Here is a 143430-nt window from a genome sequence, read left to right as displayed (position 1 = left end):
TCAGAACTTTGATACTTTTGAAAAAGGAACCCAGCAGGTAATTTTGTCACACAAAATGAGAATGAGTCAACTGGAAAATGCTGGCAAACCAATTCCAACAGAAGTGTTAAATGCTTTGAAAGTAATCCAAAATTTCCAGGATGAAGTGAGCCACCCACAGGGTCTTCATTGCAGACATAATTTAGGATTTCTAAACACTCCCTTTTCCAATCTGCAAGATCAGCCTAGAGGAATTTTCAAGAAAACATTCATATCTGAGATTTTTAACAGTGCACCAAGAGTATAAATTTGAAGCTAAAGCTGCTGATCATTTCTATTTCTTCTTGGCTCAAACACTGAATCTGATTCTGGTGAAATTTGTGAAATCCATAGAGTAGGAATAGTTGACAGGTAGGTAGGAAGGTAAGCAGGTAAATAGAGATAGAGAGATAGAAAGATGGAGAGACAGAGAAAGAGAGAGATTATTTGAAGAACCAGAAAGAATTATACTAACATTTTTTGAACTTTTTATTTTTGGGAACACCAATGTACTGATGCAGGTTTTCTCTGTGTATTTGAGCACTCACATTGTCAAAATCATATCTTTCCTTCCCTTCCCTGCTGTAATTTTGCTTTCTGTCCTCTTCCTGTATCTTAATTGACCTGGGTAGGTGATCTCTCACTTTTTCTTTTATGTTTTTAAACTTTTTTTTAGGTGCTAAGGACATTACTATTTAAGAAATGCCTTACATCCCCTATCCTTTTTGTTTTCTAAGAAGGCCTGCAATGTAAATTCAGGGTAAAGAGCTATTCTTGGAGACAATGTATTATGTTTCAAAGATTACTGTCCCTGCTTTCATATCAGTGTAAAAAGAGTTTTGGGGGAAAAGTGTTGAGTCCCCCTGTCCTTGGACTAATATTCTCCAGCATCTGATATCAGTGAAGATGCAGAAGAAACAGGAATCCTGATAAAAATATGACGATAACAAAAATATGAAGAGTAAAAGAAATGAATCAGAAGAGAGGAATAAAATTCAAATTGCCCCTGATATAATGGAAAACTGGGGTGACACCAACAAATGGCTAACTAGTTGCCAACACTGTAAGGGGTTAGAGCACATCGATGTTGGTAAGCTAATTCTCAAGAGGAAAAACTCCTGAAACATTTCTGTATGCAAGGGCAAGGCAAGAATAGGTAGGATTCCAAGGCAAGAGAAAGGACATTACACTTGCTATAGGACACTTACTATAACTTTTAGACTAACCTTGGACAGATTAAACACAAACATCATTTCTCTAGATCACCAGGGACTAGAGGACTTGGAGAAAGGTTAGCATTTCCCCTCTAATTAGCAAAATGACTGTATTCCAGTCCTGTTTCTTTGGAGGGTTCACAGCTGCCCAAGGACTGCTGGGGAAAAAATAGGTCAGAAGTGCTACCCTTTCAAAAGAGCCCTCACAATTCACCTTGTCCCTCTGAAATCTCAGAGGTTAGCTGTAACAGGCAAAGAGTTGTCACTGTGAATTTTGATAATTCATACCTTTGTTTTTATTATTTTAAAAACCATCTTCCTCCTTTTGCATGAAGATTTCCCCTCAAGAAAAGATTACTTGGAGTGATCACAGCTTCAAGCTGAAGCTATTTTTTTGTTGACCATGTACTTGAACAGATGGGATGCTGGCTCAAGACTGCTGGTGTTTAAAATTAGTCTGTTTTTCTTGTTCCTTCCTGAGAGTGTCCATCAGAGTTTGAAATCCATGTGCCACCAGGCCTCGAAAGCTCCAGGGGAGTTTTCTAGCTACAGCAATGATGTTATACTTGGGGGATTTGTTTCCTTTTTAAATATTGATGAAACCTTACAGAGTTGCACCAAAGAGCCAGAGTTTTACTTATTTTCACAGTAAGTACTTCTTTCTTCTTTGAATTATGTTCATTACAGCTTCATAAAAATCTGATAGAATCTAGCCAAGAGGCAAGTAATGCTGGTTCAGATGTCACATTTACTGATACTATACATTATGCACATAAAGAGAGATCTTGAGATTACCTATATGTACTCCAGACAGCTGTTTTTGTGAGTAGATGACAGAAACGAATGTTTTTACAGCTGCTTGTGATCAGCTGGGAATCACAGGTTCTATCATGCTCTGAGCCATTAATGCAGCCTTTTACAGATTCAAGCTTTGACCAAACCTTATCTTTTTAATCACTTTGGAGCTTAATTTTTTAATTTTTTTTTTATTGAAAAGCCTTCAGAACTGCAAGTTTAGTATTTCTGGGTAAGTCTTCCTTCAATCCATTTAAAAAGAAACACAAAGTGTTTCCAGCTTTGTAAATTCTTTATTTTTTGCAATATACAGCAAAAATGTGATTATAGTGTTGTTTTTGGAAAGTTTTCAAATGCTAAGGGTTTGAATGAAATTGATTTAAAGAAAGACTTTGGAGTTAATTAGAAAGATAGTCTTGGGTGGGAAAAAAATTTCTTGCTTGCATTCCAAGCTGATAACAAGACTTTGAAGGTTCATCACTAGAGAGCACCAGATGGCTACTTTAATGGAAATGGTTTATAAGTTGGCTCATGAAGTGCTTGGACTATTTAACTCTAAACTGGAACCAAACGTTGTTATTGAAGAGGAACAAGTCCCTTTGAAGATAACCAAAATGGGCTTTAAGGTAGACTTAAAAATTATAACCTACAAGAAAGAGATGAAAACACTGGATTTACAAATGGAATTGGATGATCATTTAAAAATTTAAAAAGACATACAAATAATGTATGAAAAGAGCAATGTGGATTACCTTTTTAAATTGGAATAAAGGAGATCTACTGGAGTTACTACATGAAAATTACAAATGGACTTGGATAAAGATGACAAGAATTTCAAGAGAAGAGACAAAGATAGTACAAGAAAGCAGAAATTAGAACTTAAATTATGGGACAGGATTGCTGGGAGGAAGAAGAAAAAAAATACAACATTGGTTGTAAACCATAACCATGTCATTTAACCATAACATTTGATTATGGTTAAATAATGAGTTACTATCCCTGGTGATGCTTAATGGAATGAATTTAATGAATTTAGTGAATTATAATGCATGGCTCCTATCATGTTGTTAAAATATTTGCAGCTTTTGGTCTGGTCAGCATAATGTGCAAAGCAGAAAGACTCTAAGTAAAAAATCAAAATTTATCTCCTTCGCACAAATAGCTGAAATTACCCACAAAACTGGTTTGCTTCTTTTTATAATATATGATTTGTGCTTGTTCACTCTTATTTCAGCATGATACCAAAAAACTTCCAGCACATTCTTTCTATGTATTTTGCCATTCATGAGATCAACAAGAACACCAAGCTGTTACCCAACATAACACTAGATCTGGAGGTTTATGAAAACAGTTTCAAAGTCAGGCTGGCCAGCAAGCACCTTCTGGATCATCTCTTTTTGAAACAACAGAATCCCATCAACTACGATTGTGTCAGAAGGAACAAGAGAAAGATCTTGCCTATCATTGGGGGCCTCACCTCCTCAAATTCCATCCACATGGCCCACATTTTGAACACCTACAAGTTTCCTCAGGTATGAGCATTTTTAACAGATCAACTTGCAGTTTTAGAAATGATCAGTCCACACAGAATGTGTAAGGTTAAAGCATACTAGTCAGCAAACTGAACTGCATTTCTTTCTATTGGGAATATATTTATTTAAGGGTTTTAATTAATCATTTGTTCAAAAAAAAAAAAAGCAAACATAACTCATAATAAACACTGACAGTTTTCTAAAGCAGAGGATACGCAAACAGATGGCCTCCAGTATTTTGGAATTTCTGCCCAGGAATCCTAACTAGGATTTCCAGGGTCACTAACATTTGCATTATATGTTCTACCAATATACATGGTGCCATCTGCAATTTTATGCCAGTATCTCAGACTTTACTCTTTTGCCCAAAGAAGTGCCATTTTGATCTCCTCCTAAACTAACATGTAATCTTCTTTGATGCAACCTTGCAACTGCCCACTCCCAGGACAAGTTGTAAGGATGCAAAAGATTATCCTGGCCTCAGACAGTTATGCATCACCTTTATAGGAATAAATGCATTAGGACATTTCTTACAAGAAAACCATGGATATCACTGAGGAAAATTGCATGTTTCCACTTCACAGATCCACATCTTAATGGTGCAAATAAGGATGGGGTGAAAAGTACTAAGAACCATTGATTACAGACCAAATGTTCATTAAGAAAATGGGTCAAAAAGACCTCCACTCATTGGTAATCATCAGTTCCCATCAGTTTTAATGAGCCTATCCAATGATGAGAAAAGATAGAAAATGAAATCTACAACATTTCCCAATTCTGAATGGGAACACAAGTTCTCAGACACTCTGGTGTGGAGGTTATGATCTTCCATGTAAATCTTGATGGCAACATTTGGGTTTTTGTAATTCAGTTGTAATGTCACAGTAGCACCCAATATTCTAGGGAGAATGGAACAGCTTTATGTTCTTTGCTAGAAAAGGATTTTCAATTTAATTGTCAATGCATCTTTCTTCCACGCAGCTCAGTTATGGCTCCTTTGACCCAGTCCTGAGTGACAAAAGGAGGTTCCCTTCCTTCTTCAGCATGGTTCCCAATGAGAACTTACAGTATGAAGGGATTGTTCATTTACTGAGGCATTTTGGATGGAACTGGATTGGCCTCTTAATGTCAGAGGATGAGAGCAGGGAAACCTTTCTCCAAAATCTCCAACTAAAGCTCTTTCAGAATGATATTTGCATTGCTTGGATGAAGTTGATCCCACTTTTGATAAATTTGAGAGCAAATAAAGATGCCCTTCTTGCAAGCCTAGACAATGTAAGAGATGCCCTGTTACAGGAGAAAATCAATGTGTTCCTTGTCTCTGGTATTGCCCAATCTATGGAGAGTTTACAATGGGTTCTACATTTCTGCGAGTTTTCCATGATGAGTCCAATAGCTCACAGAGTGTGGATCGTGACCTCTCAGTGGGATTTCACTGTCACTTTAACCCCAGCGGGGAGTTTCCCAGCCCAAACTTTCAATGGTTCCTTATACTTCTCACTCCACACAAACATGGTGCCAAGATTTCAGGAGTTTCTTGAGAGCATAAACCCTTTGTTAAATTCCATTCCTTACATTGGTTGGTTCTGGGAGTCTGCATTTCACTGTTCACTCCCTCCGTATCGCAAAGGAGAAAAATGCTGCACTGGGAAGGAAAAAATAGGGAGTCTCCCTGGCTCTGTGTTTGAAATGACCATGTCTGGAGAGAGCTACAATATCTACAATGGAGTTTATTCTGCAGCACATGCTTTGCAAGCAATGGATTTAAGAAGAAGAAAGCCAGCTTCTCGGAGGAATTGGGATCGAGCAAATCTCTGGGATATTCAGCCATGGCAGGTATGTCATCGCTCTTCTCAGATACATCTGTGTAAGGCCTGAAGAGGATGAGGTGGGAAACACCAGTATAAATGCAAGCAATGGACTGTTATCAATTAACTGTCTGCAATTAAATTGCTAATCTAGTTCAGCCACATTGAAAGGTTTTCTCCCAATTTAAACCAGCTGCTTCAGAAGGGGTTCTCTTCTGGAGATCTGTCATTAACTGCTCTACCCTGGTTTAAAGCCTCATAAACTTTATCAGTTTTTGTGTATGAAAACATGCACACACGCACACAAAGACCCTGCCAAGAATCTCTCACAAGAATTGAGATGCTGCAAGACTAACAGAGAAATATTTGTGACCTATAAAATATAGAACTATCCCAGCTGGTCTCTCAGTCTTCTGTATGCTATCTCTCCCATTTTCCTTCTGGGAATTGTACGTTCCTGTTATGTAGCCCAGCTGCTATACATGCATTTTCATGAAAAACTTTTGCATATATACAGAATTTTACTTCTGCAGCTGCATTCAGAAGAAAGATCATGGGAATCTGCTGTGTTTGACTGATGGGATGTGCTGCTTGAATATAAAGGAAATTGAGTGATTTCCCCCTTGTTTCTCTTTCTAAGGGTGAAAAAATGCCTCATTCTTAAGTTATATATTCACAACAGGTTCAGCACCTGGCCAGGCTTATCTGGGTTCAGAAATCAATCAGGGTGTGGCAACAGCAGTCACTCACTGTTGATTAGACAAGGAATTTGGGGGGGGGGGGGAACCTTGTGATTTTTAGAAAATAATTTTTATTTGAAGTTTTAACTGCAATAATAAAAGATAATACAAACTAAAAAGGAAAAGAGAAAGAGAGAGTAAAAGGTGCATGAAAACAAAAAAGAAAGAAAAAAATAGAAAGAAAAAGGAAAAGAAAAAACCTAAGAAAGCAAAACCCCACCCTCATCAGGACAAGTACAAACAATTTCACTATCTTGTCACCTCCTCTTAATTAACAGTTATAAAACTCTTCATCCCATGACTTGATTCTTAACTATAAACAAGTCTAATAATCAACTCTTTTCCAAACCAGGTATCAACAAAAAGTCCAAACAGAGCCCTAAAATAATTACATTAGTTAACAAATGTAAAACTCATCATTCCATATCTCACCTCTTAACTGTAAGCAAATCCAATACACACTTTTCAGTCCTGATGTCAGCAAGACCAGAAAGAACCACCCAAAATAACAATATGTCCCATTTTAACCCTGATCAAATAAGCCAACTTTGTATTCCTTCCTTTTGCATAAAATAATCTTGTTTCTTAATCCATTCAAATGATTACTGACCCTTGTCTCAAATTTCTTCAAAACTTTAACAAGCCTCTTTTGTAAGTCCAGCAAAAAGAAATTATCCCAATTGCTCTCTGGGGTTGGCATTTTTATTTCCTTCTTAATTTTTAAAGCCTCATCAGATTTTTTTTTTTTAATGTCCAATAAGAAATTCTTGTTCATGTTGTTCTCCATGCTTAAGTCAGCTAGGTTTTGTTGCAAATCTTTTTCTGTAACAGCTTCTTCTGAGAATAGACTGTTCATGAAAACACACAACATAGCTGATATTGATTCAAGATCCCAGTGCAATTCCTCAAAATTATCTCTGAATGCTATTATAAGTTGCTTCTCTTGTTATGTCTCCAATATTGAAAATATTTTTATTTCATTTGTGTTTATTACATGTATTGCATGTATTGCATTTATTTATTTAATGCATTTATTCTTTAAAATTAATTTCAAAGGCTTAATATTTAAAATCAAATATTCCAACATTTTCTGAGCCCATAATTGATTTAAAACTTTCTGTAGCCAAAACCTTGTCTTGCTTTTTGTTGTGCATTTTGAATTCTTAAAACTTATAAAGATACAGTTTCATTTTCTTGTATCAAAGATTGAAGGCACTGATCCAGTGTTTCCAGCCTTGCCATTTTGAAGGAGTCTAACTTCTTTAAAGTAGCTAATAGGCAATTTCCAAAAATGGTTAGCAAGGGAAGAACAATGTCCTTTGAAGGCTCCGACTGTGGCTGGAGCAAGAATGATAAATTCCCTCATCTCCTGGTTCTTCTACCTTCTGAAGACTGCTGCCTTGCAGTCTCCTTGTAAGGAGAAACCATATGGAGTACAACATGGATAATCTCACAACCTCTTTCCAGAGAGGTTAAAGGAGCTGATCTGCAAGTTGGCTTCTTGTTCTTAGTTACAATCGTCTACCATGTTCCTGAGGAAGTCCCACCCCCCCCCAAAAAAACCCTTGGGATGAGGCAATAAGAAACCATTTATTTACTCTTGGAAAGAAACTTTGCTATGATTCTGAACATAGCCAAAATTTGGGGAAGATTAGGATAATTCTGGTCTGTTCTTACTTTTCTCCTCCCTCGAATCCAGCTTCACCACTTCCTGAGAAACACCCATTTTAATAACAGTGCAGGAGATGAAATCTTTTTTGATGAGAAGGGGGACTTTGATCCTGGATATGACATCTTCAACATGGTCACATTCCACAATAATTCCTTTCAGAGAGTCTGGATTGGAAGGATGGTCTCCAAAGCCCCTGATGGGAAAAAGTTCACCATCAATGAAAGTGCCATTGTGTGGAATCACAAGTTTCAGCAGGTGGGACATTTGGGGGTACTCTAATTAGGTAGGCTATAATTTCGGGGGGGGGGAGAAGATATTGTTCTTTGATGACCTGAAAGTCCACAAGTGAAGGACAGTGATGATATCCTGGAGCCTCATGGTTTTGCTGGATATTTGGTTTGGTATTTATGAAAATATCTACATGGAAAGTTTGGTTACTATCCCAAGTTGCATTTTGGAATTCATATGAGCTAAAAATATGTATAAGTGGGTGTGGGGTTTCTTTTCCTCAATATGCTACTCATTTTAAAAATTTGCTTTGAGAGGTTTTTTTTTTTTAATGAACAAAATAAACATTAGGAGGAAATAGTTTCAAAATGTGATGAATCTTCATAGTAGATACATTATGTGCAGAATAAATATGAGCAGGATATTATTTCTCTATCCAATTGAAAAAAATAAGCAAGTGTGTATAAAAACCAAGTCGAGTAAATATGCTGGCACTGGACAAATTTTTTTCAAGTAAACTTTTCCTTGTTTTCCACAAGGGGAAAAAAAAGAACCTTTTTGAGAATTTCCTCTCATTTTTAAAACTCTGCAATAGTATTTCCATTTGTAGTATCCCCTATTTAAACTTTATCTTAGGAAATGTTCTAGATGCAAACTTATGAATGGAGAAACAAAGAGAGCAAAATGGAGGTACAGTGGTACCTCGGGATACGAACTTAATCCGTTCCGTGACTCTGGTTGCAACTCGAGTTGGTCTCAAGTTGAGGTAAAGTTTCCCATAGGGTTCAATGTAAATCCAGTTAATCCGTTCCGCCCTCCGCCTGAATTTGGTCGCAACCCGAGGCAATTTTCTCTTCAGAGCCTGACTCCCGCCAAGCCTGCTCTGCATTTTCTTTGGAGCCATGCTAACACGCACACCAAAAACCTTTGCAAAACACCGCAAAACACACCACAAGCCTCACCGAATGTCTCCTTGCTACCGCGACCTCGCCCACAGGAAGCCGCGACCGCGTGGCAGCAGGGAAAATGGCTGCGGATCCGGTTTGTAAGCAGAGGCGTTTGTAACCCAAGGTAAAATTTTCCTGCTGAAGCTGGTCGTAGCCCGAAATGTTCGTTAGTAGAGGCGTTCGTAACCCGAGGTACCACTGTACTTTTTGAAAAGAAGAATGGCTTATTATGGGTGGGTATCCTCCCATGAAGTCATTTTAAGAGAAATCTCTACATACATAGGATGCAAAGTCTTTTGTTGATTGGGTGGAAGATCTCACCCAGCAGAGAATACTGTGCTATCTAGCATTTACTTTCGTGGATGTACAACAACAAATAAGCATGGACATGTTTTGAAGAAAACTCAAAACCCATCTCCGAAGACTGGATGGTTTGCTGAAAACATGGCACACTCTTCATAACCATGATACTCTTTGGACATCTTGACCTCAGAAGATTTTGCATACCCCTTAAATTTATAATCAGTCCCCTTCCTATTTTCCCTGTCTTTAAATAAAATGGTGTCTCTGAAGAACTGGCTGGTGAATTCTACTCCTAAACCTTCCTGGTGCTTATTTCTAGGTACCTCCCCATGCCAGATGTGTGCAGAGTTGCCAACATGGATTCAGCAGGGTTGTTCAGGAGGGGAAGCATGCTTGTTGCTACAATTGCACCAAATGCCCTGAAGGAAGAATTTCAATTCATATGGGCAAGTAAAAAAATACAATTATACAGGAAGAAATTCCAAAGCTTTCAAGCGTATCCTTTTTTCATTCATTCTAATTTTTTTTTATAGTACATTGTGGAATAGATTAATTCCAAACTACTACAGAATAGGGCCAGGGGTATGCTAGAGTAGCTTTTTTTTATTTTTAAAGGAGGTAATTTAAATACTGGCTTGCATTTTCTATATTATATTCTCCTTCACTATGCTGAGAGATGCAGTGGTTTTCATAAAATGGAAAGAGGAAAATAGCCTGCAAATGCTATGGAAATTAAATTTGATACTTTGGATAAGACAAAAAAAAATGCTTAGAATTACGAAAGCATTATTGTATAAGAGGAAAGGGGTATGTGAGTGGACTCACCAAGTGTGATTTCTCTACATTACTCTGTAAAATGTTCTTTATATTTGGAAATGACAAGCCTTCTTCATGTATTTCAGATGCAGACCAATGCGAGAGATGCCCAGAAGATCACTATTCCAATGCAGAAAAAGACCAGTGTCTTCCCAAAGGTTTCAGCTATTTGTCCTTTGGTGAACCCTTGGGAGTCATTCTGACTTCCTTGATTCTCTTCTTTTCTGCAACCCTCCTTTTAGTGGTAGTGACCTTCATTCTGCACTGGGACACCCCAATTGTCAAAGCCAACAACAGGAACATCACATGCATCCTTCTCTCCTCTCTCCTCCTCTGTTTTCTCTGCTCCCTGCTCTTTATTGGTTGGCCAGGGGAGGTGACTTGCTTTCTCAGGCAAACTCTGTTTGGCACCATTTTCTCCCTCTGTGTTTCCTGTGTCTTGGCCAAAACCATCACAGTAGTTCTAGCCTTTTTGGCCACCAAGCCAGGAAACAGAACGAGGAAGTGGCTAGGGAAAAGACTGGTAGGATCAACCATTGTCCTCGGCTCCTTCATTCAAGTTGTTATCTGTATAGTGTGGTTGGTCACATCTCCTCCCTTCCCAGAGCTGGACATGCACTCCGAGACTGATAAGATCGTTGTGCAATGTAATGAAGGCTCAAATATGATGTTCTACATTGTCCTGGTCTACTTGGGGCTGCTGGCCACCATGAGCTTCACTGTGGCTTTTTTTGCTAGGAAGCTGCCAGATACTTTTAATGAAGCCAAGCTGATAACTTTCAGCATGCTTGTGTTTTGCAGTGTTTGGGTGTCCTTCATCCCAACCTATCTGAGCACCAAGGGAAAATACATGGTGGCTGTGGAGATCTTCTCCATCTTGGCCTCTACTGCAGGTCTTTTGGGTTGCATCTTTCTCCCCAAGTGCTACATCATAATCTTGAAGCCACATCTTAACACAAGACAACATCTGACGAGGAAGATAATTTAATGGTTGAATCCAACTTGAATCCATTTCTATTTTTCAGCATTTTTCTGGTGACCCAGGGTGTTCATGGGGGCAATCTGAATATTCAAGATGTTCAACCATAAACATGCAAACCCTTTCCCTATTTGTGATCTTTGCCTGTCTAATGAATACAATGAAGGTCTAGGACTTTCATTACTGAAACACAACTTCTACTCTAGTACTTTGGGAACTAGAGAGAACAAGTGCTGTTTTGGCCAAGGCAGACATGCAAAACCACTTTGCTGAAATAAAAGTTTCACAGATATCAGCTAGGTCCATTCAAAATCAAACTAATTTAACCCATACAGAGCCATCTTTTTTATTGGTTGGAGGAACAAGACTGGCTCTTCCAGAGCTTCTTTGGGATTTTGGGATTTTATTTCTTCTAGTTATTGGGTACCTCTGGAGAACTCTGTATTATGTGTTTTAATTTTATATTTTATTATCTTGCTAACTTGACTGCTTCATATGTAATGGAAGTTGCTCAGAGTTGCTTATGACTGCAGTAGCATAGAAACTACAACAAATAAATACACCCAGAAAGAGTTTTGCATGAGTAGATGCTTTATGTCTATGGACTGAGTGGACTCTAACATTCTGTGACAGCGATTTCTCACTACCTTATGCTTCTAGATCATTATCCCCTCCCATCCTTCATACTGTCCCAGAGATCTGGGAGTGGGCCCCTTTCCAGTTCTGAGACCCCTTTTGCTACCCTACAAATTTTGGCATGGCAATGTGAGAAAACCAAGCAAGGCACACACAGGCAGACACACTCATGCAAGTGAATCCTAATCTGAATATGAAAAATATCAAATTTCAGCTTTGAGCTAGAAACGTAGCCAAATGCCTCCTCCAAGCACATCAACCTCCAAGAACACACCTGAATTGTGGGCATTCCTGACTCCCATCTAACGTGGTCAGTTGCCGTACCATTAGGTTGATTCTGGGAGTCAGCCTGATGAACAATATGAGCTCAAGTATGATGTAGTGGATGGCAGACTTTTCAATGCCTTTGGCATTTTGCCCAAAGATGAGTAAGAAGAGCTTCTACAAAGGCTTGCCAGACTATTGCTACTGCTGAAGCACTGTTAAAGCTTGTATCAACTGATTCCCCTGGTTCTCCCCCTCTTCCAGAAGTTGAGCCAGCAAGAACTCAGCAGAGTTCATTCCTGTCTAGAGGAATGAGTCACCTACTGGTACAGAGAAGTGTCTTGAAGGATCCTTTCCAGAGAGATTGGCTCCTAACCTTTCCAAGACCTATTGTATTTGGCATTCTCTTCTAATTTGGACAATTCTGTTGATTTTCCTAAAATAGCTGGAAGAAGGGCAAATACTTGCCTTGGGAATTGTTTTTCATGGCCCAGAGCTGACCTAGGAGAAAGTTGTCTCCTGCATGCTGTGCTTATTGAGTTGGACAGAGGTCTGTCCTCACTTGCACTCAGACATGGCTTCACTTTTCCTACCATGTCCCATGACATGACTTTCATCTCATGTCCCATAAGCGTTTGAGAAGACACACTGAATTTAGTCATCTTTGGCTACCCTGACATGAAAGAAGCATTTCCCCTTATTTGGATACTCTCCATGGGCTGCATCAAGAGGGCTAAAATTTCTTTGGCTTTGTCACCCTTGGCAGGGAAGAATGAGGACCTGGAATGACCGGGAACAGAAGCAAGAGATGCAGGAGAAAGATCAGCAACAAGAGAGTCAATTTTATGCCAATGCAATTTTCTGCCAACCAAGGATATGGTGTTTTAGTGTGGTAGTGGCATGTAGTGGCTAATTTATTTTTTTATTTTATTTATTTATTGGATTTCTCCCCTGCCCATCTCCCCCACAATAGGGGACTCTGGGCAGCTTACAAAGACATTAAAACTATAAATATATATACAATACATAATATATATAAAATTAAAATAATACTAAAAAAGGAAAAATCCAAGAAGATGGAAAATCAGGTTGGGGACAGCTGACCACTATGGGGCTAGCCATCTCCCTGCTTGAGATATTCTCTCCCCACCCCAGGCCAAGTGACAGAGCCAGGTCTTCAAGGTCCTTCGGAAGGCCAGGAGTGAGGGGGCCAATCGCACCTCCGGGGGCAGAATGTTCCAAAGAGCGGGGGCTACTGCAGAGAAGGCCCGCCTTCTGGACCCCGCTAGATGGAGTTCTTTTACTGAGGGGGTCTGAAGCATGCCCTCTCTGTGTGAACAGGTGGGACGGGTTGAAGTCATAGGGGAGAGGCAGTCCCTTAGGTAACCTGGTCCCATACCATGTGGGGCTTTAAAGGTAATAACCAACGCCTTGAATTGGACCCAGAAGCAAACTGGTACCCAATGCAGCTCGAGGAGCAATGGTGTTACATGAGCCCTTCTTGGGGCTCCAAAAATAGCCTGCGCGGCCGCATTCTGGACCAGCTGTAGCTTCCGGATACTCTTCAAGGGTAGCCCCATGTACAGCGCATTGCAGTAGTCTATGTGGGAGATAACAAGGGCATGAGTGACTGTTCGATACACTGTACCAGGAGAAGGAGAATCCAGCTCCAAGTCTACTCTCAACCATGGGAGCTGTTTGGGCCAGTCCATCTCTCTTGATCCAACCTACCTCACATAGCTGATGTTCTTGGGAAAAAGTAGAAAAGGGAGCTCTGGATATTTTCTTAACATTGTAAGGAGCATCAGGACAGAAATCTAAGAACTATGGGAACAAAAGAAAAGCATTTGATATTGGGGAGGAAATGCCTTGTGACTGGGAATACCCTAATACCAATCCCTGCAGAGAAGGGGGATGATTTCTCATTTCTTTCTGCAAATTGATTCCCAGCCTGGATAAACTTCATTGCATGGAATGATGCAATGGCCTCCACAAGCGGCCAGTGGATTCTTTCTACTACCCCTGCTTTCCTTCCTTCCCCCCCCCCCCCTTATGTCGAGATGATATCTGGTTCCATATGTGTCGAGAGCTGCCAGCATGGACACAGCATGGTCATCTGGGAGACAGAACAAATATCTTGCTAGAACTATATTCAGGGGGCTCCGGGGGACATTTCAGTACAGTTGTGTAACTGAAAGAGTAAGCTGCACTTATTTGCCATCCCTGATGATAAAGAAGGAAATCCCTTTTTATCATTAGGAGAGGACAAGTAATTTTAGGTGAACATTAAGATTTTTAACCTAGCATTTGCTGATGAAGCTAGAGGTGTGTGAAACCCTCTGTTGGCTGGTCTGTATCTGGAACAGGATAAGCCATTTCCAGCCAGAGAATTTATTTCCAGAAAACCTCCAGAGCATCCCTAGAACGGCTGGCTAAGGGCATTCTAGAGTAAAGCGCAACGTTCTAATCTGGAAATGAGGAGTTTTGTGCATAACTAATTTTGGCTATGATCATTAACCTTTTTAAAGTCCCTCCTTGTGAGGGAGTTGGGCGGTGATATAAATTTGATAGGTAGGTAGGTAGGTAGGTAGGTAGGTAGGTAGGTAGGTAGATAGATAGATAGATAGATAGATAGATAGATAGATAGATAGATAGATAGATAGATAGATAGATAGATAAGTATGTAAGTAAGTAAGTAAGTAAGTTTTGAGACTTTGGTCATGACTTTCTGATGAAGAGGAATGTGAGCTCTGCCCAGAAGATCAGCATCCAAACCAGAACCAGAGCATTCCCAGTAAAGTCAGCTGAGGTCAGCCTCAGAAAATCATCTGTCTTCTCCATCACATTGTCCTCTGGCCAGTGTGGCTGACTGTCTGTCCTCCAATCCCAGTAACAGACACAAATATTCAGATTAGTCAGATCATCATTCCATGCAATGAAGTTTCTCACCTCATGTTCTACCTTGTTCTGGGCTACATAGGGTTCCTGGCCATCATCAGCTTCACTGTCGCCTGCTTGGTGTGAACTCTGCCTGATACTTTTAACAAGGCCAAGTTCAACACCTTCAGCATGTTGGTCTTCTGTACTATTTGGGGCTTCTCCCACCCCACCTATTTGAGCCCCAACAGGAGATACATGATAGCCATTGTGGGTTTTTCGCTCAGCATATATCTTCCTCCCCAAATGCTATGTTATTTGACTGAGACCTATGGTGAATACTGGAGAACATCTGGTAATTAAAAAAAAGAAGAGTTGGGTTTCAGTTCTATCCTACATGGTGGGCTGTTTTATCTGATAGCCTTAGACTGTATTTGCATCTTGGTTGAGTTGTGTGCTTGTCTTTCCAAAAGCCTGCTTGGATTAGAGATACATGAGAATGACATTATATCATGACAGCTCCAGCAAACCGCATGACACCCAAGTGACTCTGCCTGTAGAGTGACATATTCACAGAAATGTTGATGTTAAATACTCAGGTTCTGGCTTATACAAGTGTGTAAGTGATGTCATTTCTGTGATGATGTGTTGTCATTGACCCCCTGCCCCCCTTCCTCTCATGCAGAAGCCCTTGAGAGCACAAAGAGTAAAGTAACACAATTCTTTCTCTCCATTCCTTGGAAGAGTTTACTCTTGAGATTGGGTCTGCAGTAGAGAAATGGATCCCTACCAATCCCTTTCATTCTTTCATGAGTAACAAAAAGCTGAACTAAAATGGCTCTACATTTTCTACAGTCCAGTTTTCAACATCCAGTTCCTATGGAAATGATGACTGTGTGCTGAAAAATGGCTTGATAAATGTTACCCAGAGAGACATTCCTTTCAAAAGTGTGCCATATGCATCGTATTCAGTTTGGTTCATTGCCTTGTTTTTGCAATCTTATATTCACTTCATCCATTCCTGTTAAAGTGTGCAGTTTCTTCTCTATCTATATTGTTGTTGTAATTTTTGCTATGCAACAACTGTAATGTTTTGCTAGTGATTTAAGGCATTATAACATTTTGGTGCATGTCTTTCCATAATTCAAATTTTTTTTAATGCTTTCCCCAGCTGGATTTTGTAAATATATGTTTCAAATTTGTAGATTCTAATTCCATCCCACTACATAAAAGCTGTGATTTGTGATTCCTGAGAAATATGACCTTTTTCTAGCCCTGTTTCAAAGCTGGGTGCTAAATAATACCTCTGTCCCAAAATATTCATTGGAATAATGGATTTAACTCTTCTTTGTGATAAACCCAACTCAAGCATTAGAGCATATTTGATGGAACCGAATGCCAGTCTTATTCTACCTTTATTTATTTCATTTTAATTTATGTAGATCTGACAATCTATATTACAGCTCTGGCATTAAATACATTATAAGGATCAAGTGAGCCAACTAAAGGGTCTTTATTGCATAAATAAATGAAACATCAACATATAGCAGTTTTCATGAAAACATTCACACATGACATTTTTATCACTGCACCCATAATATAAACTTGAATCTACAGCTGCTTATCATGTGAGTTTAATTTTCTCTTAGCCAAAAGTTAAGCCCTACTGTTATGAACTATGGAAGAGTCCCAGTGCAGGACTATTTAATGGATTGATTATTTGAAGAACCAGAAATGAGAATTTTGGGAACACCACTGTCCTGCCACACGTTTCTGTGCAACTTGAAAACTTGCAGTGCCCAAATTACATCTTCCCTTCCCTGTTTGCTCAACAAACTGGCCTCTAGGCAGTGTGGTTGGATATCTCTCATCTCCTCACAGAGTTTGACACTCATTCCGTACAGGCTAGATAGTACAGTAAAGTAAAGGCTCAAATATGCTATATATTGTCCTGGCTTATATTGTGGTCATCAGCCTCAGTGTGGCTTTCTTTGCCAGTACGTTGTCAATTCAATGAAGCCAAGTGGACCACCTTTCATTATGCTTAACAGGTTGATCTTTGGCAAGGTCTCAGCATCCTTTATCCCCTTCTACCTAAGTACCAAGGGGAAAGGCTGTGATGGCTATGAAGATCTTCTCCAATTTGACCTCTACTGCTGGCTTATTGGGTTCCTATTCCCTACTAAATTCTACAAGACAAATAAATATAAAAGTTCCTCTTATAAGGAAAGCAAATCTATTAGCCGACTCTTAAGATCTTCATTTCCCAACCAGATACAGGAGTCCCTCTTGATAATTGCACTGAAAACCAGTGTGTCACATATTAGAGGGAAGGGATAGGGATCCAGGATTCTCATCTCATCTATTTTGGATGTTTTACTTTGGGTCCTAGGCCTATTTGCAGTGAAAGACTTCACCTAAAATCCTCTATTCTATTTTTTTCCCCTAAAAATGTCTGCTATGGCAGAGATTTTGTGATCTTTTTCAATAATAATATTTTGTACTGATTATATTATAGTAATTTATGGTGGTTATTAGTAAACCAGGAACTATTTTTTGACACCCAAAATGGCCAATTATTACTCCCAAGAACTGCACTTTCTGAATCGTTTGTGCATGAGGACAAGGGAAGAAAACTTATGATTACAGGGCAAGAAAAAGGAAGCTGGACAGACTAACCATCCATCTAGGCTCATCTCATTAGACTCTCTATAAACCTTACACTAGCCATGGACAGATTGCACACAAACATCATTTCTCTAGATCACCAAGGACTAGAGGACTTGGGAGAAGGTTACCATTTGCCCTCTAATTAGCAAAATGACTGTTTTCCAGTCCTGTTTCTTTGGAGGGATCACAGCTCCCAAGGACTGCTGGGGGAAATAGAGGTTCAGAAGTGCTACACTTTCAAAAGAGGCCTCAAAATGCAGTTTGTGCCACTCAGATCTCAGAGGTTAGCTCTAACTGGCAAAGAGTTGTCACCACGAAATTTAATAATTCATCCCTTCCTTTTTACCATTTGAAAAACCATCTTCCTCCTTTTGCATGAAGATTTCCCCTTAACTCTGGCCAAGACAAAGGTTCCTTGAAGTGATCACAGCTATTTTTTTGTTGACCATGTACTTGAGCAGATGGGACGGTAGCTCCAGGCTTCTGGCTTTCAAAATCCTTTTGCTCTTCTTCTTCCTTCCTGAGAGTGTCAGTGACAGTTTGAAATTCATCTGCAGTCAGCCCTCCATTACACCAGGGAAATTTCCTGCCTCCACAGCTGAAGTGATACTTGGGGGGTTTGTGTCGCTTGTAGTTAGTGATGTAAAGTTAGATAATTTCAGAAAACAGCCAGGCTTCTCCATATTGGGAGTGTAAGTACATCTTTCCTCTTTGAATTATGTGCATTGCATCTTCAACGATAACTGCAAGAATCTAGGCAAGAGGTCGATAACGCTGCTTCAGAGATTGCCCTTGCCCTTGGCTATTGTATTTAATGATACTATGCATTTTAAGCATGGCTTCCAGAGAGATGGCCCCTAAGTAATCACCCAGAGAAAAAGTGCTTTCTACTCATAATTTAATGGACTTTCTTTGAGATCTGTCTATCTGAGAATGCATTTTTAGCAAACACTCACAGAAAGCTGAATTTCTAAAGCACAAAGTTTCTTCCTTCACCCCATCCCAAGAACAAAAGTATCATAGAGCTCAATTAAAATGGGGCCATTGTACTCCTCATCTTTTTTTCAACAGAGGAAATACTTGGGATTTTCATAACATTTATCTGAGAGGGAAGCAGAATTCAGAAATTTAAATGCATGCAAGTATAATTCTTTCCAGTAATTTATTAGGAGCAGAAATCTGAAGGAAAGAAAATTCCAAGAAATCCCCTTTTGAGAATTTTCAACTCAGATCATCATAACCCACCTGTTTATCAGTTGATGCCAGTGGATGAAGGAACTAATTGAAAAAAGAAAAGTATTGGAAAATTTTATCTCTACATGGAGTGTTAACATAGATTGATTTTGGTTTGTAGTTGTGCATGAACTTTTATATCAATATTACATGAAGCTAAAGAGTTGATATATTTCAGGCTTTGTTCTTAGGATGGACTTTCCACGAGAATGAAGGTATGATGGAATATATCTAAGAAGGCGAGGAGGATGTGTGTGGATTGCGATAGAGAGCAAGGCTATTAGAAAGGCGGGGGTGCATTTCAGGAAGGGTAAGGAGACAAAAGACAACACAGTCTGGGGATAGATTGATGTTAGCCTCCATCGAAGAACAGCGAGGGAACAGTCCATCCAAATTCAATTCTTTTATGGCTTATGCCTTATAGACAGAAGCTTGCCAGACTAAATCTATACTACTGCAACTAGTGGAAATACTCTGGGAGCTTCTAGGGAGTGGCTATCCTGAACCTCTTATGCTTCCCATCCTCCATCTCCAGTCTGTGTTGTCTTTTGTCTCCTTCCCTTCCTGGAATGCACTCCTGCCCCTCCCTGAGAGCCTTGCTCTCTACTGCAGTCCACCACAGAAGGAAGCAACCTGCAACATCTCAATGTATAGTTCAAATGAAATTGTGAACCAAGATTGTATTTTAGACATTAGATTTTCTAATTTATTGCCCAGATTTAACATATATCCACCCAATGTGGATTGAAGAAGCTTCTATGCTGGTAGACATGGACTTTATAACATGGTTCTACTATTTGTCAAGTGATGATGTTAAGAAAAAAGTGGAACATCATTGCATCTAACAGAAAAATGACTTCCAAAAACCTTCTCCAAAACTCTTGGCTGAATGGTTAAATCACGCTGAATGTCTCCCCGCTCGTGATTTGAATAGTTGAAAAATTATTACTAAGTTTAATGCTATCAAGATTAATGCTACCTACATGGTTAAGATAATTTCCATTTATTTTATTACATCCGTAGTAACAAAGGATAAGTCTCATCCAACCTGGTGTTTCAAAGCCACTGCTTTTCCCATATGTCAAAAATCCAACAGTTGGAGTTTTACAACTGGTAGAGTTCAGTTGGAAAGGTACATGATAAAATGACTTCCTATTTGAGCAGAAAGAATTTGTGCTAGGCTACAAAGGATTGAAAAGCAAAATTAATTTGCCCCCACCCCCACAACATAAATTGCTGAAATTACCTACATTGCTTTTTTTTTTTTTTGGTAGAATGATGTGTGCTTGTACATTATTATTTCAGGTTGATGCCAAAACACTACCAGCATGTTCTTTCTATGTCTTTTGCCATTCATGAGGTCAACAAGAACCTGAAGCTGTTACCCAACACCACACTAGGATTGGAGGTTTATGAAAACAGTTTCAATGTAAGGTTGGCAAGTAAGAACATTCTAGATCTTCTGTTTCTGAAACAACAGAATCCCATCAACTACAGCTGTGTCAGAAGGATGAAGAGGAAGCTCTTGTCTATCATTGGTGGCCTCATCTCCTCAAACTCCATGCACATGGCCCACATTTTGAACACCTACAAGTTTCCACAGGTAGGAGGGTTTTTCACAGATCTTCTTGTAGCTTTTAGAAATGAGTGGTTACTTTCTGGAGCCTTCCTTCCTTAGAATTTGTAAGGCATTGGAAGCATATTACTAAGTAAACTGAACTGAATCGCTTCTCTTATCATACATATTTTATTTTAATCTTTTAATTAATTAATTTTTAAAAAAAATCAAGCACACTTACAATAAAAACAGACAATAGCATAAAAGACAGAACATAAAATCAAAAGATCTACAAATATTTCAAATTTCTAGCTCAGGAAAACCTACTTGGGCTACCAAAGGCCAGAAATTGGGTGTCTGTCCAAACTCTCTCCAGGATACCCTGTTGCATAAGAAATTCTGAACAATATGGAAGAGAATATATATTGTTGAAAAAATGGTAAAATAAATGTGATTATGAAAAATGGACAGGTTCTGTTAAGAACATTCAGTTAAAAACATATTGGAAAACATATGGATATTGGAGCAAATTAAAAATATTTTATTTGGATTCCAAGTTCTCTCTGGGGTATATGACAATCTCTCTGACTGGGGTCATGACTAAGGAAAATTTCAACCTCCAGTTCATGGATGTATATTTTAATGGTACAAGAAAGGATGGGGTGAAAACTACTCAGAACTTATTGATTACAGAGCAAAATGTTCATGAGCAAACCTTCTTGTTACAAAAGTTCAGTTCCCATAATTTTAGCCAGCAACTCTAATGATGAGAAATGATGGAAACTGAAGTTCGCAACATATCCTAATTCTGGATCGGAAGACAAATTCTCAGGTGTTCCTACTGTGAAGGTCTTTCTTCAGTGTAAATCTTGGTGCCTACCTTTGGCTGTTTGTAATTCAATTATTATGTTAACGTAGAGTCCTATATTCAGAAAGAGAATGGAAAAGCTGTATGTTCTGCATGACAAGCACTTGTCAGTTTAATGTTCAATGCATTGTCCTTCCAAACAGCTCAGTTATGGCTCTTTTGACCCAGTCCTGAGTGACAAAAGGAGGTTCCCTTCCTTCTTCAGCATGGTTCCCAATGAGAACTTAGAGTATGAGGGGATTGTTCATTTACTGAAGCATTTTGGATGGAACTGGATTGGCCTTTTGGTATCACAGGATGAGAGTGGGGAAACCTTTCTTCGAAATCTCCAACCAAAGTTCTTCCAGAATGATATTTGCATTGCTTTCATGCAGTTGATCCCAGTAATGAAAAATCTGAGATTAAATGGAGAGTCCTTTGTTGTTAAGCTGCTGAACGTGAGGACTGCTCTCTTACAGAGCAGCACCAATGTGTTTCTTGTTTCTGGCGATGTCCAATCTATGGAGAGTTTACAGTGGATTCTATATGTCTCTGAATTTTCTAAGATGCAACCAATGGATCACAGAGTATGGATCATAACCTCTCACTGGGATTTCACTGCTGCTTTATTGTCAGGTAGTGACTTCCCAGCACATACCTTCAACGGTTCCTTATATTTCTCACTCCACACCAACATGGTGCCAAGATTTCAGGAGTTCCTTGAGAGCAGAAACCCTTTGTTAAATTCCTTTCCTTTCATTCGTTCATTCTGGGTGTCTACATTTGACTGCTCGTTCCTTCGAGATCCCAAAGGAAAAAAACGCTGCACTGGGAAGGAAGAACTGGGGGGGCTCCCTGGCTCCATGTTTGAAATGACCATGTCTGGAGAGAGCTACAACATCTACAATGGGGTTTATTCTGCAGCACATGCTTTGGACGCAATACATTCGACAAGAGCAAAGCCAGTTTCTCTTAGCGATCAGGATAGAGCAAAACTTGGGGATGTTCAGCCATGGCAGGTATGTCATCGCTCTTCTCTCAGATCCATCTGTGTAAGGGCTGAACGGGATGACGTGGGAATCAGTAGTATTAAAATTCTGGAGACTTTGCTCTTCAGCAAGGAATTAACTGTTAGCAATTAATTGTCTTCAACGAAAATCCTCACCTGGCTGAGTCTGTCATTTAGCGCTAAGCCCTGGTGTGAAGCCTTATATGTTTTCCCAGATTCTCTGCCATAAAAAAATTATAGTCCGCCAAGTACAACTAAAAGAAGTAGGGTGCTGCAACGATTTTAGGGTGACATCTGCAACCTGTAAAATATATAACTGCTTTATCTTCTTACCTCAGTCTTCTGTATGGCATCTCCCGTTCTCTTTCTGGGAACAGCTTGTATCTTCCTGCTGTATTGTGCAAAGGCTGCTGCAGTGGGTCTTTTTTATCATATCTTATATGAAATACTTTTTACATATATGCAGTATTATGCTTCAGCATTTGCTTTGGGAGTCGTGAAGAAAGTTGGAGGGAGTGTTCGGTGTGCATGCGAGATATGATTGAGGAGAACGTGCTCCCGTAATAGAAAGGACATCGGAATGGTTTCATTCATTTTCTCTTTTCTGTGTGTGAAAATTGCCCCCATTGTAAATTCCATTGTTCTACCAGGTTGCAGCACCAGGCCCAGCTTATCTGGGCTCGGAAATCAAGCAGGGTTGGGCCCAGCTTGTATGTGGATGAGAGGGCACCAGAAATACCACCAGCGGTTGATCAGATTGGAAATTTGAAAATAGCTTGGAACAGGGTAGTAAGAAGTCATGTCTGTACTGTTGCCAAGCTAAACACTTTCTTGCATTGCCAGCAGGGGATAATCTCTACTGGACAGTCAGTAGCCCTTAATTTACCAAATGTCCCAGTAAAAAAGAGGGAACCTTTGCAGTATACCTGTCTGGAAGTATGGGGCAGGCCGGACTGGAATGAATAAAGCCAGCTTCCAAGAAATCCAAGAATTCAAATAATATTTAGTGAAAATTGTTAGAAAGCCACATTCAAAAGAAGTTGTACAATGCTGGGATTCAAGAGCAAGGGCTGTAAAGAGAAGTGACATTCAGAGTCTCCTGTGTTTCTTTTTCTTTCTTCCCACTGTATTTAACGGACTGCTTTGTCCCCTCCCCTTTTCTGTGGGATACCCTATTTCCTCCTCTTCTGTATTTTTGCAACAGTTGCTTTTCACTGATCACTTTTTCTCCAGCAACAAGTCCAGGAAAGGACTCTAGAACCTGTAGAATGAAGGAAACTGCAGCACTGGGAGCTTTCTTAGAATAGACTGGATGGACAAAGCCTTTTCTCTCTTCTGCAGTAGATTTCTGTTCATCCATCATCTCCCCAGTTGATTGCTCCTTCTTGACCATTGCTGCAAATGGATCCAGACAGTTTTAGTCTGCTTTGATGTTGCCTCAATTCTTAAAACTTACACCAATTTTACTGCAATTTTGCAGCTTCCTTGCCTACAGAGATGTAGATGATGCAAGCAATATTAATAGGCTAGAAAATGGAGGGAAAGGGTAAAGAGTTATTTATTTATTCATTTATATTTTAAATTTAGTCACCACCCATCTCACTCAAAGAGCAAATCTGGGCAATTTACAATGAAAACAAGAATAAATATTAATTAAAATGCAATAAAGCAATGTTCTTAAATGAATAAAGTATCCCAAGGAATAGATGGTAAATGAAGTGTTATTAGTTTATGGGAGCCTCCTCAGGGCACTCACCACCCTGAGGGTTGGTTACCTCTCTTCACGTCCCATGTGAGTTGGCAGAGCAACCAGGTCTTCACCCTGTCTTTATATATGTAAATATATATTTATCATGTGTGTGTGTGTGTGTGTGTGTGTGTATCTATACACACACACACACACCACTGTATATGTGATCAATCCTCTTAATAAGTACTGGGGTTCTGAATTTATCAGGTTTTTTTAGGTCTTAGCCTGGGTTTGACTTGATTCTTATTAGAAAGATCTTGAAGAAAAGCTAGAAAGAAAACAAGATTCTAAGGATTTTCTCTTTTTAAATATCGTCTAAATGTTAGTTCAATCCCAAAATTATGTCAAAGTGCCAATCTTACCTGTGGCAGAATTTGCTGGTCCAAAAATGATCTCCACTTTTCACTGAGATAATATTATCTCTTGCTTTCTTTGTCTGATCTTACGTTTTTCCTTCCCACAAATCCAGCTTCACTACTTTCTGAGAAACGTCCGCTTTAATAACAGTGCAGGAGATGAAATCTTTTTTGATGAGAAGGGGGACTTTGACCTTGGATACGACATCTTCAACATGGTCACTTTCCGCAATCTGTCCTTCCGGAGAGTTTGGATTGGAAGAATAGACTCCAAAGCTCCCGACGCGAACAAGTTCACCATCAATGAAAGTACTATTGTGTGGAATCACAAGTTTCGGCAGGTGGGACATTCAGGAGTACTTTTATTAATGAGTCTACAATTCTAGCGGGAAGTTCTTGTAGTTTGATGACCTGAAAATCCACAAGTGAAGTATATTGATGAAATCTTGGAGCCTTGTGGTTTTGCTGGATGTTTGGTTTTCTCTTTATGAAAATATTTAAATTAGTTTCCAGCCTATTGCCTTAACCACTACACCAAACTACCTTTCTCGGTATGTGCTAGATCTACACATGCACTTAACTAATATTCAGGGTTTTAAATTGTTCCACATGCTACTAATTTTAAACAGTCAGTATGAGATATGAACAGAATAAATGTAAGGAGCAAATACTGTAGGTTTAATAATCTGATGGGTCTTCATCATAAATGCCTATTATGTAGGGAACATATGCGAGTAGGATGGTATTTCTCTATTCTTATGCAAAGAATAAGTAAGCATGTTGAGAAATCCTGTTTTGCTCAGTATAAATAAAACAGGATTTCTCAACATGTTTACTTCTTTTCCATATAAACGTTTCTCTGTTTTCCAAGAGGCAGACAAATTTTTGTGCAGAGTTTTTTCCTCCTTCCCCTCTTCCTCTCTTTTTAATCAATAATACTATTTTTTCCTGCAATGTCCCCAATTTAAATTTGATTTTAGGTATTTTAGTGAAATTCTGATATGAGACCTTCTTTGAATCCTTTGTAAAATACTCCTGTCTGTCCATCTGGGTCTGGTGATTTCCCATTTTTGATATTCTTAAAGGCCTCTATAGTCTCAAAATTAGAGAAGGGAGCATTCATACATTGGATATCTTCTGGGATATTTCTGAAAAAAATAACCTATTGAAATATAGATTAATTTTAGCCAGTGGTGGATTTGCCAGCCTATGTTCATTTCTTTGCATTTTTAATTATTTACTGTCTTACTGAAAACCTGGCATCTAGAATCCTTAATTGCTCTGATAAATCTCTTTTCTTTATTTCTCTTTAACTGATGTGCCAGAATTCTTGAGTGTGTTATCAAACTCATAATACTGCCTTAAAAATATGACTTGAGTGGAGATTTATTTGTCTGTAAGGTATCAAGTCCTTTCCTTTTGTTCTCTATCAATAAATATGTGATTATCCAGTTCCATTATCTTCCATTAGGAAATTCATACAATCAAATATAGTGAATTAATAATGCGTGATTATCTATCTCCTTTTTACCCTACTCATCTGGCTTATGCAGCCCTCTCTAATAAGTGCTTTCAAGGCATCCCACCTTGTTAACAAAGATGCTGATCTTGTATCATTTTCCTGAAACAAAAGTCTTTAAAGTTTGAGTTATTTATGACTTAGCTGATACATTACATAGCCATAAAGAATTAGAGTGCCAGTTATAGGTGAATGTGGATTTCTACATTTTAAATGCAAAGATCACATCCTGCAATGCGGGATGGTTTGCTGCAGAACTGGAACATGCCCAACAACAATTTTGATCTTGGGACATCTTGAGCTCAAAAGATTTTGCACACTGCATGAATTTAGTAAATCAACAAACTTCTTAATTTCTGTCTCCAAATAAAGTGAAGAATTTAAAGAAATTATTGGCAAATCCCACTAAAGCATGTTTTAAATGTTATTTCTAGGTACGTCCCCATGCCAGATGTGTTGACAGCTGCCACCTTGGGTACAGCAAGGTTGCTCAGGAGGGGAAACAAGTTTGTTGCTACAATTGCATCAAATGCCCTGAAGGAAGAATTTCAGTCCAAACTGGCAAGTGAAATATATATATATATATATATATATATATATATATATACACACACACGCACACACACACACACACATACATACATACACATGAAGAAGAATTATATAGTGTGAACTTCCAGGATTTTGAAGGTTACCTTTTTTCATTTTTTTGAGATTTGGTAGAGTACCTAGGGGAAAAGAGTTACTCCAATCCACTCTGCAATGGGACTGGTAGTAAGCTGCAGTAGTCTTCTTTATATTTTTAAAGGGAGGTTATTTATAGTAAATACTTATACACATACACCTATTTTATTATGCTCTCCTTCACTATGGTGAGAGATGCAGTTCTTTTCAAGAAAGGAAAAGTGGAAAATAACCTGCTAATATTATGGAAATTCAATGGAATACTTTTGCAGAACACCAAATCTTTTGTTAAAGATTAAGAAAGCATTATTGTGTAAGTGGAATGGAGAGTGTGAATGGTGTCATCAATAGCAATTCCTCTGTTAGCTCTGCAAAATGTTCTTTAAATTTGGAAATGACAAGGCTTTCTTCATGTATTTCAGATGCAGGCCAGTGTGACAGGTGCCCAGAAGATCGCTATTCAAATGCAGAAAAAGACCAGTGTCTTCCGAAAAGTTTCAGCTATTTATCCTTTGGAGAACTCTTGGGAGTCATTCTGACTTCCTTGGTTCTTTTCTTTTCAGCAGCTCTCCTTTTAGTGGCAGTGACCTTCATTCTGCACTGGGACACCCCCATTGTCAAAGCCAACAACAGGAACATCACATGGGTCCTTCTCTCCTCTCTCCTCCTTTGTTTTCTGTGCTCCCTGCTGTTTATTGGGTGGCCTGGGGAGGTGACCTGCTTTCTCAGGCAAACTCTGTTTGGCATGATTTTCTCCATCTCAGTTTCCTGTGTTTTGGCCAAAACTATCCTGGTTGTTCTGGCCTTCCTGGCCACTAAGCCAGAAAACCAAATGAGGAAATGGCTGGGGAAAAGACTGGCAGGATCTATCATTGTGCTCTGCTCCTGTTTTCAAGCTGTTATCTGTGTAGTGTGGTTGGTCACATTTCCTCCCTTCCCAGAGTTGGACATGCACTCCCAGACTGATAAGATCATAGTGCAATGTAACGAAGGCTCAGATCTCATGTTCCATATGGCCCTGGGCTACCTGGGGCTGCTGGCCAGCGTCAGTTTCATGGTGGCTTTCTTTGCTCGAAAATTGCCTAATACTTTTAATGAAGCCAAGCTGATCACTTTCAGCATGCTTGTGTTTTGTAGCATTTGGGTGTCCTTCATCCCAGCCTATCTGAGCACCAAGGGGAAAGACATGGTGGCTGTGGAGATCTTCTCCATCTTGGCTTCTACTGCTAGCTTGCTAGGCTGCATCTTTCTCCCCAAGTGCTATATCATACTGTTGAAGCCACATCTGAACACAAAAGAACATCTTTCCAGGAGGACAGTTTAATGATCAAATCCTTCATTCTATTTTTTAGCATTTTCCTGGTGATCAGAAGCAACCATAGGGGGAAGCCCAAAAATTCCAGATGCAATTGAAGCCTTCCCCCTTTCTATATCCTTTTTGTGTGCACTGAACATAATAAAATTCAGAGCTTTGTTCTCTCAGCCACAATTGCTCTCCCTATTTTTTTGAAAACTATTTCCACATGACTGTGCTGATGATTAAACCTCATTGAAAGAACTCTATTCAACTGTTTCTCTTATTAATGTTAAAGTAGATATTCTATCATATCCAAGTTTCCATGGTTTGATTGAAAGATACATCTAATGTTAACAATCCATTGTTCTTTGAAAAGCAGCCCACTGGCGCTTTATTTTGTAATATCGTAATATTTGCAAACATTTATAGAGTCATGGTTTTATTTTTTTAATATAATTTTATTAAAAGTTTTAAAAACAAAAATAAAAAATAATACAAACTAATATAAAGTAAAGAAGAAATAAGAGAAAGAAATCAAAGAGAAAGCTAAAAGTGCAAGAAAGGAAAAAAAGGAAAAATAGAAAAGAAAAAAAGATACAAAGAAGTAGCATTTGATCTTCTTTACAGTAGTTATAAGTACAATTATAACTTTATCTCTTTCTTTAAAGTTACAACATGACTCTCTTCTTTCTATAATCTATCCTGGCTAATCATCAAAATCATAAATCATAAGTTCATTTTTTTTCCTGTTGAACACAAAAAGTCCATAAGGAGTTTTCAGTCAGCAATAAATGTAGATATTTTTTGCTGATCAAAGAGGTCAATTTGGCCATCTCAGCAAGTTCCATCATCTTCACCAACCATTCCTCTATTGTAGGTATTGCCGAATTTTCCAACTTTGTGCATACAATAAGCTTGCTGCAGTTATCATATATAAAAACAAAATTCCATGACTATTTTTCCAACTGTTTGTCCATCAATCCCAAAAGAAAGACCCCTGATCTCAGTTGTATATCTATATACAGCTAAAACTCTCATGTCTGTAACCTTCAACTGGGCAATATGGTGCATCATAGGGTAACAATTTTTCAATCAAGGTACCTCAAATGGGCTAATTTACAGAAAGTGTCCAAAATCCATGACTCATGACTCCTGTGGGATTGAAATTTGGGAAATTTGTGGCTGCTTCAACACTGCTATGCTGCTGTGCAGCTGCAATCAACCCAGCTCTTTGATCATCATGCGTATATCCCTGACCTCTTTCTCACCTCCCTCTTCCCCTACACCCAGTCAGCTGGCGGCAAGGCCCAATGGGCAAATAGCGATTGGGTACTTTGGAAAGTGAGGCTTTTGTGAGTCAAGTATCCATAAAGACTGCAGAGCAGTTTTTGAGCATGATGGTAATCCTTCATCTCCTAAGCCAGTCAACCCATGATTAACCACAAGAAACTCAATTCCTGCAGTCTCCTCATGAAAAGCACCTATCCAGAGCACAGGTGGGCAATCTCTCAATCTCTCCTTCTCCAGAGAGAATTCTGTCAGCCAGAACTCACTGCCTGACCACCAGTCTTCACTGTGGTGCTGTCCCCGCTCTCAGGGATGTCTAATCTGAATGTCTGTTCCTAAATTATTTGCATATTTGTCACATTATTACAAGGATTAATACAAACTACATAATTAGAATAAATTCCATTCATTTCAAAAGATCTGTTCTAAAAAAAAAATACATTTCACTCACCCTGGTGTTTTAGAGTGAGAAAGAAATTGCTTTTCATGTGTGTCAAGAATCCAACAGGTAGAGCTTTACAACTGGTAGAGTTAAACTACACTCTTGTAATGGGAAAGGGACATGAGTAAATGACTACCTATTTCAGCAGAAAGAATCCTTACTATCTTACCAAAGATGGAAATAGATACTTCTTACTCTGTTCCAAAAAATGTGGGAGCTTTTGAGTAAAGTGTTGGAGGAATATCCAAAATGAATACCTTCTCCACAAATTGATGGAATGAAATTTTCTACAACTTCTTTGCTTCTTTTTCTGGAATAATGATGTATCCTTGTGTGATCTTACTTCAGCTTCATGTCAAAAAACTTCCAGCACATTCTTTTTATGTTTTTTGCCATTCATGAGATCAACAAGGACATCAAGCTGTTACCCAACAACACACTAGGATTGGAGGTTTCTGAGAACAATTTCAGTGTATGGTTTGCCACTAAGAACATCGTAGAATTTCTCTTCCTGAAAGAAAAGAATCCCATCAACTACAAGTATATCAGAAGAAGAAAGAGGAAGTCCTTGGCTGTCATTGGTGGTGAAACCTGACCCAACTCCATCCAGATGGGCATCTTTTGAACTCCTACAAGGTTCCAGAGGTATGAGAATTTTCCCGAGATCTTCTTGTAGTTTTTATTTTAAAAAAAATAGTTTTATTGAAAGGCTTTATGGGTATAATAGATTCAAAAAAAGATATAGTAAATGTGAAAAACAAAAGAAAAGGAGAAAAAAGAGACAAAGAAAAAGGGTATGGAAAAAAGAAAAGGAAAATAAAAGAACAGGAACCATGAGAAGAAATATAAAGAAGTGGCTTCTGATCTTCCTCTTGGCAGTTATACAGGCAATTATATTTAAACCTCTCTCTCTAAGATTACATCGTAAGTCCCTTCTTTCTATAACCTATTCTTTCTAATCATCAAGACCAAAAATCACAAATTCATTTCCTTTTTTATGCAAAAAGTCCATAAAGGGTTTCCAGTCATTAATAAATGTCAGTAATGATCTTTGTCTAATCAAACAAGTCAGTTTAGCCATCTCAGCAAGTTCTGCAATTTCACCAACTGTTCTTCCATGTTGGGTAGTGCCAAATCTTTCCATCTTTGTGCATATAATAGCCTTGCTGCAGTAATCATATATTGAAATAATCTTCCATAACTCTTTTCTAACTGTGTATCCATCAGTCCTAAAAGGACAAGTTCTGGTTTCAATTGAATATTAATGTTTAAAATCCTCTGTATCAATGTATAGTACTGTGCAAAAGTTTTAGCAGGTGTGAAAAAATGCTGTAAAGTAAGATTGCTTTCAAAAATACATATTGTAATTGTTTCTGTTTATCAATTTACAAAATACAAAGTAAGTGAACAGAAGAGAAATCTAAATCAAATCAATATTTGGCATGACCACCCTTTGCTTTCAAAACAGCATCAATTCTTACACTTGCACACTTTGTACACTTGCACAAAGTCAGGGATCTTGTAGGATTAGAGTCAGGTGCATGATTAACCAATTATACCAAGCAGGTGCTAATGATCTTCAATTTCATATGTAGGTTGAAACACAGTCATTAACTGAAACAGAAACAGCTGTGTAGGAGGCTTAAAACTGGGTGAGGAACAGCCAAACTCTGCTACTAAGGTGAGGTTGTAAAAGATAGTTTCATGTCACAGATCATACACAATGGCAAGACTGAGCATAGCAAGACACAAGGTAGTTAGACTGCATAAGTAAGGTCACTCCCAGGCAAAAATTTCAAAGCAGACTGGGGTTTCAAGATGTGCTGTTCAATCTCTTTTGAAGAAGCACAAAGAAATGGGCAACGTTGAGGACCATAGATGCAGTGGTTGCCAAGGAAACTTAATGCAGCAGATGAATGACACATCATGCTCACTTCCCTTTGACATCGGAAGATGTCCAGCAGTGCCATCAGCACAGAACTGGTGGAAACCAGTGGGACTCAGATATACCCATCTACTGTCTGGAGAAGTCTGGCCAGAAGTGTTCTTCATGGAAGAATTGTGGCCGAAAAGCCATACCTCCGATGTGGATACAAGGCTAAGCGACTCAACTATGCACAGAAACATAGGAACTGGGGTTCAGAAAAATGGCAGGAGGTGCTCTGGACTGATGAGTCAAAATCTGAAATATTGGGCTGTAGCAGGCAGCAGTTTGTTCACCAAAGGGCTGGACTGCGGTACAATAATGAGTATGAGGCAACAGTGAAGCATGGTGGAGGTTCCTTGCACATTTGGGGCTGCATTTCTGCAAATGGAGTTGGCGATTTGGTCAGGATCAATGCTCAGAAATACAGGCAGATACTTATCCATCATGCCATACCATCAGGGAGGCATGTGATTGGCCCCAAATTCATTCTGCAGCAGGACAACAACCCCAAACATACAGCCAATGTCATTAAGAACTCTCTTCAGTGTAAAGAAGAACAAGGAGCCCTGGAAGTGATGGTTTGGCCCCCACAGAGCCCTGATCTCAACATCATCAAGTCTGTCTGGGATTACATGAAGAGACAGAAGGATTCAAGGCAGCCTACATCCACAGGAGATCTGTGGTTAGTTCTCCAAGATGTTTGGAACAACCTACCTGCCGAGTTCCTTCAAAAACTTCAAATACCTCACAGCTTGGTGGTTTTCTTGCAGACATTTCATTACCCAACTAATTAGAACTAAGCAAGCCACCAAGCTCAGAGACTTCCCAGAACTACACAGTTCATCCTGGAGTGACACATATTCTCTATTATAATACTATCGCATCTCTTGCTCTCTGATGTTACTTTTTCCGTCCCTCAAATCCAGCTTCATCACTTTCTAAGAAACACCCATTTTAACAGCAGTGTGGGAGATAAAATATTTTTTGATGAAAATTGGGACTTTGACTCTGAGTTTGACACCTTCAACATGATCCCATTCCACAATAATTCCTTCCAGACAGTCCAGCCCCTGATAAAGAAAAAGTCACCATCAATGAAAGTGCCATTGTGCGGCACTTTATCTGGGAACAGTTTGATCCTGTTGAACCTGAGGAAGTGGACAGGGTCCTCGGAATGGTCAGTGCCACCACTTGCCAGTGCTGGATCCATGTCTCTCCTGGCTGGTTAAAGCTGCTTGGGAGGTGACATGTGGGTGGGGCCAGGCAATGGTGAATTTATCCTTGAGGGAGGGGGTGTTCCCCGCTGCCTTTAAAGAGTCACTGGTGCATCCCCTTCTTAAGAAGCCATCACTGGATCACTCCATACTGAACAATTTTCATCCAGTCTCCCACCTCCCCTTTTTAGGGAAGATGGTTGAGAAGGTGGTGGCATTGCAGCTGCAGAGGATCCTGGAGGAAATCTATTATCTGGTCCCCTTCCAGTCAGGTTTCAGGCCTGGATTCGGGACAGAAACAGCATTGGTTGCACTCACTGATGATCTCTGGCAGGAGCAGGATGGGGGTAGTGCATCCATCCTTGCTCTTCTTGACCTCTCAGCCGCTTTCAGTACTATCAACCATGGTATCCTTTTGGGTTGACTTGGGGAGTTGGGAGTGGGTGGTGCAGTTTTGTGCTGGTTCTCTTCCTTCCTCCCAGGTCGATCCCAATTGGTGTTGATTTGGAGGTGAGAGATCCAGCCCATGGCTCCTCCATTGTGGGGTGCCACAGTGTTTGGTACTCTCTCCACTCCTTTTTAACATCTACATGAAACCACTGGGTGAGATCATATGCCACCATGGGATGAGGTATCATCAATATGTTATGCACCTTCATCCTGGGTGACTTGAGTGATGCCTAACCACCCTTTCATGGTGCCTGGAGGCTGTGGGAGTCTGGTTGGGGAACAACGGGCTTCAGCTGAACCCTGGTAAGATGGAGTGGCTGTGGATTGGAGGCCCCTCTGTATCCAAGAATTTACTATCTTTGGTTTTGGATGGGGTGGCACTGCTCCAGACAGATCTGGTGCATAATCTGGGGGTCCTCCTAGACTCACAACTCTTGCTTGAGGAGCAGGTGGCAGCTGTGGCCAGGAGGGCCTTTGTCCACCTTTGTGTGGTGTGCCAGTTATGCCCCTTCTTGGATCAGGAGGCTCTCCAGTCAGTCTCTCACACCTTGGTCATCTCCCGGTTAGACTACTGGAATGAGCTCTACATGAGGCTACCTTTGAAGCTACAGCTGGTTCAAAATGCAGCCGCATGGATGATATTATGTGCCCCTAGGATGGCACATGTAACACCTTTGCTGTGGGAGCTGCACTGGGTGCCAGTTTGCTTCCAGATCAAATTCAAAGTGTTTAAAGTCCTACATGGCATGGATCCAAGTTATTTGAAGGACCACCTTTTCCCAAGTTCATCTGTCCAATCCACCAGATCAGGGAGGCAGAGTATGTTACAGGTCCCGTCCCCCCATTAAGAAGGTCCATCTAGTGGGACCAAGAAGATGGACCTTCTCCATGGTGGCTCCCTCCCTGTGGAACATCAACCCCACTGAGATAAGACCAGCTCCCACCTTGATAGTCTTCTGCAAGGCCCTGAAGACAGAGTTTTGTCAGAGGCCCTGGGGATCCCAGGTTGATATGAAGCCCATCAAATGGCTAGTGTAAATGTATTGCTGTCACTGGGAAGGGGGAGGGGGTGTAGTGGGTTTTGTATCTGGGGTTTTTATTTCTGTAAGCTGCCCGGAGTCACCGTGAGTAAGTTGGGTGGCCATATAAATTGCTTAAATAAATAAATTCCTGCCTCTAACATTTGGGGGTGATCTGTTGCCAATGAAGCGTGCAATTCCTCTGCAGATAATCCACTAATACCACTTAGTGACTGATCTTATATAATGCTTGATGTCTTAAAAGGGCTAAACTTTTAACTCTCTTGCTTCTTCCTGGCCCCATTCTTTTTTCCTCCAATGTCAGGCTTGCTGTAGTTTCCACACCTATTTTGTTTTTGGTTGGTTGGTTTTCAATCACTTATCTCCAGCTATGGACTTTGGATGTTTTCCCCACATATAGGAACATGTTTATGATTTCTCTTTTGGAAACATCCCATATCTGTAAAGGGGAGTAGTTGACCCTAAAAGAATCATTATACACAGATGCAAATAGCCGCATCAAGATGTATATGTTTTGGAAATTGACTCTCAGCCTTATAATTAACAGGGTTGAGAATCAATTTGGTAGCTGAACTAGCTTCATGTAGAAGCCCCAGAGTGATTTCATGGTTCATTTTGAAAACTCATCACAGCCACAGCCAACCTAAAGGCTTCCCTGTCTATAAGGACATCAGTTATGGGCATGATGTCATTTGGAACCTGGTCTGAAATGAGTGGCTGTGTCATCTTAACCTCAGTCCTTACACAATAACACTCCAAATTAGAATGTGTTCATGCAGAAATCTGATGGGGTTGGACAGTGATGACTCCCTGTGGTATATCTCTGGATTAATGCAAATGGGAATGAAGCTGATGGTTGTGTTGATGGCAATGCAGCTTTGCAGATGGAATTGGAATCGCAATTTGCAAGCATTCAGACCCGTTTTGCTGCTCTTTTTGCTTTTGGGACTGCCTCAGACTTTCAGGAATACTAGTTCAGAGTGCTCTGTCTGCAGCTGGCAGAACAGCCATGAGACGAGGTTACAGAACTCTGATGGCAATACTAACTTAGGTCACATTGTATCGATGACACATGCAGAACAGCCTTCATTCAAGTTCTGGGAACATCCATCCATTGTGTACACCAGCCCCAAGTTGTAAGTAGATCCTAATGTCTTTGAAAAATGTCCATGTTTGTGGTAAACTCCTATATAAGACAAACTTGGAAAATGTCCTACTAATATTCCAGAAAAGATTTTCATCACTTTTCAGCCGGGTAGACAACTGAAGCATAGAAAGCTAGATGATATCAGCAGCATGAAGTGAACAAGCTCTCTCATTCCTGTTCCTGCCATTTGCCTTCTGATGAAAAACATTTGAAACATTTCCTCACATGCATGGACTTTCTTTCCCTTCAAGAAAGCAAAATTCATTATTACTTGATCTTTAATATTTGTAACTGTGCATTTGACATAGCCTTTTAGTTTACCCTTTCCTTAAAACACACTCTTTGAAAACCTGCAGCACTGCATAGTCTTGGGTTTTGCCATTCAGAAGATCAGCAAGAATGAAGGTCTTTTACTACTGAGCCTTCTTCTTGGTTTCTCTGGCTGTGTCCCCACATGTCCCCAACCATGGCACAAACATACCCTGGCAACCCTCACTCCTCCCCTTGTTCCCATGTGGCCTGGTTCCCTAACCTGTCTTTCTACTCTACCTTTTCTATTGATTTCCTGTCTTTTTTCCATTGGGCCTTGTCATCCCAGCCAATATGTGAGACAACCCATGAATGAGACAGCCTTAAACTGTCATTAGATGTACCAGTATTAAACCCCAACATCACCCAATGAAAGCCTCAAGATGTATGAAGCCTTCTAGACTTGCCTGTTAGCTTTATTTATTTGTTTCATATATGGCCATATTCACTTAGTTAACTCCTAGGGGTTAACAATGTACACATAAAAAACCATAGCAATAATAATAATAATAATAATAATTAATAATAATAATAATAATAATGTCAGTTGGAAAAGGCAGCTTTACTTGGAATAGCTTATATCCTGTGATGATACCTTTAACACCATCAAATAACAACATCTGCCTATCCTAGGTCCTTGAGAAGGACTCAGTAGGTAGGTAAAAATGCCAAATCCAGTCTAAACATCTGGCTGACTGTGCAGCCAACCATAATAATAAACAACAGCCTAATCCATCAAGCCAAGAATGACCATTCAGATGAGTGACAGTGACTTGAGAACAGAAGCAAGTGAGTCAAGATAGGGATCAGCAGTGGGGAAAGAACAATTCTTGCCAGCATTGTTTTATATTTACGGGTTCAGAGTACTTCAACTTAGCAGTGGGGAAAGACTCTTGGCTACTTTAAATTCTTTAGAGAAACAGTGGTTAGCGTCCCCTCTTACTTTTAATCATAATGTCTCGGCTTTTCCTTTTTTTGTTCCTTTTCCTTTTTTCACAATGTCATTTTAGCCCACTGCTTAAAAACTTCCAGCACATCGTAGCCTTTGGTTTTGCCATTCAGGAGATCAACGCGAATGCTGAACTTCTGCCCAACATAACACTGGGCTTCAGGATCCAGGACAATGTTTCCAGTGCAAGCAAAACCTACTGGAACATTCTGGAGATGCTTTTTCCAGGAAAAACAAATCTTCCCAATTACAGTTGTGGCAAAGAAAAGGAAATAATGGCAGTGCTTGGAGGACTCACCTCCCAACATTCAGTTCAGATGGCTAACATCTTAAATGTCTTCAAGATTCCACAGGTATAGTGTACATGCAGAGGCACAGACGTACATTAACTGTACACCTGTCTTTTATTGTGGTCAATATTTAGAAAATGTTGCTTTTTTCATGCAGAAAGGAATGATTTTCAGCTTTCTAAAATAGTTCATTTCTTCAATTAGCTCAGTTATGGACCTTTTGACAGAAGGCTAAGTGATAAGACACAGTTCCCTTCATCCTATCAATTGATGCCAAGTGATAAATCTCTGTATATTGGGGTGGTTCACCTACTGAAGCATTTCAGATGGACTTGGGTTGGCCTCCTTGTACCAGATGATACTGATGAAGAAATGGTCTTGTGGAATCTTCTACCTATGCTTACCAAGAACAATATTTGTATTGCCTTTCGAGAAACGATCCCAGAGGTGTTTTTCTCATCTAGGATTTTAGATACTTTCTCAAAAAAACTAGGCCAGATATATTCCTCTGTCCTTCTTACCAAAGTCAATGTGACTCTTGTCTATGGACATAGTGAGTTTCTACATATTCTACAGATTGCTCTAGGCCATAATGAATTGTATAAAAAGCACTACACAGAAATGGTTTGGATTGGAAGAGCTCAGTGGGATATTGTTGATAATGAGGAAAGTGTTCTCCTTGAAATCTTGAATGGAACCCTGTCCTTCACTCTCCACCAAACTGTGGTGCCTGGATTCCAGAACTTTCTTCATAGAATAAATCCTTATGGTTACAAAATGATTTTCCTGAATGAATTCTGGCAACTGGTTTTCAGTTGTTCAATTCCCAGTTCCAGCCAGCCCAGAATGGGTATTCCAAACTGCACGGGAAAAGAAAGATTGGAGAACCTCCCTGGGACTGTGTTTGAAATGCAAATGTCTGACCAGAGCTACAATATCTACAATGCTGTTTATATTATAGCACATGTTCTCCATGCCATGCATTCATCCAGAGCCCAACAGAAAGACATGGGAGATGGAGGCAGATGGAACCACATGAATGTTCAGCCTTGGGAGGTATGATCTTGCTTTAATTACATGTACAGCCCTGGATTGATTATTCACAGCTATAGTGAAGACATCTTGCATTTCACACAGAGATACGCTTTGTTTTATTATTTACTGTGAGCCAGTTTGGTGTAGTAGTTAAGACATCAGGCTAGAAACCAGGAGACTGGGAGTTCTAGTCCTGCCTTAGGCGCAAAGCCAGCTGGGTGACTTGGACCAGTCACTCTCTCTCAGCCCTAGGAAGGAGGCAATGGCAAACCACTTCTGAAAAACCTAGCCAAGAAAACTGCACGGACTTGTCCAGGCAGTTTCCAAGAGTCAACACTGACTCAAAGGCACCCCCCCCCCAAAATTACTGTACGTATTTCAAAGCAACATGAAAAGCGACAATCACCGATGAAATGACTCCCAGATATTTCTTTGTTGGACCCCAAATATGTGCTGACATTTTTGTAGCTGTGCTGCTGGCTTCTTCAGAAAAGATCTCAAACTGACCTTGACAACAGATGCCATATCCACATTTCATGTTCACAATATTGAAAATCTAAAGTCTATAAACCAACATCATTTCCAAAGATGAGTCCTGTTGTTTCAATAAAAGAATAAAATAATAATAATAATAATAATAATAATAATAATAATAATATAAAATAATAAAATGAAATAGGATTGCCTTTAAATAAGATGGTTTTAAAAGTATTTGTTTGTTAAGGATTTCTCTTCAGTTAAGATGATTACATGTTTGAAAAATCCAAGGTCATCTTTGTGGAGCTGTTTTCTACCATTGTTTATGTATCCATTTATTTATTTAATTCAGTTTAGATGCCACCTGATTCCAACCAACCTGGTAATTGCTTCCATCCTTTCTAGCTTCTCACTTTTCTGAACAACATTCGATTCAATAATAGCGTAGGGGAAGAAATCTGTTTTCATAATAAAAAGGACCAGGCAGTTCATTATGATATCATAAACTGGATCACATACTCGAATCAATCCTTCCGTAGAATCCAGGTTGGTAAGATCAATGTGCTAGCTCCTGAAGCTAAAGGATTTACCATAAATGAAGATGCCATTGTTTGGAATCCTAGCTTCAACCAGGTAAGAATGACCATTGTTTTATTGGACTCCTCAAATGCTATCCATGCCATTTATAATCCATGTCTAAATTATGCTAGGTTAGGCCTTTTGCTCCATTCTCATTTGCTACAGAAATATCACTGATTATGTCTAGGTTTAGGAGCTAGCCAGGGTCAGGCCTGATTAATATTTAGATGGGAAATTGGACTAGAGAATTCCAGCACTGTAAGCTAAATTCTGAAGTTGAAAAAAACGTTCTAGATGAAGACAAGGACAAACCACTTCCATTATTTTGCCAAAAAGTCATAAAGTCACCAGGAACTATATGCCTAATTGAGAACTACTTAACCTAAGCACCATATACCGAATTGAGACATAGGTGGACAGGGAGCTCTCATGTCTCAGAGAGGTCTCTAATTCAAAACAAGAAGAATATGCAATATTTCCCCTTTCTATATGTGGGTATTATGAAATTTCTGGTCGTGGTATGAACATAAGGTGACAATGTTTGCCCATGCCAGGCAAGTAGAAGCATATCTTCTATTCTGGAGCTTTTGAACTTCAACGCTTCCCCCCCCCCCGCTTCAGCTTAACTTTGAGAAAAATTAGTTACAGTTATCTATAGTTAAAAAGATGTTTTAAAATCCCAATTAAAGAGAAAAAGAACAGCTTTACCAAACTCAATATCCTTTAAAGGTTTCATGGAGCAGATCATTTTATCTAGCAAAATAACCCATCTGTAACTTCTCAAGAAAGCTTCACTTGCTTAACAGAAATAAGGAAAGTGAAATAAAGCCAACATAATTTTATCATATTTGCTTTTGATGATGGAATGAATATAGAATATCTCTGTCCCCCAGCACCCTACTGAAAGAATAGATTATTAACAAAGGCCTTGAAACACCCCACCCCCACCCCAAATTCTTGAATTTCCCAATGGACATTCTGAACTCCCATCAGAAGTGGTAAAAGAAGGGATTTGGAGGCTCTAAATATTGAATGTGAGCTGAGGATTCACCCTTACCTGGTTCTTTGATAGCAGGAAAGCAGGTTAAGCAGAATCCAATGTGTTTGAATCTTAATATTGTTTCTTTTGTATGTTGTCAGATAAGGCCCAATTCCACTTGTGTCAAGAACTGCTATCCTGGGTTCTATAAGGTTGCTCGTCAGGGAGAACATATCTGCTGTTACGATTGTGTGCTGTGTCCTGAAAGAATGTTCTCGATCCAAATAGGTAAGAAGACAATAGTATGGGGAAATGCTGGGAAGAAATTTTGCAAGAAAGATAGATACAATTCTCCTAAAACAAAAACAATGGTGCGGAACTAAAATGGCCCTTGGCCTGAACCAGCAGGACTAATCTTATGTTCTTAAATAAAATAAATAATCAATAAAAATGAGTTGATACTGAAATCTTATGAAAAAGGGCTCTCAGTTTCTCTCATCTTTATTTCTTTACATTTGGGGAGCCAAGGGATGACAAGGAAACTAATGTTCATGAACCTTCATACATTTCTCTCACTTCTGCTATTGTTGAAAGACATTGGGCAGACATCCTGTCTCCTTAAGTGTTGAGGGCATAAAGATATGGGAGGAAGTGACCCCAATTGATAGCCTCCAGAACACCCTTCAGCTGCTCTGGTGATACCTCTGTATTCCATGAAACAATAAATATCAGAAGATCAAAGGGGGTGCCCCAGACTTTGACTAGTAACCAATAGCTCATCAGGAAGATAAGTTTCCCCCAGTAATGAGGATCCCAAATTTATGCCAATTTTAGCCAATCAATTTGTTAATTGCTGTATCTATGTGTAAGAAACATGTATAAAATCTTCTTTGGGTGTGATCAGGGTTCTTCTCTGCCTTAAGGGGAGACCCCAGCTGATTCTATTGGCCTGCTTTCAATAAAACTTTAAAATCTCAGCTGGTGTTTTCATGTCTGATCTTCTGCCAGACTGAATCCCCATCCTCACTGGGGAGAGTGAGAAACTCTCAAATTTTGCTAACAATACCACTCAAGAAGCAATAATGGCTAATCTTTATGCTCTCAAAAGCTTCAGAGGAACTGAGGAGTGGATGTTCAGTTACTGCATAATACAATTTTGAATTTTTGCAGTCTCGACTATTTATTTCATCTTGGAGGAAAAAAGAAAGCTCTGAGAAGCTTGGGAACTGAGTGTTAGTTTTTGTCATCATTGCAACCTATGATGTAAATTTCTGGGACAGTATTTTATATTTGGTTTCAAAAGAGTTGAGTTGTATCATTCATTCAGAAACTATTTCAACCTCATCGTATTTGAGGAACAGTGAGCATCTACTTCATTTAAAATTAAGGGTATCTCATCAATGTTAAAACTTATACTGAGCATAGTAGTATCTCTTGAAAGTCTTAAAAATTCTTTAAGGATAATTTGGGATTTGGATGCAATGAATTTCATGGAAACTCATAGAATTTTTTGAGTCTGTTTCAGAAGTCATCAAGAATTAACTATGAAGGTAATTTAGATGGCACTGCAGTCTAGTAAAATTACATTACATAAATTTTAACATACCCAGATTATATTTTATATTTTTAAAACTGCTTTAAGATACAAAAATAAAGAAGAGATACAACAACAACAGTAGGAACAGCAACCAAGGGGGGGGGGGGGGTTCTTAAATGTATTAAACAGTTTAAATACAGCATTGACCCCATGGAATAATATTGGTTAATCTTTCTTTTTTAAAGTTTATATTTATTAAGAGTTTTCATATAATAAAAGACAAATCAAAAAAGAGAGAAAAGAAAGAAAAACAAAAAAGTGCAAAAAAGAAAAAGAAAAGAAAACTAAAGTTAACTATATAAATGACTTCTGACCTTTTCAACAGATAATTACAATCTTATGGTCCCTTCTCCCTCTTAAATATTTTGCAAATCCCCTCTCCCCTTCATTTAATCCTCATCATTCTAAATCTTCAAATCCACAAATCATCAATTCATTTTTTTTCTTCTTTCAGCAAGAAGTCCATATAAGGTTTCTAGTCTTTCAAAAAAAAAAAATACTGTTTGTTCTCTGTTGTTTGTTCATTTCTGCAAATTCTGACATTTTCACAATCCATTCCTCCACTCTGGAGATTTCATTATTCTATCAATATTGGTTAATCTTTCCATTACATCCATAGAAAGCCAATTCACAAGAGGAGAGCATCCACATTGCAACAGTCAAAAACTGCCTGCCTGGGGTGACCCTATCATCCCATCATAACAAAATAATCTTCTTTATTACACCCCATGATTTGGTAAATCCAAAGTTCACGTGTTGTTAATTTCCAAGGGATATCATGCTGAACATATTTCTATCTTATTCTTCCTTAAAATCATATTTACGAATATATGAATATTAAAGCAAAATAGGACAAGAGTTGGACAAGCTTATATCATATATAAAACTGTCAACATATGAAAGTGCCCCCCCCCCTCCACACCAGTTTACACTTCCAGCATAATAATATTGGCAGTTGAAAACCAGTTTTTCAATACCATTCTCTGAGGTGTAAGAAAGTTGAAAAAGAATATTTTGTTCAATTAATCTCATCTTAAGGTCATAACAAACATACTTAACCACAAATTTATTAATATAGGATAGTCCAAATTTTTATTTCAAAGTTCTTGCAAATAATCAATCAATCAATCAATCAATCAATCAATCAATCCCTGGTAATACTATTTAATTGTCTAATAAAATGTGATAGGTTTAGAACCATCTCAATATCTATAATAATTCAGAAGTTCTAGATGCTGCTAATGAAGCTGGACCAAACTGTGAAATCCAAAGGTGACTTAGCTGAATATTTCACCATCCTGAAATTGTAGGCAATTCAATTCCTTCTGCAATGCTTCAAATGGTTTTAAAGCTTAGTTAACAATAACCTGGTTTAAAGCACTAGTATCCCTGCTTGCAAACAGCAAACAACAAGCAAAGACCTGAAAAAAAAAAAAAAGATTTACCTGCAATTTCAAACTGGAACTATCTCACAGTGTAAGCTTATATGGGTAGAGCTCAGTATTATATTTCTTATAATTTCTTCCCAATATGACTTTCAGCCTTTAATACTGGAAATACTGGATTTTAATTAGAAAAAGAAGTAAGCCTTAACCAACTTATCACAGGCCGTCATATAATCATTTTCTAATTGTGCCCATAAAGTTTCTTGAATTTAGTCATTTGGGTTCCAAATATAAATGGAAGTCAAAACATACCGTATGCCCAGTGATAAAACTGAAAATCATAAACCTCTTCCATAGATTATGGATGGATGGATGGTATCAGAGGCAGCATTTCTCGATTGCAGCCCTGTCTCTATAGAATATACTGACCTTGGAAAACTGTAAAGATCTAACGCTTCTGTCATTCCATGGAGTAGCTAAGACCTGGCTCTTTAGGAGAGTGTTTAGAGCAGTGTTGTCCAAATTTGGCCACTTTAAGATGAGTGGACTTCAACTCCCAGAATTCCCCAGCCAGCAGCATGCTGGCTGGGGAATTCTGGGAGTTGAAGTCCACCCATCTTAAAGTGGCCAAGTTTGGACAACACTGGTTTAGAGACTACTGCATAGCACTGTTGTTGTTGTTTTTTAACCCTGGTTTATATTGTTGTTGTTGTTTAGTCGTTAAGTCGTGTCCGACTCTTCGTGACCCCATGAACCATATTGCGCCAGGCCTTCCTGTCCTTCACTGCCTCCCTGAGTTTGCTCAGTTTCATGCTCATTGCTTCAGTGATGCTATCTAACCATCTCATCCTCTGCCGTCCTCTTCTCCTTTTGCCTTCTATCTGGTTTATATAATGTTATTTTATGTTATTGTTATTTTTACTGCTAATTGTGTCATGTTATTGGGTTAGTTGCTCATTCTTTGGAGCAGAGCAGAATACAAATTTTAGTCAACTAATGCATATATTTATACAAAAGATAATCTTATTTTATCTGCTTTAATAACTATTTCAGAAAGCAGGATGATTTTTTCTTGTACTGACAAAGTTAATAAAGCATGGTTAGATCGTATACCAGAGCCTATATTGCAGATATCTATCTGATCTACTAAAGTTTCTAGAAAAATAATCTAAACAAACCTGTTGTGGAATTGAAAAAAAAAATCTTATTTAGATGAATTTCAAAGTCATTATATGTTCACCAAATGATCCAAGAAAGGATCTAAAACTTGATTCAAATCAATAATAATGTGTTCCACCTCGGAACAAGAAAGATGCTCAAAGTATCTTTATAAAACATGTGCATGATCCTTGATAAGGCCATAATAATTAATGAATGCAATGTAATTTTCAGAAGATGTAATCATTTCTATGTCTATCTCTATCTATCTATCTATCTATCTATCTATCTATCTATCTATCTATCTATCTATCTTATGGTTCATTAATTTCTTGTTCCCTGATGAAATTTAAAGATTAGTTGACCAAAATAACTATATCCTTAGCAGATTTTGAATTGCAGTAATATAGATTTATCCTACCCATATTCTGAATTTTAAAAATCCTCCTCTTGTAGGAAAAAAAATATGTTTCTGGTGAAGACACATGTTCAGGTTTTAAATTAACCAATTTAGTAAAAATCTTCCTTCCCTTAGAAAGGCATCTCAGGCCTTCTATGTTCTAAGAGATAATTTTTAAATTTTATTTATTTATTTATTTATTTATTTATTTATTTATTTATTTATTGTGCCTTTGAGTCAGTTTTTGACTTCTGGCAACTGCCTGAACATGTCCCTGCAGTTTTCTTGGCAAGATTTCAGAATTGGCTTGCCATTGCCTCCTTCCCAGGACTGAGAGAGGATGACTGGCCTAAGGTCACCCAGCTGGCTTAGAACTCACTCTCCCAGTTTCTAGCCTGATGCCTTAACCACTATACCAAACTGGCTTTCTTTTACATTCCAAGAGACAACTAAAGATGACATAAATACTGAAATATTGTATAACCCTGTCCCTTGTTGGTTAAGAAAAAAAGAGAGTGAAAAAAAATCATTCTTTAAGTTGAGACAAATATTCTTTAAAAAAAAACCCTAAAAAATAAAAACAAGGAAGAAAAAAAATTAAAACATTCAACACAAAGATTAAGTGTAGTTTTAAATGCACACCCACCTTCTCATACATGCATACATATACCAATACGCACACATACACACAGAAAATATGGGAACTTCCAGATGGTATGTTCCTAAGTTACAGTTTAGAAATGATCTTCTAACTAGGATAAGCCATCATCCAATCTTGGGAGCATATCAGCTCCATTGTATTGCCTGCATTTCTGAACCATCTGTGGAAGCATGTTGGAGAAGAACATTATCTATTTCTCCTTCAATCCCAAAGATCCTTCTTGATGAGGTAAATATTATAAATAACCCCATGTTGTAGATCTAAGAGATCTGTTCTCCCCAGGAATGCATTTTTGTACTGAATGGAAGCAGAAACCCACATGATAAAGGGTTTCAATCTCCAACTTGTCTTCCAGCTTTCTGGATTTTGTTGGTAAGGATGAAAGCAAATCATTACAAAGTACCAGCAAAGATGGTAATGCCCAGTTATAGTTGGACCTTTTAGTGATTTTGGAAATAGGTCCTTTGGAAACTGAAACAATGTTTTACTGTTGGAGTTCCTTTTCCTGTACAAATGTCCTTCTAGGTAATATTTAATCTGGCTTTTTAAAATATATGGATAGTTCCATAAAATCACATCTGCATTCATGCAGTTTGAAACAGTAATAGAAATTATATAGATGTATGTAGATGTGCACTCTTGAGATGTTTACCGTTTTAAATGTGTTTCTGCTTCTGTTCTTGGTTTAATTTTCTTTTTAACCCCATCAATTTTTTTTCATTATTGTTCTGGCATTGTGTTTCTGCAGAAAAAGAAAAGAAAAGGAAAAAAAACCCACAACCCCCCTTTGTTGACATTTATTCAAGCGTTAAGAATTATGATTCCTTTTTCAGATGCTGATTATTGCCAGACATGCCCAGAAGACCAGCATCCAAATGAAAAACAGGATCAGTGCATCCCCAAAGTTATAACTTATCTATCCTATGAAGAACCCTTGGGAATCATTTTAGCTTCTTCCGCTGGTTTCTTTACTTTGATTACACTTATAGTGATGTGGAGTTTCATTCAGCATCACAACACTCCCTTGATCAAAGCCAATAACTGGATCATTTCATGTCTCTTGCTTTCTTGCTTGCTATTTTCTTTTCTCTGCTCTTTTTTATACATTGGAAAGCCTGGGAGGGTTCTTTGCCTTCTGCGTCAACTAGTGTACAACACGGTCTTCTCCATTACCGTGTCTTGTATTTTGGCTAAAACCATGACTGTGCTTTGGGCTTTTGAGACCACAAAGCCAGGAAACAGGATGAAAAAATGGGCAGGAAAGAGATTGGCGGGATGTGCTGTGATTCTTGATTCTCTTACTCAAACTGTTCTCCACGCTGTGCAGCTGGCAACGTCGCCAGCTTTCCCAGAGTTTGATATGCACTCCCACCCTGATCAGATCATACTGCAATGCAACAGAAAGTCAAGTGTAATGTTGTACATTATATTGGGCTATATGGGATTTCAGGCTATCCTCTGTTTCATCATTGCCTTCTTGGTCAGGAAGTTGCCTGATACTTTTAATGAAGCTAAGGTCATTACTTTCAGTATGTTGTTTTTTTCCAGTCTTTTAGTGACATTTATCCCAGTCCATTTCAGCTCTAAAGGAAAAAACACAGTGGCCTTGGGAGTTTTCTGCATTTTGTCCTCTAATGCTGGATTGTTGAGTTTCATCTTTCTCCCCAAATTCTACATCATTGTACTAAGGCCAGAGCTGAATGTTAGGGGTCAGCTGGCAAGGAAAAAAAGATTTTGAGATTCTGAAGGTTGGAAATTGGGAATGGGATGATGTACACAGCACACTAATTTCACCTCTTAAGATCCCTCAAGGCAAAACATAAAAAAATCTCTTTCACACCCACAAAAACTGCTGACCCCTCAGTGGAATTACTGCATCCCTGGCCCTGAATTGTTTTAAAAATTAAATGTGATCCTTAACCAAAATCTGCTGTTTCCTTCTCTTGGGTTTAATACAGTCACCTATTTGTTATAATAGTAATGTAAGGCTTTGATCTATTTCATTGACACATCAGAAAAGATGTACTTCTTTAAAATATTTATTCAAAGTACTAAAATCAAACAGCTCAGGGAATGTTGTCCACCTCTATATATTATACCCAAACATAAGAAAAAAATGCTTTCAGATATTATTCTCCAGTTCCAAGGAATTGCACACTTAAAGAATCTGATTTTTTGAAGTTAGAGCCATTGGAACTAGAGAATAATATTATGATTGTTGTAAAATAGAGATGGACAACCTTTTTGTGAGCAAGCATTGCCACAAAATCTTGGGCTGAGGCTGAGGGATGATTTCGTGGACTGGTTTAGGAGAGGTACTTTTTAAAAAAAGTACATGATTAACCCCACTGGAGGACTTATACTAATTTTCAACTTTCATCTTTCTGAAATGGTGGACAACACTGCTGATGGTTGTCAGTCATGAAGATCAAAGGGGACTTTCAGGGCCTCAGAAGAGAGACCCAAGAGGAGGTTGCTCAAACTATTGTAAAAGGAAAAGGATGTTGTCTACCCGTTCGTACTCCTTCATAGTGTCAGTAATGAGGATAGAACTAGGGACACATTTATAGCCTAGAGAGATTCTATAGCATGTGTGGAATAAATAATATTCTATCCTTACAACTATGATTCTGAAGAGCATGTTAGAGCAGGTAAACAGAAACTTCCTGATGACCCTGGAGATGAAGAAGACAGATAACAAAAATCAAGTTGTTTTCTTTTCCATGATTTACTGGGTACAATAAAGGACATTGTTTTTTGATATTAAGATGCTAGTATCAGTAGAAGGGGCATGCTTGAAAGAATTGAGAGCCAGCTTAAGTCAGTATACATTCAAAAGCAGAAAAGGGGGCAAAGATTACTAACAGGGTAAATCTTTAAGTGCTTCCAGCTTAAAAGAGGGAGTTTTTATGGGAATTAAGTATACATATATACATAGCTGACATATAAATAATGTCATGAGTACAATATGGGGCTACAATCTTTAGCAACTGTATGGAATTGCTGATACTGAATTTTTCCAATGATCATGATGATGCTGAGAAGGCACTTGGAAATCCCTCAGCAAGGCATTTCTAAAAGAGTACAGAAATTGCAATTAACACAAAAAGTCCTACCTTATAATTATCAGAATGACTGTAAATCACTGGTTCTGTTAGAAGCTTAGCCACCAGCCAAAGCTCATTTGAAAAATCAGTAATAGAAATAGTCACCTCTGCTGTAGTGACACTTTCGAGAGCCCTGTCCATCTCAAAAGAATTGTATGCCACCCATTCTCATTGAGAGCTAGGCAGTATACAAGTTCAATAAATTATTATTATTTGAAAATCGATCATCTTTGAAAATATAGGCTGAAAGATGCTATCCAGTAGGACCTAGGCAACACCCTTCCCCCTGAGATCCAGCACGTCCATACCCTCTTAGTCATGCCAAAAACCATAAAGACCTTACTTTTCCCACAAGCATTGGGGTAGAGTGAGGCTGGAGCCCAGAACAATTCCTTGGAGATACAGTTTGTGGGGATGTGGTGTGGTTGGGGGAGCCGAGAGTTTCTATGTTTTATTTATGTTGGTTTATTGTCTGGTTTTGTTGTTGTTTTGTGGGGGGGATGAATGACATTTTTTGAGAATTTGGGGAAAGGGGTCATTGGGTGAAACAGTTTAAGAACCACTGCTTTAGAAGTCAGTTAGACTAAAAGCTATGATTAATCAAAGCATTGTGGGCAATTTTCTCTAGGTTTAGTTTAGTTCCCATAGCAACTAGCAGTGTTCAGTACTGGTGAGTGCGTTGTTGATCATACAGATGTGTCTGTGTTGTCTTTCACAGTCTTGCCAAGAACTTGAATCTCAGAGCAGTTAACTCTTAAAGACATGCAATTTATTCATGCAGTTCAAAGCAAAAAACAAAAAACAAAAAACTGGCAACGAGATTGCAATAGAAATTTGATAAAATAATCTATGTGTAGTAATTTGAAGATCAAGAACATACATCATAATGTATGAATACAGCTTGTTTGCCTGTATTGATCATTGTAGCCTAGAGTGATCTTTTTAGAAGTTGATATCCAATTCCTCTTACCTCATGACAGCAATGACAGGAATGATAGAATCTGTAATCCAATAACAGATGGGTCTTCATGGCTACTCCATCAGTCTTCTGTCTTGTAGGCTTGAAGCTGATTAGGGCAATTAGTAGCAGGAAATAGGGCTCTTGGGTTTTTTTCCCCTAAAATGGTTTGCTTATAATTTATTACTTATTGCAATAAATGCAATAAACAATATTTTTTCCTGAGATTACCTGCAAAATGAGGTAATCAACTGAGCTTTGCAAACACGCAAATCACACAACCTGTTAAGCAACAGGACAAGCTTTCCAAAGGCCACAGCATCATTCATGGCAGCCAGCTTTGTGAAGCTGTCTTTTCAGTGTTTTGCAGATCCTTACTTTTTAAATCACTATATGACTTTACTACTTAACTTTACTACTTAACTCACACTGTTGTTGTTGTTGTTGTTTTTTGGAGGGGTGGGGAGAAATAGCTGGTGACCTTCTAAATGCTGACTGTGAAGACACGATACAGATGACCATATCTTTGTTATGCATTGTTTATAGTTGTAGACAGCCACAGAGATGACCTTGGAGAAGCCATGCAGTTACAAAAAGAAGAGCATGCTTTAAGCTCAGAAAATGAGGAAATTCTCAAATTATAAAAAAGACCCTCAAATTCCCTTGCTGTAACTCTGTTACAGAGAGAGAGAAGGAATACACAGTCAGGCTTTCAAGATTATGTTACTACAGCCTATATCAATAAAGCAGAGGTCCTGTCAGACTGGTAGTTTCTCTTTCTTGACCTGGTCTACCTCAAAAGACTGATAGTAGTTCCTTAAGGAATATGTGTGGTGAGGATGCGTGGTGAGGCTATTCAGTATTTCTTAGGAAATGAGTCCATATCTACAAAGGAAGGGATCAGACCCCCAGAACCCTTAGTCAAGTCAGGGGAAGTGAGTAAAAGATGTGGCTGTGAGCCAGGTTGAGGTGCATTGGTACTCTAGGAACCTCATTATTAATTGTTTAATTGATCTTCTTTAATCAAGATTACTTTCAACATTATATCTCTCTTTGAATCTGTTTGCTGTTCCTCCAGCTTTATGTCATCCCAGGATTCCTAATCCCATGGTTAATGAAACAGGAATTGCTGATGAGGAAATAATTATCCTAGGAGACATGAGTATTGGAGTATTGGATCCAAGCTTAGACAAATCATCCCAAGAGAAGGAAAAAGGAGGACATCTTGCAAGAAAGGTTTTTCAGGATATTGGCTTTGAACAATGCTTGCAGATTACAGAATCCAAAAGCAAGATATTATAACATCTACTCCATGTTCCTTCTTCACTGGGACACCAGCCTGCTTGGCCTTGCTTGGTCTTGGCTCTGACATCCCAGCTCAGAACCAGCTGAGAGACCTTTCCTGGGAGTGTCTGGCCCACAGTCTCTACAGTGGGCTACATTTAAGGCTGCCTGACCTAAGCAGCAACTTCCCAACAAGGTATTAACGTTAGACATTTAAAAGAGCTGGGACTGGGGGAAGCAGCTGGGCCAGGATGAGTCCACCTTCTGAAGTCTTGGCATTCTGTACTAGAGCAAGACAAGGGAGGGGACGGGGAGATGATGTGGTTGTCAGCCAGGATGATGTGAGTTTGTACTTGAGAAAGCTCAGCATTAACTAAATTGTCTAGCTAATTTGGTTTCACTGAGATCACTTTAAACATTACATCTCTCTTTAGATCTCTTCGCTATTCCTCCAGCTTTGAACCTCAGTTCTTTTAGATGGATTTCTATTGCTTTTCACCCCTTTGTCTAAGCCACTTATAAGAAGGTACAAGGCACAAGAAGAAGTTTCAGGGGTGACCATGTGGGGAGGGGCACAAGAAAATCAAGATAGTTTTCTTGACTATGTGAATCAAGCCTCACATGATTTTGGCGTTCAACTTTCTCAAGTCCACTACCATATTCACCCACAGAGGATTGCCAGTAATTCAGGTATTGTGATGTTTGTTCTCATGGTGAAAAATTATTTTCACTATTCAATCACTGAATTTCTATATCTTTATCTTAAAAGACCAAACACATATAATGTCTAGGTTCATAAGACTACACCTGAGGATACTAAATTAAAATTTGATAGTTTCTGTCTCCATATCTATTAGGGCACAATATACTTTGTTTAGATGAGTATAGCATGTATTATGAGCATAGCACTAGGAGTCTGTAAATTCGGTTCTATAGTTCATTGAATCCCATGAATGAATTCAGTGCGAAAACTTTGCTGTGTTTTCCACCTTTCCTTCCTTCCTTCCTTCCTTCCTTCCTTCCTTCCTTCCCACCTTCCTTCCTTCCTTCCTTCCTTCCTTCCTTTCTTTCTTTCTTTCTTTCTTTCTTTCTTTCTTTCTTTCTTTCTTTCTTTCTTTCTTTCTTTCTTTCTTTCTTAAATTTATATGCTGCCCATCTTCCCCAGAGGGCTACTCTGGGCAGCTATTCCTCCCCTTCTCATCCACAGCAATTTTCTCTTTTGTTTCTTCCTTTCCATTTCTCACTCTCTTTTGCCCCTTGCAAGCTCATCAGATTGTATGTGCTTGGGGAAAAAAAAAGAAACAAAAACATAGGAATCATTTGCCTCCCCAAGTTACTAAAAACTTCAGTGAGACCATTACTGTATCTTACATATAGGTTAAAAAAGAAATCATTAATCAGTTTTATATCAGTTATGACATCTTACTATTAAGATTATATTCTAATCAAAAGATACAATGTACTTCAACATTGATAAGAGAAACAAATATTCACCTGAAAAATGCTCAAGAACAGACACTTGGATTGGACTGTTAAAGCACCCTCCTCGTCAGATGTTCTTTCATGTTTAAATGTGGCTTCAAGACAATGATGTAGCACTTGGGGAGAAAGATGCAGCCCAAGAGGCCAGCGGTAGAGCCCAGGATGGAGAAGATCTCCACAGCCACCATGTATTTCCCCTTTGTGCTCAGATAGGTGGGGATGAAGGACACCCAAACACTGCAAAACACAAGCATGCTGAAGGTGATCAGCTTGGCTTCATTGAATGTATCAGGCAGCTTCCTAGCAAAGAAAGCCACAGTGAAACTGATGCTGGCCAGAAGCCCCAAGTAGCCCAGAACAATGTAGAACATCATATTTGAGCCTTCGTTACATTGCACAATGATCTCATCAGTCTGGGAATGCATGTCCAAGTCTGGGAAGGGAGGAGAGGTGGCCAGCCACACTGCACACAAGCCAATTTGAAGGAAAGAACAGAAGACAATGACAAATCCTGCCAGTCTTTTCCCTACCCATTTCCTCATCCGGTTCCCTGGCTTGGTGGCCAGAAAGGCCAGAACTACCGTGATGGTTTTGGCCAAGATGCAGGAAACACAGATGGAGAAAATGATGCCAAACATCGTTTGTTGAAGAAAGCAGGTCACTTCTCCAGGCCAACCCATGAACAGAAAGGAGCAGAGAAAGCAAAGCAGGAGAGAGGAAAGCAGGGCACACGTGATACTCCTGTTGTTGGCTTTGACAATGGGGGTGTCCCAGTGCAGAATAAGAACAAGTGCCACAATAATGGAGGTCACTGAAAAGAAAAGAACAAAGGAAGACAGAATAATTCCTAAGGGTTCCCTGAAGGACAAGTAGCTGAACATTTTGGGGATGCATTGATTCTTTTCCTCATTGGAATAGTGATCTTCTGGGCATCTCTCACACTGGTTTGCATCTGAAATAGAAAGGGGAATTTTAATTTTAAAAAAAAAAGAATTCCCTTTCTACATAAACACCCTTTATATTTTGGTTTTGTTTTGTTTTTTATTTATCAGCAAAGGGTGCTATTCTATAATCGATTGGTAAGCATTCAGCTTTGTTTTCCATAACTTTATCTATATTAATTTGCCCTTTTCATTATTCCCCCAAAATTGAATTTCAAAAGCTATTGAGAGAGATAATACCATGTATACATACATTTGATCATTTTAAATGAGCCACTACTGCTCCCTCTCCCTTTCCTCAGAATTTGACTAAGTAAATCCCTTCATTTTGAAAGCTACACATGGTCTTTTTCGAGAAAAGATCTAACCCCAATGAAAATCTGATATCATTCTATATTTTCACTACTGTAACATCATCCTTTGAAAGAGGCTTTTATCTACTTCAGAGTATTTCTCCTACGTTATCTCTGTGTGTCACAAAACAGTTTTTATTCTGGCCAGGCTTAATGCCCTCCTGTGAAAACTTATGGAAGGGAGTTAGAACAACCTTTCCTTCCAAGATCAAATCTCTCCCTTCATGGGGGTGTCCTCGAGTCAACATCACATGTTCTGCTGAGCTGTCCATCACTCTGAATTAACATCAGCCCTGCTTATAAACCTCTCTAACTATAGCATGGAAAAGAACACACAGTTTCCATTTCCTGATCAATCTTTTAAAAAATGCAAGCAAAATACTGTTCCACTATGTATTCTGAGTATGATTTGTCATGATAAATTGTTCCATGTCAAAACGCAATGAGCGATGTTTTCCTCTTTTCGCCTTATACCATCTTACATCTTGTTCTTTTAGAAAGAATTTTGGTCTATGATTGTAAATAAAATCTGATACTTTATTCAATGAAGGTTGAGTGTCTATAGAGGGTGGAAGCTTTAAAATGTGGAATTCTCCATTCTAGTATTCCAATTTTTATGTTGATTCTAAATTTTAATTTCTTCTACTTGCCAATCTGGACTGAGATCATTCCTTTAGGACATTTAGTGCAATTGTAGCAACAAGCTGGTTTCCCCTCCTGAACGGCTTTGCTGTACCCATGGTGGCAGCTTTCAACACATCTGGCCCAGGGACGTACCTAAAAATAACCATAAGGAAGGGTTAGGGTCAGGATTCATGCAGCCTATGGAAATGCTCCCCCTTATTTGCAATGGACGTGGAAGAGACAGGAACTTACTACGTTCTTAAAGTGTGCAAAGACTTTTGAGCTTAAAATGTCCTAACTGATACTTTCAAATTTCCCAGGTTTACTGTTCAACGTTGGGCCACTGAAGTGGATGAAAAACACCATGCTTATAGATGTTGACAGTTGTATACTTTCTATTTTAATAGATACATTTTTATATCTTCTACTTCTCATAATTTTTTCTTTTAGATTCCTTTTAGATATATGCTTTCTGTTTTATATCTCTTAGCTTTTTTATTATTATTTTTCTGATGTATTTTCTATGCTTTTTAAATTGGCTGCACCCTACCCTCCTAATGCTGATCTTTGACTGTAATAAAGATTTGATTTGATGATAGTTGTTGCAGTTGTAACCTGTCATTCACTCTATAGATAAATGGGTGAAGAGAATTATTTCTTAAGAAAACGTGCACACCAAATGTGCCATCCTCATGGAGAACTTGAGTAGCAATCTCAGTTTCCACCTTGTTGCCTAGTTGGAGAAAAAAAGAAGCAGGGGATGGTTTCAAGTTCTGATTGGTTCTTAGGATAGAACACTCCAATTGTTTCAAAATTTGTTCCCATAGAATCTTGGGAATGTGGTGGGTCTATCATAATTTTGGAACTTTTATTAAAAAATCCTGCTTTTACTGTTGATTTACACAAAGGGTCTCAGAAGGACAATTCTTCGCAATGGGAGCAATATTTTTCTTTTAACTTCTTTTGTATGATTTCCTATCCATACAATTTTGGATCCGTTTCTTTTTGAAATGTTCTCAGAGGAAAATATGCTCTGCATTAAAGTCAATAAAAAAGGAAGAATATTTCTTGAAAATGCTGCATGATTTAGAAAGAAAGAAAACTGTAAGGAAATAGTCTCTTGATAATGTTTTCCTCATTCCAAATTATTATTATTATTATTATTATTATTATTATTATTATTATTATTATTATTATTTTGCTCCCCATGGGTTGTAACTCATTTATAGAAAAATAGAAAAAGGTGCTCATACTTAGCTCATAATTTATAATTATGCAAAAGTTATTTACAGTTAAGATTTCTCCATTTTTAAAATGTTATTGCTTTGAATCTATCCTACGTTAAGCATAACAAAAAGAAAATTAAGCAGCTTCGGCCAACAAAAAGATTTAAATGAAATCATTTCAGATATCTGGAAAAAAACGGTCACTACAAAAAATGTATCTTCTAGGTTAAGCAGAATCAGCCGTTGGTCACTTTGCTTAAATTACACACTCCCTGAGCACATACATCCTGAAACTTGTGGTTCCACACAATGGTGCTTTCTTTAATTTTGAACTTTTTCCCATCGGAAGCTTTGGAATCCATCTTCCCAATCTGGACTCTCTGAAAGGATTGATTGTGGAACGTGACCAGGTTGAAGAGGTCATATCCGGGGTCAAAGTCCCCCTTCTCATCAAAAAAGATTTCATCTCCCGCAGTATTGTTAAAACGCACATGTCTGAGAAAGTAGTGAAGCTGCATTGGAGGGAGGGAAAAAGTTAGATTTTAACTGATACCTCAGAGATTTCTGTAGTCATGACAGCAATTAAAATTACAGTAAGTCAGGTGTTGGTGTAAGAAGGATGACAACATGAAAATAGGTAGAAGCCATTTTGCTTCTCCTGCCCCAATTCTCAGAATATGGATTGGGTCCAAGGCAATGTTGGAGGAGAAGAAGTGAATTGTGACAAGATAGGAGCACTTGACCATCAAGTGCATGGCTAGAAAGCGTCCAATGCTATATTGCCCTTCCTTCCTCACAATACAAATGCCTTGTCTTTCTTTTAAGGGGAAAAGATCAGCAATCTAGGGTTCATTCCAAAAATATTGTTTGGAAAATTAACATCAGCTTTCCTCCATAGCACTAGTTTGTCCTGTGGATGACCAAGAGGTTCTCTGTCTCTGATCTTAACATCTGTGCAAGATCCTGAGATTTGGGCAAGTAAGATTGGTCTGATTATAGCCTTCCTGAGTATTAAAGGACGGGCATTCCCTTTTTGGCTGTTTTATCACATCACAGCTCCAGAATGGGAAATCAAAGCTGGGTCTTTGGGAAGGGCTTGAAACAGAACAGACTGGGTTACAGCAATTTGCTCCAGGGTGAGTAAATAATTTGTCTTAAAGGGCGTAATTTTCTACAGTCTTTCTTCAAACACCCATTATCCACCTACAGATATGGTGTGTGTTTATGTGTGGGTGAAATTGCTATATATATTATGGGTTGCTAAGATAGGCATCTGCAAGGAATCACAAGGATGGAAAATTGACAACACACAAATGGTGATGCCAAAACACAATTCCAGCCCCAACATATTGGCTTCTTCAGATATGACGCAAGCTAGTCACTCGAAGAAGACCTCACAATGCAAATTTTATCTGACCCTTTATCCCTTCCCAAGGATTTTCTTTGACTAGTCATTCAATACATCAATGCTTTAGGGGCACTGTGGCATGCCCTTGTTTCCTGCAGCTTGTCGGATGTCACACCAGCGCTTAGCGGCAAATCATAGGTGCTGAGACAGGAAACCTCTTTTTCAGCAATTGGACTGACTTGGCATAAAACTTGGTAACATTAGAATCAGGAATGAACCCTTAAATGCAGGAGCTGATACCTCATTTGGAGGGAAAAAATTCAAGGCCTTCAAAAGGTTGAGCTCTATATTTCTCCTTGTCTTTTCCTTCATTCATTGATCCCCGATGGTTCACATGGAAGTTTGAGTAGCTGACTTTTGAATAGAAATCTAGTATGTCTTCCTTGTAACCTCCTGATTGCTGTTTTCAGCTTCACCTGCAGCTCTTACTCAGATACATCTGCTTAAGAGAACTCCTACCTGCCATGGCTCAACTTTCCAAGAATTGTGCCTGCCTTGATTCCTCAAAGATACTGGTTTTACTCTTGCTGAATGCAGAGAGCGCAAAGCATGTGATACAGAATAAACCCCATTGTAGATATTATAGCTCTCTCCAGACATTTGCATTTCAAAAACAGTGCTGGGGAGTCTCCTTAGTTCTTCCTTCCCAGTGCAGTTCTTTCCTTTTCCTAGATGCAGATCATGCTGGGGGAATGAACAGAGAAATGCAGAAGACCAGAATTCATAGATGAAAGGAAAGGAATGAGTGAAAGGATTTATGCTCTCAAGAAACTCCTGAAATCTTGGCACACTGTTTGTATGCAGTGTAAAGAATATTGTGCCATTGAAAGTCTGCAATGCAAATTTAAGCCAAGAAAATGAAGTTGTGAAGTCCCATTGAGCAGTTATGATCCAGACTCGATGATTCAAGGGACTCTTGGTGAGAAATTCAAACATATAAAGAATGAGCTGTAGACCTTCCATAGATTGGAAGTCCCCATGAACAAGGAAGACATTGATTTTGAGCTCTGAGATAGCAGTTCCTATCTTTCCCAGCCTTTTAATGAAGGAACGTCTATTTCCTATGTAAGTTTTCATTATTGGGATTATCTGCAGGAAAGCTAGGCAGATGTCATTCTGAAAGAGCTTTGGCTGGAGATTTCGAAGAAAGGTTTCCCCGCTTTCATTCTCTGGTACTAAGAGGCCAATCCAGTTCCATCCAAAATGCTTCAGTAAATGAACGATTCCCTCATACTGTAAGTTTTCCCTGGGAACCATGCGGAAGAAGGAAGGGAAGCGAGTTTTGTCACTTAAGATTGGATCAAAGGAGCCATAACTGAGCTACGGTTCAAATAAATAGTGAAGCAAACAGAAAAAGAAGCATTAAAATTGAGACGTGCACCTTTTGTCTTGAAGAAGAAATTGCCTTTCATTCTGTATGTGAATTCTGCATGTTAGTTTAGTTGAAGACTATGATTAAATAAGGAAGAATCACATAAACTATTGAACTGAAAAGCCTCCGGATTGAAATTTCTAACCTTCCACCAATTGCTGGACTTCAGTTCCATTCATCTCTCATCATTAGAGATCTTGGAGAAACCTGATGGGATCTAAAGTCAAGAAACAGGTGGAGCTCACACGTTCACCATACCAATTTCAACAAATGTTACAACTCAACATTACATTAATAATGACATACAACCCTTTCCCACTGCTTTTAGATTAGGGCCACTGTAATCTCAGAACATTCTCTTTCTACAAAAACACCTCTACTTAGAAGAAAATGGACGAGTCACAGTTTCACTTCTATCTCCAAATACAGTATTTAGTATATTGGAGAATTACTTGGGGAGATTCATGATATAAGACTCCATGTTTTCAATTTCCCTCTGACATCCAGCATTTTATTCAACATACTTTCGTAATTCTTATAGTATCTTATTTTAGCTCTGTCCATATTTTCTGCTCACAACTATTTTAACAGTTTTGCCTTTTAGAATTTCATCTCCTATTCACATTCAACTTTACTGAGTAATATGCTTTAACCATACCAACACTGAATGAGGATCAAGGAAATGCTTCCTAATTTCTGAAAGCTACAGAAGATTTCAGTGAAATGCCCACACCTGGGGAATCTTGTAGGCATTCAAAATGTGGGCCATCTGGATGGAGGTTGGGGACGTGAGGCCACCAATGATAGCCAGGACCTTTCTCTTCCTCCTTCTGGCGCAATAGTAATTGATGGGATTCCCTTGTCGCTGAAAGAGAAGATCTCGCACGTTCTTAGTAGCAATCCTTGCGTTAAAATAATTTTCATAGACTTCCAATTCAAATGTGGTGTTGGGTAACAGCTTGATGTTTCTCTTGATGTCATGTATGGCAAAAAGCATGGAAAGAACATATTGGTAGTTTTTGGGAATGATGCTGAAATGGGAGATTTATGTTGATGGAGATCATTATATTAGGAAGAAATAACAAGGCAAGAAGCTGGAAACTATATAAGCAGTTTCACTAATTTCTGTAAAGGTGACTTCTAATTAATTTCCCCTCCCTCCTAAAAACCTGATCATGGATAGTGAATCCCAACAGTGCATGTTTAACCTTCATCTGTTACTACCAGATAATAATAATTGCTCTTCCAACACACAATATATAATATAAAATAAAATCTCCCCATCTTTCCATTTGGAGAATGGAAATGGAGAATTCAATGGACCCACTTGAACTGAGCTTTTTGATACATCCATTTTTCAATGGGTGGGAAAGCAAGATTAGCATTGGGTGTGCTTTGGGCCATCAATTCAGTAAGAGTTTCTAGTGAAAAGGCACTTTCAAAGGGTGAGATAGAACTCATGGCAGGTAAAACACATTATGTGTAGATCCCATTTTTCTATTTTGTGTATCATCTAGTAGCTTCTGATCCTTTGGTTGTATTCCAACACTGCCAATTCTGCACCCCCCAAGGGATAACCACAGCGTCTGATCCTGTGCTGTCTACCTTTCACACTTAGTCTGTCACTTTGCTCTGAAGATGAAATGACTGTAGTCTGAAGAGGAAAAGTATACTTACAGTCCCCTTAGGAAGAAATCTGGAGGTTTTGTGAAAGTGTACAAGGGCAAATCAGGAAATGTGTCTGAATAAAATCCCCCAAGAAGCACATCTTCTCTGGAGTTATAAATTTTCCCTGGAGCTCTGGAAGGCTGACTGCACATGGCTTTCCAACCCCCGTTGATAGAATCAGAAAGAAAGGGGAATAAGAAACTTATTTTGAATGCCAGCAGACTTAAACCAGAGGCACCTCTATTCAACCGCATGGTCACCGTAAAAATGTCTGCACTCAGTAGAAGCAATGATTTCTTGACAAAACTAAGAAAACTCTCTATACAACAGAATGAAGTGTGTTTTCAATTTTTAAAAATTCTCAATGATGGTTCCCTGCCCCCCCCCTGCAGATATGTTCTAAAGTCTCAATGGCACAAGTGAATAGAACATGGAGTATAAATGTAATTGTTGATTATGGAGTGTTGCTTTACTTTTTAAAGAGGTCTTGTCTCTTGTGGCTCAGATATTTTTTTAAGAAACGTTATGTAGTTTAGAGACTTCCAAAGAAATAGGGTTCAAACATAGTGATTCTGATAATTATAGGACAAAGAATAACTTTCATCAAAATCTTCCAGTCCCTGTAGAACTAGAGAAAGAATGTTTTGGATCCCTCCATAGTCAATGTCAGGTTGGAAGCAGCTTTATTGAGATTGTACTGCACTATCCATTAAAGTTCAACCTTTCCCCTGTGGGATTATAACCATTTTCCTGAATCAAATCAAAGCTGCCTTGGGAGTGACTTAGTTGAAGATGAAGACTTTTCCCTGAATGTTCTGGCTATAGTTGAAACTTTTTCCAGATCAACATAAAATCTTTGAGTTTCCTGGACAACTTCTTCTAGTTCTCAATCAGATGAATCATTAAAGAATGGCCCATGACACCTAACTGTTCAGCTACGATTATAGTTTCCTAATGTGGCCAAAGATATATCACCAATGATTTCCAAGCAAGCCCTAAACCACATGGCTCTGTGTTCACATAATCCAGGGCAGCAGAGAACGTGACATCCAAACTTGCCATATTTTGCAATATGACCTGCACCATCTAGAAAAACATCTTCAATTCTTGCAAAGAGTGAGGGAATAGAAAGCAATGGGGAGGTATATGTTGATATAAACTAGGCTTACTTATATTTCCCTATTATTCCTATTGTTCCCTAACTAGGATTCCTTTTAATTCCTTTTTATATTTGGCAAAACATTGTGGAGCCCAAAAGGATGAGTTGGAGATGTATTTAAATATATAGATGAAACATACGTAATAAATACGTACCCCTGCTGCTATATCCACTCTAAAGCCAAGTATCCAGAGGCGTTCTGCTCTGCAAGAATTCACTGATTTTACCGTTTGGTTTATGATTGTGATTGAAATGCACGTTTCTTCTGTATCTGGAAAACATGATTTTCATAATTTGTCTTTTGAGCTGGGTATCTACCTTTTAAAAGTAAATAGATTTTTAATAAATGCAGAGGTGACAGATCTTTCTGACACAGACTGGCCGGATTTGCAGCATATCTTAGACTTGGATTAAGTGAAATCTGGTAGAGTGCACTTCAGCATGACCTGGGGTGACAGTCATCGTCTTAAGATGTTGTATGGCCCAGACCATCGTGACAATTTGATGGAACAATACATTGTTTTAGCAGGCTATGTCTCAGGACATAGTTTTTATTTAGTATAGTAGCAAAGTACACTTACCTATGATAATTACAGCACGTATATATGTTATACTATATATTTTTAAATATCACCACCTCCTATAACCTTCTAGAGTTAGGCATGACATGCAACAAATGGCAGAACTTGCTTGTGTTTAGTAAATCAAGGAATCTGGCTTGACTCTGGCTTGAGGTTCCAGAGACCTCATTGCTCCCTGTTTAGGAAAGACCTCCAATTGCTTTCCTAGGAGACTAGAAACTCTTCTGAGGGTTTACTACCAAATTTAGAGCTTTATGAATTACTGGAAGCCACCATCATTGAGTCTGTTGAAGTTGAATTAGCTTTACACACAGTAACAGATGGTTGACATACTCTACAAAAACGAGTAGAAGAAATTGGCCACCTTAGGATAAATATGGAATGGCTCCAGATAACTTGCTCACTTCACAAGGAGCACAATGTAAATTGGTAAATTCCTCCTGCTGTGTATGGATTAATCAACATGATTGCATAGAAACTCATATAGGTCTGATTCACAAGCAGGCTCAGTTTTGAGACTCCAAGCCAAATGTTCAAGTCCTAGAGAGTAGTTTGGACCATAAGCTATTATCATGCATCCCCAACTTTGCCTCTATCTGGGGGTGGGTTAAAAATATACTAGCTTTAGGACTTTTGATTCTTCTGTTAGCAATTTTCTTTTATATTTGTCTGGCCTGTCGACCCACCTGTTGCAGGTCCTGCTGTGTCATATGTCCCAGCTGTTGCCAGCAGGTCTGTACTAGGTCCTCTCTGGGCTCATCCTCAGGTTGGTCTGTCTATTATCATTCTGTGCCCCCACCCTCATATTGCCCTGCTGCAGAGGGGGAAAATCTGTAAGGTCCTGTGGTGGTATGGAGTATACTAAGCAGACAGAATTGTGTTATTTAGTGCCTTTGTTCAGTATGGCTCTTTGTGATGCTTAGTAGCAATAGTATACAAGCAGAACTTAACACCTACTGGAGACAACTAACATAGCCCAGGCACTTGCCCTTAAGCACCTAGAATTAGGTAATAGGAGATCACAATTTAAACCCTGATGTTCATGTACATGTTGATCATATCAGGAACGATACTCCAGCTGTGAAAAGTGAAAGTAAGGTCAATCAAATAGCCTATCAAAGCATTCCAGAGGAAACGGTGCTGGGTAATTGCATTAGCCCTTTTATCTTTCTGTTATCTGTCTGTTGCAGATGCTATTGACAATATCTATATAATGTGAAGAGTGGGCTTGCTCAGGGCTCTCTCCTGCCGTCTGCTGACAGGAATCTCAAGGCCACCAGGACATTTTATGACCATGACAAGGGGGACAGATGTAATTCCTCCTTCTGATCACATTGCCACTGCTCGGACAAGAAAACCAAGTCCGGTGTGAGACCACTGTCTCGAGTTGGGTCATGGATAATCTGGGACAGGCCCATGGCTGCCATGGTAGCCATGAACTCCTGAGCTGCCTCCGAGGCCCGTCCCAGGGATGGCAGATTGAAGTCCCCCAAGACCATCAGTCTGGGGTGTAAGGTTTGCCCCGTTCGACAGAGAAACTCTCGTGACACGTGTGGTTCACAAAGAAGGTTTACTCATGCGTAACGTAGTAGTCACAAGCAAAGCCAGGACTGGCTTGGTACAATTGCATCACTTGTTATATTCCCCCCTTCCCGCACTTTTTTCCCGCCCCGCGATCACGTTGCAGCTGCGGATTATGGGCCCCCAATAATCCCCCTTGATTGTTCATGATGGCAGGATCGGTCAGGGTCTATTGTCTCACAACTGGGCACTTGTGAAGCAGTGCCTGTGATGACTATTGCTACCTCTCCTCCCCTACCTTGGGGTCTCAGCTGGTGCCAAACCAAAAACCCTCTTCGAATATGTTTCTATCTCTCTTTCAATGTGTTTGTTATTCCTCCAACTTTGTTTCATCCTTTGTTTCATTATAACGATTTTTATTGCTTTTCATCCTTTCACCTAAGCCACTTATACTAATGTATGGGGGCGGGGGGGACTCAACAAAATCAAGATAGTTTTCTTGACTGTGTGACCCATTTTGGCATTCAACTTTCTCAACCTTACTACCATATTCATCCACAGAAAATTACCAATAATTCAGCTACTGTGAAGTTTGTTCCCATGACTAAACATTATTTTCACTAGTTAATCACCAAGTTGCTATATATTTATATTAAAAGTTCCAAAGGTAGATAGCATACAACAGCTAGGTTGCCTGAAGACATTAAAATGAAATTCCATAGCTTATGGTTCCCCATATTCTGAAAGACAGACATATTAGGGCAAATTATACGTTATTTTATGAGTATAGCATACAATGTGAGCATAGCATTAGTACTTTCTACGTCAGTTCCACAGTTCGCTGAATCCAGTGAAAGTAGCTGGCATTGTGTACAGGAACACCTGCACAGCGTATGAGCTAGAGCCCCCCCAAGTCCAGATGGGAGATTCCATAGAAGGTTGTGGAGAATAACAGGGCTAAGATCCTGTGGGACTGCCAGATCCAGACGGACAGGCAGGTACTGGCCAATCAACCAGACAACGTGGTAGTAGACAAAAGACAGCGGTAGTGATAGATGTAGCAGTGCCAAGTGACAGCAACATCAGGAAGAAGGAGCATGAGAAGCTGAAGAAGTACCAGGGCCTGAAGGTGAAAATAGAGAGGATGTGGAAAGTCAAGCCCAAAGTGGTCCCAGTGGTGGTAGAAGCACTTGGGGCCGTGACTCCTAAGCTGGGAGAATGGCTCCAACAGATCCCAGGAACAACATCAGAGCTCTCTGTGCAAAAGAGTGCAGTGCTAGGCACAGCTAAGATACTGCGCAGAACCCTCCAACTCCCAGGCCTCTGGTAGAGGACCCGAGATTGAGGAAGACACGTACCACCCACAGGGTGAGAGGGGAATATATATCATGCAGTGTGAGCATAGCACTAGTACTTGCTATATCAGTTCTACAGTTCACTGAATCCAGTGGACCTCAGTGTGAAAACTCTGCTGGATCTTTTCTACCTTTCCCCCCTTTCTAATCCAGAGCAATTTTCTCTTTTGCTTTCTTTCGGTAATGGTATGTGAGAAAGGCCTTGAGAGAGAGGGCAAAGAGATGCTGCCTAGGGAATAGTCAGATAAGAGAGGGCATATCCCACAGCTGCATCATGGATGGAATAAGAGGCTCCTAGCTCAGGCTGAACAGAAGGCCATGGGAGATTTGTACTTTCAGACTTGCAAGATTCTGTTAATGTAGCCTACAATAAAGTAGAATTAGCTTATCTGCTCATGTTTTCTGTCTGGGAAGGCTAACCCTTTCTTTCCATTGCAAACTCACTTTTGTCACAATACAAACCCATCAGTCTGTAGATGGTTAAAAAAAAAAAGGAACACAAAAAGTGGAACCATTTCTCCCTCCAGTTGGGAAAAAAGGAAGGTTTGGAAATATATTTGCTACAAATGTGAGGAAATTGGTTGATAGCTGGGAAACTCATTATCCAGCAGGGTGAACTGGATTGTCTACAAGGTAGTTCATGGCTTTTTCTTAGTCCTCAACATCCTAAAAGAATCCAGTGCAACAACAGAACTCCAGTAGAACCATGACTGCACAATCTTTCCATATTACAAAAAACGTCATTTTTATGTTAATTATGAAGTCTTACTATTAATTAATATTTTAATCAAATCATAAGGTCTACTTCAACATTAATAAGAGAAAAAAGTGCTCATCAGAAAATTGGCAAAGAACAGACATTTCAATAAGACTGTTAAAATACCCTCCTCGTCAGATGTTCTTTCGTGTTTAAATGCGGCTTCACGACAATGATCTGGCGCTTTGGCCGAAATACGCAGTAGAGCCCAGGATGGAGAAGATCTCCACAGCCACCATGTATTTCCCCTTCATGCTCAGAGAGACAGGGATTAATTTTGGGGTGAGGCTGAGGGGTAGTTTTGTGGACTGGTTTAGGAGAGGGTACTTAAAAAAAAAGTACATATATACTTAACCGTACTGGAGGGCTTATACTAATTTTCATCTTTCATCCTTTTGAAATGGTGGACAACACTGCTGGTGGTTATCAATCATAAAGATCAGAAGGGGCTTTCAGGGCCACAAAAAGGAGACTCAGGGGAAGGTTGCCCAAACCATTGTAAAAGGAAAAGGATGTTGTCTACCCGTTCGTACTCCTTCATAGTGTCAGTAATGAGGATAGAACTAGGGACATATTTATAGCCTAGAGAGATTCTATAGCAAGTGTGGGCAAATAATATTCTATCCTTACATCTATGATTCTGAAGAGCATGTTAGAGCAGGTAAACAGAAACTTCCTGATGACCCTGAAGAAGACAGATAACAAAAATCAAGTTGTTTTCTTTTCCATGAATTACTGGGTACAATAAAGGACATTGTTTTTTGATATTAAGATGCTAGTATCAGTAGAAGGGGCATGCTTGAAGGATTTGAGAACCACCTTAAGTAAGTATAAATATAAAAACAGAAAAGGGGGCAAAGATTACCAACAGGGTAAATCTTTAAGTGCTTCCAACTTAAAAGAGGAAGTTCTTATGGGAATTAAGTGTCCATATATACATAGCTGGCATATAAATAATGTCATGATTACAATAGGGGACTACAATTTTTAGCAATTCTATGGAACTGCTGATAGTGAATTTTTCCAACAATCATGATGATGCAGAGAATGCACTTGGAAATCCCTCAGCAAGGCATTTTTAAAAGAGTACAGAAATTGCAATTAACAAAAAATCCTACCTTATAATTATACAGATGAGTATAAATCACTGGTTCTGGTAGAAGCTTAGCCACCAGCCAAAGCTCATTTGAAAAATCAGTAATAGAAATAGTCACCTCTGCTGTAGTGACACTTTCGAGAGCCCTGTCCATCTCAAAAGAATTGTATGCCACCCATTCTCATTGAGAGCTAGGCAGTATACAAGTTCAATAAATTATTATTATTTGAAAATCGATCATCTTTGAAAATATAGGCTGAAAGATGCTATCCAGTAGGACCTAGGCAGCACCCTTCCCCCTGAGATCCAGCACGTCCATACCCTCTTAGCCATGCCAAAAACCATAAAGACCTGACTTTTCCCACAAGCATTCTGGAGCCCAGAACAATTCCTTGGAGATACAGTTTGTGGGGATGTGGTGTGGTTGGGGGAGCCGAGAGTTTCTATGTTTTATTTATGTTGGTTTATTGTCTGGTTTTGTTGTTGTTTTGTGGGGGGGATGAATGACATTTTTTGAGAATTTGGGGAAAGGGGTCATTGGGTGAAACAGTTTAAGAACCACTGCTTTAGAAGTCAGTTAGACTAAAAGCTATGATTAATCAAAGCATTGTGGGCAATTTTCTCTAGGTTTAGTTTAGTTCCCATAGCAACTAGCAGTGTTCAGTACTGGTGAGTGCGTTGTTGATCATACAGATGTGTCTGTGTTGTCTTTCACAGTCTTGCCAAGAACTTGAATCTCAGAGCAGTTAACTCTTAAAGACATGCAATTTATTCATGCAGTTCAAAGCAAAAAACAAAAAACAAAAAACTGGCAACGAGATTGCAATAGAAATTTGATAAAATAATCTATGTGTAGTAATTTGAAGATCAAGAACATACATCATAATGTATGAATACAGCTTGTTTGCCTGTATTGATCATTGTAGCCTAGAGTGATCTTTTTAGAAGTTGATATCCAATTCCTCTTACCTCATGACAGCAATGACAGGAATGATAGAATCTGTAATCCAATAACAGATGGGTCTTCATGGCTACTCCATCAGTCTTCTGTCTTGTAGGCTTGAAGCTGATTAGGGCAATTAGTAGCAGGAAATAGGGCTCTTGGGTTTTTTTCCCCCTAAAATGGTTTGCTTATAATTTATTACTTATTGCAATAAATGCAATAAACAATATTTTTTCCTGAGATTACCTGCAAAATGAGGTAATCAACTGAGCTTTGCAAACACGCAAATCACACAACCTGTTAAGCAACAGGACAAGCTTTCCAAAGGCCACAGCATCATTCATGGCAGCCAGCTTTGTGAAGCTGTCTTTTCAGTGTTTTGCAGATCCTTACTTTTTAAATCACTATATGACTTTACTACTTAACTTTACTACTTAACTCACACTGTTGTTGTTGTTGTTGTTTTTTGGAGGGGTGGGGAGAAATAGCTGGTGACCTTCTAAATGCTGACTGTGAAGACACGATACAGATGACCATATCTTTGTTATGCATTGTTTATAGTTGTAGACAGCCACAGAGATGACCTTGGAGAAGCCATGCAGTTACAAAAAGAAGAGCATGCTTTAAGCTCAGAAAATGAGGAAATTCTCAAATTATAAAAAAGACCCTCAAATTCCCTTGCTGTAACTCTGTTACAGAGAGAGAGAAGGGAATACACAGTCAGGCTTTCAAGATTATGTTACTACAGCCTATATCAATAAAGCAGAGGTCCTGTCAGACTGGTAGTTTCTCTTTCTTGACCTGGTCTACCTCAAAAGACTGATAGTAGTTCCTTAAGGAATATGTGTGGTGAGGATGCGTGGTGAGGCTATTCAGTATTTCTTAGGAAATGAGTCCATATCTACAAAGGAAGGGATCAGACCCCCAGAACCCTTAGTCAAGTCAGGGGAAGTGAGTAAAAGATGTGGCTGTGAGCCAGGTTGAGGTGCACTGGTACTCTAGGAACCTCATTATTAATTGTTTAATTGATCTTCTTTAATCAAGATTACTTTCAACATTATATCTCTCTTTGAATCTGTTTGCTGTTCCTCCAGCTTTATGTCATCCCAGGATTCCTAATCCCATGGTTAATGAAACAGGAATTGCTGATGAGGAAATAATTATCCTAGGAGACATGAGTATTGGAGTATTGGATCCAAGCTTAGACAAATCATCCCAAGAGAAGGAAAAAGGAGGACATCTTGCAAGAAAGGTTTTTCAGGATATTGGCTTTGAACAATGCTTGCAGATTACAGAATCCAAAAGCAAGATATTATAACATCTACTCCATGTTCCTTCTTCACTGGGACACCAGCCTGCTTGGCCTTGCTTGGTCTTGGCTCTGACATCCCAGCTCAGAACCAGCTGAGAGACCTTTCCTGGGAGTGTCTGGCCCACAGTCTCTACAGTGGGCTACATTTAAGGCTGCCTGACCTAAGCAGCAACTTCCCAACAAGGTATTAACGTTAGACATTTAAAAGAGCTGGGACTGGGGGAAGCAGCTGGGCCAGGATGAGTCCACCTTCTGAAGTCTTGGCATTCTGTACTAGAGCAAGACAAGGGAGGGGACGGGGAGATGATGTGGTTGTCAGCCAGGATGATGTGAGTTTGTACTTGAGAAAGCTCAGCATTAACTAAATTGTCTAGCTAATTTGGTTTCACTGAGATCACTTTAAACATTACATCTCTCTTTAGATCTCTTCGCTATTCCTCCAGCTTTGAACCTCAGTTCTTTTAGATGGATTTCTATTGCTTTTCACCCCTTTGTCTAAGCCACTTATAAGAAGGTACAAGGCACAAGAAGAAGTTTCAGGGGTGACCATGTGGGGAGGGGGCACAAGAAAATCAAGATAGTTTTCTTGACTATGTGAATCAAGCCTCACATGATTTTGGCGTTCAACTTTCTCAAGTCCACTACCATATTCACCCACAGAGGATTGCCAGTAATTCAGGTATTGTGATGTTTGTTCTCATGGTGAAAAATTATTTTCACTATTCAATCACTGAATTTCTATATCTTTATCTTAAAAGACCAAACACATATAATGTCTAGGTTCATAAGACTACACCTGAGGATACTAAATTAAAATTTGATAGTTTCTGTCTCCATATCTATTAGGGCACAATATACTTTGTTTAGATGAGTATAGCATGTATTATGAGCATAGCACTAGGAGTCTGTAAATTCGGTTCTATAGTTCATTGAATCCCATGAATGAATTCAGTGCGAAAACTTTGCTGTGTTTTCCACCTTTCCTTCCTTCCTTCCTTCCTTCCTTCCTTCCTTCCTTCCTTCCTTCCTTCCTTCCTTCCTTCCTTCCTTCCTTCTTTCTTTCTTTCTTTCTTTCTTTCTTTCTTTCTTTCTTTCTTTCTTTCTTTCTTTCTTTCTTTCTTTCTTAAATTTATATGCTGCCCATCTTCCCCAGAGGGCTACTCTGGACAGCTATTCCTCCCCTTCTCATCCACAGCAATTTTCTCTTTTGTTTCTTCCTTTCCATTTCTCACTCTCTTTTGCCCCTTGCAAGCTCATCAGATTGTATGTGCTTGGGGAAAAAAAAAGAAACAAAAGCATAGGAATCATTTGCCTCCCCAAGTTACTAAAAACTTCAGTGAGACCATTACTGTATCATACATATAGGTTAAAAAAGAAATCATTAATCAGTTTTATATCAATTATGACATCTTACTATTAAGATTATATTCTAATCAAAAGATACAATGTACTTCAACATTGATAAGAGAAACAAATATTCACCAGAAAAATGCTCAAGAACAGACACTTGGATTGGACTGTTAAAGCACCCTCCTCGTCAGATGTTCTTTCGTGTTTAAATGTGGCTTCAAGACAATGATGTAGCACTTGGGGAGAAAGATGCAGCCCAAGAGGCCAGCGGTAGAGCCCAGGATGGAGAAGATCTCCACAGCCACCATGTATTTCCCCTTTGTGCTCAGATAGGCGGGGATGAAGGACACCCAAACACTGCAAAACACAAGCATGCTGAAGGTGATCAGCTTGGCTTCATTGAATGTATCGGGCAGCTTCCTAGCAAAGAAAGCCGCAGTGAAACTGATGCTGGCCAGAAACCCCAAGTAGCCCAGGACAATGTAGAACATCATATTTGAGCCTTCGTTACATTGCACAATGATCTCATCAGTCTGGGAATGCATGTCCAAGTCTGGGAAGGGAGGAGAGGTGGCCAGCCACACCGCACACAAGCTAATTTGAATGAAAGTACAGAAGACAATGACAAATCCTGCCAGTCTTTTCCTTATCCACTTCCTCATCCGGTTTCCTGGCTTGGTGTCCAGAAAGGCCAGAACTACCGTAATGGTTTTGGCCAAGATGCAGGAAACACAGATGGAGAAAATGATGCCAAACATCGTTTGTTGAAGAAAGCAGGTCACTTCTCCAGGGCAACCCATGAACAGAAAGGAGCAGAGAAAGCAAAGCAGGAGAGAGGAAAGCAGGGCACACGTGATACTCCTGTTGTTGGCTTTGACAATGGGGGTGTCCCAGTGCAGAATAAGAACAAGTGCCACAATAATGGAGGTCACTGAAAAGAAAAGAACAAAGGAAGTCAGAACGATTCCTAAGGGTTCCCTGAAAGACAAGTAGCTGAACATTTTGGGGATGCATTGATTCTTTTCCTCATTGGAATAGTGATCTTCTGGGCATCTCTCACACTGGTTTGCATCTGAAATAGATAGAGGAAGACCCTGTAATTTCCTAAATAAATAAATAAATAAATAAATAAATAAATAAATAAATAAATAAATAAATAGTTCCCTTTCTACATAAACACCCTTCACATTTTGGTTTTGTTTTGTTTTTTATTTATCAGCAAAGGGTGCTATTCTATAATCGATTGGTAAGCATTCAGCTTTGTTTTCCATAACTTTATCTAAATTAATTTGCCCTTTTCATTATTCCCCCAAAATTGAATTTCACAAGCTGTTGAGAGAGACAATACCATGTATACATAGATTTAATCATTTTAAATGAGCCACTACTGCTCCCTCTCCCTTTCCTCAGAATTTGACTAAATAAATCCCTTCATTCTGAATGCTACACATGATCTTTTTAGGCAAAAGAGCTAACCCCAATGAAAATCGGATATCATTCTATATTTTCACTACTGTAACATCATCCTTTGAAAGAGGCTTTTATCTACTTCAGAGTATTTCTCCTATGTTATCTCTGTGTGTCACAAAACAGTTTTTATTCTGGCCAGGCTTAATGCTCTGCTGTAAAAACCTCTGGAAGGGAGTTAGAGCAATCTTTCCTTCCAGGATCAAATCTCTCCCTTCATGGGGGTGTCCTCAAGTCAACATCACATGTTCTGCTGAGCTGTCCATTGCTCTGAATTAACATCAGCCCTGCTTATAAACCTCTCCAACTATAGCATGGAAAAGAACACACAGTTTCCATTTCCTGATCAATCTTTTAAAAAATGCAAGCAAAATACTGTTCCACTATGTATTCTGAGTATGATTTGTCATGATCAATTGTTCCATGTCAAAAGGCAATGAGCGATGTTTTCCTCTTTTCGCCTTATACCATCTTACATCTTGTTCTTTTAGAAGGAATTTTGGTCTATGATTGTAAATAAAATGTGATACTTTATACACTGAAGGTTGAGTGTCTGTAGAGGGTGGAAGCTTTAAAATGTGGAATTCTCCATTCTAGTATTCCAATTTTTATGTTGATTCTAAATTTTAATTTCTTCTACTTGCCAATCTGGACTGAGATCATTCCTTTAGGACATTTAGTGCAATTGTAGCAACAAGCTGGTTTCCCCTCCTGAACAGCTTTGCTGTACCCATGGTGGCAGCTTTCAACACATCTGGCCCAGGGACGTACCTAAAAATAACCATAAGGAAGGGTTAGGGTCAGGATTCATGCAGCCTATGGAAATGCTCCCCCTTATTTGCCATGGAAGTGGAAGAGACAGGAACTTACTACATTCTTAAAGTGTGCAAAGACTTTTGAGCTCAAAATGTGCTAACTGATACTTTCAAATTTCCCAGGTTTACTTTTTGACATTGTGCCACTGAAGTGGATGGAAAGCACCATGCTTATAGATGTTGACGGTTGTATACTTTCTATTTTAATAGATACATTTTTATATCTTCTACTTTTCATAATTTTTTTCTTTTAGATTCCTTTTAGATATATGCTTTCTATTTTATATCTCTTAGCTTTTTAATTATTATTATTTTTCTGATGTATTTTCTATGCGTTTTAAATTGGCTGTACCCTACCCCCCTTATCCTGATCCCTGACTGTAATAAAGATTTGATTTGATGGTAGTTGTTGACAGTTGGAACCAGTCATTCACTCTATATATAAATGGATCAACAGAATTATTTCTTTAAAAACCTGCACACCAAATATGCCTTCCTTGTGGAGAACTTGAGAAGCAATCTCAGTTTCCACCTTGTTCCCTAGGTGGAGAAATAAAGAAGCAGGGGATGGTTTCAAATTCTGAATAGTTCTTAGGGTAGAACACTCCGATTATTCCATAATTTGTTCCCACAGAATCTTGGGATGTGGTTGGTCTATCATAATTCTGGAATTTTATTAAAAAATCCTGCTTATACTTTTGATTTACACCAAGTGTCTCAAAAGGACAATTCTTCTCACTGGGAGCTATATTTTTCTTTTAACTTCTTTTGTATGATTTCCTATCCATACAATTTTGGATCCATTTCTTTTTGAAATATTCTCAAAGGAAAATATGCTCTGCATTAAAAGCAATAAAATAAAAGTATATTTCTTGAAAATGCTGCATGATTTAGAAAGAAAGAAAACTCTGAGGAAATAGTCAGTGGAAACTCTTCATAATGTTTTCCTCATTCCACATTTTTATTATTATTATTATTATTATTATTATTATTATTAATAATAATATTTTGCTCCTCCATGGGTTGTAACTCAATTGTAGAAAAATAGAAAAAGGTGCTCATACTTAGCTCATAATTTGTAATTATGCAAAAGTTATTTACAGTTAAGATTTCTCCATTTTTAAAATGTTATTGCTTTGAATCTGTCCTACATTAAGCATAACAGAAAGAAAATTAAGCAGCTTTGGCCAACAAAAAGATTTAAATGAAATCATTTCAGATATCTGGAAAAAAACGGTCACTACAAAAAATGTATCTTCTAGGTTAATCAGAATCAGCCGTTGCAACATTTCTGAGAGGGGAAACTCAGATATCGAGCAAAAGTGCTATGTTCGGGATTTATTGATTGATTTATCATATTTTTATAGCCTGCTATCTTACACAAAGTAACTCTGGGTGGCATACAACAATGAGATAAAACAACAAATAGATAAAAAACAATCATTATAAAAGATAAAAAGTACTTCTTAAAATAAATATATTATCAAAATTATTAAAATATACAAACCCTACAGAGAGAGCAAGAATGTCAGTCACAGTGGAGCCATCTAATAATATCTCTGGTTCCCAAAGACTTCCAGGCCTGATGACATAGCCAGGTCTTGAGGGACTTCCTATACAATAGCAGGGAAGGAGCGAGCCTCACTTCAGGGGGGAGAATGTTCCAGAAGGAGGGAGCCATGGCAGAGAAGGCCCACCTCCTGGGACCCACCAAATTCAAGTCCCTGGCAGACAGAACCCATAGCACACCATCCATGCCCGATCTAATGGGATGGGCTGGTATAATCGGGGAGAGGCAGTCCCTCAGATAACCCGGCCACATGCAATGAATTACTGTAAAGGCCAAAACCAGCACCTTGAATTGGACTTGGAAGCAAATTGGCAGCAGAAGTGTAATATGTGCTTTTATAGGACCACACACAACTGCCTGTGCTGCTGCATTCTGCACCAGATGAAGCATCTGGATACTCCTCAAGGGCAGCCAATTCTTAAGAAACAAATTTAACCTGTAGATTATCAAGCACACAGACAAAAATATCACTTTGCTTAAATAACACACTCCCTGAGCACATACATCCTGAAACTTGTGGTTCCACACAATGGTGCTATCTTTAATTTTGAACTTTTTCCCATTGGAAGCTTTGGAATCCATCTTCCCAATCAGGACTCTCTGAAAGGATTGATTGTGGAACGTGACCAGGTTGAAGAGGTCATATCCGGGGTCAAAGTCCCCCTTCTCATCAAAAAAGATTTCATCTCCCACAGTATTGTTAAAACACACATGTCTGAGAAAGTAGTGAAGCTGCATTGGAGGGAGGGAAAAAATTAGATTTTAGCTGATACCTCAGAGATGACTGTCGTCATGAGAGCAGTAAAAATTACAGTAAGGCAGGTGTTGGTGTAAGAATGATGACAACATGAAAATAGGTAGAAGCTATTTTGCTTCTCCTGCCCCAATTCTCAGAATATGGATTGGGTCCAAGGCAATGTTGGAGGAGAAGAAGTGAATTGTGACAAGATAGGAGCACTTGACCATCAAGTGCATGACTAGAAAGCTTCCAATGCTATATTGCCCTTCCTTCCTCACAATACAAATGCCTTTTCTTTCTTTTAAGGGGAAAACATCAGCAATCTAGGGTTCATTCCAAAAATATTGTTTGGAAAATTATCATCAGCTTTCCTCCATATCACTAATTTGTCCTCTGGATGACCAAGAGGTTCTCTACTGACTACTCACATCACAGCTCTGGAATGGGAAATCAAAGCTGGGTCTTTGGGAAGGGCTTGAAACAGAACAGACTGGGTTACAGCAATTTGCTCCAGGGTGAGTAAATAATTTGTCTTAAAGGGCGTAATTTTCTACAGTCTTTCTTCGAACACCCATTACTTAGCTACAGATATTGTTTGTGTTTATGTGTGTGTGAAATTGCTATATATTTTACAGGTTGCTAAGATAGGTATTTGCAAGGAATCACAAGGATGGAAAATTGACAACACACAAATGGTGGTGCCATTTGCTTCTTGAGATATGATGCAAGCTGGTCATTCAAGGAAGATCTCATGATATAAATTTTATTTGACCCCTTGCCCCTTCCCAAGGATTTTCTTTGACTTGTCATTCAACACATCAATGCTTTAGGGGCACTGTGGCATGCCCTTGTTTCTAGCACTTGTCAGATGTCACACCAGGGCTCAGCAGTAAATTATAGGTATTGAGAAAGGGAACCTCTTTTTCAGAAATTGGACTGACTTGGTCTAAATCTTGATAACATTAGGATGAACCCTTAAATGCAAGAGCTGATATCTCATTTGGAGCAGAAAATTCAGGGCCTTTATACCGTTCGGCTCTATATTTTTCCTTGTCTTTTCCTTATATCTTTCTGCTTAATTCATAAGTGAGAGTTCACATGGCAGCTTTGAGTAACTGTGATGGAATGGACTTATGAAGGCCAGGCTCAGGGAGATAAGCATGTTCTTAGCCCCCAGCAGGAGCGTGGGAAGTTCAAGATGATGAGGCTGGCACCTCCCTAAGGAATTCATGGTATTGTAGCTGGCTGGCTTGGGAACCTGGGTTCAGTCTGGTGAGATTTCTGTCTTGAGGTTGAAGCTAATAAACACAAAAGAACTGTATGTGCATTGTCTCTTGGAGTTCTTTGGGCTGAACCTGAGAGTAACTGACTTATCAAGCAGCTTCTCTTGCTTGTAACCTCCTGATTGCTGTTTTCACCTTCACCTGATACATCTGGTTAAGAGAACTCCTACCTGCCATGGCTCAACTTTCCAAGAATTGTGCCTGCCTTGATTCCTCAAAGATACTGGTTTTACTCTTGCTGAATGCCGAGAATGCAATGCATGTGCCACAGAATAAATCCCATTGTAGATATTGTAGCTCTCTCCAGACATTTCCATTTCAAAAACAGTGCTGGGGAGTCTCCTTAGTTCCTCCTTCCCAGTGCAGTTCTTTCCTTTTCCTAGATGCAGATCATGCTGGGGGAATGAACAGAGAAATACAGAATACCAGAATTCATAGATAAAAGGAAAGGAATGAATGAAAGGATTTATGCTCTCAAGAAACTCCTGAAATCTTGGCACAGTGTTTGTATGGAGTGAAAAGAATAATGTGCCATTGAAACTTTGCAATGCAAATTTACGCCAAGAAAATGCCGTTGTGAAGTCCCACTGAGCGGTTATGATCCAGACTCTATGATTCAGTGGATTTTGGAAGGCAAATTCAAACATTTGCAGAATGAGCTGTAGACCTTCCATAGATTGGAAGTCCCCATGAACAAGGAACACATTGATTTTGAGCTCTGAGATAGCACTGCCTATCTTTCCCAGCCTTTTAATAAAGGAATGTCTATTTCCTGTGTAAGTTTTCATTATTGGGATTATTTGCAGGAAAGCTAGGCAGATGTCATTCTGAAAGAGCTTTGGCTGGAGATTTCGAAGAAAGGTTTCCCCGTTTTCATTCTCTGGTACTAAGAGGCCAATCCAGTTCCATCCAAAATGGTTCAGTAAATGAACAATCCCCTCACATTGTAAGTCTTCATTGGGAACCATGCAGAAGAAGGAAGGGAAGCGAGTTTTGTCACTTAGGATTGGATCAAAGGAGCCATAACTGAGCTGCAGTTCAAACAAATAATGAAGGAAACAGGAAAAGAAGCATTAAAATTGAGACATGCACTTTTTGTCTTGAAGAAGATATTGCCTTACAGTCTGTACATGAATTCTGCATGTTACTTAAATTGAAGAGTATGAATAAATAAGCAAGAATCACATTAATTATTGAAGTGGAAAGCCTCAGGAATCAATTTTCTGACATTCCTCACATTGTTGGACTTCAGTTCCTTTCATGCCTCATCATTAGCGATGTTGGAGAAAGCTGATGGGATCTAAAGTCAAGAAATAGGTGGAGCTCCACATGTTCACCATACCAATTTCAACAAATGTTACAACTCAACATTACATTAATAATGACATACGACCCTTTCCCACTGCTTTTACATTAGGCCCACGTTAATCTCAGGACATTTCTCTTTCTACAAAAACATCTCTACTTAGAAGAAAATGGACGAGTCACACTTTTACATGTATCTCCAAATACAGTATTTAGTATATTGGAGAATTACTTGGGGAGATTCATGTTATAAGACTCCATGTTTTCAATTTCCCTATGACATCCAGCATTTTATTCACCATACTTTCGTAATTCTTATAGTGTTTTATATTAGCCCTGTCCATATTTTCTGCTCACAACTATTTTAACTTTTTTGCCTTTTAGAATTTCATCTCTTCTTCACATACAACTTTACTGAGTAATATGCTTTAACCATACCAACAGTGAATGAAGATCAAGGAAATGCTTTCTAATGTCTGAAAGCTACCGAAGATTTTGGTGAAATGCCCACACCTGGGGAATCTTGTAGGCATTCAAAATGTGGGCCATCTGGATGGAGTTTGGGGACGTGAGGCCACCAATGATAGCCAGGACCTTTCTCTTCCTCCTTCTGGCGCAATAGTAATTGATGGGATTCCCTTGTCGCTGAAAGAGAAGATCTCGCACGTTCTTAGTAGCAATCCTTGCGTTAAAATAATTTTCATAGACTTCCAATTCAAATGTGGTGTTGGGTAACAGCTTGATGTTTCTCTTGATGTCATGTATGGCAAAAAGCATGGAAAGAACATATTGGTAGTTTTTGGGGATGATGCTGAAATGGGAGATTTATGTTGATGGAGATCATTATATTAGGAAGAAATAACAAGGCAAGAAGCTGGAAACTATATAAGCAGTTTCACTAATTTCTGTAAAGGTGACTTCTAATTAATTTCCCCTCCCTCCTAAAAACCTGATCATGGATAGTGAATCCCAACAGTGCATGTTTAACCTTCATCTGTTACTACCAGATAATAATAATTGCTCTTCCAACACACAATATATAATATAAAATAAAATCTCCCCATCTTTCCATTTGGAGAATGGAAATGGAGAATTCAATGGACCCACTTGAACTGAGCTTTTTGATACATCCATTTTTCAATGGGTGGGAAAGCAAGATTAGCATTGGGTGTGCTTTGGGCCATCAATTCAGTAAGAGTTTCTAGTGAAAAGGCACTTTCAAAGGGTGAGATAGAACTCATGGCAGGTAAAACACATTATGTGTAGATCCCATTTTTCTATTTTGTGTATCATCTAGTAGCTTCTGATCCTTTGGTTGTATTCCAACACTGCCAATTCTGCACCCCCCAAGGGATAACCGCAGCGTCTGATCCTGTGCTGTCTACCTTTCACACTTAGTCTGTCACTTTGCTCTGAAGATGAAATGACTGTAGTCTGAAGAGGAAAAGTATACTTACAGTCCCCTTAGGAAGAAATCTGGAGGTTTTGTGAAAGTGTACAAGGGCAAATCAGGAAATGTGTCTGAATAAAATCCCCAAGAAGCACATCTTCTCTGGAGTTATAAATTTTCCCTGGAGCTCTGGAAGGCTGACTGCACATGGCTTTCCAACCCCGTTGATAGAATCAGAAAGAAAGGGGAATAAGAAACTTATTTTGAATGCCAGCAGACTTAAACCAGAGGCACCTCTATTCAACCGCATGGTCACCGTAAAAATGTCTGCACTCAGTAGAAGCAATGATTTCTTGACAAAACTAAGAAAACTCTCTATACAACAGAATGAAGTGTGTTTTCAATTTTTAAAAATTCTCAATGATGGTTCCCTGCCCCCTGCAGATATGTTCTAAAGTCTCAATGGCACAAGTGAATAGAACATGGAGTATAAATGTAATTGTTGATTATGGAGTGTTGCTTTACTTTTTAAAGAGGTCTTGTCTCTTGTGGCTCAGATATTTTTTAAGAAGCGTTATGTAGTTTAGAGACTTCCAAAGAAATAGGGTTCAAACATAGTGATTCTGATAATTATAGGACAAAGAATAACTTTCATCAAAATCTTCCAGTCCCTGTAGAACTAGAGAAAGAATGTTTTGGATCCCTCCATAGTCAATGTCAGGTTGGAAGCAGCTTTATTGAGATTGTACTGCACTATCCATTAAAGTTCAACCTTTCCCCTGTGGGATTATAACCATTTTCCTGAATCAAATCAAAGCTGCCTTGGGAGTGACTTAGTTGAAGATGAAGACTTTTCCCTGAATGTTCTGGCTATAGTTGAAACTTTTTCCAGATCAACATAAAATCTTTGAGTTTCCTGGACAACTTCTTCTAGTTCTCAATCAGATGAATCATTAAAGAATGGCCCATGACACCTAACTGTTCAGCTACGATTATAGTTTCCTAATGTGGCCAAAGATATATCACCAATGATTTCCAAGCAAGCCCTAAACCACATGGCTCTGTGTTCACATAATCCAGGGCAGCAGAGAACGTGACATCCAAACTTGCCATATTTTGCAATATGACCTGCACCATCTAGAAAAACATCTTCAATTCTTGCAAAGAGTGAGGGAATAGAAAGCAATGGGGAGGTATATGTTGATATAAACTAGGCTTACTTATATTTCCCTATTATTCCTATTGTTCCCTAACTAGGATTCCTTTTAATTCCTTTTTATATTTGGCAAAACATTGTGGAGCCCAAAAGGATGAGTTGGAGATGTATTTAAATATATAGATGAAACATACGTAATAAATACGTACCCCTGCTGCTATATCCACTCTAAAGCCAAGTATCCAGAGGCGTTCTGCTCTGCAAGAATTCACTGATTTTACCGTTTGGTTTGTGATTGAAATGCACGTTTCTTCTGTATCTGGAAAACATGATTTTCATAAATTGTCTTTTGAGCCGGGTATCTACCTTTTAAAAGTAAATTGATTTTTAATAAATGCAGAGATGACAGATCTTTCTGACACAGACTGGCCGGATTTGCAGCATATTTTAGACTTGGATTAAGTGAAATCGGGCAGAGTGCACTTCAGCATGACCTGGGGTGACAGTCATGGTCCTAAGATGTTGTATGGCCCAGACCATCGTGACAATTTGATGGAACAATATATTGTTTTAGCAGGCTATGTCTCAGGACATAGTTTTTATTTAGTATAGTAGCAAAGTACACTTACTTATGATAATTACAGCGTGTATATATGTTATACTATATATCTTTAAGTATCAACACCTCCTATAACCTTCTAGAGTTAGGCATGACATGCAACAAATGGCAAAACTTGCTTGTGTTTAGTAAATCAAGGAATCTGGCTTGACTTAAGGTTCTAGGGTCCTCAGTGCCCCCTGTGTAGGAAACACCTCCAACTGCTTTCCTAGGAGACTAGACACTCTTCTGAGGGCTTCGCTACCAAATTTAGGGCTATATGAATTACTGGTATCCATCATCATTGTGTCTGTTGAAGCTGAATCAGCTTTACATGCAGTAACAGATGGTTGACATACTATACAAAAACAAGTAGAAGAAATTCGCCACCTTAGCATGAATAATGGAATGGCTCCAGATTACTTGCTCGCTTCACAAGAAGCACAATGTAAATTGTTAAATTCCTCCTGCTGTGTACAGATTAATCAACAAGGTCTGGTTCAGAGCAGGCTCAGTTTTTAGACTCCAAGAAGAATGCTCAAGTCCTAGAGGGTAGTTTGGAGCATAAACTATTATCATACATCCCCAACTTTGCCTCTATCTGGGCGTGGGTTAAAAATATACTAGCTTTAGGACTTTTGCTTTTTCTTTTAGCAATTTTCTTTTATATTTGTCTGGCCTGTCGACCCTCCTGTTGCAGGTCCTGCTGTGTCATATGTCCCAGATGTTGCCAGCAGGTTTGTATTAGGTCCTCTGCGGGCTCATCCTCAGGTTGGTCTGTCTATTATCATTCTGCGCCCCCACCCTCATATTGCCCTGCTGCAGAGGGGGAAAATCTGTAAGGTCCTTTGGTGGTATGGAGCATATTAAGCAGACAGAGTTGTGTTATTTAGTGCCTTTGTTCAGTATGGCTCTTTGTGATGCTTAGTAGCAATAGTATACAAGCAGAACTTAACACCTACTGGAGACAACTAACATAGCCCAGACACTTGCCCTTAAGCATCTAGAATTGGGTAATAGGAGATCACAATTTAAACCCCGATGTTCATGTACATGTTGATAATATCAGGAAGGATACTCCAAGTGTGAAAAGTGAAAGTAAGGTCAATCAAATAGCCTATCAAAGCATTCCAGAGGAAAAGGTGCTGGGTAATTGCATTAGCCCTTTTATCTTTCTGTTATCTGTCTGTTGCAGATGCTACTGACAATATCTATATACTGTGAAGAGTGGGCTTGCTCAGGGCTCTCTCCTGCAGGCTGGTGGCAGGAAGCCCAGGGACTCACTGTAAGTATTTTCCCATCAAGCGTAACTTGGTTGTTTCTATCTCCAAATGCTTTGGTTTTCCTTTTAGGTGAGCATTTTTCTCCCAACAGAATATAGACCTATCTCTGACTTTTCTATTAACATCAAACAATTCCTTTAATTCTTCCAGAATTCCTGATTCCTTGCATTTAATGCCACTAAGTAGTGTTTTAAGGTCCTTTTAGCTTTAGTTTTTCTGTGCTACATGTTCAGTCTCCCCTTTACAGTATATGTTTCTATTTTAATTTATTTGACATATGGATTTGATGTTTGTGTGTGTTTAATTTATGGTGCCTGGAGGACAATTAGATATACAGTGAATCAGAAACTTTAGGAACAGACAAACAAGAAATGTCAGAGTTAACATTCTCAAAGAATACTTCTTCATCTGCTGATAAACAGTTAATCCAATCCAACTAACAGAGCAATTTTTACAGTTCAAAATATAAAAATCTTCAGAGGATCTATATCTGTCTGTCTGTCTGTCTGTCTGTCTGTCTATCTATCCATTCACCGTGCATTGTTGAAGGATCCATCCATAGGTTTATCTAGCTTATCTCCCTATCCAGCCATCCTTATACTGCATTACTAGATTTTTTATTTACACAAAGTTCCAAAAAGCTAAAAGTAAACTTTCTCTTTCATCAAAGGACAAAAGAGAAGTGAAGATATTTATTATTAAACTATTAAACTATTAAATTAAAGTGAAGATATTTATTAACCGAACTTGAAGTTTAAGCAGACTAAAGTGGAAGTCATTCACTCCTTTCCTCAAGGTGCAAAGACTGGAGACTCAGCTGATCTTTTGAGAGAGACCATTGCATAGCCTGGGTGAAATGGATCTAGAGAATCATGTTCCTCCACAGAAATCTATTTTTTTCATTGCCTTATTCAGTAAAGGTACCTCGACACTGAACAATCCTTCTCTATCCATTTGATGTCAAAAGGAAACAATTTTAATCCTCCCCTCTTTGAGTAGGAGGAATAACTCCTCTCCCATAAATCACTGCCATGTTCTCCATAGGGCAAATGGGAGAAAATAAATAATGCACACAATTTGGACCTCAGGAATGAATACAAAAAAAAAAAAAAAGTCATTGCCTGTCTCTTCACTGAGCTGCATTAAAAGCTGCCTGACCTAGGGTGCTAAAGATTTGTACTCCCATCTTGGGATTCAGTGGTATAGCAAGCTAAGGGAGGAGTGTGGGGAGATGTTGTGGCTATGAGCAAGCTTGATGTGAGTTTGTACTTGGCAAACCTCAGTATTATTACAATTGTTGAATTAATTTTGTTCAATTAAGATCACTTGAAACATTCTATCTCTCTTCAAATGTGTTTGCTATTCCTCCAACTTTGTATCATCCTTTATTTTATTATAAGGATTTCTATTGCTTCTCATTCCTTTACATAAGCCACTTATATTAATGTACAAGGTGCAAGAAGAAGTTTCAAGGGTGACCATGTGGAGGGGCACAAGAAAATCAAGATAGTTTTCTTGACTGTGTGACCCATTTTGGCATTCAACTTTCTCAACCTTACTATCGTATTCATCCGCTGAAGATTACCAATAATTCAGCTACTGTGAAGTTTGTTCCCATGACTAAACATTATTTTCACTAGTTAATCACCAAGTTGCTATATATTTATATTAAAAGTTCAAAAGGTAGAGAACATACAATGACTAGGCTGCCTGAAGACATTAAAATGAAATTCCATAGCTTTAGTTTCCCCATATTCTGAAAGACAGACATATTAGGGCAAATTATACATTATTTTATGAGTATATCATGCAGTGTGAGCATAGCACTACTACTTTCTATATCAGTTCTACAGTTCACTGAATCCAGGGAAGGACTTCAGTGTGAAAACCTTTCCCTCCTTTCTAATCCAGAGCAATTTTCTCTTTTGGTTTCTTTCGGTAATGGTATGTGAGAAAGGCCTTGAGAGAGAGGGCAAAGAGATGCTGCCTAGGGAACAGTCAGATAAGAGAGGGCATATCCCACAGCTGCATCATGGATGGAATAAGAGGCTCCTAGCTCAGGCTGTACAGAAGGCCATGGGAGATTTGTACTTTCAGACTTGCAAGATTCTGTTAATGTAGCCTACAATAAAGTAGAATTAGCTTATCTGCTCATGTTTTCTGTCTGGGAAGGCTAACCCTTTCTTTCCATCGCACACTGACTTTTGTCACAATACAAACCCATCAGTCTGTAGATGGTTAAAAAAAAAAAGGAACACAAAAAGTGGAACCATTTCTCCCTCCAGTTGGGAAAAAAGGAAGGTTTGGAAATATATTTGCTACAAATGTGAGGAAATTGGTTGATAGCTGGGAAACTCATTATCCAGCAGGGTGAACTGGATTGTCTACAAGGTAGTTCATGGCTTTTTCTTAGTCCTCAACATCCTAAAAGAATCCAGTGCAACAACAGAACTCCAGTAGAACCATGACTGCACAATCTTTCTATATTACAAAAAACGTCATTTTTATGTTAATTATGAAGTCTTACTATTAATTAATATTTTAATCAAATCATAAGGCCTACTTCAACATTAATAAGAGAAAAAAGTGCTCATCAGAAAATTGGCAAAGAACAGGCATTTCAATAGGACTGTTACAATACCCTCCTCGTCAGATGTTCTTTCATGTTCAGATGCGGCTTCAAGACAATGATGTAGCACTTGGGGAGAAAGATGCAGCCCAAGAGGCCAGTAGTAGAGGCCAGGATGGAGAAGATCTCCACAGCCACCATGTATTTCCCCTTCGTGCTCAGATAGGCGGGGATGAAGGACACCCAAACACTGCAAAACACAAGCATGCTGAAGGTGATCAGCTTGGCTTCATTGAATGTATCAGGCAGCTTCCTAGCAAAGAAAGCCACAGTGAAACTGATGCTGGCCAGCAGCCCCAAATAGCCCAGGACAATGTAGAACATCATATTTGAGCCTTCATTGCATTGCACTATGATCTCATCAGTCTGGGAATGCACGTCCAGCTCTGGGAAGGGAGGAGAGGTGGCCAGCCATACCACACACAAGCCAATTTGAAGGAAAGAACAGAAGACAATGACAAATCCTGCCAGTCTTTTCCCTACCCACTTCCTCATCTGGTTTCCTGGCTTGGTGGCCAGAAAGGCCAGAACTACCATGATGGTTTTGGCCAAGATGCAGGAAACACAGATGGAGAAAATGATGGCAAACATAGTTTGTTGAAGAAAGCAGGTCACTTCTCCAGGCCAACCCATGAACAGAAAGGAGCAGAGAAAGCAAAGCAGGAGAGAGGAAAGCAGGATACACGTGATACTCCTGTTGTTGGCTTTGACAATGGGCGTGTCCCAGTGCAGAATAAGAATGATTGCCACAATAATGGAGGTCGCTGAAAAGAAAAGAACAAAGGAAGTCAGAACGATTCCTAAGGGTTCCCTGAAGGACAAGTAGCTGAACATTTTGGGGATGCATTGATTGTTTTCCTCATTGGAATAGTGATCTTCTGGGCACCTCACACATTGATCTGCATCTGAAATAAAGGAATAAAGCTCTGTAATTTCCAAATACACAGAAAGAGTTCCAATTCATACACCCTTTAAAATCATTCTTTTCTATTTAACAGCACGGGATGCTGTGCTATCATAAATACGTAAATCTTCAGCTCTCTTTCAATAACATTGTCTAGATTTATTTGTCCTTTCACCTTCCCCTAGAGAACAAAGAACTGAATTTCAAAAATTATTGTAGGAGATAATATAATGAATATGCACATTTAATTTATTTTGAAATGATACTACCACTCCCCCCCCCCCCACACACACACACTTTAAACTTAATTTATGTGAGTAAATTCATCCATTTAGAATGCTGCACCTTTTCTTAGCCAGTGGTTGAGAATACCCTATTCATCCCCTATGGAAAATGAAGATATTCCCCTATGGTAGGAAATAAATGAAAACCTCTTTTGCTTAATGCAGATAATATGGCTACTCTTTCCCTGAGACAAATAAGTTTTCAACACAGTTTATGAACCTCAGATCCCTATTTACAGGGAACGAAATAATAATATTAAATATGGTATTTCAATCTTTTAGTACCTTGAAGGAGGAAGGAAATAAATATCCTCTTGTGCACAAAACACTTCTAATACAGTAATTAGAATTGCTAGACAGCATGGAAATCATTTTGTTCCTGCTTCAGTCAAGTTTTTTAGGGCCAAAGTGCTGAACTGAAAAGTGTGTGAGACTCAAGATTTGGGCCTAGAAAGGTATAAGAATGTTGGAGCTAATTCAGTCCAAGTTCTTCAGAAAACTCCTTAGTGATTATTGATTCTTTAGCTGGGTTGTGTGTCAACAGAAGCCCATAAGAGGACTTGATAAATGAAATAGTAGCTAAAATTAACATGAGTGGGTGGTCAGATCTCGATCCCACTTAATGGTTATCAACAAGTGACTCCTCATGGAAAAAAAGAACAGCTTTAAACCTGGCCTATTGTGGATTTTCAGACAAGAGTCTGAAAGGGCCTTACAAGACATGAAGCAGCATTTCTTGAAGCTAAACTTCCAGAAGGAGAGGACAGAATTACTTACCATGTAACATCGGTCTTTGGAACATCCCTGTCTACTTTTAAGTATTGTTCCATGACAAAAGACAATTAGCTCTGTTTTATTCTTTTATTATTATAGTGTACTATATGTTTCTTCTTTAATATTTTACATGGAATTTTGATGTATAAGTATAAACGAATTTTGATATTTATACATTGAATTAGTTACAGGATTGAAAGTGGAGGTTATGTAGAGGAGGGAAGCTTTAAAGTTCCATTCTAGAAACTGGATACATAATTTTCTACTCCAGAATTTCAACTTTTATTTTGAATTCCAGAATTCTATTTCACTGCTGTTGTTTTTTAAACTTACCGATCTGGACTGAGATCGTTCCATCAGGACATTTACTGCAATTGTAACAACAAGAATGCTTCCCCTGATTGACAATCCTGCTGTACCCATTGGGGCAACTCTCAACACATCTGGCACGGGGAGGTACCTAGGAAGAAGCATAAGAAAGGGTTAGGGTTAGGCTTCATGCAGCCTTTGGAAATACTCCACTTTATTTACAATGGAACTGGAGAGGAGCTGATTAAATAATCAGATTGTATAAAATGTGCTTGCCTCAGAATGTCCCAACTTTAAAATGGGACTTTAAGGTTTTCATTTTTTTTTCTCTCTCTCTCTCTCTCATAGGGCTCATAAAGGAGCAAGGAATGGTTTCAATTTCTGACTATCTCTTAGAGTAGAACACTCCAATTGTTTCAGTTTCTTCACATGGAATATTAGCACTGGGGCTGATTTTGATACTATTAGAAAAGGGTTCCTACACATAATGGTGAATTGCACAAAAATGTCAGTAAGAGCCAAAGGAGAATTCTCAGTGGGAGCCCTTCCTTCCTTCCTTCCTTCCTTCCTTCCTTCCTTCCTTCCTTCCTTCCTTCCTTCCTTCCTTCCTTCCTTCCTTCCTTCCTTCCTTCCTCTCTCCTTCTCTCTCTCTCTCTCTCTGGTCATGATTTCCTATCCATACAATTTTGGATCCATTTCTTCTTAAGATATTCTCATAACAAAATGTGCCCAACTTTAGAATGAAATGTAAAATGAAATGAAATGAAATACAATATTATTTCTAGAAAATTTTGCAGTGTGTGCTTTTCTAGGGAAATGGAAAGCAAGAAAAATCTCAGGAAACTTGCAATGGAAGCTTTTGATTTTGTTTCTGGTCAAACTAAAATTAAGTATTCTTTTTTCTTTACATGAGTGATGACTCTTTTGAAGAATAATAGAAAAAGGTCTCTTCTCAGCTCATGCTTCTTAACTATGTAATAGAAATTTCCAACTAAGATTTCTTTGATTATTTTTTACTTCTATTCTTTACTTTGAATCTATTATTCTTTAAACATATATGAAAGAAACATAGGCAGCTGGACCAGAAAAACATTTGAATCAAATACCTTTATATATTTTCTGGTCTATTCTTGTATCAAATCTCTTGGAAAAACTGTAAGTAGGAAAAATGCATTTTCTAATATTAATCAGAATCAACAGCTGAATTATTTTTGAGAAGAGAAACCCAAACATTCAGGAAACATGTAGATGCTCAAGTGTCCAGACTAACACATCTTCTGGACACAACTGCACACCCCCTGAAGACATACCTGCTGAAACTTGTGATTCCACACAATGGCACTTTCCCTGATGGTGAACTTCTTCTGCTCAAGAGCTTTGGGGTCCATCCTCCCAATCCGCACTCTCTGGAAGGATTGATTGTGGAACGTGACCAAGTTGAAGATGTCATATCTGGAGTCAAAGTCCCCCTTTTCATCAAAGAAGATTTCATCTCCCACAGTGTTGTTAAAACGCACATGTCTCAGAAGGCAGTGAAGCTGGATTTGAGGGAGGGCAAAAGTTAAGGAAGGTAAATGAGACACAAGATCAGATAACAAGAGATGGGATAAAATTATCTCACTACTTTCTAGGCAAGAAAGCATTAAAATTATGGTAAGATAGATACAATGGTTAAAGATTTATGAGTACTTCAAAAAGATAAACCCATTTAATTTTACTCGCACATTCTTAGAATTTGGATTTGGTCAGTGGGAATGAAATAGGATGAGACGTGAACTATGACAAAGTTAGGAACACTTGACCATCGAGTGCATGCCTATAAAGTTTCCAGTGATAGATTCCCCTTCATTCCTCACAATGCAAATACATTTTCTTTCTCCTGGGGGTAAACACTAGCAATTTGGGATTCATTCTAAAACTGTCATTTAGGGAATTTTCCAATTTCCTCCATTAGTTCTAGTGTGTCTTATGGATGCCTGAGAAGCTCTGCCTGACTGATTTCATCATCTATTTAGAATCTGAGATTTCGGCAACCAATGGAGGCCTGATTCTAGGCATTCCTGGGAATTAAGGGACAGATGTGCCTTTTTAGCTGTTTTATCATGTCAGAGCTCTGGAATGGCAAATTAAGGCCTGGCTGTTGGGGACATCTACCTGCCAAGGTTGAACTTCCCAGGAATTAAGTTTCTTTGAAATCCTTAGGGATACCCGCTTTGCTCTTTCTGAATGCAAAGAGTGCAAAGCATGTGCCACAGAATAAATCCCATTGTAGATATTGTAGCTTTCTCCAGACATCTGCATGTCAAAAACAGAGTTGGGGAGTCTCCTTAATTCTTCCTTCCCAGTGCAGTTCCTTTCTTTTCCTAGATGCAGATCATGCTGGGGGAATGAACAGAGAAATACAGAACACCAGAATTGATAGATAAAAGGAAGGGAATGAGTGAAAGGATTTATACTCTCAAGAAACTCCTGAAATCCTGGCACAGTGTTTGTATGGAGTGAAAAGAATAATGTGCCATTGAAAGTTTGCAATGCAAATTTACGCCAAGAAAATGCCGTTGTGAAGTCCCACTGAGCAGTTATGATCCAGACTCTATGATCCAGTGGATTCTTGAAGGCAAATTCAAAGCTATGCAGAATGATCTGAAAACCCTCTGTAGACTGGAAATCTCCATAAACAAGGAACACGCTGATTCTGAGCTCTGAGATAGCACTGCCTATCTTTCCCAGCCTTTTAATAAAGGAATGTCTATTTCCTGTGTAAGTTTTCATTATTGGGATTATTTGCAGGAAAGCTAGGCAGATGTCATTCTGAAAGAGCTTTGGCTGGAGATTTTGAAGAAAGGTTTCCCCGCTTTCATCCTCTGGTACTAAGAGGCCAATCCAGTTCCATCCAAAATGGTTCAGTAAATGAACAATCCCCTCATATTGTAAGTTTTCACTGGGAACCATGCGGAAGAAGGAAGGGAAGCGAGTTTTGTCACTTAGGATTGGATCAAAGGAGCCATAACTGAGCTGTAGTACAGAAAAATAATGAAGGAAACATAAAAAGAAGCATTAAAATTGAGACATGCACCTTTTGTGTTGAAGAGAAAAAATTGCCTTTCAGTCTGTATGTGAATTCTGCATGTTAGTTTAGTTGAAGACTGATTAAATAAGAAAGAATCACATAAACTATTAAAGTGGAAAGCCTCAGGATTCAAATTTCTGATCTTTCAGAGATTGTTGGTCTTCAGTTCTTTTCATCCCTCATCATTAGAGATCTTGGAGAAAGCTGATGGGAGCTAAAGTCAAGAAACAGGTGGAGTTCCACATGTTCATCATATGTTCCAATTTCAACAAATGTTACAACTCAACATTACATTAATTATGAGACTTTTTCCCACTGCTCTTAGATTAGGCCCATTTTAATCTGAGAGCAATTCTGTCTCTACTTAGAACAAAATGGTTGAGTCACAGTTTCCCATGTATCTCCAAATACAGTATTTAGTATATTGGAGAATTACTTGAGGAGTTTTGGAAAAAGAATGTCAAAAATGGATAATGACAAAAAGTGCTATCAACATAATCTATTACAACAAGATGTTTAGAAAGAGATGTTGATTTTATTGTACGTTATTCTAAATGTAGAAATGTAGAAATGTAGAAATTACTTGAGGAGATTCATGACATAAGATGCAATGCTATAAATTTCCCTCTGAAATCCAGCCTTTCATTCAACATAGTTGTTTTTCTTTTTTTTAATTTTTCTTTTATTCTTTAAACAAATATTTATACAAAATATTTTTCCACATTTAGAATAACGTACAATAAAATCAACATCTCTTTCTAAACATCTTGTTGTAATAGATTATGTTGATAGCACTTTTTGTCATTATCCATTTTTGACATTCTTTTTCCAAAACAATAGAGAAAAATTATAGCCTTATGAACAGAGTTCTCTAAACTAAACGTTTCTGACTAAATTAGCTATCGATATAACTTTAACCCCCTTATATAGCTCCCGATAATTTTAAGCTCTTGGTATACTATTTATTTCTATTCATTCACATCCTTTACAATAAGAAACTCACTGTCATTGCTTCATTTTCATCAATTAAATACAGATAGTCTAGTAATGGTTGCCACATTTCTTTAAATTTCCAAATACTATCAACTTTCAATAGGCATGTCAGTTTTGCCATTTGTGCTAATTCAATAAGTTTGATCATCCATTCCACCTTTGTCGGAATAGTTTCCTTTTTCCAATATTGAGCATATATTAGTCTGGCTGCAGTAATCATATAAAGCATTAAAGTCTTGTATTTTTCTTGTTGTTCATTATCCACAAGACCTAATTAAAAAAAATTCTTTTTCTTGAAAATTTTAAGTAATAATATGACACAGAAACAAGAAATTTTGAAAGCAAAAACTGGTTTTACAATAGAAAAGAAAATCAGATATTTGGGTATAATACAGCCAAAAACAACACACTATTTCATAACAATTATGAGAAAATATAGTCTGAGATTAAATTAGATCTAGAGAGATGGAATAAGTTACAATTATCCCTTTTAGGAAGAATATCCATAATTAAAATGGACATACTACCAAAGATGCTATTTTTGTTCCAAACAATTCCAATTATAATAAAAGAAAAAAAATTTAAGATATGGCAAAAGGATATTTCGAAATTTATATGGCAAGGGAAAAAAACTAGAATTAAATTTAAATTATTACAAGATGCCAAAGAGAGAGGAGGCTGACTTTAAGCTATATTTTGAAGCATGTTGTTTTCTATGGATTAAAGATTGGTTAACATTGGACAATCAAAAGCTTTTACAATTAGAAGGTCATGAAATTAAATTTGGTTGGCATGCTTATATTTGGTACAAAAAAATTAAAATGAATAAAGAATTTAACAATCATATTATCAGAAAAAGGTTACTCAAAATATGAGACAAATACAAAAGAAGGTTATTTCCAAACATACTGAATTGGATATTGCCACAAGAAGCTATATCAAGATGAGAAAGCTCAGGAGATCAGGCAAAATGGTTAAGATACAAAGATTTATTAAAATTTGACCAAAGCGGAGGGCCTATACTAAAATCTAGAGATGAACTAGGAAATGGAGGCATTATATGTAACTGGTTTACTTATTTACAATTGAATGAACGATTCAAGCTAGATAAAAAGAATTATAAATTTAATAAAGAAGAATCAGAATTTGAAAAACAACTTTATCCAAATAATGATCATATTATTACAAAAATGTACAAAATGTTGTTACAAATAAATTTTAAAAAATGAACAGGTTAAAACTTGCATGGCCAAGTGGGCCAAAATATTGGACACGACATCCCATTAGAAAAATGGGAAAAAATATGGACCAAAGATCTAACATTTTCATTGTTACAATTTAAAGGAGAACTTTTATAAGATGATGTTTAGGTGGTACTTTGACACCACAGAAATTAGCAAAAAGTTATAAAAAAATTTCAGATAAATGTTGGAAATGTCTCCGAATGAAAGGAACATTTTACCACATGTGGTGGACTTGTAGTAAAGCTAAAAAACTTTGGGCACAGATACATGAAATTCAACATAGTTTTGTGATTCTTACAGTATTTTATATTAGCCCTGTCCATATTTTCTTCTCCCAACTATTTTAACGTTTTTGTCCTTTACACTTTCATCTTCTATTCACATTACACTTTACTAAGTAATATGCTTTAACCATACAAACTCTGAATGAGGATCAAGGCAATGACTCCAAATTTCCAAAAGCTACAAAAGATTTCTGTCATATGTACATACCTGGGGAATCTTATAAGCATTCAAAATGTGGGCCATCTGGATGGAGTTTTGGGAGGTGAGGCCACCAATGGTAGCCAGGAGCTTCTTCTTCCTCCTTCTGACACAATTGTAGTTGATGCGATTCCCTTGTTGCTGAAATAGAAGATCTCGCATGTTCTTAGTAGCCACCATTGCATTAAAATTATTATTATAGACCTCCAATCCAAATGTGGTATTGGATAACAGGTTGATGTTGCTGTTGATGTCATGAATGGCAAAAATCATGGAAAGAACATGCTGGTAGTTTTTGGGAATTTTGCTGAAATGGGAATTTATGTTAATGGAGATTAGAATATTAGGAAGAAATAACAAGGCAACAAGCTGGAAACTATATCAGCAGTTTCACTAACTACTTAAAGGTGACTTCCAACTCAAATCCCCTCCCTCCTAAAAACTTTATCATGGAAAGTCCCAACAGTGCACTTTTTAAACTTCAAGGAAGAAAACAGTATTAAAATTGCAGTTAAGGACCTAAATCAATATACTTTAACCCTGAAGTCAGAAGCATGTTTTTGCCCAGCCCTTTCAATTCTTCTTTCTAATTGCTTCCTTCATCTCTTACTACCAGATAGTAATTCTGTCTCCCACTCACAATATATAATAAAATCTCCCAATTTTGCATTTGGAGAATGGAAATAGAGAATTCAATGGACCCACTTGAACTGAGCTGTGATACATCCATTTTTGTGATGGGTAGGAAAGCAAGATTAACATTAGGTGTGCTTTGGACCATTAATTCTGTAAGAGTTTCTAGTGAAAAGGCAGTTCCAAAGGGTGTGATAGAACTCACGGCAGGTAAAACACATTATGTGTAGATCCCATTTTTCTATTTTGTGGGTCATCTAGTAGCTTCTGATCCTTTGGTTGTATTCTAACACTGCCAATTCTGCACCCCCCAAGGGGTATCCGCAGCACCTGATCCTGTGCTGTCTACCTTTCACACTTAGTCTGTCACTTTGCTCTGAAGATGAAATGACTGTAGTCTGAAGAGGAAAAGTATACTTACAGTCCCATTAGGAAGAAATCTGGAGGTTTTGTGAAAGTGTACAAGGGCAAATCAGGAAATGTGTCTGAATAAAATCCTCCAAGGAGCACATTTTCTCCAGAGTTTTCCTGGAATTTCCCTGGAGCTCTGGAAGGCTGACTGCACATGGCTTTCCAACCCCCATTGATAGAATCAGAAAGAAAGGGGAATAGGAAACCTATTTTGAATGCCAGCAGACTTAAGCCAGAAGGACCTCTGTTCAACTGCATGGTCAACATAAAAATGTCTGTACTCACTAGAAGCAATATTTTCTTGACAAAAACTAAGGAAACTCTCCATCCAACAGAATGAAGAAGGTTTTGAAAAAATCTGAGGATGTATTTAATGGTGACGTTTAAAAATTTAAAAACTCCCAATGATGGCTCTTTCCCCCCTGCAGGTATTTTCCAAAGTCTCAGTGGCAGAAGGTGAATATAACATGGAGTAGAAAAGCAGATGTTGTTTATGGGGTGGGTGTTGATTTACTGACTTGTTTTTTTAAGAAAGCTTCATGTAGCTTAGATACTTCCAAAGAAATAGGATTCAAACATAGTGATTCTGATAATTATAGGACAAAGAATAACTTTCATCAAAAACTTCTAGTCCCTGTAAAACTAGAGAAAGGATGTTTTGGATCCCTCCAAATCAATGTCAGGTTTGAGTCAGCTTTGTTGAGACTATACTGCACATATCCATTAACGTTCCATCTTTCCCCTGTGGGATTATGACCATTTCCAGAAATCAAATCAAAGCTACCTTGGAAGTGACTTAGTTGTGCTCTATGAAGATGAGGAGTTTCCCCTGAATATTCTGGCTATAGCTGAAACTTTTTCCAGATCAACATGAAATCTTTGAGTTTCCTGAACAACTTCTTCCAGTTCTCAATCAGATGAATCATTTAAGAATGGCCCATGACACCTAACTGTTCAGCTAAGATTATACTTTCCTAATGTGGCCAAAGGTATATCACAAATGATTTCCAAGCAAGCCCTAAACGACGCAGTTCTCTGTTCAGAAGATTCATGAGATGTCTGAGTGCATGTTCTGTCCTTACAGACTGTGTGCTATATTTGATAATACTTAAGATACATATCTTACATGTTTAAGTAATATGTATATTTTGTTCTGATTTGTTCTATTTTGTTAGTTTTTATTTCATTTTTTTTCTTTTTTGCAATCATGACTTGAAGGTTTATTTTCCCACAAAACCTTCAAAATACTCCTAATATTTTTCTCCTAAGATGTCACTTTTTGACTTTTATGGACCCATTACAATAGCTACAATGATCTTTTAAATTCCATCTTTCAAACAAACAACAATAAGGGGGAAATTCCACGCCAGTATTTTCTGGTCCCTAGAGAAACCTCTAAACTGTCATATCATTTACAAACTTCAAAAGTCTTGAAATTTCCTATAAAATTCAGCAGTTCCATGCATCACTGGAATCTACTGAGGAAAGTTCTGTTAGACTTTTTTCCTTCTTTCTTTTTAAATGTTTGAGGAGATTCATTCTTTTAAAGTTTGTGGAGGGTTTTTTTTCTTTTTTTGTCAAGAATACTTTGGTTTATGAATTTTTGGAAGAAAAACTCCCACCATTTCTTTGTCAGCTATTATATCCTCCCTAGAGCCCTATTCTATTCCAAGCTTCAGGCAGATAAGAAGAAATTTGGGCTTTTTTTTAGTTCCAGCTCAGTTTTTCCATTCTACCAAAACACCCTTCACCAAAATTCCTTGTCAGTGTTTGAAATTATGTTGACTATTTTTCAAGCACCATCTTCAAATAAGATGTCAACACATCAGAAGGTATTACTATTAACTTCCTGTGGTTATGGCATGATGCTCAAAGGAATTGCAGATACTTTTCAACCAGGATCTATCTTGCTCCTGTTTACTTATTGATTTTTATTTTAATTCTGAAACACAACCTTCATCGCCTATGAAACATAATCTCACTTCATGTTTGGGATGCCGTAATGAGCGCATGTGTCTCGTCTCTCTCCTGATTAAAGGCTTTCAAACTTCTGTATTATTGGACTGTGTGGATAAGGATTTTCATCATTCGATAAATAAAACTCTTCATTACATTTTATTTTGTTTTTAACAGCTGTTGGAATGGCAACTAGACCTAAGCGTTCAACAGCTGGCTCAATTTCAACTATGCCACTATCTGCTGAGCTAGGCAAGATGGTGGAGGAGGATTCTTCTGCTACTTTAATGAAAGAGATCCTGGCTCAGGTACAACTCTTGAAGCCATATATCTTGTGCCAGCATGAATAGGTTTTTGTTTTTCGGCCTCTTCTTGAGTCAGATGCAGTGTAAAATAGATGACCATGTATTTTAACAATATTATATAAAGTATGTATTCACAGAGAAGTTTTCCAGCCTGTGACCGACACACATACAAAAGGACCACATTGATCAAGAATTATAGAAGCGTACTCTGCTAGTGGAATCGGGGTTCTGTTGTCCTAACAGAAAAGAGCAGGATTGAAGGTTTCCTCTAGGGCAGTGAGGTCAAACTAAAATAGAAATGGGGGGTACTTAATGGTACATAAGGATCCCTGTGGGCCACATATTGACTTAGGAAATCACACATGTTGATGCTTTCCGTTGTTTATTAATACATCAACACATTAAAATCAGATAGGGACTAGAAATAACTAATAATAAAAAAGAAAAAGAATAATATTATTATTGCTACAAATTTGACTATTGGTTTTCAATATGTGTGTATGTGTGTGTATATATATGTGTATGTGTGTATATAAAAATTCCCCTCTCACCCCTGTGGGTGGTATGTGTCTTCCTCAATCTTGGATCCTCTACCAGAGGCCTGGGAGTTGGAGGGTTATGCACAGCATCTTAGCTGTTCCTAGCACTGCACTCTTCTGGACAGAAAGCTCTAATGTTGTTCCTGGGTATCATATCTTGAGTCTTGAATTGAGCCAGCATCCTGAGGATTTTCAGCTCTAGCTTTAGTGAGTAGGGCACTAGAAGGGTTAGTATACAATAGAAGAGACAAGGATGAGCAAGGCTGGTTATCTCAAGAGAAATAAAATGGAATTATTTAATTTCCCTTCCTAATCTTGACTCATAGATTGTCCTCTGCCCATGATAGAATTAGGGCTTATGTATGTTTATTGATCAGAACTCAAGTATATCTATTGGTCAGAACATGCACATATCTCTGGCTCTTGTATCAATAAGTACCATTTAGTTCTTTCCTTCTCTCCCAGTTTTCACTCGTGCATCATGCACTTCATTCACAACAGCAGGACGTATCTTATTTCATTCATGGTTATTAACGTATTACATCCATGAGGAAAAACCAGACCTATGACCTTGAATTCCAAATCTAATCATTCTACCCAAGAAGGATTAAAATAGCAGAGTTAAAAATTAATTCAGCCCTAGGTGCAGATTGAGAAATTGCTGAAACCTGTCAAGCACCCTGTCCCTGAAGATGAAAGCCAACTGGACAATGTTAGAAGCTAGACCATGTCATTGGAGAAAAAGCATGAGGAGGCGTTGAATGAAGGGCTGAATTCACTAACCTGTCTTCTGTCTCTTATCAAACTGTTTAACAGTACAGCATGCTAGACTCTCACTGACAGATTTAATTTAGATGACGTCTGGAAACTATGACAGTTTTGCTCTGTTTTTGGAGATGAGACCATGGGAGAAATGGTTTCCTTCTGATCTGTGAGTGTTATTCTCACTCAGCTATATTCCATAATGCCTTCATATAATAAAAGGTAACAATGAGTTTTGATGCCTAGGCCTTAATTTCCATGACCTCCAGTCATTCCATGCCCATCTTTCATCCAACAGGGGTGATTTGGAACAGAATGGCTTCCTGTTCATTCTCTCATGGCTACTCCCATTGTCAGGATCTACGCAAACCAGAATCTTCAATTGTTTTAATGTGCTTTGATTACTAACCATACTTTTGCTTTTATTGCTAACTATAGATCAATAGTGAAATGCTGGGAATGTTATTCTAACCGTTTGCTTGACCTGCCATAAAAGGAGGGGAAAGAGGAGGCCAGGTGCCGTTATCTCTATCTTGAACCAGACATCCAAGGCCAGGAGGTGTGAGAACTGGAGCAAGGCACGAAGAGCTGCAAGTGGGAATAGAAACCTAGAAGGGGGGGAAGTTGGGCTTAAAAAGACAAGGCTTTGCTACTTTGAGTCAGACTCAACAAACTATGATGCTGTGTGCTTCTCCTAAATAAAGAAATCTCTGATGGAACCTTTTGTCTCCAGAGGATTTACTGAACTTTGGGATTGAGTGTGCAGACTCTGACACCCATTAGCTATGTTTCCTAATGGATAATTCTAGCATGTATTTTTTTTCCTATTATTTGAATCATTACTTATTATTGGATATCTCTGATTTCAATTAAACAAATAAATAATCATTCACAGTTTATTTTCTGGTCAAATGTAGGGTCTTGAAACAGGTTTATTCAAATTCTATGACATCAAAAAATAGCCAGGTACCAACAACTGTAAATTTGTTTCCAATAATAATACATATAATCACTAGGAGTGAGGCTGATACTAAGGATTTAATTGGATTATACCAAAAGTATAAACCCATTGTCCTATATGTTTGCCTCTGTGTTTGTGTGCAAGTATGTATCTATCCATCTCCGAATGTGTCTTTATCACTGCATGTTTCATGCTACCTCCATCTCCATCTTTATTCTATCTATCTGAGAGTTTGATAAGTTAAGGCATCAGACTTGAAACCAGGAGACCATGAATGACCTTAGTCCAGGCACTCACCCTCAGCCCTTGGAGAAAGGCAATGGCAAACCCCTTCCCAAAATCTTGTGAAGAAAACTGCAGGGATTAGTGTAGGTGGTTGCCAAGAGTCAACACTGACTTGAAGTCACCAACAAATAAATAAATAAATAAAATGGTAAATAAAGTAATGAGATAATGAAATAGAGAAATCAAAATTATCTACAATATCTATTTATCTACATAGCAGTATCTCAATGACTATAGCTATCCATAAATCTACATCAGATTATAACTTGATTTATGGATATAATGATTTTCACACTTTCCTTGTGGCTCACCCTTTCCTGTCTCAGGAGGCCTCACATATTTTCTTGGTGCTGTGAATGTTGAAAACCTTTATCTGGGTGTCTCTCTCACTATCATTACAAAATTAGCCAGTTTGTCTCTTCCAAATCCTATGGGACTCCAAGGCAAAAGGATGAATTGGCCCTGAAGGATGCTATTAATATTCCCCATGACATTGCAACCCATGGCTGGAAGCCCCAAAGCTATGTGGGTTGATTCAATAGTATGTTGCACTCTCTGTTTCTATCTGAAAATCACCTAAGAAGTCAGGTCAGTCTGATCTACTTCAAGGATCTTGTTGCAGACAGGGGCATTTGTTTACAGAAAGAAGACATATATGGAAGATGTTGGTATTCATGGAGTCACTGTTAACAGTAATGCCTCAAGTGGTGTGCAAGAATCCTAGCATTCAATGTGACTTTGATGAGCCTCTTCCTATTCATCACACATATCATCAGCTTGGAGATGTTAACATTGCTGGCATTTTTTCTGTGTTTCTGACATTTTCTAATCCCACTGATTTTAGGCAACATCCTTCTCAGGAACTTCAAGATGGACTTATGTAAGTACATAATTGGTTTATTTTCAAGCTTTGTACCTGGTATTCAGTAACATGATGCTGAAAATATTTTCCTCTAAGCTGTAATAACAAAAGCTCCAGAAACACCCCTCTAAAAACAGGGTGTCTTGATCTATTTTAAAGCTAAATATCAGTTTCTTCATAAAGTGGGAAAAGGGCCAAAGCTGCATTAGAACAAATCATATCTGATTCTCTCTAAATATAGAATGTGGATATGGATTAATTTAGGGATGTAACTAGCACTAAAATCTGTGGGATCTATATTAGCCATGATTAACTTTTGTTAGTTGAAAGTACTGGCACCAAAATGTAGCCATTTTCTTGATATAAGGCATTATCAAGAAGCTAGGGCTTGATATTTGTCCTATCTCATGTATTAAGAAATACTGCTCCCAGCCTCAAGGCCAGGTTTGTTTTGTATTCAAGAAACCCCAGGTTTTGGAGTGTTGTATATGTGCTATGATTTTGCTTTGCACTTTCCGGGATCCTACCTGAAGAGTAAATGTAAACACATTCAACAAAGTGTTGTAATGAAAGTTTGCAAATGCAATAACAGACCCTTCTTAATGTATTGTTTATTTTTTGTTACAGTGTATCATTCCAGAATTACCAGCACATCCTTGCCTTAGTGTTTACACTAAAGGAGATCAATGAAAATCCCCAGATCCTGCCCAACGTCACACTGGGCTTCCACATTTATAACAGCAATTTCAGTCCAAGTTGGACCTACTTCGCCTCAATGATGCTTCTTTATAGGCAAGGCAGATTCATCCCTAACTACAAGTGTGGGGTCCCAAAAACTCTGGCTGCAGTCATTGGGGGACCTGACACCACTCTCCACATGGCAACTGTTCTGTGCATCTACAAAGTTCCTCAGGTGAGGTGTGTTGAAGGTATATGGCAGTACCTGAAAAGCCTAGAGTGTTACCTTTTATGATAAAGAGCATGGTTAAGATTGTATATAACCTTTTGGTAGGTACTTATCAAGGAAGCTTTAAAGGTGGCTGATAATTGATATTAATGAATTAAACCCAGTTACCAAACAATCATCCATTTCTTGTAATTCAAGTTTTCTTAAAGGTCCCAATAATTTATCTTGATAGTAGATAGAGAGAAGAATAAGTCTGGATGTGTATTTCAAAATAATAGTAATAACTCAGGATGGATGAACCCAGCACTTGGAGATCTTTTACTTCCTGGAGTGAGGTCCCTTTGTCCTCTAAACCTTGGGAAACTTCCCTACACTTCTAGTCCAGCAACTCTGTATACACCTTCAGAAGAAAAGCACAGAGTTATAAGAATATTACAAGTTACAAGAATAATATTTCTTGAAACCTAAGACTTAAATCTGGGTTGATGTTTGGAAATAAACACAACTATTTGGACAATATTTTAGTGTGTAAGATCAAGGACACACAAAAACTCAAATATGTACACAATTTAGAGGGTCACATGGACCTTTTGTATTGCATATGTTTTTGCTTTCTTTAGTTGACATATGGCTTTGCTCCAGTCATGGATAAAGAGACACAAGCTGTGTTCTTGCAACAAATGTTTCCAGATGAATCCCATCAACATAAGGGCCTTCTCCAGCTATTGATGTATTTTAGGTGGACATGGATTGGTGTTCTTGCTGTGAATGATGACAACGGAGAAAACTTTGTACAGGATGTGCTCCCCATGTTTTCACAGCATGGCATCTGCTTTGATTTCATAGAAGAGTTCCCAAATGTACCTTTTTATATTGATTATAATGAAGTAATGGGTAAAGGGATTCAAATATACCACCTTCTCATGAACAGTATAGCCAATGTCATAATCTTATATGGTGAGAGCAGGTCCATAACTTTTCTAAGAATGTACCTACAATTATCAGAAGTGGAGGATAAACCAAAGAAAACAAAAATCTGGGTTATAGCAGCTCAGACAGACTACACTTCAAGCTCCTTTCATAAATCTTGGGGCATCCATTTCCTTCATGGTGCTTTATCCTTTGCAGTTAACATGAAGGAGATCCAAGACTTCCAGGAATTTCTTGGAAACCTAAATCCAACCAACAACCAGCATGATCGTTTTAGGAAAGATTTCTGGGAACAGGCATTTGAGTGTTTGTTTTCCAACTCCGAAACAGAGGAATCTGAGAAAAAATGTACTGGACAAGAGAGGCTTGAGACCCTTCCTACATCTGTGTTTGAAACACGCATGAGTGGCCAGAGCTACAATATTTACAATGCCGTCTATGCTGTGGCACATGCTTTGCAATCTCTGTATTTATCCAAGTCCAGGCAAAGAACATCAGTGAAAGAAGGAAGGCAACAGTTTCGGAATCAAGTGTTGTGGCAGGTAAGAACTTAAGCAGAGAAATACAGAAACCTTCACCGTACCTGTAGTTGCAACATCTGTCCACAAACTCTAACAAGCAATATTCTCTAAGGGCATTGACATTAGGTCCAAAAGTAAAATATATTAATGACTTACTCAACTGAAATATTTATGTACATGCCCGTATTAAAAATTTAAAAAGTCATTCTATAAAATTATAGCCACATCCTTTATAATATGCTTCTCCCCATCAAATTAACTGCCATAATTTACATAATTGTAAATAGAGGGATGGAGGTGGTCCACTCCCTCCACATGATGTGCTGAAGCAGAGGCTTGGATACATTTTCTCCTAGGTGCTTTGATTGGAATTGGCATTGAGTTTCACCAAATAGGTTAAATTTCCAAAATTATATAATTTTGACCTGGGGAGGGGGGGACCATTGAGAAACAGCTTTTTAATTGTTCAAGGTACCATCATGTCCACTTTTCAAGGCATTCTCTGTGAGCAAGTTCTAATGCAAACCATGAATGGGGGAGAAAAGATTGATAATAATAGCGAGGCATCCTTCCTCAAAAGAGATTTGGGGTGCTGGAATGCTCCAATTCCATCAGGTCTAGAGCTCCTGTTTGTGGATCTCTTGCTGAGACTCACCTGCATTTCTATTATGCGTAATTTATTAAGAATTTTGATTATAATAGTAAAATTTAATGCAGACTAAATTTAAAGAAAGAGAAGAGAAAGAAGGAGTAAAAAGTGCAAGAAAAAAGAGAGAAAAGAAAGAGAAAAATAGGAATACAATAAGGAAAGAGAAAAGAAATATATAAAGAAGTTACTTCCAACCTTCATTAGAACAAGTATAAACAAATTTAGTGACCCTTCATCCCCTCTAAGTTTAGAAACATTTATCTCTTCATCCCATATCCCATCTGTTATCTATAAACAAATCCATAAAACATCATCTTTTCAGTCCTGGGGTCAGCAGAAAGTCTATAAAGTGTTACCAGAGGTAACAACATACCTTGTTTTAACCTTGATCAAATAAACCAACTTTATATTCCTTTCTTTTAATTCTAACAGTCTTAATCTTTAGTTCATTCAAATATTTTCACAGGATTTGATTTCTCTGCATTTCTTCTTTGTCCCATCTCACACAGTTCTTTAAGACTTTAACAAGTCTTTTTGTTAAAGTAGGAAAACTCCAGTAGGAAAAAATTATCCAGGTCACTCTCTTGGTTTGTCATTTGTATTTCCCTTTTAAATGTTAAAACCCACTCCAACTTCTTCTGTAGCTCCTGTGAAACATCTTTTTCTAAGTCATTCTCTTGGCCTGTCAGTTGTAAATCCATTTTTGATACCATCTCTATCTTGTCAGCTAAAATTTGTCCTACATCTGTCCTTTCTTCAATAACATCTTTTGGACATAGTCTATCCATAGAAGCAGACATCATACCTGACATTGTTGATATTGTGTCTATTATTTTTGATTCAAAAGTCTTCTTCAGTATTTTCATTGTTAAAACATTTTGCAACATTTTGCAGGTTTGTAAATCTTTCCTGTACTTAAATATTTAGTTCCCTCTAGTGTCCAGTATTTTAAATCATGAAATTGCTTATCTTTCTTTTGTCTTGTAAAAACCAAAATAGAATATTTTTCCCACAAGAAGCTGTTTGTTCTTTATAAATAATTCCAAAATCTTATTGTAAAAGTTTCAATATTCCAATTTTATTATATACCTTAGTCCATATGTAACTAGCTAAGATCAAAATAATATTTAGCTTTTTGCTGTTTTCAGATTCTGTAAATTCTTAAGCTTACGATTAAAATTTTCTTTCATTCAGGATTGAAGGCAGACTCATGAGGTGTTTTCAGACTTCTCAGTCTGAAGGTCTGTAATAGTTTAGAAATAGTTAATGAGAAATTTCCAAAAGTGATCAGAAAGTGAGGTTTGTGAACTTACTGTCCTTTAACAGTCTCCACTGCAGTTGCAAGCAAGATGACTAATCATGTTGTCTCTGGTGCTCAAACCCACAGAAAACAGCTGCCCTGCAGTTTCCTCACAAGCAGCAGCCATCTGGAGGCAATCTCCCATCCTTCCCTTGCCCAAAGAGGTTTACTCACTAGTTCCTCAGACTTTGCCACAGTCATCAGCTCTGCTTTTGTGGAGCTGTCTTCAGTTTGCCATACCTCCCTTGGAAGTCCCCAGACTAAGCTGCATTTCTACAGGCAGACATACAGAAGCATAGTTTTATAGTACATTAAAGGAGAAGAAAGAGAACAGCTTTGTATGTTTCCATGAAGAAGGTTCTGGAAGAAACACGGTAGGGTGTGAAGATGTTTTTATCTTTTTTACAAAGAGACGACCAAAGCAGGATGTTATTTTGAGCCCTTGCCAGACATATGTACTTTCATGGGAAGAAAGAATCATACAATTCAAAATGGGCATTTAGGCCATCTAAACCACCCCCCACTCCTACCCCCCATGCAGGATTTCAAATTCCTGCAGTCCCAGGTCAGCCTCCATTCAAACACATCCAGTAAAAAAAAAAAAAGGTCATTGCTGTTCTTCTCATCACTTTCCACTGGTGAATTCCTTCCACACTTACAAGTTATTTTTGGAAATTAATCTCCCTTTGTCTTCATGTAACTCAAACTCCATTATAGTATATTGAAAAAATGTAGAATGAATGAAAAAAACTATATTGGATGTGTTCCTTTTACATTCATTGCTGTCATTATTATAATATATTTTAGTAACTGCTACTCCTGTTTTCCATTGGTTAATGTCCCAGTAAATGGGAGTGAAGGAGGTAGTGCAATACACTGGAAAAAACACCTTTTTTGATTATAATTTATGGATATGGTTTAGAGGCTTCATGGAAGGTGTTAATTCATCTGATAATTTCAAATAATAAATCATACCTTAGATAGTTGTCCCAATCATCATCACAAAAGGTTCTGAAGAAATTATCAATTTTATGAAGTTTGAAATGGACTTCCCTTCCCTTCCCTTCCTCTCTTTCTTTATTTGTTTGTCTCTGTATTGTAGCTTCACTCTTATCTGAGAAGTGCCTCATTCAACAACAGTGTTGGTGAAAAGATCTCCTTTGACAAAAATGGAGAATTTATTGGTGGATTTGATATTATCAACTGGATCACATTCCCAAACCAGTCCTTTCTTAGGGTCAAAGTTGGAGGGATAGATCCCACAGCTCCATCAGACAAGTTCTTCAATATTTCTGTGGATTCCATCATGTGGCCTGTAGGCTTTAATCAGGTTAGGTGTTTGAATCTAGATCTGTCTGCCTTCATGTATGCTGTATTAAAAAAAAACACTTTTGATGGAATTTCCATGGCATCCTTTCTGAGCTAACCTAGATACAAATGCCCTGTGGAAGGAAAAAAAATATATGCAGTAATGTTCACATTTCAAATATTTGGTATAGAATGTTTGGTATAGTCAAATATTTAGTATAGAATGTAAAGACTGCAGCCTTTATTATTCAAAAAAAGAAAATGTTGGCCTTTTGTATACTCTACATTAGGTATGGACAATGGAAACCATGGTTTTGATGTAAAAGCTGCAGTCCTATCTACTAGATTTCTTCAATCTGGTGACATCTAAATTAATAAAATTAGAACCCCAGCATTCCCTACCCAGCCTAAAGATTGTATATTAAGAGTGGGGATGATGGTTATAGAAGGCCATAGATTCCAACAATGGTACATGTTTAATGAGTCAGTTGCAGAACAATTGCATTTCAGAATGATACCATCATACTATTTGAACTTGTCTATCAATCCCATCTTAATCTGTTGATTGCTCAGTAACAGTATATCTCCAAAGACTTCCTTTTCCAGCTATATCTTATAATATTCTTCTTCCTTTATGGATAGGCATCACCTTTTTCTTTGTGTAATGATCCTTGTGAGGCAGGATACAGCAAGGCCAAGAAAGAAGGGGAGCCATTTTGCTGCTATGCTTGTCTTCTGTGTCCAGAGGGAAAAATATCAAAGGAAAAGGGTAGGAAGATTCCAAATATAATGGGAATACGTCATTAGGGTACAACATTGTGTATAATCCACTATGTCCACTCCATTGTATTACTTTGCAGATATGGATGACTGTTCTCTGTGTCCAGAAGATCATTATCCAAACCCTGACAGAAGTATATGCCTTCCAAAGCGGATCACCTTTTTGTCCTATGAAGAACCCATGGGGGCCAGTCTTACTGTTCTTTCTCTTTGTTTTTCTTTACTGACAGCTTTGGTTCTCACAATCTTTATTAAATACAAAGAGACTCCCGTCATCAAAGCCAACAACCGGAATCTCACCTACACTCTCCTTATTTCCCTCCTCCTCTCTTTCCTTTGTGTGTTTCTATTTATTGGAAGACCCGATAAGATTGTGTGTCTCCTTCGACAACCAGCTTTTGGTATCATCTTCTCTGTGGCAGTTTCTTGTGTGTTGGCCAAAACCTTTGTTGTGGTTCTAGCATTCATGGCCACCAAACCTGGTTCCAGAATGAGGAAATGGGTGGGTGGAAGAATAGCCAGTTTCATTATTCTTTCCTGCTTCCTTGTTCAAGCCAGCTTTTGTGCTGCATGGCTGATAACCTCCCCACCATACCCAGATTTTGATGTGCACTCAATGTTCGAAGAAATCATCATGGGGTGCAGCGAGGGATCAGTCACCATGTTCTACTGTGTCTTGGGCTTTATGGGTTTCCTGGCCGTGGTCAGCTTCATTGCTGCTTTTCTAGCCAGGAAGTTACCAGACAGTTTCAATGAAGCCAAATTCATCACCTTCAGCATGTTGGTCTTCTGCAGTGTTTGGCTGTGCTTTGTTCCAACCTATCTAAGCACAAAAGGAAAATATATGTTGACTGTGGAGATTTTCTCCATGATCTCCTCCAGTGCTGGCTTATTGGTGTGTATCTTTTTTCCCAAGTGCTTTATCATTGTGATGAAACCCGAACTGAACAATAAGCGTCAGCTAATGAAAAGAAAGTTTTAAAAATTTGTCTTTTTTTCTAAAATTCTGTATATATACTTGTAGGAGATTTTTTTCACTTGTACATTGAAGACAGTGACCAGTATACAATTACATTTAGCACAAATGGACTTGCTGCCATATTTCAAACTTGGAGGCAAAATAGAGAACTCTAAATGGTGCAGGAGTTACTGGCCCTCTTTTTAGACCTATACAAATAATTCCTGTTTTCTTTAATTGGGGATTTAAATTTGTCATCTGGCAACACTGAATCCATAGCAGCTCAGGAGTTCATGGCCTCCATGGCAATAATGTACTGTCCTAAGTCATTGACTGGCAAACACATACCGGAGGACACACTTTAGGTCTGTTTTTTGTTTTGTTTTGCTTTGTCTTGGGGTGATTGAGTGAATCTGACTGTACATGGGTAAAAGCCTATATTAGGGATTACTGTGTGTTGAGATGAGTGACAAAATGTTAATATTTCTCCACACTTACTGTGTCACTTATAGCCATCCAGGAGTTCCGTTTAGGACAGCCTGGTATCTATTGTGTAGGGAGGGCACCTTGGAACATCTATTAGGGTTATTCAGGCCATGTGATGGATAAAGTCACTCAGATTCACTCTGACGTGGACAGGGCAGAGCAGGCTGAGAAGTCCAGGGCATTGTCTGGGGTTGTGATCTGGGATGAGTTTGAGCCGGTAACACCTGAGGAAGTGGACAATGTTCTCTGTCCTGTCAGGTCAGCCACCTGTTTATTGGCTCTGGGCCCTTCCTAGGTTGTAAAAGCCTCCTGCTTTGAAAGAGGCAGTCATGCACCCCCTCTTCAGGAGGCTTTCCTTGGATCCCATGGTTTTTGACAACCACTGACCAGTCTCCAACCTTCCCTTTTTGAGGAAGGTTATTGAGAAGGTGGCCAGTCTGCAGCTGATGAGAACCCTGGAGGAAACAGATTATCTAGGCCCATTTCAGTGTGGTTTCAGGCCAAAGTTTAGTACAAAAGGCAGCTTTGACTAATGACCTGTGGTGGAGCCAGGATGGCAGTGGTGCATCTTTCCTTGTGCTCTTTTATCTCACAATGGCTTTTGATACTGTCAACCATGGTATCCTTCTAAGCCAGCTCCATGGGTTGAGGATTGTGGGCACCATTTCATGGTGTTTCTCTTCCTTTCTCTGGAGCCAGTTCTGGTTGTGTTGCATGGGCTGGGGGTGAGATTGCTCTTATAGCTCCTCCTTTGTGGCATGCTACAGGGTTGTACTCTCTCCCCTTCTTCTCAACATCTACATGAAACTGCTGGGTGAGGGTATCTCCTGGTTTGGAGTTTGGTATAATCAGTATGGTTATGATACCCAATTATGTTTTTCAACCCCAGCCAGTCAAGGGAGGCTGTCAAGGTTCTGTCCCAGTTCCTGGAGGTTGAGTCCTATCAGCTAAAATGCATAATTAGCAGATTATATTATTAACATTTTTTTATTGTTAGCTTGCTGATTGGATGGTCCAAGAAAGCATCTTACCAATGGAGCAAGCCTGGTTAAGATCAGGTTTTTCTATTGCAGATCAGTGCATCACTCTGCACTACTTCTCTACAGGAGGGTTAGTATACAGTTTCCTCAGACTGTTCATTCTCTATAGGAGGGTTAGTAAACTCTGAAAGTATACTAGCCCTCCTGGAGGTGCTTTCTATGCTCTTTTTATAGATTTGAAAGTGGCAGTTGATTCAATGCCCCTTGAAATGTTGTGGCAAAAACTAACTCCATGAACTGCTGGCTCCTGCAACTAGCTAGTATGTTATATGAAGAGACTACAACACAGGTCCAGTGTTTAAATAATGGAGAACTGATTGACCCTATTCCAACTTCTAAGGGAGTTAAACAGAGTGCATCCTGGCCCCCCTATTATTTAGTTTTTACATTAAAGATATAGTTCAAGTTTTTACCAAAGCTGAATTTCATCTAGTGGACCAATCTCCATTCTGCTACATGCTGACAATGCTGTCATTTTGTCTGTTTTCCAAGTATGGCTGCAATGCAGCCTTTGTGCATTACCATCCTACTGCCAGTCTGAAATGCTAGAAATCGGACTTCCAGGGAAGCAATGCTGGACAGAAGACAGCTCCGCAAGAATGGAGCCAACGGCCACAGCACAAAGAGGAGCCGACGAATGGATCAGTTCCTTGGAACCCCTCTCTGGATCAAGGAGAGGACTGGGATCACCCACAGGTTTGCTCCACACAGAGTCTCGCCCATGAAGAGACTTCAACATAGTGATCTCCAGCGAGTTTCAGAGCTCTGGGAGCCAGGGGGAAATCATCCTGCCTAAGCCACAGTTCAGCACCTTCAAATGGACACTGGGTTTGCCCACTTCCTCTCTTAATTACCTTAGGAAATTGCTTGTTATTGATCTTTGGGATGTTAAGAACCTTCTGAAGGGCAAGCTTCATTACACTAGGAGAGCTTGCTTCTTTCCTAAATATAAATTTTGTACAATTGCTACATCAATTAGAAGTTTCTGGACCTGTTTCTCTTGGTGTATCTCATGCAAACTTGAATAGGTTTTTGTTTTGTTTTTCCCATTCCTTTTTTAAGTGGATGCAGTATGATGCATTTGTTTTAACTTCTCTATGTTTCGTACATGACCATATATTTTAATAAATCTGCATCAAGTGTGTATTAAGAAAGAAGTTTTCTAGCCAGAAACAGATACACATAAACAAGGACCACATTGATCAAAAGTTATAAAAGTGCACTCTTTGCTAGTAGAATTGGGGTTCCAGCTCTCTTGGGAGTCCTTTTCTTTTTTCCAAGCTTTCCCTCATGTATCATACATATCACTCACAATATCAAGACATAATTAATTTCATTATTGGTTAGTAGCATATTACATACATATGGAAAAACCTGACCTAAGAACTTGAATTTCAAAACTAATTGTTCATACTCAGGAAGGATTAGAGTAATTGAAATAAAAAGTAATTTAGGCCTAAGTGCAGTTTTAAGCATTGCTGAGGCCTGTCAAGTGTCCTATCCCTGACAATGATAGCCATCTGGATGGTGTTAGAAGCTAGACCATGTCAATGGAGAGAAAGCGTGAGGAGAAGTTGAATGAAGAGCTGAATTCACTAGCCTGCCTTCTATCTCTTACTGTGGTATTCAACAGAACAATATGCTGGGCTGTCACTGAAATGTTTTATTTAGATCACATCTGGACCTTATGTCAGTTTTGCTCCTTTTTTGGAAGTGAGACAGTGGGACAAATGGTTTCATTCTGATCTGTGAATGTTATTTTCAGACCACAGTATTCCATAATACCTTCATACAATGAAAAGTGCCTTTTGAATTTTGATCCATAGACCTTCATTCCCATGTGCCCCCTAGCCATCCTGTGCCCATCTTTCATCCAACAGTGGTGATCTGGAACAGAATGGCTTCCTGTTCATTCTCTCATAACTATGTTCATTAGTCATGTTTTCAACTGGATAATCCTAGCATGTATTTTTCCCTCTTAAGAGGATCATTATACATGTAATAAGCAATCATTGGGTATCTTTATTTACTAGTTGTGCCTTAGGCACAAAGCCAGCCAGAGACCTTGGGCCAGTCACTCGCTCTAAGCCCTAGGAAGAAGGCAACGGCAAAACCCTCCCTAAACTTTTGCCAAGAAACTGCAGGGACTAGTCCAGGCAGTCAGCAGGAGTCAAGACTGACTCAAGGGCACCAAAAAAGAAAGAAAAGTAAAGTAAAACAAATCATCTATCACGTATCTATCTATCATCTATCTAATCAATCTACCACAATGTCTATACCTATACATATATCTACATCAATTTGTATCTTGGTATATGGATGTGAAGAATGTTTTTCATTCCTTGACTTGCAACTCCTGCCTTCCTGCTTTAAGAGGACCCCACATGTTTTCTTTGGAGCTGTGAACATTGAAAATATAGACAGGTGACTATCATTATGACACTATCATTATGAAATTAACCAATTTGGCTGTTTCAAATCCTACAGGACTCCAAGGCAAAAAGAAGGATTGACTCTGAAGAATCCTATTAATGTTCCCCATGGCATTCAAACCTGGAAGCCCTCAGAGCTCTGTAGGTTTATTCAATAGTATGTCTCACTATCTATTTCTGCCTCAAAAACCACTGACAAGTCATGTCAGATTTTTCTACTTGGACACATTCAAGGATCATCTTGCAGTCAGTGGCATTTGTATACAGAAAGAAGACTTTCATGGAAGATGTTAGCATTCATGGGGTCATTGCTGATAGTAATGCTTCATGTGGTGTGCCAGGATTGTGGCATTCAATGTTAGGATAACCTTGATGAACCTGTTTCTGTCCATCACACATATCATCAAGCTGGTGAAGTTAGCATTGCTAGCATTATTTCTGTGTTCTTCATGCTTTCTGATCCCACTGATTTCAATCAACATCCTTCTCAGGGACTTCAATATGGACTTACTGTATGTAAGTACACGATTGATTTATTTTCAAGCTCTGTGCCTTGCCGTGCAATCACATCACGCTCAAAATGTTTTCCTGTAATAGCAAAAGCTACAGAAATATCCCTCTCAAAAACAGGATGCCTTGATTTATCTTCAAGCTACATTTCAGTTTCCACATGAAGTGGATAAAAAGGCTAAAGCTCCATTATAAGTCATTATATCCGATTATCTCTAAATATAGAATGTGTATACGGATTAATTTATAAAGATATAACTACCACTAAAATCTGTGGGACCTATATTAGCCATGATTAATTTTTTTCAGTTGATTTTACAGGTACCAAAATGCAGATGCCCCAAAGCTCTGTGAGTTGATTTGATAGTATGTTGCACTGTCTATTTTTGTCTGAAAAACATCTCAAGAAGTCAGGTCAGTCTGATCTACTTCAAGGATCTTGTTGCAGACAGGGGCATTTGTTTACAGAAAGAAGACATATATGGAAGATGTTGGTATTCATGGAGTCACTGTTAACAGTAATGCCTCAAGTGGTGTGCAAGAATCCTAGCATTCAATGTGACTTTGATGAGCCTCTTCCTATTCATCACACATATCATCAGCTTGGAGATGTTAACATCGCTGGCATTATTTCTGTATTCTCAACATTTTCTGATCCCATTTCTTTCAGTCAACATCCTTCTCAGGAACTTCAGGATGGACTTATGTGAGTACATATTTCATTTATAATCAAGTTCCATACCTTGCTGTTCAATCATATGATGCTCAAAACATTTTCCTGAAAGCTATAATAAAAAAAGTGCCTCATAAAAATAGGATGCCTTGATCTATCTTCAAGCTACATTTCAGTTTCCACATGAAAAAGCTGCATTTACACGAATCATACCCAATTATTTCTAAATACAAAATGTGGATACAGATTAATTTAGGAAGATGTAACTACCTCTAAAATCTGTGGGACCTATATTAGCCATGATTACCTTTTTTCAGCTGATTTTGCTGGTAATAAAATGCAGCTATTTCATCTGAATATAATGAATTCCTAGGCAGGTGGGGTTTGCTACTGGGCATTTCTCATGCATTAAGAAATAATGCTTCCAACCTCAAGCCTGTCTTACATTCACACACACACACACACACACAAACACACACACAATTTTGGAGTGTTATATATGTGCTAGTGTTTTTCCTTGCATTTTCCAGGATCCTAGCTGAGTAGTAAATGTTGTTGTTGTTGTTGTTCAGTCGTTAAGTCATGTCCGACTCTTTGTGACCCCATGAACCATATTGCGCCAGGCCTTCCTGTTCTTCACTGCCTCCCTGAGTTTGCTCACTTTCATGCTCATTGCTTCAGTGTTGCTATCTAACCATCTCATCCTCTGCCGTCCTCTTCTCCTTTTGCCTTCAATCTTTCCCAGCATCAGGGTCTTTTCCAAAGACTCCTCTCTTCGCATTAGGTGGCCAAAGTATCTGAGCTTGAGCTTCATTATCAGTCCTTCCAATGAGCAATCAGGGTTGATTTCCTTTAAGATTGACTGGTTTGACCTCCTAGCAGTCCAGGGGACTCTTAAGAGTCTTCTCCAGCACCACAGTTCAAAGAGTAGTAAATACATTGCACTAAAATACATCAACATATAGTACTGAAAGATTGCAGGTGCCATATTCTAAATCAGATCCTTCTTAATATATTATGTAACATTTGTTACAGTGTATCATTCCAGAATTACCAGCACATCCTTGCCTTAGTGTTTACTCTAAAGGAGATCAATGAAAATACCCAGATCCTACCCAATGTCACACTGGGCTTCCACATTTATAACAGCAATTTCAGTCCAAGTTGGACTTACCTTGCCTCAATGGTGCTTCTCTTCACACAAGGCAGATTCATCCCTAACTACAAATGTGGGGTCCCAAAAACTCTGGCTGCAGTCATTGGGGGACCTGACATCTCTCTCCACATGGCAACTGTCCTGTGCATGTATAAAGTTCCTCAGGTAAGATGTGCTGAAGATGTAAGGCATTACCTGAAGAAGCCTAGAGTGTTAGCTTTTATGATAAGGAACATCGTTCAGATTCTATACATTGTTTTGATAGGTACTCATTAAAGAAGCTTTAAAGATGACTAATAGTCCATGTTGATGAATTGAACCCAGGTGGCAGACAACCATCCATTTCTTGTAATTCAGTGAGCATTTGTTACCAAAGGTAAAGACATGGCATCTAAGAAGTCAAATATTTTCTTGGGTTAATAGCAAATACAAGATATTATTATGATCTAACTCAGGCAAATTATCTGTTTAATTTCAAACTCTAAATGAAGATAATCGTTCATCAAAAAAACAGAAAAACCAAGAATACATGTTGACTGAAAGAAGATATGGAGAGGATGGAAAGAGAAATGTTCCTTGAAGACCAAACAGAGATTTGTAACTATCAGGTTTCCTTAGTAGGCCCCAATAATTTATCTAAATAGTAGATGGAGGGAAAAAGTAGTCGGAATGCATATCTCAAGAACTCAAGCTGGATAAACCAAGCACCTAGGGATCCTTCTCCTCCTTGTGTAAGGTCCCTTTGTCCTCTGAGCCTTGGGAAACTTCACTTCACTTCTAGTATGGCAACACAGTATACTCCTCCAGGAGAAAAACCCAGAGTTTTGACCTATTGGAGAAGAAAATAGCTAGGGTGTTTTATGTGTCTTGGGCTTCCATGGATGCTTCTCTCTGTAGGCCAAAAGTGTCTCCAGAATCCTCTGGGAAGATTGGAAGGGGGAGAAAGAAAAGACCTTTGGGATTCTTAGACATTCATTTCTGCTTGATTGGATTAGCACAGAACCATGACTAATGATATCTCTGGCCAGATGGTAGGTAGTTTGGCACACCTAAATGTTCTGTAATCGAGACACTGGATTAAGGTTGAACTTTAATCTTTCCTTTTCTGGAACAGTCATTTTTATATTTTTAAAAAGAAAATTAGCACAATGAGACTTCTTATATACACACACACACACACACAAATCTTCACACCTAAGACAAAAATCTGGATTGATATTTGGAAATAAACACAAGTATCTGGACAATATTTCAGTATATAAGGTCAAGAACAACCAGACACAAATGCACTTACACGTATTCAGAGGATCATTTAGACCTTCTCAATTGCATATCTTTTTGCTTTCTTTAGGTGACATACGGCTCTGCTCCAGTTGTGGATAAAGAGACACAAGCTGTGTTCTTCCAACAAATGTTTCCAGATGAATCCAACCAACATAGAGGCCTTCTCCAGCTATTGTTGTATTTTAGATGGGTGTGGATTGGAGTTCTTGCTGTGAATGATGACAAAGGAGAGAAATTTGTACAAGTTGTGCTCCCCTCATTTTCCCAGCATGGCATCTGTTTTGATTTCATAGAAGAGTTCCCAAATATAGCTTTTTACATTGATTATAATGAAGTAATCAGTGAAGGAGTCCAAATATACCAAGTTCTCATGAACAGCACAGCCAACGTCATAATCTTATATGGTGAAATTCAATCCATAGAATTTCTGAGAATGTTCCTCCAATTGTCAGTGGTGGAGGATGTACCAAAGAAGACAAAAATCTGGCTTATAACAGCTCAGTCAGATTATACTTCAAATTCCTTTCAGAATTCTTGGGACATCCATTTCCTGAATGGTGCTTTATCCTTTGCAATTCACACAAAGGAGGTCCAAGACTTTCAGGAATTTCTTGGAAACCTAAATCCAACCAACAACCAGCATGATCGTTTTAGGAAAGATTTTTGGGAACAGGCATTTGAGTGTTTGTTTTCCAACTCCGAAACAGAGGAATCTGAGAAAAAATGTACTGGACAGGAGAGGCTTGAGACCCTTCCTACATCTGTGTTTGAAACACGCATGAGTGGCCAGAGCTACAATATTTACAATGCAGTCTATGCTGTGGCACATGCTTTGCAATCTCTGTATTTATCTATGCCCAGGCAAAGAACATCAGTGAAAGAAGGGAGGCAACAGTTTCAGAATCAAGTGTTGTGGCAGGTAAGATCTTAAGCAGAGAAATACAGAAACCTTCACCATATCTGTAGTTGCAACATCTGTCCATAAACTCTAACAAACAATATTCTCTAAGGGCATTGACATTAGGTCCAAAAGTAAAATATAGTAATGACTTACTCAACAGAAATATTGACATGCCTGTATTAAAATTTTAAAAAGTCATTCTATAAAATTATAGCCACATCCTTTATAATATGCTTCTCCCCATCAAATTAACTGCCACAATGATCAGCACATTAGCTGTACAATATTGCCCTTAAAAACACTAGGAGAACTTTTACACTTGTCTACTGTAATGGCCACCTTTCTGGCCTTTTGTAGGGAAAGTTCTGCAACATACTTAAAAGAACAGCAATTCTGCCCTCGTGGTGAGTGGGAGGTTAAAATTTTGGGTCATCTTTTGCTTGGCTGCCTATTTGTCAGAGACCTCCACGATACGTATATTTCCTCATTCATAACAGAGTAGCCAGGCAGGAGAGAGGCTGATTACCTTCGTTTATTGCTAAGCGGCCAGGAGGCAAGGATTTCAGACATTGTAGCCCTGTACTGTATCCGAGCTATGATTGAACGAAAATGACTCCTAAGTCAGGTGGTTGTAGGGACCATCTAAGTTACTGTCACTCAATATATCTCGCAGTCTCTTCTTCCTCTCCTTAAAATATGCATATACCAATTCAGTTTCCCTATTTTTTTTTTAATCTTGCTTCTAGTTTGTTGAATTATAATTCAATTCAAATCCTAATAGGCTTTATAGCAAGTATAAGGCTGATTACAAGTAAGGATAATTTTAAATTGTTATAGCCTTATACATCTTAGTATTTCTTGTGTATTTGCCTATGGTTGTCTACCTTGATTATTTATAGCATTTGGTATACCAGTTATATTTTGATAGATTTTTTACTGGTTTTATATTTTATATTTTGTAATATATAATAATAGAGTATAATATAATAATGTTATTTTGCAATATAATTTGATTGATAATCCATTTTTATTTTATTTTATTAATGCAATATTTTACTTCTATTTCGGAGTGCTTGTTATGTTATTTGTTTGATGCTGCTCTACAACCAAAATAAAAGCCATAAAAGAAACATCAAGTATGAATCCCTCCCTCCCTCCCTCCCTCCCTTGCTCTCTTTCTCTCTCTGTGTGTGTCTCTATTTTGTAGCTTCATTCCTTTCTGAGAAGTGTCTCATTCAACAACAGTGTTGGTGAAAAGATCTCTTTTGACAAAAATGGAAAATTCATTGGTGGATTTGATATCATCAACTGGATCACATTCCCAAACCAGTCCTTCCTTAGGGTTAAAGTTGGAGCGATAGATCCCACAGCTCCACCAGACAAGTTCTTCAATATCTCTGTGGATTCCATCACATGGCCAGTAGGCTTTAATCAGGTTAGATGTATGTCTGCTTTCCTTTATATAGCATAAAATAATATTTCTATTGATGGAAGTTCCATAGCATCATCTCTGAGGTAACTTATGTACAAATGCCCCAGAGAAAGAAAAGAATAAGAATGTTTACATTTCACGTATTTGGTATAGAATATTGCACCCTTTTCTTTCCCTTCATGGGTCCTCTAAATTAGGTATGAACAGTAAAAACCATGCTCTTCTAGTTTTAACTACTAGGTTTTTTCAATCTGGTGACATTTAAATTAAGAAGATTAGAACACCATCATTCCCTAACTAGCACAGAGATCATCTATTGAGAGTGGGGATTATGGTTATAGAAAACCATAAATTCAGAATCAGAATCAGAATACTTTAATGGCCAAGCATAAAATATATACAAGGAATTCCAATAATGGTAGATGTGTAATGAGTCCATTGCAGACTAATTATTGTTTCTCAAAAATGACATCATGCTATTTTAATTCTCTTTATCATTCCCATTTTAATCTGTTGATTCCCCAGTAACAGTATCTCTGCTAACATTTCTTTTTCCACTATATTTTAAAGTATTATTTTTTATTTATGGATAGGGAGCACCTTTTTCTTTGTGTAATGAACCTTGTGAGGCTGGATACAGCAAGGCCAAGAAAGAAGGGGAGCCATTTTGCTGCTATGCTTGTCTTCTGTGTCCAGAGGGAAAAATATCAAAGAAGAAAGGTAGGAAGATTCCGAATATAATGGGAATAAGCCATTAGGGTACAACATTGTGTATAATCCACTATATCCACAACTGTTTTTTTTCCCCCCCAAGACATGGATGACTGTTCTCTGTGTCCAGAAGATCATTATCCAAACCCTGACAGAAATATATGCCTTCCAAAGCGGATCACCTTTTTGTCCTTTGAAGAACCCATGGGGGCCAGTCTCACTGTTCTTTCTCTTTGTTTTTCTTTACTGACAACTTTGGTACTCACAATCTTCATTAAATACAAATACACTCCCATTGTCAAAGCCAACAACCAGAATCTCACCTACACTCTCCTTGTTTCTATCCTCCTCTCTTTCCTTTGTGTGTTTTTATTTATTGGGAAACCTAATAAAATTATGTGTCTCCTTCGGGAGCCATCTTTTGGCATCATCTTCTCTGTGGCACTTTCTTGTGTATTGGCAAAAACCTTTGTTGTGGTTCTAGCATTCATGGCCACCAAACCTGATTCCAGAATGAGGAAATGGGTGGGGAGAGGAATGGTCAATTCTATTCTTCTTTCCTGCTCCCTTGTTCAAACCAGCTTTTGTGCTCTATGGCTGTCAACCTCTCCACCATACCCAGATTTTGATATGCACTCAATGTTCGAAGAAGTCATCATGGAGTGCAGTGAGGGATCAGTCATCATGTTCTACTGTGTCTTGGGCTTTATGGGTTTCCTGGCCGTGGTCAGCTTCTCTGCTGCTTTTCTAGCCAGGAAGTTACCTGACAGTTTCAATGAAGCCAAATTCATCACCTTCAGCATGTTGGTCTTCTGCAGTGTTTGGCTGTCCTTTGTTCCAACCTATCTAAGCACAAGGGGAAAATACATGTTGGCTGTGGAGGTCTTCTCCATGATCTCCTCCAGTGCCGGCTTATTAGTATGTATCTTTTTCCCCAAGTGTTTTATCATTGTGATGAGACCTGAACTGAACAATAAGCATCAGCTAATGAAAAGAAAGTTTTAAAATATAATCTGCTTGCCTCAAATCCTGAATATGGGTCTGCTGGAGAATGTTTCCAAATGTCCATTTAAGCCTGAGACCAATACACAATTATATTTGCCTTGTGTATTGTGGGTACTTATTACATTTTGGGAGAAAGTACTAGACTATACAAATATGATTGTGCAACAAATACTAAAATTTTCAGAGAATAATATTCTTTTGAACTACGTATATGCCTAGTACGTGGATTTTGACAACCAGACAACGTAAATGGATTCTCCGTGTCCTTCTTATGCCCAAAAGACTGATATTGTGACATTGGAAAGATGAAAGTATGGTCCCATTTATTCAATTGATTGAAAACCTGATTATACTTGCTACTTATGAGCAGATTGCCTATAGACGTAGACTTTGTATGGACAAGTATAATGAAATATGGGACTCATTTATACAAAATACACTGGGTTAAAAAAAAAACAGGATAATGATATAACTATTAAAAATATATATGCACCTGAATAGTATTTGTATTAGATAAGCATATATAGAATTGGACCTGTACTCTGTTTGAATGATATATTAACCTTTTTGTGGTTCTATTTTTTCACTTTATGTTAAAGCACTTTTATGTATTTTTTTTCCTTTTTTGTAATTAAAAAAATAATTTTAAATTAATTTTAAAAAGTATAGCCATTCTCAATAAAAGTAATTTTGGCCTTCCTGTAGACTTCATTTCCTGGTCTGGTCAGCTTAGTGGGGCTGACAGATACACATCATCAGAGGTAGTCACCAACAAAGAAGGGGATAAATTGAAAAGACCTTCCAGTTGGCTACCTGGCTGTGCTTCCTCCATAGCAAGGAGCACGAGATCTCCCGCAAAGAAATTTCTGGCAAATCCAAATCTACTCCATCTGATGTATAATAGATTTTAGTATCCAGTGTACATATTGGCCCCTTTATAATAAATTCACTGTAGTGTGTTCAGTGAATACAAAAGCATGTATTCATATGGTCATATGACCAAACTGTATTTTAGCAGGTTCAGTACGGAAATTAGAAACAAGGTTTCTCTCTACCCCAAGCATATGTATAATTTCTCTGAGGTAGGAAGGGCAGAAAAGGAAACATTTTCTAGAAGAGAATCTGTTGCTTCAAGTACTTTTTAAGAAAGATGCTTTCCGGCTAGTGACAGATACACATACAAAAGAACCATATTGATCAACCATTATAAAAGTGCACTCTTTGCTAGTGGAATGGGGGTCTCAACGGTCCTAATAGAAAAGAGCAGGATTGAAGGTTTACTCCAGTGTTCAAATGCTGTTTGTGAAGTAGTAGAGGTTTGAGAATGTGTTGATGTAGATGCCTGGGAGTCTAAGTTTAGAATTGTGTGCATGAATATTGCATCTACTTTCTGGGCAGTGAGATTTACAACATCAGTTTCTTACAATAAAAACAGACAGTGTCAGGTCCCTCAACCTCCAGGGCTCCATTTCCTCATCTATCATTAAGACAAAATCTAGACTGGAGTTCTTGACTCTCTAAAGCTAGCGGGCCATTACAATTGATCTGGGTCTGTTGTGCTGCCACTTCCCTTTCTGCTACCAACTGTTCCCAGATGTGGGTACCCATTTCCACGACCGCTTCCAACTCTCAAGCCTTCAATGCAGATCTGTTTCCATTCATTTAGTATGTATATCTGGCAAAAAGTTCTGAATGAAAGACTGGGTTATAGATGCAAATGGATTGTTACCAGAGTAATGCTGGAGGATAGTTCAGGAAGTGGTTTGGGAATCCCCAGGATATTCCTCTAGTCCTTGGATGACCTTCTGTATTTTTGGACCAGTTGTGTTATGCAGGAATCATTGCAATGAACTTCAAAGGTGACTTGATAGTCATTGTGTCTTTCTTGGGTGCTGGGTTATCATGTCCTGTGTCTTAGAGGAAGCAAGGTTCCAGGGGATTTTCAGTTCTGCCTTTAGTGAGAAGGGCACCATTTTTGTTGAAGAATAAGCAATCCTGAAGGTAGCATTTCTACATCCCCCAAAGTTAGGCAATATACTCTGAAAAGTTGGGCTAGCTTTTGTGAAAGCCTCTGAATTTGGAAAGATTTTATTCCAATTCATCATATCTCTGGGGTTCAGATTACAGCAGGCAGTCCCTCTTAGAGGATAAATAATCGGTTAATTATCAATAATAGGTTTTTCAGGACACCTATGAGAATAGAGTCCTGAAAGGTTTTAAGAGGTTATTACAAAGTTTGGCAAATTGTATCCAGATCGTAAAGGTTTCAGATGTCTGCATATGATGATGCCAAGAGATTCATGCTCTGCCACATCCCAGTATAGTTTCATAGCAAGTGCAGGAGCAATCTGCAATTCTAGACCTGAGTAGGGAGTGGGGAATGGCTCTAGAGAACTGGAAGGAGTATTGGGCAACAGTTGGAACCCTGATGGTATTTTACATATCAGATGAAATGAAATTGGTGGCATGTTTGACTGGACATCAGAAGCCATCAGTCTCAACCAGGTTGTTGGCATGCTAAGCTGATCAGTTAAAATTATCGAATTCACCAGGGTCAGTGACATGCAACTGTGGAGGCTTCTGGTCCTAGAGAATATGGCAACAGGTCCAGACAAGTGTTTACTGTATACTCATTTATCCTAAGATCCTCAGGAACACTGGGGAAAAATCACTCACATTTAGGAAAGAAATGGTCCTGCTGGAGCTGTAGTCAATGCAGTGTAGGGAGGTAGAGCTGCAACATCTATTCTACCTTTGCCTGCACCTCCCAGAGATTGAGAGCTCTAAGCTGGTTTGGATTGCTCTCCTCTAGACTCAAATGCCAATGCTCCAAAACCCTTAAATGAAAAATTATGCCATCAGAAACTGAAACTCCTTTATGCCCAATGGCCTTATATAATTGGCATAAGTCAATGTTGTCCAAACTTGGCCACTTTAAGATGAGTGGACTTCAACTCCCAGAATTCCCCAGCCAGAAGTCCACTCATCTTAAAGTGGCCAAGTTTGGACGACACTGGCATAAGTTGACCTAAATCCTCCTTTGCCAATTCGCTATCTGGAAGAATACCATGCTCTGCTTCTACCCTTAACAATTCTCCTGTTGCACAACTTGACCAATTTTTTCCATCCTTTAGAATTTGGGATGATAAAATTAAGGAATGTATGATAAAACGGGCTAAGAATTTTGGTTACACTATTCAAATGGATTTACGAGAGAGAAGGTGGTTAAAAGGGTTGAAATTCACATTGTCTTACAATTTAAAAGAATTTTTTTATACAATGATGTACCGTTGGTATATGTCCCCAGAGAAATTGTTTAAGATGCATAAAGGTTCTTTTCATTACTGCTGGAAACAGGAAAAGCATGAAGGAACATTTTACCATGCATAGTGGACTTGTGAAAAAGTGAAAAAATACTGGATACAAGTCTATACAATGATGCCAAGAATTTTAAAATGTAATACTCAGTTGAAACCAGAGATTTTTTATTTTTTTTTTTACTAGGACTTGTGGACAGTCAAGTAGAAAAGATTTGTGGACATTTCTATATGTAACTGCAGCAAGCTACTATATGGACAAAGATGGAAGACTACAGAAATACCCGCAACAGAGGAGTGGACTGTGAAAATGGGAGAACTTGCTGAAATGGCTAAATTGACCAGTCTGCTTAGGGAAGGAACAACAACTTTTATAAAAGACTGGAAACCTTTTATGGGCTTTTTGCGGAAAACGGACAAAAATGAAATAATGATTTGGGGATTTACTGATTAAAAAGAGGTTGCTTACAAAAAGAAGGGAATTTTGATTTGTAATTTGGTAGGGTGGAAATGGTAATAATCATGCTTGTAACTGCTGTGAGGAAAATCAGAAGTCGGTTCTTTAGATATTTTTCTTTTTCTTTTTCTCTGTTTCTCACTTTTTCTTTTATCATTTATACCTTTTTCTTTTTTCTACTTTTTTATTCATGTTTCTATAGTTTTTTTTTAATTCTGGTTAAAAAAAAATTCAATAAAAATTTTGTGAGTATGTGTGTGTGTGTGTGTGTGTTTTCCTACTAGCCCAAGGCATTAATTTCACTAAGCCATCACCAACTCAGATAGATTGCATGTGCAAGGTATCAGCTGATACCAAGGCGTCGATTGCATGCCTACCAGTCAAAGATGCTGAGGCATCTAAGGTTAATCAGGTATTTTGTGATGAACTATTACGTCAGTTACAGAAGAAGGTTATTTTCCAAGCTCAGCTGTGTATTCAAAAGATCATACCAGACGTTAGAGTTCTACTTTCATTGTTCCTATATGTATTAGCAAATAGGATTGCATAAGGGCTGCTAAATAGATTTGGCTGCTCTGCAATTCCTGCATTCTGGGCTTTTGTTGTTTTGTTTTCCAGGATACAAAGATACAAACATTTCCAATCTACAGTACAATTAAAAAAAAAAAAAAGACTATCGCTAACTTGCTCCCAATAATTTTTCTTTACTTTTACAGTCCGCTGCAAATTTTCCAGTAAGAAATAATAAGGATTCTTATTGTTCCAGGGTTATGCATTGTTGATGTACACACAATGCCTGACACTGGTCAGTACATTTCTCAGTCTGAGAACAATTCTGCCCAGAGATATCTAAAGTCTTTTACACTCTTTTCTCAGTGGGATAAACCAGGAGGCATCTGTATCCTTATACATGCTAGGAATGCATCATATTGTCTACCTGTTCTAGACAGACTTTCTCATCAGGTTAGTGTAGGTTAGAACAGAAAAAGATGAACAAAGGTGGTTGACTCAGAAAGAGAAATGGAACAGAATTATTTAATTCCACTTCCCAATCTTGCTACGGTCATGCCCTCCCTCCCACGCAGAGTCAGAGCTTATGGATTTTATTTATTTATTTATTTATTTATTTATTTTTACATTTGTATGCCCCCCATCTCCCCCAATGGGATATTTATTGATTAGAGGTCTGGCACTTTCATGAATAAGTAACATGTTGTTCTTTCTTCCCTTCTCAGCTTTCACTCATCCACCATACATATCGCACCAGCAAGAAACAATTTACTTCAGAATTTTTAGTGACGCATTACACCGCATAAGGAAAAATCAGATCTATGACCTTGAATTTCAAGTGTAATTGTTTCTACTCAAGCAGGATTAAAGTAGCATCATTAAAAGGAACAATGTGAGGGATTATCAGGCAATTTTTGTTTAGATTACATCTAGACATTGTAAGAATTAGGGTTTGGGCTTATGATCACTGGGTCTTTCTTGTGTCTGCTTAACTATCCTATTTCTGTCTTTGATCCAATAGTGGTGATATAGAATAAAATGGCTTCATGCTCATTCTGGCATGACTTCTTTCATTAGTCATGTTTCCAAATGGAAAATTACAGCATTTCCCCCATTAACCTGATTAGAAACAGTTAATATGATCAGAAAAAATATTTTCTGCTCAAAGATGGGACACTTAAACAGGCCTGGTCAAACTTTGGGTGTCCTTCAATAGTTTTATAATAGTCCAAGTACCAACAATACTAACAAATTACCTCCAAAGTGTTGACCAGAGAAATATTCAAAACTGTATAAAAAGACCTCAAGTCAATGCTGGAAATGTGAAAAACATGAAGGGACATTTTACCATGCATGGTGGACTTGTGAAAAAGCCAAGAAATTTTATGTACAAATACACACAATGATACAAAGAATTTTAAAGATTAATAATGCAAAGAAAAAAAGATTTTTTTTTAATTGGGACTTATGGATACTTACTTAGAAAAGACTCATGAAAGATTAATTTTGTATATGGTAACAGCAGCAAGATTATTATATGCACAATGATAGAAGAGTTTTGAAATTCCCACAAGGGATGAACGGATCATAAAAATGTCAGAACTAGCCAAAATGGCAAAATTGTCCTGTTTGGTCAGGTAGAAAGCTACAAGTGCTTTTTGAAAAGACTGAAAACCTTTTATAGACTTTTTGTTAAAAGAAGAAAAAAATGAAATGATTTATGGATTTAATGATTGAAACAGGTGAGAATGAAATAAGGGGTTGAAGGGATTCCTGGAATAGTTAAGTGGGAGGAGAGATGATAGGTTTGTTAATATCTGTTGAAGAGAAGTTATATTTCATAACTTTAGTTTTCTTTTTTGCTTTTTTCCCTTCCTTCCTTCCTTCCTTCCTTCCTTCCTTCCTTCCTTCCTTCCTTCCTTCCTTCCTGCCTGCCTGCCTGCCTGCCTTTCTTTCTTTCTTTCTTTCTTTCTTTCTTTCTTTCTTTCTTTCTTTCTTTCTTTCTTTCTTTCTTTCTTTCTTTCTTTCTCAGTTTTATATAGCCACCCATCTCACAAAACATGATTCTGGGTGGTGTATAAAACAGAGTAACAATAAAAACACTCAAACATAAATGAAAAAGAAAACATAAAAAACATAAAAACATAAAAACCCAAGAGGGTGCCAAGTGTGCACTTCTTTCTTGCACTTCTTTCATTCTTGCACTTCTTTCATTCTTCTTTTTTCTTTCTTTTCTATCTCTTTCTTTAGATTTGCTTTTACTTTATATAAAATTTTCAATAAATATAAATTTTATTTAATTTTTAAAAAAGATTGCTATCTGGGAGCATTCCTATAAATTACAAAGAGCCAATTTTCATGCCAAAGATACTTCAGTTATATCTTGCCAATAGTATTACCCACTTCTCTTATTTGTTTGCCTCTGTGATTCTGTGTATGTATATGGTATGTATATGTATGGTATATGTGTGTATGTATATTTTGTGTATATTTATGTGTGTGTGTACACGTGTGTACTCCAGTGTCTATATACATAGATAGATTTTTATTCTTTTGTTATGGATTAGATCTTATTACCTCAGGTGGATCTCATATGTTTTCTTTTGAGTCATGAAAGTTGCAAAGTTCTAGATAGTTGGTTATCTCCACTATCATTATGAAATTATCTCTTCCAAATCCTATGGGACACAAAGAGAAAAATATAAAATTACCCTGAAGGATGCTATTAATATTCCCCATAACATTCAGCATCAGAATGGGGGCCCCAAAGCACAGTCAGTTTAATTAATGCTATGTCACACTGCTGATTTCTGTCTGAAAAGCACCTGAAAAAGTCATATCAGTCTTTTCTACTCAGGGACATTCAAGGAACATTTTGCCAAGAGGTGCACTGTATACACAAAGAAAAATGTCATGGAAAATGATAGTATTCATGGGGTCGTTGGCATTAATATTTCAAGCAGTGTGCAAAGATCCTAGTGGTAAATGTATCCTTGATGAGCCTCTTCCTATTCATCACACATATCATCGGCTCGGAGATGTTAGCATTGCTGGCATTATTTCTGCATTCTTCGTGTTTTCTAATCCCATTGATTTCAGTCAACATCCTTCCAAGGAACTTCAAGATGCAGTTATGTAAGCAATCGTTCATTTATTTTCAAGCTCTCTACCCTGCTTTTCAATCTCATGTAGCTCAAAATATTTTCCTACAAATTATAATAACAAAAACTCCCAAAACACCCCTTTCAAATATAGAGCGTTTTGATCTATTTCCAAGGTGAAATTAAGTGTCTTAAATGAAGGGGAAATATTCTGTCACTGAGGAGATACTGTGACTCTATCAGTGGACAAGGCCAAATATCCATTATAACAAATCATATCTATTTGTCTCTAATAAAAGACTTACAGTGTTTATATATGAATGCAGATTACATTACATTAATGTAATTACACCACTGAAATCTGTGAGGTGAAAACTATCCATGATTAACTTTTTTTTTTAAATCTGATTTCACTAATTCAAAAATATAGCTACTTTGTTCTAGATGAAGCCATTTTTAAGAAGCTGGGTTTTGATATTGGGCATTCTTCATGTATTAAGAAATTACATCAGTTCAGTGTTTGTCTTAAAAATAGATTCCAGAGTGGTTTATATGTACTACAATTTTGCTTTGCATTTCCCAGGATCCTAACTGAATAGTAAATTTATTGCACTAAATACACCCACAAAATACTGTACTGAAATATTGCAAATGGCATGTTAGGAACCTTTTAAATCTTGTATGTTATTTTGGATGCAGGGTATTGTTTCAAAATTACCAGCACATCCTGGCCTTAGTATTTGCCCTAAAGGAGATCAATGAAAATTCTCAGATCTTGCCCAATGTCACACTGGGCTTCCACATTTATAATAGCAATTTCAGTCCAGGTTGGACTTACTTTGCCTCAATGCAGCTTCTCTTCACCAAGGGCAGATTCATCCCTAACTACCAGTGCAGTCTCCCAAAACATCTGGCTGCAGTCATTGGGGGACCTGACATATGTCTCCACATGGCAACGGTACTGTGCATCTACAAAGTTCCTCAGGTAATGTGTGCTGAAGAAGTATGACACTGTTTGAATAAGCTTATAGTGTTACCTAATATGATCTGGAGCATGGGTGATTTTATTTATTTATTTATTTATTTTTGTGCCTTTGAATCAGTGTTGACTCCTGGTGACTGCCTGGACAAGTCCCTGCAAGTTTTTTTGACAAGATTTCAGAAGTGGTTTGCCATTGCTTCCTCCTTCCTAGGGCTAAGAGAGAGGGACTGGCTTGGGCTGGGTCACCCAGCTGGCTTCATGCCTAAAGTGGGACTAGAACTCATAATCTCCTGGTTTCTAGCCTAATGCCTTAAACCACTACATCAGACTGGCTCTCTCAAACTGTTTATAGCCTTGTAATCGATACTAATTAAGGAATATTTACAGGAAAATTTATATTATGTATTGGAATGGTTTTTGTTTTTTCTAGTTGACATATGGCTCTGCTCCAGTCATGGATAAAGCAACTCAAGCTGTTTTCTTCCAAGAAATGTTTCCAGAGGAATCACATCAACACAGGGGCCTCCTCCTGTTATTATTGCATTTTGGGTGGATGTGGATTGGAGTTTTTGCCGTGAAAGATGACAAAGGTGAAACATTTGTACAGGAGGTGCTCCCTATGTTTTCCCAGCATGGCATCTGCTTTGATTTCATAGGAGATTTCCCAAATGTGGCTTTTTATAGTGACTTTATTGATGTGATAGATGAAGGACTCCAAAGGTACAAAGTTGTCATGAACAGCACAGCCAAAGTGATAGTCTTATATGGTAAAATGCAATCCATACCAACTTTGAGAACATTTCTCCAATTTTCAGAAGTGGAAAATATATCAAAGAAGACAAAAATCTGGGTTATGACAGCTCAGATGGATTACACATCAGTTTCTGTTCATAGATCCTGGGACATCCATTTCCTTCATGGTGCTTTATCCTTTGCAGTTAATGTAAAGGAGATCCAAAACTTCCAGGAATTTCTTGGAAACCTAAATCCAACCAACAACCAGCATGATCATTTTAGGAAAGATTTCTGGGAACAGGCATTTAAATGTTTGTTTTCCAACTCCAAAAAAGAGAAGTCTGAAAAAAAATGTACTGGACAGGAGAGGCTTGAGACCCTTCCAACATCTGTGTTTGAAACACGCATGAGTGGCCAGAGCTACAATATTTACAATGCAGTCTATGCTGTGGCACATGCTTTGCAATCTCTGTATTTATCCAAGTCCAGGCAAGGAATAACAGTGAAAGAAGGAAGGCAACAGTTTCAAAATCAAGAGTTGTGGCAGGTAAGATCTTAAGCAGAGGAATGCAGAAACCTTCACCATAGCCATAATTTCAACTGCTGCCCATAGACTTTAAAGAAAATAGTGTAAGGACATTTGGTTTAAAAATGAAATGTAGCAATTTCTTCTTCAACTGAATTGTGTATGAGATCCTGTTGAAATCACAAAGGACATTCCACATCATATGTAATACTGTATTTCTTTTATGCAGTCAAAACCTCCATAATCATTAGATTTCAACTACATGGAAACAGATAGAGCAAAGACTGGACAGCCATTAGACCGAATGGTTTTGATTTCCCTTTCAAAATATGAGGTGCCATGAGATTTATTCTTCTTTAGAAAAAAGTGGAACATAGTTCCTCAATTTTCCAAAGTACTATTTGGTCCACCAGTCATAGAATTTCCTGGTGAGGATACCTCCATCCAACCCAAAAATGGATTAGGAAAGAATTTATAATATTTAACTTATATGCAGAGTACATCGTGAGAAATGCCAGGCTGGAAGAATCACAAGCTGGAATTAAGATTGCAGGTAGAAACATCAACAACCTCAGATATGCAGACGATACCACCCTAATGGCAGAAAGTGAAGAAGAACTAAAGAGCCTCTTGATGAGGGAGAAAGAGGAGAGTGCAAAAGCTGGCTTGAAACTCAACATTAAAAAAACTAAGATCATGGCATCTGGACCCATTAATTCATGGCAAATAGAAGGGGTAGAAATGGAAGCAGTAACAGACTTCATTTATTTGGGCTCCAAGATCACCACAGGTGGAGACTGCAGCCATGAAATTAAAAGACGCTTGCTCCTTGAGAAGAAAGCTATGGCAAACCTAGGCAGCATATTATAAAGCAAAGACATCACCTTGCCGACAAAGATCCGCATAGTCAAAGCTATGGTTTTTCCAGTAGTAATGTATGGCTGTGAGAGCTGGACCATAAAGAAGGCTGAGTGCTGAAGAATTGATGCCTTTGAACTGTGGTGCTGTAGAAGACTCTTAAGAGTCCCCTGGACTGCTAGGAGGTCAAACCAGTCAATCTTAAAGGAAATCAACCCTGACTGCTCATTGGAAGGATTGATAATGAAGCTCAAGCTCAGATACTTTGGTCACCTAATGAGAAGAGAGGACTCTTTGGAAAAGACCCTGATGCTGGGAAAGATTGAAGGCAAAAGGAGAAGGGGACGGCAGAAGCCGAGATGGTTAGATAGCATCACTGAAGCAATGAGCATGAAACTGAGCAAACTCCGGGAAGCAGTGAAGGACAGGAAGGCCTGGCGTGATATGGTTCATGGGGTCACGAAGAGTCGGATATGACTTAACAACTGAACAACAACAACATACCATAAAGGATTAAAAATACTAGAATGATCTCATTCTAACAGGCCTAGGGCTACAGCTGTTCATGGACTTTCTATTGAGTTTCAGCTGCATTCCTTCAGGCAGATATTCCCAACCTCAAAAGCATAGTTTTAGAGCATATGTAATGGCAAGAAAGAGAGATCAAACAATAGACCAGCATTAAATCTTTCTTGGAAAAGATTTCCAGAACAATTGGGGGGGGGGGGAGAGGGGGGAAAGGAGAGAATGTGTTTTCATCATCTCAAGGCCTTACTAAGAGTGGACCAAGGCAAGTTGTTATTCCAAGTCCTTCTCTTGCCAGACATACTGTATGTACTTTCATGGGATGAAAGAATCATAAAGATTGAAATGGACATTTAGGCCATCAAATCCTGCTCAGTGCAGGATTTCAAATGTGGCTGGTCCACCTCAATTTGAAGATATCCAGTAAAGAAAGGACATTGCCATTTTGCTCATCAGTTCCCACAGCTGTAATTCTTCCACTTAATAATTATTTTCTAAAATTATATTGGTCTTTCTTCTACTTAAATCCATTATATCTTTGACTCTGGAATATAATTAATATTAAATATTATATATTTAATTATACATTATATAATTATATTTTAATTATATTTTATATAACTACATTTTATACAGTTGAAGTTATATTTTGTATAATTATAATTTATATAATTATAATTATATTTTATGTAATATTATATATGATATCCCCTCTCACCCCTATGGGTGGTCTGTATCTTCCTCATTCTCGGGTCCTCTACCTGGGAGTTGGAGGGTCCTGTGCAGAATCTTAGCCGTTCCTAGCACTGCACTCTTCTGAACAGAGAGCTCTGATGTTGTTCCTGGGATCTGTTGGAGCCTCTCTCCCAGCTCAGGAGTCACAGCCTTGAGTGCTCCTACCACCACTGGGACCACTTTGGCCTTGACTTTCCACATCCTCTCTAGTTCCTCCTTCAGGCCCTAGTACTTCTCCAGGTTCTCATACTCCTTCTTCCTGATGCTGCTGTCACTTGACACCACTACATCTATCAGCACCACTATCTTCTGGTCCTTCTCTACTACCACAATGTCTGGTTGATTGGCTAGTACCTGCCTGTCCATCTGGATTTGGAAGCCCCAGGGATTGTTCCACGGATCTATTGGAGCCATTGTCCCAGCTTAGGAGTCACAGCCCCGAGTATTCCTACCACCGCTAAAATTATACATGTATAGTATTATTAGTGTTTCTTTCTTTTTCCTTCTCTGTCACCATTGTTCTAGTAGGTCCTGCTCCTGTTTTCCATTTGTTAATGGCCCAATAAATGTAATTACATGAGGAAGCCCAATATCTTTATTATTTATTTCAGTCATAATTCAGTCAAACACTTGGAGGAGTTGTTTGCGGTAAGAGTTTAAAATTGGTAGATATGGTTTCATGATGTCCACAGAAAGTATTGTTTCATTTGATCATTTCAAATAATGAACTGTACCCAAGATGGGGACTTCATGTGTAGAGGCCAGGGTAGTTGATCTTATTGCCATCACCAAAGGCCCTGAAAAAAATTGACAGATTGATGAGGAAATTGAATGAAACTTGCTATAGTTATAAATGAAATTGGCAATTTTAAGAGAGTAGGACCAACCATCCATTATGAATGTCTTCTCTTCCTTTCTCTCCCTCCTTCCCTCCCGCTATTTTAGCTTCATTCCTTTCTGAGAAGTGTCTCATTCAACAACAGTGTTGGTGAAAAGATCTCTTTTGACAAAAATGGAAAATTCATTGGTGGATTTGATATCATCAACTGGATCATATTCCCAAACCAGTCCTTCCTTAGGGTTAAAGTTGGAGGGATAGATCCCACAGCTCCCTCACACAAGTTCTTCAATATCTCTGTGGATTCCATCACATGGCCAGTAGGCTTTAATCAGGTTAGATGTATGTCTGCCTTTCTTTATATAGCATAAAATAATATCTCTATTGGTGGAAGTTCCATAGCATCATCTCTGAGCTAACCTATGTACAAATGCCCTGGGAAAAGAAAAGAATATCTATAAGAACGGCCAATAGAATTTCATCAGGTTAGATGTGTAAACATCTTTCTCCTTTTATTTAAGTAGCATCAAAGAAATCTCTGTTGATGGAAATTCTATGGTGTTATTATACATTATGTTATCATAATGCCCTGGGGAAGGAGGAAAATATCTATAGGGATGCTGACATTTCAAATATTTGGTAAAGAATAGTTGCACCCTATATTATAAAAGAATCCTTGGCCCTCTTCACCTTCATTTACTAGGTATGAACAAAGCAAACATGATTTTGAAATGCAACTTGGAGTCTCTATACTACATTTCTTCAGTCTAATGACCTCTAGATGAAAAGCATTATAGCTCCATCAGTGCTACCCAGCACTGAGGGTAAGTTAATGATTTTAGCTACACGTGACCAGAAGGCCAAAGATTCCAATAATTGTAGATAATAAATGAACCAGTTACAGATTGATTATATCTCAAAATGATGCCATCCTACTATTTGAAATTGTTTATCAATCCCTTCTTAATCTGTTGATTCCCCAGTAACAATATATCACCAAATACTTTCTTTGCCCTCTATATCTTAAAATATTATTTTTATTTATGCATAGGCAACACCTTTTTCTTTGTGTAATGATCCTTGTGAAGCTGGATACAACAAGGCCAAAAAAGAAGGGGAGCCATTTTGCTGCTATGATTGTCTTCTGTGTCCAGACAGGAAAATATCAGAGGAGAAGGGTAGGAAGATTCCAAATATAATGGGAATAGGCCATTAGGTCTAAGACTGTGTATAATCACTATTTCCATCCCTGTTGTGTTCTTTTTCAGACATGGATGACTGCTCTCTGTGTCCAGAAGATCATTATCCAAACCCTGATAAAAATAAGTGCATTCCAAAGCAGGTCATCTTTTTGTCCTATGAAGAACCCATGGGAATAGGCTTGACTGTTCTTTCACTTTGTTTTTCCTTAATGACAACTTTGGTGCTCACAATCTTCATTAAATACAAAGAGACTCCCATTGTCAAAGCCAACAACCGGAATCTCACCTACACTCTCCTTCTTTCCCTCCTCCTCTCTTTCCTTTGTGTGTTTCTATTTATTGGAAGACCCGATAAGATTGTGTGTCTCCTTCGACAACCAGCTTTTGGTATCATCTTCTCTGTGGCAGTTTCTTGTGTGTTGGCCAAAACCTTTGTTGTGGTTCTAGCATTCATGGCCACCAAACCTGGTTCCAGAATGAGGAAATGGGTGGGTGGAAGAATAGCCAGTTTCATTATTCTTTCTTGCTTCCTTGTTCAAGCCAGCTTTTGTGCTGCATGGCTGATAACCTCCCCACCATACCCAGATTTTGATGTGCACTCAATGTTCGAAGAAATCATCATGGGGTGCAGCGAGGGATCGGTCACCATGTTCTACTGTGTCTTGGGCTTTATGGGTTTCCTGGCCGTGGTCAGCTTCTCTGCTGCTTTTCTAGCTAGAAAGTTACCTGACAGTTTCAATGAAGCCAAATTCATCACCTTCAGCATGTTGGTCTTCTGCAGTGTTTGGCTGTGCTTTGTTCCAACCTATCTAAGCGCCAGAGGAAAATACATGTTGGCTGTGGAGGTCTTCTCCATGATCTCCTCCAGTGCTGGCTTATTGGTGTGTATCTTTTTCCCCAAGTGTCTTATCATTGTGATGAGACCTGAACTGAACAATAAGCTTCAGCTAATGAAAAGAAAGTTTTAAATCTTTGTCTGTTTGCCTCAGATCATGTATATGTACCTAGATATTTTGATCACGTTTGGAAACCATTCTTTTGGGAGTATTTTGTTGTTAGGCAGAGCTTATGAAATAAACAGCATTCTCTGTTGTCATTTTGTATTTTCCAAATCTGAGATCAGCTAGTGCTACACTGCTTTTTTTGTTTGTATTTTCTATTAGCAAACCAAAGTGCAACCCCATTTATATCTGGGTGCCACCAAGTTTCCCCCTTTGTGGGCAACTTTGTAGATAGTGAGATCCAAATTTAATGGAGGAGGCAGTCCTAGTGGCAGAAGTTCTTCTAGTGCAGTAGAATTCATGAGAGGTTGTGATGAGAGGTCTGATGGTCCTGTCAGCCATTTAACACAAAGTATTTCTTTTTTCCAAATGAATCTCTACCTCATCTGGTACTTTCCCTTCAAATATTACGTGCTGCTTTGATGGTTAAATTTTCATCGAACTGCAAAGTTGGTAGTTGTTCCTCTTGAAGGTATTCACTGCTCTACGTCATTCTTTTCCAGTTATTAGGCTAAAAAGGGTAAGGCAGATATTTCAAAAAGATAATGACTTTTTGGACTTCATGTTTGGGATGCCACAGTGAAATCTGCAGATGGACAAGCTTGACTGTGTTTCATTCTATGGAATCTGCCACAGGAGAAGACAGAGTTTGCCTACAGTAAAAGCCTCAGTTTAAAAGTCTACATGCCACTATTTTTTTTTTTGTACTCCTATTTGTGTTTGTTTTGCTTATTTCTACACTGCGTACACAATTATTAGGCAAACTGTATTTTTGAGGATGAATTTCATTATTGAACAACTACAGTGTTCTCGGTCAATCCAAAATGTTAATAAACCTCAAACCTGAATATTTAAGAAAGTAAAAGTGAGGTTTTGGCTTTCTTAGGAGCATATTTATGTGTGCAGAATTATTAGGCAACTATTAGTGTGCAGAATTATTATGCAACTAAATGAAAAATGAAAATTCCCCCATCTCACTCCTTTATTTTCATCTGTTAAAGTGAGAATAATAAACAAAGAACTCAAAATTTACAAATAAACATTTCTGACATTTCAAACAAAAAATCAGTGACCAATATAGCCGCCCTTCTTTGCAGTAACAGTCATAAGCCTTCCATTCATGGAGTCTGTCAGTTTCTTGATCTGTTGACGATCAACTTTTTGTGCAGCAGCAACCACAGCCTCCCAGACACTGTTCAGAGAGGTGTATTGTTTTCCTTCACCGTAAATCTCCCATTTGAGAAGGGCCCACAAGTTCTCAATAAGGTTTAGGTCAGGCAAGGAAGGGGGCCATGTCATTATTCTTTCATCTTTGAGGCCTTTACTGGCTAGCCACTCAGTGGAGTACTTCGATGCATGTGATAGAGCATTGTCCTGCATAAACATTATGGTCTTCTTGAAAAATGCAGACTTTTTCCTGTACCACTGCTTGAAGAAAGTGTCTTCTAAAAACTGGCAGTAGGTTTGGGAGTTGATTTTGAGCCCATCTTCAACCCAAAAAGGTCCAACTAGCTCATCTGTAATAATACCAGCCCATACCAGTACCCCACCTCCACCTTGCTGGTGTCTGAGTTGAAGTAGAGCTCTGTGCCCGTTACTGATCCAGCCATGGGCCCATCCATCTGGTCTGTCAAGAGTCACTCTCATCTCATAAGTCCATAAAACCTTTGAAAAATCTGTCTTCAGATATTTCTTGGCCCATTCTTGCTGTTTCAATTTATGTGTTTTGTTCAGTGGTGGTCGAGTTTCAGCCTTCTTTATCTTGGCCATGTCTCTGAGTACTGAACACCTTGTACTCTGGGCATTCCAGGTAGGTTGCAGTTCTGAAATATGACAGCACTGGAGGATAATGGGTTCCTGGTAGCTTCACATTTGATTCTTTTCAAATCTTTAGCAGTTAATTTGAGTCTTTTTTTCTCAACATGTTTCTTGCGACCCTGTTGACTATTTGCAACAAAACATTTGATGGTTCTGTGGTCACGCCCCAATATCTTAGCAATTTCAAGAGTGCTGCATCCCTCTGAAAGACTTTTTACAATTTTTGACTTTTCAGAGTCAGTTAAATCTCTTTTTTGGCCCATTTTGCCTGAGGAAAAGAAGCTGCCTAATAATTATGCACACCTTGATACAGTATAGGGTGTTGATCTCTTTAGGCCACACCCTCCCTCATTACACAAATACACATCACCTGATATGCTTATATCCAATAAGCCAGTGTTGTCCAAATTTGGCCATTTTAAGATGAGTGGACTTCAAGTCCCAGAATTCTCCAGCCAGCCATGCTGCCTGGGGAATTCTGGGAGTTGAAGTCCACTCATCTTAAAGTGGCCAAGTTTGGACAACACTGAAATAAGCATTCAGGTTTCTACAGCTTGGAGGTGGAAAATATGCATAAAAATGATGATATGGTCAAAATATTCACTTGCCTAATAATGTGCACACAGTGTAGATATAGAGAGTCTCAGCATACCGCTAACTCTATCACTTTTTTTTTTTACATGTAGTCTTCTCTCTTTTTTTCCCCCTTCAATTAGTAACGTTTGAAACTGTTCCATCGTTTTCAGTGTAAGAAGAGAGACAAAACCACAGTGCCATCCCCTTTCAGGAGTCATTAATTTCTGTGATTTTTTTTCCTTCTTTACATATTTTTTTTTCTTTAAGATTCCTTTTAATTTTTAATAATGTCACTTGCTTTTTTTATTTTTATGAACATAATCACATTTTTTCTTTTTTCCCCTTTAAGTATAGATTCTATATACATGTAAAAGAAGGGTATTTGAAGGTTAAATTGAGTCTTGATGGAGGTTCTACATCTGTGAGCAATACTAGAAAATATGTTAAATATTTAAATATAGAAAAGTTTATTATTAGATATTTGTTAAATGGAATAGGTCATAAATGAATTGCTATTGGGAGAATATTGATAAGTGAGCCAAAGTAAACGTTATGAAGTTAGTTTAAATGTAAATGGGTTACGAGAATCCAAGAAACAAAATGTAATCTTAGCATATTTAAAATTGTTAAGGGCAGATATTGCTTATCAACAAGAGACTCATCTAATGGAACTGGATAAATCTCTATTAATGAAAGATTGGGTGAGACAGGCTTACCTCACAGATGCTTCAACAAAAGCTAAAGGTGTAGCCATTCTGGTTCAAAAAGGATTCCCAACTGATGTACATCAAGTTATTACTGACATAAATGGGCATTATTTAATTTTGTGTGCCAAAGTTGCAGAGACTGCAATAGTTATGGTTAATGCTTATGGACCAAATTTAGATTCTCCTGTTATGTTTTATGAATGTTTTCAACACTTGAATGAGTGTATTTATGATAAATTGATAATAGGAGATTTTAATGAAATATTGGAACCTGAGCTTCATAGAAATATGCCAGCATGGAAAAAACAGTTGTTAGTGAGGGAAACAATTAAGACTTAGATGGAAGAATAGAATTTAGTAGACCCCTGGCATTTGATGTATCCAGCTAAAAGAGAATATACAATTTTATTAGTTGGATGTAACAATGTTATATCCAACTAAAAGAGAATATACAATTTCATTCAAATGTACATCAGAATTTTTTTTTTAATAATTTTTCACATGTATTCCAAAAATGCAAAGTGTCACCAAAACAAGTGAATTACAAATAATGTATCATTCAGGTATGTTATACAAGGAACCATGGTTGGCTGCATCTTCTACTGTTAGTTTGTATAGATATTTGTTATCAATAAATCAATTTGATGTCCAGATGTTAAGGGGTGAGTGGAATAAAGAATTAGAGGGTTCTATATTACCTAGACAATGGGAAACTGTCTTAACTTCTATAGCAAGATGGTCAGTGGACCTTAAGCTACGACCTTTGCAACCAAAAATAATATTTAGAATTTATTGGACTCCACTACGTTTGTATAGAAAAGGATTGTCAAAAACAACATTTTGTTGAAGACTTAATAAGAATAATGCCTCTTTAAAGCATAAGTTTTTACAATGTCCCATACTTATTCAGTTTTGGGAGAAAGTACTGGACTATATAAATATGATTGTGTGACAAAAGCTAAAATCCAGAGGATAATATTCTTTTGAACTATATGCCTAGTACATGGAACTTGACAATTTGACAACGTAAATGGATTCTCTATGCCCTTACTATGGCCAAAAGACTAATATTGCGACATTGGAAAGATAAATGTATGGCCTCATTTATTCAATGGATTGAAGACCCGATTACACTTACTATTTATGAGTGGATTGCCTATAAACGTAGACTTTGTATGGACAAGTATAATGAAATATAGGACTCATTTATAAAAAATACAGTTGGTTAAAAAAAGGGTAGTCATATAACTATTAGAAATACATAGGTACTTGAATAATATTTGTATTAGATAAACATACATAAAATTGTAACTGTTTATTGTTATAATGATATATTAATACTTTTTTTCTTTTGTATTTTTTCACTTTTTTGTTAAAGCACTTATGTATTTTATTTTTTTGTAATCAAAAATTTGAAAAATAAATTTTAAAAAAAGTATCAAACATAATATTTATCACCAACAATAATTCTCACCCCTGAATTCCAGCTTCTTACTTCACTCTGTGGCCTGCAGACAAGTTCTTTCTCAGATCAGGTGCCCACCACCTAAATGGATCAACAGATGAGATGCCAGAGAGCTTCCCGGAGGCTACAGGGAAAGTGGAGGGTGACCTCCATGGTTTATTTTCAAGGAAGTGGGTGTTGTAAGTGTAGTTACAGTGGACTTGGCTGTTTTTTATAAGCATGTCCATAGACTGTTCTTATACTTCCAAATATGCCTACTAGCTGAAAAAAATAGGGGGCTCTTTTGTTTTGTGTTTTGCGAAATCCAGGCTCAAATTACTCAGGTAAGCAGGGAAATTAATCTTTAAGTCTATTTCCATCTTTTCAATAATACATTGTGTTTATTCTTTTATTCTTTTTTCTTTTTTATGGTCTGATTAGAAACAGCATGAAATATTAAATGGAAAATTAAACAGATAGCATATGAAAGAATTGGTCATTGCTTTCTGATCATTTCTGTCCACATGAATAGGTAAATCACTTCTTTTTAACTGAATTAAAAACAGGAATTCCTTAGTTGGAAAATGAAAGAACTCAAGGATCACATAGCACATTGGTTTTCCTTAAAAGATGTTCTCTGGTATTTCTTGGCAATGTAACAGTTGGCAGAAACATTATGTTCAATGAGCCAACAGCAGAGGCCAGGATGGCAAAGATCTCCACAGCCACCATGGACTTCCTCTTAGCACTCAGTAGGCTGGGGAATGTAAACCCAGTCATTACAAAAGAATTAGCTTAGTTTCATTTAAACTCTCTGGCAACTTCCAGGCAAAGAAAATCACAATTAAGCTGAAGATGGCAATACCTCACCTAACCCAGCTCAGCAGAGAACATGACATTCAAACTTTTCATATACTGTACTGCAATATGATCTGTATCATCTGGAGAAGAATAGCAAATTCTTGCAAAGAGTGAATGAACTAAAAAAAAAAAAAAAAAAAGTAGAAGAAATTGGCCATCGAGCATGAATAATAGAATGGCTCTAGATTTTTTCCTTGCTTCACAAGGAGGTCAATGTAAACTAGTAAATTCCTCTTGTGGTATAGGGTTAATCAGCATAATTGCATAAAAACAGACATAGCTCTGATTCACAAGCAGACTCATTTTTTTAGTCTCCATGCAGAATGATCAAGTCATACAGGGTAGTTTGGAGCATAAGCTATTAAACATAATTCCCCAACTTTGCCTCTATCTGGGGGTGGGTTAAAAATACACTAGCTTTGGGACTATGAAAACTGAAAGCAAGGTCAATCAAATAGCTTATCAAAGCATTCCAGAGGAGAAGGTGCTGGGTAACTGAATTACCCCTTTTATCTTTCTGTTATCTGTCTGTTGCAAATGCTATTGACAATATTTATATAATGTAAAGAATGGGCTTACTCAGGGCTTTCTCCTGCAATCTGCTGGCAGGAAGCCCAGGGACTCACTGTAAGTATTTTCCCATCAAGTGTAACTTAGTTGTTTCTATCTCCAAATGCTTTGGTTTTCCTTTTAGGTGAGCATTTTTCTCACAATAGAATATAAACCTGTCTTTTGCTTTTCCATTAACATCAAGCAATTCCTTTAATTCTTCCAGGAGTTTTGATTCCTTGCATTTAATGCCACGAAGTGGTGTTTTAAAGTACTTTTAGCTTTAGTTTTTCTGTGCTACATGTTGAATCTCCCCATTACGATAAACATTTCCATTACAATTTATTTGACATATAGATTTAGTATGTGTGTGTGTGTTTCATTTTATGGTGCCTGGAGGACAATTAGATACACTGTGAATCACAAACTTTAGGAATAATCAAGAAAGTTCAGATTTAGCACTGTCGAATAATGTTTCTCCATCGGCTGATAAACAGTTAATCCAATCCAACTAACAGAGCAGGTTTTGCAGTTCAGAATATAATCATCTATAGCTATCAAACTATCTATCTGTCCATTCACTGTGCACTGTTGAAGGATCCATGCATAGATTTATCTATCTTATCTCTCTATCCATCCTTTCACTACATTGCCAATTTTTTCACTCATACCAACTTCAAATCAGTTAACAGGAAACATAAGATGAAAGAGAAACTATAACTAACCAATTAATGCTAAGATATTTGTTAACCTAACTTGAAAAGTAAGCAGACTGAAGTAGAAGTCCTTCACTCCTTTTCATCACCTTATTCAGCAATGGTACCTCGACACTGAACAATCCTTCTCTATCCCTTTGAAGTCAAAAGGAAACAATTTTAATCCTTCCCTTCTTTGAGCAGGAGGGATAACTCCATTCCCATAAATAAGGGCCATGTTCCATGGGAGAACTATTGCACAGAATAAATAATGCACACAATTTTGACCTCAGGAATGAAAAAAAGTCATTGACTGTCTCTTCACTGAGCTGCATTAAAAGCTGCCTGCAGTGCTAACGATTTGTATTCCCATCTTCATATTAAGTAGTAGAGCAAACTAAAGGAGGAGTGTGGGGAGATGTTGTGGCTGTGAGCAAGCTTGATGTGAGTTTGTACTTAGCAAACTTCAGTATTAATTAAATTGTTAAATTAATTTTGTTTCATTAACATCATTTCCGATTCCTCCAACTTTCTATCATCCTTTGTTTTATTATAAGGATTTCTACTGATTTTCATCCCTTCACCTAAGCCACTTATACTAAGGTATGAGGTGCAAGAAGAAGTTTCAGGGTTTCGGGGGCGGGGGGGAGAAGAAAATCAAGGTAGTTTTCTTGACTGGGTGATCCACTTTCCATGTTCTCAACCCTACTACCATATTTATCCACCGATGATTACCAATAATTCAGCTACAGTGAAGTTTGTTCTCAGGATGGAACATTAATTTCATTAGTTAATCACTGAGTTGTTACATACTTTTATTAAAAGTTTGAAAGATAGAGACCATGCAATGGCTAGGGTATCTGAGGTCTTTAAAATGAAATTCCATAGCTTATGGTTTCCCATATTATGAAAGACAGATATATTAGGGCACAAACTACTTTATTTGCATGAGTATAGCATACAATGTTAGCACAGTATAGGTACTTTGTGTATCAGTTCTACAGTTCACTGACTCCAGTGAAAGACTTCAGTGGAAAACTCTGCCCTGTCTCTTCTTTCTTTTTTCCACTTTCTAATCTATAGCAATTTTCTCTTTTGCTTTCTTTCTGTAATGGTATGTGAGAAAGACCTTGAGAGACAGGGGGAACAGATGCTGCCTAGGGAACAGTCAGATAAGAGAGGGGATATCCCACAGCTGCATAATGGGTGGAGTAAAAGTCTCAGAAGGGATCCTCCCTCATTTCTTGGGCTGTGAAGGAGATGGCCATGGAATTGAAATTTCAGACTTGCAAGATTCTACTAATGCAACTTTAAAATAAAGTAGAACTAGTTCATTTGGTTGTGTCTCCAGTCGAGTCTACCTGGGAAAGCTGATATTTTCTTTCCAGCAGGGTGTACAATGTACTAGAAGAATCTAATGCAACTCCAGAACTGCCACAGAACCATGACTGCATAATGTTTCTATGTTGTCCCCATATACACACACACTCAAATAATGAATTCTCACTATTAATTAATATTTTAATCAAACCATGCAATCTACTTAAACATTAATAACAGAGAAAAATGCTCATCAGGAAATGGTAAAGTACTGCCATTCCAATTTCAATCGGACTGTTAAAATACCCTCCTCGTCAGATGTTCTTTCAGGTTCAGATGTGGCTTCAAGACAATGATGTAGCACTTGGGGAGAAAGATACAGCCCAAGAGGCCAGCAGTAGAGGCCAGGATGGAGAAGATCTCCACAGCCACCATGTATTTCCCCTTCGTGCTCAGATAGGTGGGGATGAAGGACACCCAAACACTGCAAAACACAAGCATGCTGAAGGTGATCAGCTTGGCTTCATTGAATGTATCGGGCAGCTTCCTAGCAAAGAAAGCCACAGTGAAACTGATGCTGGCCAGCAGCCCCAAGTAGCCCAGGACAATGTACCACATGATATCTGAGCCTTCATTACATTGCACTATGATCTCATCATTCTGGGAATGCATGTCCAGCTCTGGGAAGGGAGGAGAGGTGGCCAGCCATACCACACACAAGTCAATTTGAAGGAAAGAACACATGACAATGACAAATCCTGCCAGTCTTTTCCCTACCCACTTCCTCATCCGGTTTCCTGGCTTGGTGGCCAGAAAGGCCAGAACTACCATGATGGTTTTGGCCAAGATGCAGGAAACACAGATGGAGAAAATGATGCCAAACGTAGTTTGACGGAGAAAACAGGTCACTTCTCCAGGCCAACCCATGAACAGAAAGGAGCAGAGAAAGCAAAGCAGGAGAGAGGAAAGCAGGGCACACGTGATACTCCTGTTGTTGGCTTTGACAATGGGGGTGTCCCAGTGCAGAATAAGAATGAGTGCCACAATAATGGTGGTCAGTGAAAACAAAAGAACAAAGCAAGTCAGAGTGACTCCTAAAGGTTCCCTGAAGGACAAGTAGCTAAACATTTTGGGGATGCATTGATTGTTTTCCTCATTGGAATAGTGATCTTCTGGACATCTCACACATTGATCTGCATCTGAAATAAAGGAATAAGGCCCTGTAATTTCTAAATACATACAAAGAATTCCAATTCACAAACCCTTTACAATAATTGCTTTCTATTTAATAGCACAGGATGCTGTGCTATAGTAAATAGGTGAATATTCAGCTATTTTTCCATAACATTGTCTGGATTTATTCATCTTTTCACCTTCTCCTAGAGAACAATTCCACACATTATTGAAGGAGCTGATGTAATGAATATGCAAATGTAATTTATTTTAAAAGGATACTATCACTGCCCCCCCCACACACACACACTTTACTCTGAATTTAAGTGACTAAATTCGACCATTTTGAATGGTACACCTTTTTTGCCAGTGGTTGAGAATACCATATTTATCCCCTATGGAAAATGAAGATATTTCCCTATGTTAGCAAATAAAGGAAAACCTTTTTATTAATGCAGGTAACATGGCTACCCTTTCCCTGAGACACATTAATTTTCACAGAGTTTATGAACCTCAGATGTCTATTTCTAGGGGACAAAATAATAATATTAGAAATGGTATTTCAATCTTCTAGTACCTTGAAGGAGGAAGGAAAAAAATATCCTCTTATGCACAAAACACTTCTAATGCAGTAATACAAATTGCAGGCCGTGATGGGAAAGGTTCTGTCCCCACTTCAGTCAAGCTTTTTAGGACCAAAGTGCTGAGCCTAAAATTTGGGGCACACAAGGAACAATGAACATTGGAGCTCATTCAGTCCAAGTTCTGCAGAGCAATACTATGTGTCCCTTGATGCTGTAGCTGGGTGGTGTGTCAGCTGGAACCCATAAGAGGATTTGATGATTGAAATAGTAGTGAAAATTCACTAGGGGTCAGATCTCAGTCCTGTTAATGCTTGTCCAGAAGACTGACTCCTCACAGAAAAAAAGGACAGCTTTAAACCTGCCCTATTGTTGATTTTCAGATGAGAGTCTGAAAGGGCCTTACAAACCTTGAAGCAGCATATCCTGAAGCTAAACTTCCAGAAGGACAGGAACAGAATCTCTCACCAAGTAACATCGACCTTTGGAAGATCTCCGTCTACTTTTAAGTATTGTTCCATGACAAAAGGCAATTCACTCTCTTTTCCTCTTTTAAGTTTATACCGTATAATATATTCCTTCTGTGATATTTTACACCAAATTTTGGTCTATAAGTATAAATAAAATTTGAAATTTTATACGTTGATTTAGTTACAGGATTGAAAGTGGAGGTTATGTAGAGGAGTGAAGATTTAGAGAGAAGTTGTGAATGTTCCATTCTAGAAAATAATACATAATTTTCTACTCCGGAATTCCAACATTTGATGTGAACTCCAGAACTGTTTTTTGTTGTTTTCCTCTTTTCACTTTCTACCATGTTACATCTTGTTCTTTTACAAAGAAATTTGGTTTGTGACTAAATAAAATTTGATACTTTATACACTAAAGCTTGAATTCAGATACTGGATGGAAGCTTTAGAGTCTGGGATTCCCCATTCTACAACTCCAATTTTTATGTTGATTCTAAATGTTAATTTCTTCTACTTGCCCATCTGGACAGAGATCGTTCCATCAGGACATTTCCTGCAACTGTAGCAGCAAGCGTGTTTCCCATGTTGAACAATCCTGCTGTACCCATGGGGGCAGCTCTCAACACATCTGGCACGGGGAAGTACCTAGGAAGAAGCATAAGGAAGGGTTAGGGTTAGGCTTCATGCCGTCTTTAGAACTGGAGAGGTGAGGAGCTGATTAAATGATTATGGTGCCTCAAAATGTCCCAGCTTTAAAATGGCACTTTCAATTTCTTTTCTTTTCTTTTCTTTTCTTTTCTTTCTTCCCCTCCTCCTCCTCCTCCTCCTCCTCCTCCTCCTCCTCCTCCTCCTCCTCCTCCTCCTTCTTCTTCTTCTTCTTC

At 38.3% G+C, this 143430-nt stretch overlaps 10 protein-coding genes across 10 annotated transcripts; 6 read left to right on the top strand and 4 right to left on the bottom strand.

Moving 5' to 3' along the window:
- The first annotated feature begins 3262 nt into the window (after positions 1–3262).
- LOC103058009 (vomeronasal type-2 receptor 26-like) lies at positions 3263–11061 on the top strand. Its single transcript, XM_025172832.2, has 5 exons — positions 3263–3559; positions 4541–5395; positions 7807–8034; positions 9577–9703; positions 10160–11061. The coding sequence occupies exons 1-5, from the start codon at positions 3263–3265 to the stop codon at positions 11059–11061; spliced, it is 2409 nt and encodes an 802-aa protein (XP_025028600.2).
- An 8980-nt stretch (positions 11062–20041) lies between these two features.
- LOC103058248 (vomeronasal type-2 receptor 26-like) lies at positions 20042–27779 on the top strand. Its single transcript, XM_088142364.1, has 5 exons — positions 20042–20335; positions 21302–22156; positions 24366–24593; positions 26206–26332; positions 26878–27779. The coding sequence occupies exons 1-5, from the start codon at positions 20042–20044 to the stop codon at positions 27777–27779; spliced, it is 2406 nt and encodes an 801-aa protein (XP_087998490.1).
- A 1213-nt stretch (positions 27780–28992) lies between these two features.
- LOC148215672 (vomeronasal type-2 receptor 26-like) lies at positions 28993–50445 on the top strand. Its single transcript, XM_088142363.1, has 7 exons — positions 28993–29093; positions 29830–30021; positions 36579–36870; positions 37012–37863; positions 38725–38952; positions 40039–40165; positions 50222–50445. The coding sequence occupies exons 1-7, from the start codon at positions 28993–28995 to the stop codon at positions 50443–50445; spliced, it is 2016 nt and encodes a 671-aa protein (XP_087998489.1).
- Positions 50446–51959: 1514 nt separating this feature from the next.
- LOC148215671 (vomeronasal type-2 receptor 26-like) lies at positions 51960–59294 on the bottom strand. Its single transcript, XM_088142362.1, has 6 exons — positions 59161–59294; positions 58567–58864; positions 56921–57781; positions 55338–55565; positions 53854–53980; positions 51960–52861 (listed from the first exon to the last, which is right to left on the bottom strand). The coding sequence occupies exons 1-6, from the start codon at positions 59292–59294 to the stop codon at positions 51960–51962; spliced, it is 2550 nt and encodes an 849-aa protein (XP_087998488.1).
- Positions 59295–69745: 10451 nt separating this feature from the next.
- LOC112543212 (vomeronasal type-2 receptor 26-like) lies at positions 69746–77995 on the bottom strand. The gene is made up of 6 exons (XM_088142361.1): positions 77862–77995; positions 77268–77565; positions 75620–76480; positions 73932–74159; positions 71687–71813; positions 69746–70647 (listed from the first exon to the last, which is right to left on the bottom strand). Exons 1-6 carry the CDS (start codon positions 77993–77995, stop codon positions 69746–69748), a joined length of 2550 nt encoding a protein of 849 aa, XP_087998487.1.
- Positions 77996–83813: 5818 nt separating this feature from the next.
- On the bottom strand, positions 83814–92168 carry LOC103056034 (vomeronasal type-2 receptor 26-like). Its single transcript, XM_088142360.1, has 5 exons — positions 91881–92168; positions 88236–89096; positions 87392–87619; positions 86106–86232; positions 83814–84715 (listed from the first exon to the last, which is right to left on the bottom strand). Exons 1-5 carry the CDS (start codon positions 92142–92144, stop codon positions 83814–83816), a joined length of 2382 nt encoding a protein of 793 aa, XP_087998486.1. The 5' UTR covers positions 92145–92168.
- Positions 92169–98418: 6250 nt separating this feature from the next.
- On the top strand, positions 98419–105962 carry LOC103056281 (vomeronasal type-2 receptor 26-like). Its single transcript, XM_088142358.1, has 6 exons — positions 98419–98603; positions 99213–99498; positions 100113–100964; positions 103995–104222; positions 104843–104969; positions 105061–105962. The coding sequence occupies exons 1-6, from the start codon at positions 98419–98421 to the stop codon at positions 105960–105962; spliced, it is 2580 nt and encodes an 859-aa protein (XP_087998484.1).
- Positions 105963–110927: 4965 nt separating this feature from the next.
- LOC103056521 (vomeronasal type-2 receptor 26-like) lies at positions 110928–117568 on the top strand. The gene is made up of 6 exons (XM_088142357.1): positions 110928–111112; positions 112115–112400; positions 113587–114438; positions 115628–115855; positions 116446–116572; positions 116667–117568. Exons 1-6 carry the CDS (start codon positions 110928–110930, stop codon positions 117566–117568), a joined length of 2580 nt encoding a protein of 859 aa, XP_087998483.1.
- A 7216-nt stretch (positions 117569–124784) lies between these two features.
- LOC148215670 (vomeronasal type-2 receptor 26-like) lies at positions 124785–132322 on the top strand. Its single transcript, XM_088142356.1, has 6 exons — positions 124785–124987; positions 125653–125938; positions 126366–126655; positions 130298–130487; positions 131204–131330; positions 131421–132322. Exons 1-6 carry the CDS (start codon positions 124785–124787, stop codon positions 132320–132322), a joined length of 1998 nt encoding a protein of 665 aa, XP_087998482.1.
- Positions 132323–140622: 8300 nt separating this feature from the next.
- On the bottom strand, positions 140623–143194 carry LOC112543245 (vomeronasal type-2 receptor 26-like; the record flags this gene model as incomplete). Its single annotated transcript, XM_088142355.1, has 2 exons — positions 140623–141524; positions 143068–143194. Coding segments are annotated over 2 exons (1029 nt in total), but the record flags the coding sequence as incomplete, so codon positions are not given.
- Between the last annotated feature and the right edge of the window lie 236 nt (positions 143195–143430).

Source organism: Python bivittatus, unplaced genomic scaffold (assembly GCF_059951505.1).
Source record: "Python bivittatus isolate LINGU-HERP-01145 unplaced genomic scaffold, Pbiv_v1 ctg000440_np1212, whole genome shotgun sequence".
Lineage (NCBI taxonomy): Eukaryota > Metazoa > Chordata > Lepidosauria > Squamata > Pythonidae > Python > Python bivittatus.
This window is presented reverse-complemented; position numbering and strand designations above follow the sequence as displayed.

Excerpts from the sequence above, each read along its gene's own strand:
- LOC148215672 (XM_088142363.1), top strand. The coding sequence starts at position 28,993 with ATGCGTATATCCCTGACCTCTTTCTCACCTCCCTCTTCCCCTACACCC. Across the intron at positions 37,864-38,724 it reads TGAATGTTCAGCCTTGGGAG|CTTCTCACTTTTCTGAACAA; the intron begins GTATGATCTTGC and ends CATCCTTTCTAG. Across the intron at positions 40,166-50,221 it reads AATGTTCTCGATCCAAATAG|CTTTATGTCATCCCAGGATT; the intron begins GTAAGAAGACAA and ends CTGTTCCTCCAG.
- LOC103056521 (XM_088142357.1), top strand. The coding sequence starts at position 110,928 with ATGCCTCAAGTGGTGTGCAAGAATCCTAGCATTCAATGTGACTTTGAT. Across the intron at positions 111,113-112,114 it reads GAACTTCAGGATGGACTTAT|TGTATCATTCCAGAATTACC; the intron begins GTGAGTACATAT and ends CATTTGTTACAG. Across the intron at positions 114,439-115,627 it reads AGAATCAAGTGTTGTGGCAG|CTTCATTCCTTTCTGAGAAG; the intron begins GTAAGATCTTAA and ends TCTATTTTGTAG.
- LOC112543212 (XM_088142361.1), bottom strand. The coding sequence starts at position 77,995 with ATGAGTTCTATCTCACCCTTTGAAAGTGCCTTTTCACTAGAAACTCTT. Across the intron at positions 77,566-77,861 it reads TATCAAAAAGCTCAGTTCAA|CATCATCCCCAAAAACTACC; the intron begins GTGGGTCCATTG and ends CTCCCATTTCAG. Across the intron at positions 71,814-73,931 it reads GGAACCACAAGTTTCAGGAT|GTACGTCCCTGGGCCAGATG; the intron begins GTATGTGCTCAG and ends GGTTATTTTTAG.
- LOC103058248 (XM_088142364.1), top strand. The coding sequence starts at position 20,042 with ATGCCAAAACACTACCAGCATGTTCTTTCTATGTCTTTTGCCATTCAT. Across the intron at positions 20,336-21,301 it reads ACACCTACAAGTTTCCACAG|CTCAGTTATGGCTCTTTTGA; the intron begins GTAGGAGGGTTT and ends CCTTCCAAACAG. Across the intron at positions 22,157-24,365 it reads GGGATGTTCAGCCATGGCAG|CTTCACTACTTTCTGAGAAA; the intron begins GTATGTCATCGC and ends CCACAAATCCAG.
- LOC148215671 (XM_088142362.1), bottom strand. The coding sequence starts at position 59,294 with ATGAGTTCTATCTCACCCTTTGAAAGTGCCTTTTCACTAGAAACTCTT. Across the intron at positions 58,865-59,160 it reads TATCAAAAAGCTCAGTTCAA|CATCATTCCCAAAAACTACC; the intron begins GTGGGTCCATTG and ends CTCCCATTTCAG. Across the intron at positions 52,862-53,853 it reads AATGATCTCAGTCCAGATTG|ATGCAAACCAGTGTGAGAGA; the intron begins GCAAGTAGAAGA and ends TTTCTATTTCAG.
- LOC103056034 (XM_088142360.1), bottom strand. The coding sequence starts at position 92,144 with ATGATTTTTGCCATTCATGACATCAACAGCAACATCAACCTGTTATCC. Across the intron at positions 86,233-87,391 it reads GGAATCACAAGTTTCAGCAG|GTACCTCCCCGTGCCAGATG; the intron begins GTATGTCTTCAG and ends GCTTCTTCCTAG. Across the intron at positions 84,716-86,105 it reads AACGATCTCAGTCCAGATCG|ATGCAGATCAATGTGTGAGG; the intron begins GTAAGTTTAAAA and ends CCTTTATTTCAG.
- LOC103056281 (XM_088142358.1), top strand. The coding sequence starts at position 98,419 with ATGCCTCAAGTGGTGTGCAAGAATCCTAGCATTCAATGTGACTTTGAT. Across the intron at positions 104,223-104,842 it reads GGCCTGTAGGCTTTAATCAG|GCATCACCTTTTTCTTTGTG; the intron begins GTTAGGTGTTTG and ends CTTTATGGATAG. Across the intron at positions 104,970-105,060 it reads AAAAATATCAAAGGAAAAGG|ATATGGATGACTGTTCTCTG; the intron begins GTAGGAAGATTC and ends ATTACTTTGCAG.
- LOC103058009 (XM_025172832.2), top strand. The coding sequence starts at position 3,263 with ATGATACCAAAAAACTTCCAGCACATTCTTTCTATGTATTTTGCCATT. Across the intron at positions 5,396-7,806 it reads GGGATATTCAGCCATGGCAG|CTTCACCACTTCCTGAGAAA; the intron begins GTATGTCATCGC and ends CCTCGAATCCAG. Across the intron at positions 9,704-10,159 it reads AAGAATTTCAATTCATATGG|ATGCAGACCAATGCGAGAGA; the intron begins GCAAGTAAAAAA and ends CATGTATTTCAG.
- LOC148215670 (XM_088142356.1), top strand. The coding sequence starts at position 124,785 with ATGGGGTCGTTGGCATTAATATTTCAAGCAGTGTGCAAAGATCCTAGT. Across the intron at positions 130,488-131,203 it reads GGCCAGTAGGCTTTAATCAG|GCAACACCTTTTTCTTTGTG; the intron begins GTTAGATGTATG and ends ATTTATGCATAG. Across the intron at positions 131,331-131,420 it reads GAAAATATCAGAGGAGAAGG|ACATGGATGACTGCTCTCTG; the intron begins GTAGGAAGATTC and ends GTTCTTTTTCAG.